Genomic DNA, 125,000 nt, shown 5'->3' with positions numbered 1-125,000 from the left:
AAATAGTTCTCTGGAGGAAAGATTAGTAAAAAGCGACTTTGAGGCTAGGTCGCTGGGGATTCCCCCTGATAGTCCCTTAGGAAAACTCCTAAAAAACTGGAGTTGTTATTCCAGCAGTCATAAAAGATCAAGGGAGAAAATGATTAACTATTGTATTAAAGTGTGGGGAGGTAGAAAAATAGGAAATAACACCTACTGGCCCATACGGTACTTTTAAGAATTGGGTCTGTGAACTTTTAAATTGGTATGTTAGCGATAAAAGACCCTTTTGCCCAGAGGAGAGTTTTTATGCCGTTATATGGTTAGAAGCCAGTGAAAATACCCACCTGTTCCCTTTAAGAGAAAGAAAGAAGCAAAAGGACTCTGTTAAAGATTCAGAGTCATGGAATTCCCCTTTACCCTATCCATCAGGTGTAGAACCAGATTCTCCCCATAGACGAGAAACCAGAAGTCAAAGAGGGACTGCCCAAATGTATCCCTTGAGAGAAGTACCCATGGGGAGACCCTAGAATAGGGTATGTATTGCTACCCCTAAATTTCACAGACTTGCGAGACTTTAAAAGAAATGAAATGGGAAGTTTAATCGAAGACCCCATCAGAGTAGCTGAAAGATTAGACCAATTTCTAGGACCCAATCTTTATACCTGGGATGAAATGCAATCAGTCTTAAGTCAATTATTTACTACTGAAGAACAGAAGATGATTAGGCGAGCTGGGATGAGAATCTGGGATGTGCTGCACGGCCAGGGACCACAGGCAAATACAAAGTGGCCACTTCAAAGACCTGATTGGAATAACCAAGAACCGGCCGACAGAACTAATATGCAAGATTTGAGAACAATAGTGATTCAGGGTATTAGGGAACATGGTCAAAATATCAACAAAGCATTGAACAAGATGCAAAAGAAGGATGAAAGCTCTACTGAATGGCTGGAAAGATTGAGAAAAGCTTTCCAGGGGTATTTGGGTGCCAACCCTGATGTCCCAGCAGGACGAGGTTTGCTTAAGCTACAGTTTGTGGCAAAATCATGGGAGGACATTAGAAAGAAAATTGAGACATTAGAAAACTGGCAAGATAGAGGGCTAGATGAGTTGTTGAGAGAAGCCCAGAGAGTATATGTAAGGAGAGAGAAAGAGAGTAACAAGCAGCGGTAAGAGAAGATTGCAGAGGGATGCTCAAAGCAGGAATGAGCAGAAAAGAAAAGGTGACCAGGCGAGAACGGGGAAGTTGTTTCTACTATGGAAAAGAGTACGTGAAGAAGAATTATAGACAAAAGATTTGAGATGAAGAAATCTTGAAAGAAGAATAAGACAGTCAAAAGGGCCCTATATTTTAGGGGACCGTAGTCATCCTAAGTCCTTGATAAAATTAAAATTAAGTCCCCATAAACAGGAGTCCACTTTTCAGTACAGGTGAACTCCTGCTTGTCACCTTATCCTTTGACCATGGAAAATGAACAACAAATAAACCCAAATGTTTGGTATTCTACCTGAAAGAGGACTTCTGGACATTTCCTCTAAAAGAACAAAGTAGAAATTATGTTACCTTTGAGTGAGAAGGCATTCCTTATCTCAAGGGCTACAGCAAATCACGTTCACTAAGGAATGGACAGAAAATTTTGAGTATAAAATGAGAATGCCACACCCCCTGGCATCCCAAAAGCTTGGGAAAAGTAGAAAGAGTGAATGGGGATTTTAATGCTGCTACATTTAATGCTGCTATATAGTATACTGACAAAGATGAGTCTCATACCAAAACGTTGGTATGTTGCTCATTAAATAGATACACTGTGAGTGCATATATTTAACAGGGCTGTGAAAATGTAAAAACATCAATTTGAGCTGCAGAACATGGATGGACATGCCAGTTGCATTGAAAGACTAGTGAATCCCTCACGCTGGAAAGCAGTCGACACTCCTGGAAGACACCAAGCTAGTCTTAAGAAAATAAGTTATGATAGAGACATTAAGCAATTTCTTTGCTACCTTACCTTTTGGAATTAAGTGCCTACTAGCATTTATTGTGGCATTCATTATATCATTGCTTGTATATTACTTATGGAAGATCGCGAAGTGGGGAAAAGGAATGTGTTAAAATATATTGGTTCATACATAACACTGAGGGAACACGCAGATCTAGAAAACATTGATACCCTAGATATAAGAGTGTGGTGTAATACACCAGGTTGTGCATGTTATCCATTTGTTTGTTTTAAATGTAAAAAGTGCCAAGAGAAATGGTGGGCGCACTGTATCTACGGATATCCTCCTAGAGGAGTCTGTGATCAGGGCTATCGATCAGAACGAGAATTTACTTATTGGGTATTAGAACAGTTGAAAAAAGAAGGAATTCTGAGGGGATCCCCCAAATATTGGGATTATTACGATTTTGGAGTTAACCCTCAATATTTTTGTTATTCATACAGAGTACCAACCCCTTTCGTTGTAGATATAGTAAAAGTCCAGTGCCGACGGGACGTTAGTGCCGTGTCGTGTGACGAGCCTATGGTAAAGGCTGCCTCGTGGTCCACATATACAGCACGTCTCACTAAAAAGAGGCATATTCCTACTTGGTACTCCTGCTGCCGAGAAGATGAAACACCCTGTGACTCAAAGCAATCGAGCTGACAGGCGAGGCAGAGGAGGAAACGCCAAAAAAAAAAATGGAAGAGCCTAAGTTGTGGGACACAAAAGCCGCGATGGCTGAACTCCCCCAGGACTGGTGAAGGTGAAAGGGTTGGTAATATCCAAATTAATAAAAGAGTCAGAATCAATAAAGAAAAAGGCTTTTCTCTAGGCACTGTTTACTTAATTGCAGTCCCCACTGTACTATTGGCAGCACCAATACATGCAGGAAACCTGCATGAACCATTCAAATGGAGCTTGATTAGATGGGAAAACCAAAAAGTGCTCGCTACTTTTACAGGGACGGGAAACCCCACCTTTCACATATATCTGTGTGATCTAGTTGTTGTAGAGCCATGTAGAAACGCTTACCCATACTATATGTACCCTGCTTCAAACCCGGGAAAACCTTACTGTAGTTACCCTGGACACTACTATTATGGTTATTGGGGATGCGAAACTTTAGCATCAGACTGGGAAGTAACCCATCCTGATCAATACTTACAAACATTCTGGGGAAAAGAAAATTCCGGATGTAGACCCCCTCAGCGGGACTTCTCCTGGGGAATAACAGATGTTGGAAATTGTAATGGTATAACATTAAAAGTTCTCCAGATAATGGATGAGAGTTGGCTATTAGGCCGAACAGGGGAATAAGATTACGAGAGGAAGGAGTTGATCGAGGGGGACATTTTTTAATAAAGAAAGAAAGAATGTCTTATGATCCTCTCCCAGTAGGACCAAATCCAGTTTTGAATCCAGACTCTTTAAGAGCCAAGAGTAGCCTAGCCATCATTATGTCTACTTTGATAGGTTTGCAGCAGAATATTACTAAACCTTCTCCCAATGCTGCTAAACCTTCTGCTGAACCCTCTGTGATCACACCTCAGAAGAGGTATTTCGACATTTTGAAGGAGAACTTTCTAAACAGGTCAGAGAACCCGTCACCATAGTAACTGTAGCAGGCTTGTTGCTTGCAGGTGCAGGAGCAGGAACTAGAATAGCTTCTCTGATAAAGGGAAAAGAGATACAAGATTTACAGCTAGTTGTTGATGAAGATTTGGCAAGACTAGAGCAAACTATAGAAAATTTAGCTACATCGGTCAAATCACTATTAGAAGTCGTCATGCAGAATAGAAGGGGATTGGATTTATTATTTCTAAAAGAAGGAAGATTATGTGTAGCTCTTAAAGAAGAATGCTGCTCCTATGCTGACCATACAGGAGTAGTACTAGACGCTATGGCAGAATTAAGGAAGGAGTTAGAACAAAGGAAGAAAGATAGAGAAACCAATCGATCGTGGTATGAAACTTAGTTTAATGTTTCACCATGGCTAACCACTTTACTTTCGACCTTAGCAGGACCAATAATCACGATTATATTGGGACTAATGTTTGGACCATGCATTTTAAAATATGTTTTGCGCTTTATTAAAGAACGCTTTGAAATTACAAAATTATTAATGCTTACTTCAAGATACAATGTTGTAGCCACTGATGAGTCTGATAATGAGTGTGAAATAATGCATTGTGTTTATGATAATAATTGTAACCAAAGTGAAAAGAAGTTTGCTTGTTATCAAAGGGAGGAAGAAAATAGTGTTTGATAAACAAATAATTATGAAAAGAGAAAAAGGGGGGATTGTAATGGAATATGTTGGGGGTATTGTTTATCAAACAGCATGTACTGCTCAACCGCTAAGCTAAGGCAGGATGTACTGCTTAACCGCTAAGCTAAAGCAGGTGCTAAACCACAAAGAACTAGGCTGATGCATGTACAAGATATACCTTAAGGTTGCTATATGTTCCAAGAACTAAAAGGACAGCCCATATAAGGAAGACGACTGCTACTAAGAACAAAAGGGCAGAAAAAGGACACCTGAGGAAGACGTCTTACTTCAGCCTCGACGACCACCGGGAGGCAGAAAAGACCCCCTAGCAACAGACCCAGACATGCGCAGAGTACTATGACCACATCACAGAAAGCGGAACTAGAAGGATATAAAAAGGGAACTGTTTCAACATGATATTGCGGCAGTTGGTGGAGCGGAGACTCCCCTGTCGCCCAGCGCTGCATTTGCTCATATTCTCTTGCCATAATTAATAAATTCTAATTGGTATACTGATCCGTTGTGGTCCTAATTTATGACACATGTGGCTCCTTGGCCCTTTTTGCCATGCCAAGGCCACCATGAGGAAATGCCACTGCTACCACTGACTCCTGCACACCATCTGGCCCAGCCCCTTAAAACCCTGTGTCTCCTGTGTCCCTGCACCCCCCTCAAGAGCAGGATTTTGGTGCCAACACCCCTAAGAGGCAGTTCCCTTCCATGGGAAGTAAAGCTGTAGGAATGTGACAAGGCTTTGGATTCTTTGGGTCGAGGTCAGTGGTGTGGGCTGGCACAGCCTACAGCACCCAAGCAGGCACAGGAGCTTGTAGGACCACAATGTCAGGTGAGCAAACTGGCAGGCAGAGGGGCAGAGGAACAGAGGAACAGGGAAGCAGCAGCTCCCCCAGCAGCAGCAGCAAGATGCCACACTGGGCACCCCATAAATATCCTGGTAGCTGGTATGAAATGTGTAATAAGGGTTAATTAAAGGCTAGTTGAGGTCTGAAAACTCATTGGCTAGTTCGCCAGTCTTTACCTTCTTTGGGAGGATAAGGCCTTGCTGTGTAGCAGTGCTCTTCTATAAAAGGTACATGTTTAAAATAAGGCCATTTGTCTGTAACACTTTTTATATTGAAGGGCCCTCTTTCTTGCTAAAAATAGATCGTCCTAAGTGTTTTAAAAAACATGGTTAGTTTTGATTAAAGCAACCTGCCTCCAGCAGGTTTTCACTTAAAGCGGTTTGACTCCTGTATCGTGCTTCTTGCACTTTTTCAACCAAGTAGATCGTGTTTTGCAGCCTTTAGTTCAACTTTTGCAGCATTTTAATTAAGCCAGATCACCTAAGGCACCTCAACTTTTGCTCTGTATCTTTTTGGGCACGGGCAGCTCAAAACTGTGCCCGTGGTTTTGAGAGGAAGTTGGAACTGTGTATGCATTTTAGGGGTCTCCTGTCCTTGCCACCCCACACCCTCCTGCTGCCTGAACGCTGCCCTCAGGCAGCTGCTGGAAGCAGGGCTGCCCTGCTCCTCCCTCTTCTGTGGTGTCACCTGAGTCACCCTCACGGAGGGACTCTCACCCACCATGATGCAAAGGGGCTCAGAGTCAGCAGGGTTGTCCCTGCCGAGAGGGATCCTTCCTGTTGCCCCTGAGCAGGGAACACTCTGGTGTCCCAGCAGCAGCTCCTGCCCCCCTGCAAGCCCTACAGGGCTAACCCTAACCCTGTAGGGTTAGGGTTAGGGTTAGAGACCCCTACAGGGTCTCTGTAGCGGCAGTGCCTGGTGCTCGTGAGCCCAGCCCTCCTCCCTCCCCTGTATTAGGAACAGTCGGTGTTCCTGCAGAGTTTGTAGTGCAGTCACAGTTCACAGGAAGAAGTGACAAGTTCCCGGTTGCTCAGTTGTCAGTCACAGAGGCACTGTTTGCCCTGAGACAGGGGCACCAACCAGCAGCACAGAAGGATCCCGTGGCCATGTCCTGAAGTCTGAAGTGCTGTGGTCTCTGTCTTGAACCATGTCAGTGACCTTCAGGGCCACCCAATAAGCCCATAATGGGGGACATACAAGAGGTGTGTCGGGAAGCCTGTAAACCCCAAGTATCTCAGCCCATGGAGAAACGGGGAGGGACCAGTGCTTGGGGCAAAGGGGATAAAAGAGGTTGATGCCTCCACTGAGTTGATGGATCTCACTGAGATTTTTTCAGTGATCACTCCCTTTTATTCAAATAAAAGTTTATTTTTTTAGTTAGCTCCTCTGTGTCCTGGCTATTTATGTGTTTCCCAATACCTGGAATTTTTGAAGGAAAGGGAAAGGGAAAGGGAAAGGGAAAGGGAAAGAGGGAACAGAAATTCAGGGTCCTGGAGGTGCTGCCCTGGCTTGGAAGCTTTCACAACTTTCTAGAAGTGGGTCAAAGGCTTGACAGCTTCCTCTGTATCTTGCATGCAGCCTGGATTTCTTTGAAAAATACTTCCTCCAAATGGAACACAACAGTACCTTTAGGACATCCATCCCCCAAAAGGATAACTCAGAACATTAAGAATAAAAAATTGCATCCCCCCAATAGTCAAGATAAGCTTGTACTTATTTCCTAAAAGCATCCCTGTGTGGTGTCCCCCCATTTTCTATCTGGCAAGAGTTTGGAGGGGGTGCTTTGTCAAGGGAAGCCCTGGAGGCCCATTGCACATGGGTGGGGCTGCAGTGTGGGGGTGTAGGGTTTTGATTCTTTGGTTGCCAGGGGCCACTCCTGGGCAGAGAGGATCGTTCAGGAGCTCACAAAGGAGGTGTTCCCATGGGGGAGCTCTGCAGGGTCCCAGCAGCAAATGCCCCAGTGAGGCCTGGGCTGTGGGGGAGTGTGCAGGGGGAGGAGGCTGGGCCAGCCCAGGGCCGGGGCAGAAAGGCTGCCCCAGGGAGGGGGTTCTGACCCTGCAGGGCCAGCCCCAGTTGCCTGGGCCCCTGTCTTTGCAGGACCACATCCCCCAAAGCAGTGTCAGCTCCCTATGTGCCAGCCCCAGGCAAGGCCCTGTATGTGTGTGCCCTGCAGGCCTTGGCTTTGGCAGGAGTCCTTCTGGGGCTTGTGCAAGGGGTGGTGAGTGCAGGGGGAGTGAGTGGGCTCCTGGTGGTTTGAAGGGGAGGGGAGCTTTGGCCACATGGTTTTTCTCCCTGCAGTGCCAAACAGCATCTCTGAATTCTTCCTATGTCACCTGACCTTGCTTCCACTGGGCACACACCTTCCTTTTTTGCCTTATCTCCAAGACAAGATCCCTGCTCAGCCAAGCCGCCTTCTGTCTCACCTGCTTGACTTCCAACATTTGGGAATTGCTGCTCCTGTGCCCTTAGGAGGTGATGTTTGAGAAGTGACCAGCAGTGATGGCCCCCAGCACCTGCAAAACCATTTTCCCAGGGGACCTTCCTTCCTAATTCCCTGAGCAGCCTGAAGTCTGCTCTCCTCATGGCCAGAGCTGAGGTTTGGCTGGCAGTTTTTCTCCTGTTAACAGAGATTTTTAACTTGATCACTTTGAGGTCACTGTGGCCAAGATGCCCCCAATCTCCACTTTGCTCACAAGATCCTCTCTGTGGACAAGCAGCAGATCAAGGAGGGCATCTTTCTAAGTCAGCTCCTCTAGGACCTGTTCCATAAAGTTGTCATCCAGGTTTTTTAAGGAATCTTCTGGCCTGGGTTGTATCATTTGTGTGATGCTCCCAATTAATTTCTGGCAAGTTGAAGTCCCCCATAAGGACAAGGGCAATTGACTTGGAAGTGTCTTTAGCTCCTCAAAGAATAATCCATCGGTGTCATTGTTCTGGCTGGGAGGTCTAGAGGAGACTCCCATGGTGATATTGGCATTATTTGTTTGCCCCAAGGCCCCCCCTGGGAAGAACTTGGAAGTTTTACTGGAGCCACTGGGAGCAGCTGAGCAGGGGCAGAGAGACAACGGGGAAGGGGGAGACACATGATGCCCCCCAAAATCATCAGGGGGACAGGGGGTGTCCAGTCTGGGCCTGAGGCCATGGGGAGGGACTGTGGCCACCGCTGGCTCAGGACCTCTGGGCAGAGAGAAAAAGGGGTGACACCAAGGTTGGGGGGTCCCCTGGGGGGGCACACACACTCCAGGGAGAGGAGGACATGACCCCTGGGGACCCTCCTCACCTTCTGGTGCAGGTAGAAGCCGAGCTTCAGTGCCAGGAAGACGAAGCCCAACATGAAGCCCCGGACCCCCGTCAGCATCTTGCTGTGGGTGGTGTCCAGCAGCATCTCTGGGGGCCCGGGGGTGTCAGGAGCCCCCAGAACATCTCACAGACCCCCCCACGACCTCCTAAATTTCATCCTAGTCGCCCCCAGCCCACCCAGGACTCCTGAAACCTCTTTCAAGTCCCTACCCAGCTCCCCTAGGAATCTCCAAACCCCCTCCTAGCCCCTCCAGCACCATCCAACCACACTCCCTGTTGTCCCCGGTCCCCTGAGGAGTCCCCAAACCCTTTCCCAGTCCCTTCTCGGACTGCCCAGGAGCCCCCAAACCCCTCTCTCATCCTCCCCATTTGCTCAAATCACACCCCTAGTCCCCCTCCTGGCTCCCCTCAACTCCCTCCCAGGTACCCCCAAGACCCAAAAACTCCCTCTCAGTTGCCTCCAGGACCCCCCAAAGTCTGTACCAGTTACCCCAAACATCCCCCAAGCTCCTTCCCAGTTACCACCAGGACCCCCATCTGCGGCTCAGCTTTGGGGTCCTGCAAGATCCAAACATCCCCAACCGCCCCCCAGGAAAAAAACAAACAGACACCCCCAAGATATTTGGGGCGAGCTCCCCCTCCCCGGTCACCTACGTGATGCGGATCCGGGGTGGGGGGGCGATGCTCCTCCCCTTCCTCCTGCTCTTCCTCTTCCTCCGGCTTCTCCTCCTGTTCGTTCCGCACGGGCGAGGCGCTCTCGGGTGAGCGGCGGGGGGGACACGATGGGAAAGAGGGGAGAGGGGGAAAAGAGCGGGTGAGACCCCCAAACTGAGCAAGAAAGGGGGTGGGTCACCCCCAAAGGGAGCTGGGGGGGAGCCGGGGTTTGGGGGAACGATGGGAAAGGGGTGGGAGAGGGGAGATAAGGGGAGGTGGGACAGCGGGAAAGGGGTTCCATTGGGGCCCCTTCGTGTCCCCATCCCTTGGGCCCTGGAGAGGGGGGAGCCTGGAGAGAGGGGACCCCCGAGACCCCTGTCCCGAGCCAGCGGTCGGTGCCGTGCTGTTCGTTCTGAATTCCCGTCAGGCTGAACAAAGACCCGCTCCCGTGTCAGGAGCTCTTGTGTTTTCTTGTCCCCAGCACTTCCAGGAGCTCCCCCCACATTCCCAAAGTTCTGCCAGGCGCTGGCTCGCAAGGCCCAGCACAGCCCCCCAATCCCCCCAATGCCCCCCAAAGCTCGGCGCGGGGGTGAGGTAGAACAGGAGAGCCGGGCTGGGCCCGGGGAAAGGCCGGGAAGGGAACAAAGAGTGGCCCCGGGGCTTGAATCCCGCGTTGGTGCTGCCGCGGGGCTGGGCCGGAGCTGGGAAACAGGGACGGGAAAGAGAGAAGAGGGAAGAAAGAGGCAGAGGAAAGAGAGAGAACAACGAAAGCGAGGGGACCCGATCCACTCCCTTTTCTCGTTCCCCTGGTGCAGCGTCTTGTGTAAACAGACTTCTGGGGGGTTTGTTCCCTTGGGCACATCTGTCCCTTCCCCAGGGAGTGAGTCGGGTGGGCTGAGCCCGAGTCTCAAGGCAGAGCAGGGAGTTCATAGAACCAGGGAATGAGCTGAGTTGGGAGGGTCAGGATCATCGAGTGCAACTCCTGGCCCTGCACAGGACACCCCAAGAATCCCACCCTGTGCCCGAGAGCATTGTCCAAATGCTTCTTGAGCTCAGACAGGCCTGGTGCTGTGACCACTTCCCTGGGAAGCCTATTCCAGTGCTCAGTCACCCTCTGGGGGAAAAAACCTTTTCCTAACATCCCACCTAAACCTACCTGACTCAGCTCCAGCTGTAGAGTCCTGTCACTAGTCAAAAGAGTGAAGAGATCAGTGCCTGCCACTCCACTGCCCCTCAGGAGGATGTTGAAGACCCCACTGAGGTTCTCAGTCTTCTTTTCTCCAGGCTGAACAAACCAAGTGCCCTCAACCACTCCTCATAAGGCCTTCCCTCCAGATCCTTCCCCATCCTCATGGCCTCCTTTGGATGCTCTGTTATGGCTTCATGTCTTTTTTATATTGTGGTGCCCCAAAGTGCCCCAGAACTTGAGGTGAGGCTGCCCCAGTGCAGAGCAGGACAATACCCTCCCTGGCCCGGCTGGCAACGCAGGGCCTGATGCCCCTCAGGACCGTGTTGGCCCTCCTGGCTGCCGGGGCACTGCTGACTCATGGCCAACTGGTCACCAACCAGGACCCCCAGGCCCCTTTCCTGCAGCTGCTCTCCAGCCTCTTGTTCCCAGTCTATACACACAGCTAGGGTTGCCTGGAGGAGGAGGAGGAGGAGCAGGTGGAGGAAGAATGCAGCAGGAGGAGGAGTAGTGGGAGGAAGAGCAGGGATAGCAGAGGAAAAGGAGCAGGAAGAGCAGGAAGGTTGCTGTTCTGCTGCTGACTGTATCCACAGCCCCCCCACCCCCGGGAGCATCGCCCCTCCCTCCTGCGAGGGTGACTGGGGAGGGGGACTGGGGAGGGTGACTGGGGAGGGGGACTGCGAAGGTGACTGGGGAGGGGGAGCTCACCCCAAATGTCTTGGGGGATTTCTGGGGGTTTTTTGGGGGGGACACGTTTGGATCTTTGAAGACTCCAAAATGAGCTGCAAATGCCCCTCGGGGGGATATTGATGTTCCCATTAGGTGTTTTTTGAGGGTCCCCAAAAAACTGCCGGCAGAGTCCCAGCAGTGGGTGGGAGGATGCGTGTCCCCACCCCCCGCAGTGGGGGTTGGTGTTCCTGGGTCAGGCCCTTCATTGCCAGCCTGGAGCACGGAGAGGGGGGACCCCTGGGACCCTGAAATGGGGACCCTGGAGAGGGGACCCTCAGGACCCCCAGCAGTCTGGAGCGGGGACACTGCAGAAAGGGGAGACCCCTGGGACACCAAAGTAGGGATCCCAGAGAGGGGAGATCCCCAGGATTCCCAGGATCTCCAGCAGCGTGAAGAAGGAAGGACCCCAGAGAGGGGGGACCCCTGGGACTCCTTGCACCCCGTAGCAGAGAATGAGGGGAGAAGGTACCCCTGGGACCCCCAAAACCCCCAGCATCCATAAATGGGGGGAACCTGGAGAAGAACTGCCCCCAGAATCCCAAAGGGAGGGGACCAGAGAGGAGGGACCCCTGTGTTTCACAGCACCCCTTACAGCCTGGAGACAGGGAACTCCCAGAACCCCAAAGTGGAGAGACCAGAGAGGGGGAACTACTTGGGAGGGTTTTATTTCACTGAATCTTGAACTTTTGGAGTTTTTTGGGGGTGAATCTTGGTGTTTTGGAGGTTTTTTGGGCTAAATCTTGGTATTTGGGGATTTTTTTTTTTTGATGACTTCATATTTTGAAGGTTTTTTGATGAGTATTGATGATTTGGAAGGGTTTTTAGCTGAATCATAACCTTTTGGGATTTTTGGGGCTGTGTCAGTGTTTTGGGGATATTTGTTGGGCTGAATCTTGGTGTTTTGTAGGTTTTTGTGGACACAAGATGCCTGGTGACTTCTAGAGATGGACTTGGGCAGGAGGAACCTCCAATTCACACCTTGTTTTTCCCCCAAAATAGGATTTCTCCTTCCCAAAGCTTGGCCAAATAGAGGGGGAGGCTGCGAGGAAGAGGAAGATGCCACAGGACCCCCAGGCAGGTGAGGAGGAAGTCAGTGCCCCTTTGCCCCTGTTTTGTCCTGTATCTCCCAGCCGAGCATGGCCCCCAGCTGCAGGACAACCCCGCTGCCGCCACCGTCCTGCCGGGGACGGATTTGGGGGGATCTCCTTGCCCTTCTCTCTGGCAGAGTCAAATCCTCTCCCTGTCCTTCTTCCTTCCTATCCTTCCTTGCTTTCCTTGTTCCTTTTGTTTCCTTCTTCCTTTTCCTTCCTTCTCCTTTTTCCTCCCCCTCTTTCTTCCTTGTGCTTTTTCCTTGCTCTCCTTGTTCCTTCTCCTTCTTCTCCTTCCTTCTTCCTTTCTCTCCTTACTCCATTTTTTTCCTGTTCCTTCCACTCCTTCTTCCTTTTGCTTGTTTCTTCTTCTCCTTGCACCTTCTTCTCCTCCTTCCTTCTCCTTTTTCATTCCTCCTCTTCTTCCTTCTTTTTCCTTTCTCACCTTCTTCCTCTCCTTTTTCCTTTCTCACCTTCTTCCTCTCCTTTTTCGTCTCCTTGCTCCTTCCTCTCCTTGCTTCCTCCTCAACTTGTTCCTTCCTCTCCTTCATTCCGTCTTCTTGTTCCCTTTTCTCCTTCTTCCTTCTCCTTGTTCCTTCCTCTCCTCTGTTCCTCCCTCTTCTTGTCCTTCCTCCCCCAGACAACAACTTGAGGACAGAGACCATGGAGGACAAATCCCTCTGGCAGAACCTCATGGAAGAGGCTGTTTTGAACAGCTCCACTGTGCGGGAAGGCAACGGGGAGGAAAAGCCACAAACATTCCCCATGGGAAAGGGCTCCAAACCCACTCCATGGTGCTCCGAGGAGGAAAGACCCCCCGTGTGCTGGGAACGTGGCTGGAGCTTCAGCCAGAGCTCTCATCTGGTGGTCCATGAGCAGCTTCACAGCAGAGAGAAGCCCTTCACGTGCTTGGAATGTGGGAAGAGCTTCAGTTGGAGGTCCCACCTGATCCGCCACCAGAAGATCCACACCGGGGAACGGCCCTACACATGTGGGGAATGCGGGAAGAGCTTCAGTCAGAGCTCTGACCTGGTGGTCCATCAGCGTCTTCACACCGGGGAACGGCCCTACAAGTGCTTGGAATGTGGAAAGAGCTTCAGCAAGAACTCCAGCCTCACATACCACCAGCGCTTCCACAGTGGGGAACGGCCCTACAAGTGCTTGGAATGTGGGAAAAGCTTCAGCCAGAGCTCCCACCTCCTCACCCACCGCCGGCTGCACACAGGGGAACGGCCCTACAAGTGCCTGGAATGTGGGAAGAGCTTCAACCGTAGCTTCAGCCTTGTCATCCACCGGCGTGTCCACACCGGAGAACGGCCCTACAAATGTCCTGAGTGTGAGAAGAGGTTCCGGACCAGCTCTGATCTCCTTCTGCATCAACGAATGCACACAGAGGAGAGGCCCTTCCGCTGCACCGACTGTGGGAAGGGCTTTGTCCGCAGCTCTGACCTCATTAAGCACTGGCACATCCACACCGGGGAGAGGCCCTACAGGTGCTTGAAGTGTGGTAAGAGCTTCAACCAGAGCTCTGCCTTGACCTCACACCAAAGGACCCACCGGTAAGGGAAACCATCCGAGTGCTCCAACTGCAGAAAAAGCTTCGTCCGCTGCTCCAACTCCATCACCCATCGGAGGACCCATGTTGGATGATCCACAGTGACTCACATTGGGCAGAGACCTGGTGGGTAAAGGCCTGTTGACTAACGTTTCTGGTGACCCATGTTCCTTGTAACCCACTGTGGTAGTGCTTTACCCCCCCCCCAGGCCTCGCTATGATCTGAGAAATGCTCGTTAGGCCTCAGCCTTGATGAACAGTCCCTGGGCTGAGCTGCTCTTGAGCTGCTCAGAAACACTGTCTGCTCATAGGAACTGGTGCTGTGTAATGAGCTCCTGCTTTTCTTAACCAACGGCCTTGGAAACTTGTTTTTCTTGCCTGAAGAACAACCCAAGTAGAATCGTATTTTTGTTCTCCAACTTTCAGAGAAAGTCCCTAACCTGAACTGGGGCCAGGATGGACAATTCCTGTGCCTTAAAGCCCCTTCTGCGTGGGCCCCATAACCAGTGGTGCTGATTGAGACCCTTTGAGCTCTCTGAGGCCGCAGCAGCTGCGACAGCAACCTCCCTTTGCTTGGGCCTCTCAGAACCCCCAACTACGACGGATTAGTGGGACGGGGGAGACCTCCAGGCCTTAGGCTGCTAGCCCCATTACCTGCGAGGTGAATGCCCTTCCCCCCGCCCCAGCACGTGGCCGGCAACCCCACAAGGAGCCCACACAAACCACCAGGGAGGGACGGACGAAAGAGAAAGTTTATTGTGGGGAAGGGGTTTATAAGGCTTTTAGGAGGGTCAAAAGGGGGCCAATCACAAGTTCAGGGGCACAGAAAAAAACAATCAGGTAAGGGGTCAACAGCCAACAGGAAGGGGTTAACAAGGACCAATAAGAAACACTTCAGAACACTTTCCCAGGACACCTTGTATGAGAGACAAGTCCCCCACAGGGGGTGTTGGGAAGAAGAAACAGTAACCTTGCAGAAAATACAAAAAGCCATTTTGAAAACATGTTTAAACCACATTAAAAACTTCTGTCTCCATAACGTTTGAGCTGTTTTCCTCTTTCTCCTCACCAGTCCATCTCTGACAGGACTTCTTCCATCCTGCATATGGCAAATCCATTGCCACACCCAACTCTCCCATTTGCTGCATTCGGAGGATCCCGACTGACAGCAGATCCAGGGCTGATCCCTCTCACTCCTTGAGGCTCAGCCGTTCTTCTGAGAATGTGCAGTGGCATCCCAAGGGAGGATTTTCCTGAATCCCAAGGGAATTGTTCCCAGGTACCTTGTCCAGACTCTTTCTGTCTGTGTGAGTGTGAATCTGCCATAACAAATGTCCCGGGAACGCTGCTCTCCTGGATTCTTCAGCACTTTGGATTTGTAAGTCAGTCAGGCCTGTAAGTGAGTTACTGTTACGGTGTTGTAAATTCTATATGAATGCTTTGCTAAATTGTTTGACTTCAGTTATCAGTTAAGTGCTGTTAAGTTAAGTGCTGTTGGGCCTCTAGGCATAAACTGTTGATCAAGTTCAGGCTCAGTTTAGCATGGTGGCAGCTGCGGCAGGGGCCTGACCCTGCCCAAGACGGCTGATGCCACCTGCCCACTCCAAACTGGGCTGTACTGGTGCTCCCAGTGCTGTGTGGGCCAGGGCCACTTTTGGGAACCCCCCCGGCATTGTCCGGCTGCTTTTGGGGTGTCAGCACCTGCCTAGCACTGGGGATAGGCTGTGTGGGAGGAGTTGGGGCCGGACTGGTGGTGCTGGGAACCCCCCCGGCTGCGGGCAAGGGGAACTCGGGGGAGCGGGAAGGGGGGAGACAGTGGGAAAACAGGGCAAAAGAGGGAGTGGGACACCCAAACCAAGCGGGACAGGGGTGTGACAACCCAAACCAAGATCAGTGATGGCTGGGGATTGTGGACGATTGGAAAGGGGGAGGAGAGAGAGGAAAAGGTGGGGCTTTGGACCATCAAAATGAGCTCAGAGGGGCTAGGTCACCAAATCCAAGCAAGGTGAGGGGGGATACCAAGCTGTCAGGGGAGCTGGGGATTGTGAGGATGATGAGGAAGGGGTGAGACAGTGAGGAAAAGAGTTGGAACAGCGGGCACAGGTGTCCCATGGGGGTCCTGTTGCAGGATGCTCTGCCTGGAATGGGGTAAAACAACACCAGCAAGGCCCTGTTTGAAAAGCCCTCAGTGGGAAATTAAGAAGGGCGGGGAGGAGGTTGTCATGCTGTTTTGGGGACTGAACAAAGCTAAAACCAGCCTGACTCATCAATCCCTAAGTTAAACATCCTGAGAGTGAGAGAATATTTGGCAGACCTTGTAAAATATCTGGATATAAAGGAACAAACAAGTGACACCGCTGAGAACCTCTCCAAAGCTGCTGAGCTGGCATAGCCTGGACACACCTGACTGACAGTCCAGCACTTTATACTAGAAAAGCCCAGTCCCAAATTTTAAAGGCAGGGTCTTCTGACATATCCCTTCTTGGGATTGTGTGTGGAGATTCCTGCCTGAAGTGGGGACGTCCCTCAAAGTCACTCCTCAAGGCTAAGCCAAAGAGATTTGCCTAAGGTCTTTGGTCTGGGTGAGTGACATCAATCTCTACTTAATAATTGGTTTTGGTTAAATGCAATTGCTTTGGTACAGTTGCTTCAATATTGCTTCCTCGTGCACTATATTGCAACAGTTGTTATAGCTGCTATACTGGGTAGTAAATAATTCTGATTAAGATATTTTTACTTAATCATTATCATAATAAATCCTATATATATTTATATAAATATATCTGGTTTGTAGTCCAGACCTCTGGGATATCACCATGGAAGCCCTGTCACTGCATGGGACATCACAGCTCTTTAGCAGCATAGACACCTCTGTTGTCACCATGAAGCCTCTGTGAGTGCCTGTGGCAAATTGGCTCCTTAGCAACCATCACAATTTCCTGTTGCTGTGGTCAGTTTCCATGACAACCATCACCAGGATATGTTGCTCATGCATGGCCCATGGCAGCTCCATGGAGATGCAACCACCCCGGGGTGGTTGCCATGGGAACAAGCTGAGTCCTGTAGCCAGAGTCCGTTGCTATGGCAGCGATTTACGATCCTATACCGCTTGTCAGTTACCACAGCACCCATCAGTGGACCCCTTCCTAAGTGTGGTGCCATGGCAACCACGATTTGGACCAGTTGTGATAGTTGGTTGCCATGGAAACCTGCATTAGGGCACATTGCTATGGGCTTGTGCCATGGAATTCTGGGTCTGTGACGTTTCCGTGGCAGCTTGGGTCAGCTGTCCCAGCAATCATCATAGAACCCCATTGCCAGAGACTGTTGTCATGGACACTTGCACTGAGACCTGTTGCTAAGTCTGGTTGCCATGGCAACCATCAGAAAGACCCATTGCTATGGTGGTTGCTATGACAACCTGCAGGGAGACCGTTGCTGCAGTTTCCATGGCAACCATCAATAAGTCCATTGCCAGGGACCTCAGTCGTGGACACTTCCATGAGTTGTTTGCCATGGAAACCATCCCACAATCTTATTGAAAGATTGGTTGCCATGGCAAGCAATATAAGAATCCATTGCTAAGGTTGGTTGTCATGGCAACCATCCCAATGCCCTGTTGCTGCGGCAGGGGCACAGCACTGACCCTGTGAGACCTGGTGCTGGGGAATGGGCATTGGGAGATGATTTGGGCTGGGAGGGAGTAAGTTTCCTTCCAGGGGGCTTCTCTGGGACTGGGCTGGGAACAGGGGGGAAAATTCTGGGAGGTTTTTGTTTCTGCCCAGAGCCAAGGCCTTTCCTGCTCCTCATCCTGTCCTGCCAGCAAAGGGAGATGGAGGTGCACCAGGAGTTGGGAGGGGACACAGCCATGACAGGTGACCCCAACTGACCCCAGTGATGTCCCAGACCATGTGCCATCACTGTCAGGTGTGGAAAAGGAGGGCAGACTGGGGAAGGAGGGAACACTGGGAGCGATGGTGTCTGTGTCCCGAAGTCACCATTCCCTGAGGTGGAGCCCTGCTCCCATGGGGATGCTGAACACCCCCCTGCCTGTGGGAAGCAGGGAGGGAGTTCCTGATTTTTGCTGCCCCCATGGAACTGTCTGTGCCTCAGCCCAGGAGTTTGGTCCCTTTTGCTCTCTGGGTTGTACCCCGTCCTGCAGGTGCTCAGACGTTGCCACAATTAGCGATGGAACCAGGTGTGAGGGGCAGTGCTAGAGAAACAGACTCAGAGAGACATCGGTAGGGACTGTTGCCATAGCAACCAGCACTTGGACTATCAGTCCATTGCCAGGGACTCTTGCCATGGCAACCAGAACCATTTCTTGTGACCTAGGGCTGTTGCCATGGCAACCATCCCTCAGTCCATTGCCAGGGACTGTTTCCATGAACACCTGCCCTGAGACCAATGGCCAGGGCCAGTTGCCATGACAACCACCATACAGGTCCATTGCTATGGTTGGTTCCTATGGAAACCATCTGATGACCCATAGCTATGGCAGTTGCTATGGCAACATTCCCACGAGCTGGTTGCTGAGGTCAGAAACAATCACAGTCCAGTTACTGGAGTTGGGTTACTGTGGGAACATTCACTGAAATTGGTGGCTATAGCTGGTTGCCATGGCATAGTTAAACGTGGCAACTATGCCATGGCATAGTTAAAACCCATTACTGGGGACTGCTTCCATGGAGATGTGAGCTGAAACTCTTTGATATGATTAGTTGGCATGGCAACCATTAGAAGACTTGTTGCTGGAAACTGGTTCCATGAACAATTAAACAGAGACCCATTGCTATGGCAGTGGTCTCCATGGCAACCAACAAATGACCCGTCACGATGGTGGTTCGCCATGGTAACTTCCTCCAATGCTAGTTGCTGAGGACTTTTGTTATGGAGACTTCCACTGGGTCCAGTTACAAGGGGTGGTTGCCATGGCAACCTGCACAAAGACCTAGGGCTTGTGTTGGGTGGCGAGGTAACCTGCACTGAATTTCTTGATGCAGATTGGTTACCATGGCAACTGTCATAAAGCCCCATTACAAAATCTTGGTGCTATCACAGCTTCCTCTTCCATGTGTTGCTGTGGTTGGTTGCCATGGCAACCATCATCAAACCCTTTCCTACAACCCATTGCCATGGGCAATGCCACTGAGATTCATTGCTAAGGTCAGTTACCATGGCAACCATCCTAAATTCCCATTGCTATGGTCCGTTACTGCAGTGTCCTGCTTACAGAGAAGGGGGTGGAGTTTAGTGCAGTGTGGGGATGACCAGGTATTTATTCCACATCCATGTCATCACTGGGAATGTGGTTTGGGCAGGAAAAGCCAGGGCTCTGGACACAAAGTACCCCATCCTGCTTTGCTCTCTCTGGTGGAGGGACTGTCAGCATCAGACCTGTGCTTCCTGTCCTCTGCCCCACTGGTTCCCCCTCCCATTTTCTCCGGAGAATGACAATGGACCTCTGATGCTGAAAGGGACAGAGAGGAAAAACATAATCGGCAACAGTGCTGAACCAACAGCTCCTGCAGGGAAGCTGCCAGCAGGGACAGAGTGGTGACAAGGTGATCCCCCCTCAGGCTGAGCTTCTCAAGCGAGAGAAAAGGAGGCCTGCACAGGACTGAGCCTCAAGGAGCGGCTGCATGGCACTATCAGGACGGCCCAACTCCTGGGGTTTGGTTTGTCCTTGTTTTCATTGTTTTCAGGCTGAGGGGATGGGAAATGTTAGCCTTGGCACATTGCTGTGTTAGCTCCCTGAGCACATTGCCTTAATTTCCCAAATACCACTTGGCACAGCATGCGGGAGCTCCCCCACCACATTGCCTTTGTCTGGGGACACTACGCAGACACATCCCACGAGGAGCACCTGCCATCTTGTTTGTGTGCCCAGTGGTGAATACCTTTTGGGGGTTAAACACTTTCTTTTTTTGTATACTTTTGCTCTTAATATTGCTGTTGTTACTGTGCGTGTCTTATTCCATTGCTGTGTGCTTTCAGAAAATTGTTATCTGAACCCACAGTCTCTCCTTTTTTGTCCATCCCTTACCAAAAGGAGTGGGAGAAGGGGAGTGACTTATTTGGATTTTAATTTCCTGCTGATGTTAAAACCAGCACACCCGTCATGCACCAGCCTCAGGAAAGATGGAATAATGCAGTGGACTGGTAAAGAGGAGACTGAGAGTAGTGGGTGGTGGGACTTGCAAACATTGGGATCCACATTTAGCAAAGGCCACCTGATCACTCAACTCTGGGGGATCTGCCCATTGGGCTGGCTCTGCCAGCCAAAACTTTTATGTACCGTACAAAGGGATAAAGTTCCTGCAGTGCACATTAAAAACATGTTGGGGAAAACAGTCTGGGTTATTCCTGCCTCAGGCAAAGGCAAACCCACCCATGGGATTGATGTTGTTCAAGGACACGGGTCCACTTGGTGGATATTTCAGGAGGATAGGAAATGCAGTGTGTGCCTTAAGGGGATTTGATTTTGAGTGAGAATAACCAATGCATAAAACTGTATAATGTTAATAACACTATGCATTCTCACTTCTGTGCTGGCTGCTTGCCATGTCAGGGGCATTACAATAAAAATCACTGAGAGTAATGAACAATGAACTTTGATGAGACCAGACAAGTAGAATGGTGATGGAACAAGAACTGGTTTCAACATGGAACAATCCAACACTAGACACCATTTTTCCAGTCCTGACAGAGTATTATGTCAGATGGAGCCCAAAGTCATGGGCTAAATGAACTCAACAGAGTTTTATAGACATAGTTCATACACTAAACAATGAGATCTGTGAGTTTATATCAAATTACAGAAAAGGTGGTGATGGAATGTATTGGAAAAGGTGGGAGCAGGCATGACGTAAATGGTATGGAATAAGGGGTGGACACTGTCCTGGTCTTGGCTGAGATAGTGTTAATTTTCTTCCTAGAAGCTGGTCCAGTGCTGTGCTTTGAATTCAGAATGTTGTTTGTTGGCTCCCGTGCTGAGCCCCACATGCTCCCCTGAGTCCAAAACTAAAAGGAGAGGAGAAAAACCTGTTGGTGCAAGTGACAGTTGCAGTCTGGTCGAGAGTGGTGGTCTCAGTCTGGTTGAGAGTGGTGGTCTCAGTCTGGTTGAGAGTAGTGGTCGCAGTCCAGTTGAGGTTCTGGTCCTTCTCTGGATCCCACGAGTGGTACCAGAAGTCCCAAGACCCCAAGATCATATACCTTCAGGTTCAGGCCGGAATGCCCAGTACCCTCAGGGCGGGGAGTTCCACAATGGGTGTGAGGATAGGAACATCCTCCGATCTCACAGGCCTCTTAACACCCAGCTTATAGCCTGAGGGGTCAGGTGTGCTCTGGGCAGCTGCTGCAAATGGTCTATTGTTAACAGTTTCTGGGAAATGGCATGGAGGGTGTAGAATAGACCCTCTGTTTGGGTTACACCCACACAGTGATGAACTTCTCCCAGCTGTTCTAACTAGGACACACGGTAAGTCTCTGGCTGCAGAGCAATGCAGGTGAGTTCCTGGAAGTGTCTCCTACACCTGCCAAATACCACCAGTGACAGGACCTGTCAGGATGGCTCTCCTGGATTTCCTGATGTGCAGCAGAACATGCTCCAGACTAGGACTTTCCTGCTGCCCCATCAGAGGGACAGGGCACCTTGTCCCACAGGTGGCTGTGGGATGGGAAGGTGGGGGTGCAGCCAGGAGTGCCCAGGGCTGTCCTGCAGAGCAGGGTCCTGCCCCCCAGGGCTCTGTGTGCTGGGGCAGGGACTCTGCTGCCTGCCAGGTTAAGCTCTCAACCCAGCCAAGGAGCTCCCACGGCCTTGCAGGGAGAAGGTGTGGGTGGAAGGAGTGACCCCTCATGGCAAGGCAGGGATGAGCAGGGCAGGGATGGGCAGGGCAGGGATGGGTCCTTCAGCTGCAGGGTCAGGGCTTCAGCTCTACTTTGTGCCATTTCCCAAGGGCTCTTCTCAGGAAGCACATCCACTCAGAACACCTTCCCCTTCCCAGCCACATCAGGTTGTCTGGGATCTGCTCTTCAGCCCCTGGACACACAGAGCTGCCCCTGGGCAGTGGGGTGGGGATGACCCTGTGAGTACTGGCGAGGAGCTGAGCTGGGCACAGGGAGGGACTGCTGGCAGGAACAGCTCCTCACACAGAGACAGGCAGGGAGTGAGAGGGAGCTGCTGCCAGAAATGCTGGGCAGGAGGATGTGGGCACCTCCCTGCTGTCCCTGTGGCACAGACACCTTCCCCTGAGCAGCTCCTCCCTGGGCTCCTTTCCCAGCCTAAACAGAGCCTGTGTCCTCAGGACCATGGAGGCTCAGGTGGGCATTGTCCTGCAGCAGCCAGAGGCCAGGGAAGGACAAGCCCCTATTTCCATCTGTCTCTGTGTGTCCCCTCTCCCTTGGCAGCAGCACTGTGGCATTTCACTGCCATCCCCTGCTGCCTGGGCTCTCCTTGTTCTCACCCTTGGATTTTCTGAGCTAGTGTGGGGGATTGGGGGTGTCAGGTTCCTGTCCAGACACAAACCCTTTGGGTCCTGCTGTGGGGATGTGTCTGTGGGAGCCAAGTGCCCAAATCCCCTCCCAGGCAACTTCAGGACATGCAACTGTTTTCTGGGCTGTCCTGCAAGGCTGCAGTGTGTCCTCCAGAAGGGCACAGCTCTCCCATAGTATCTCTGTGCTGCCTAGGATCCCCATGGAGAGGACACCTCAGTGTTAAATCCATGGAAATGCTCTGAGCAGCTGCAGTGCTCAGTTTTTGTCTCAGTCTGGAAGGGGAGAGATGAAAAAGATGAGGATTCCCTCAGTCTCTCTTTGGACCTGGATTGCTGGGTGTGAAGTGAGAATGACTGAAGTGGCCATTTCTGTATGAATGAAAAAACTGTATGAATGAGAGAAGCTGTGTGAACATGTATGTACGTAGACTTAGAGATACTTCGTGCTTCATGTGCTTTGAACAAATTGCACTTGCATCACAACACTTGTTCTCTAAGGGCCCTTTTCTAGAAATGGAGTTGAATTTCTCCTGGTTACCAATTACATGCAGGCCCTTGGGGAAGTGGGAATAGATGTTCTGCCCGGTTATGCAAAAACCCTCAGGTTAATAAAGTTATTGTTTATCCCAAATACACACAAACCCTTAGGAAATAAAAGTTCAAATTTATGTCAAGCAAATTTCAAGGATTACAGATAAAAGTTCAAATAAATAAGTTTGTTGAAAGACCAAGGTAGGTGGTGAGCTGAATCACTGTGACGCAGTAGTGATTGTTAAAGGGGGTTTATAAAGTTTAAGATGTACCGTTACATGTAATGTTCTGTACTTCTCATAATAATAAAGAAGAGGAGCGATGTAGGAGTCAGGTTACAGGAAGGATGCTGGATGAGGCATCCTGGGAAATGTAGTTCCACCTGCTGGGATAGAATCATAGAATGGATTGGCTTGGAAGGGACCCTAAAACCCATCCAGTTCCACCCCTCTGCCATGGGCAGGGACACCTCCCACTAGGCCAGGCTGCTCCAAGCCCCATCCAACGTGGCCTTGGACACTTGGCCACTTGGATGGGGCAGCCACAGCTTCTCTGGGCAACCTGGGCCAGGGCCTGACCACCCTCAGAGGGAAGAACTTCTTCCTAACCTCTAATCTAAACCTACTCCCTTTCAGTTCAAAGCCATTCCTCCTTGTTGTATCACTACAGGTCCTGACGAAAATACCAATACCTTGCTCAGCCTTCATATGCCAGTCTGGAGAGGCCCAGGGCACTGTTGGGATGTGTATTGTATCTGCTTGACCTGCACAGGTGTCTAAATTCAGGGGATATGGCACCATGGAGGCAACTGTGCCACATCCTGTATCTCTGGCTGACTTGGAGTGAAATTCCTGGCTGAACACAGGCAGCCGTGTGAATCCCACCCTGGATTCAGATGCAGTCCTGGGCAAGGAAGTTTCCAGTGGCACTTGGGTTTCCTGTGGGTGTCCCAAGAGATGATGTGCCCAGGTCTGCTCAGTGGCACACAAGGCTCACAGGCGACACACCTTTTTGTGCAGCAGCTGAACATGGTGTTTGAGGCAGGAAAAGCTCTAAAGCAAGGAAGAGGGAGGGGACAGATCTCGGCCAAGCCACACAGCACAGGATTTTTCAGCTTTGTGTTACCAATGCAGAAAGAGTGGGTGCCCACTGCAGGCAGCAATGAGGGCCTGCTGTGTCAAACAGGGTGCCCTCTGCTCTGCTCTGCTCTGCACTTGGGATTGCAGCTGAGTTGCTCTTAGGAAACTGGAAGGAATCTCTGGTCCAGCTGCCCCTCTTCTTTTGACTTCTTAGGGCAGCTGTGAGATGTGAGGCTTTGGGAAGGGAGGAGCAGAGCTGTACATGGGGCACCTGGAACATCTGCTGCTCTCTTGGCTCAGGACATCAGGGACTGGGTGCAAGGGACTGAGGCAGAGAGGAGGAGCAGAGTACTTTGTTGCTCAGCAGGGCCAGGAAGCTCTGCCCAGAGAAAGGAGATGGTGGAAAGAATGTTTAAGGATTAACTGGGAGCCGATGCCTTGGAGGGTTTCCCTTCCACATGCTCCTGCCCACTGGGTCGGTGACTCCCAGCACAACCTTCCACTGTTCTCCTCTAATTCCGGGCAAACCCAGCACGAGGGGTAAGCAGGAGAGCAAAGTTGAGCCAAGTTCATCCCTGATGGAGCTGCAGGGCTTGGGGCCCCTTGTCCCAGGGACCTGAGCCCACCTGTCCCTGTGTCCCGGCACCAACTGAGAACTAAGCGGGGAGAGCAGCTGCAGTTTCAGGCCCTCACACTTGGACAGGGAGATTTCTGGGAGGCAGGAAAGGCAGAACACAAGCTGGTAACTGGTGCAGGATTGAGCTGTGAGGGTGGTTGGCAAAGAAGGAACCACCCAAAGCAACGGTGCAAGGACCTGGTGTGGCCATGGCAGAGCTCCAGGAGTGCGGGTGTGTGGGGATGTTCCCACAGAGTTCTGCATTTCTTCTGCTATGTCTTCATCTTCCAGAAGGTTTTGGAAAAAGTTTTGGAGGTGAGAAGCTCCCTGCAGTTTCTCTTGCGTTATGTCATCTTTGTTTTAATTGAGTATTCAGTTTCTTTCCCTAAGTAGATCTTCATGCCTTTCATCTCATAATTCTTTAGAAATCCATTTTTTTCATTGACTTCACCAACATGAAAAGATGGTGTCAGTGAAATAAATGCTGACAATTAAGGAGGCAAAAGCCTAAAGAGCAAACTAAGAGATCACTAGCAATTGAATTTTTTACTATTTCATTGCACTAACTGGAAATTTGGGAAACTTTTAAAATTTTACAGTGATTGAGCTCTATTTTACAAATGACCATGTCCTCAGTGATCACTGCCATCATGGGATTTGGTAAAGGTGATGTAAACCCATCCTTAACATAAGAGTGACTCAGTCGTTTTCTTTGCTATCGGCCCAAAAATTATTTTTGGAGACTCACTTTTGGGGGTGAATCTCAAGACTTTAGAGCAGGTTGGAAACAAATTTATCTAAGCATTTGTGTATTAGGTACAGAGCCACTGGTCACTATGTTGCTTGGTCTGTCCAGGTGGCTGTGGTGCCCAGCCCTGTAGATATTCCCATATGTGCTCCTCATGGTGCTCTTTTGCAGAGCAGGGAGAGGGATCCGCATTGTTTGTTGCTGTAGTGTGGGATATGAGTTTATGACATAAAAACACCAAGGGCAATGAGGGTCATTTGGGATGTGTGTTCAGTGTTGCTCTCCTGCCCTGGCCTTGGGTGCTGCCTCTGAGAATTCATAATAATCGTACCCAGTCTGTGGGGGGAACAGGGGAAGGTGATTTTCCCCAGCCTTTCACACCTTTTTCCTCCTTCAGGCCTGTTACAACAGCTTTTGGGACTTTGGAATTCCCTTTGGATGTTAAGGAAAGCATGTTCTTGTTATATCTGCCAGGTCTCCTCAGTGGGGTCCACACCATGTTTAGAGTTACAAAAGGTATTTCCAGGAAGGTCATTCAGAGATCTGCCCCGAGGGGGGAATAGTCATGAATGACATGGAAAGGGGGAGAAAATTGGCCAGTCTGGGGGGAAATTCACCCCTGAACAACTACAGGACTCTGTTAAAGTGACAGTATTTGCAAGAATGCTGTGGCAACTCCAGAGAAGAGCAACTTCTGCAGTGTGCTGGGCCCTGGCTACTCTTTACCAGACACAGTTCAGTGCTAGACAGAACCCTCAGGGGGAGGAGGAGGAAAGGAGACCAGCAGGCACCTTGGCCACTCAAACTGCAGCTGAACCAAAGGAGCAACCTGTGCCAGGAGCAGTTGCTGCTCTACAGAAGAAGAAATCCAAGACCAACTCAGTTCCCTTAGTGAGGGATGAAGGGGATGCAGGGCCCTCAGAACAGGAGGAAGGGCCAGGGCCAGAGATTATCACCCAATCCCCATCCCTGGCTGAGCTGTGAGATATGAGAAAAGATTTCAGCCTCCAGCTGGGAGAGCCCCTGGTGACCTGGTTGCTCCAGGGCTGGGATAACACGGCCCAGGGTGTGGAACTAGGTGGGAGAGAAGCCAGACAACTGGGATCCCTGTCCAGGGATGCTGGCATTGACCAGGGGATTGGGGAGAGGACAGAAACTCTCAGTCTCTGGAGGTGACTCCTGTCAAGTGTGAGGGGAAGGTGTTCTCTCAAGGATGATCTAATAGTGCACCCGAGCAGGTGGAACACCTTGGAGAAAGTTATCCATATCTGAGAGAATCCATAGGGGTTCAAATAAGGAGCAGTGCCCTGTAGATCCAGGTGAAGTCCAGTGCACCCAATCCATGGGGTGGAGGTTTGTATGGGGAGCACCATTGTCATACACCAACTCATGGGCAGTGATGTTATGGAAAGAAGGAGAACAAACAGTGACCACTTGACTCTGGAAATGGGAAGATCATCTTTTCACCTCCCTGTCGTGGGGAGTGGAAGGCTGAGATAAAGTTAATTAGAGAAGCCTTTTCATTGAGCTACGGAGGTGCAGGAAGGATCCTCTGGCTTTCTGAACTCCTTCTCAGAGAGGAGCCTGGGGATGGCTGGATTCAGTCTCAGCCTCAGACTTTGTCAATGCGTTAAGTTAAAGGAATTATAGAGATGTGATTGAATCACTTTGTCCTACAGGTTTTTATGATGGCAAATCAGCCCCATTTATATAGAACGAATTATTTATTATGACAAATGAACAAATAAAGAGATGAGTGAACAGCTAAAAGATCTTAATCAGAATTATTTACTACACTGTGTAAACACTAAAACCTACTAGTAGAGTATAATAGAGCATCAAATAGTGCACTGGATCTAAGGAATTCTATTAAAGCAAATATATCAAATTGTATCAAAGCTGGCAAAAAGAAACAATCATTAAGTAGAGATTGTTGTAACTCACCACACAACTTAACCCCTGAGTAACCATGAAGAGGCATCCCTGCTCCACAGGAGGCAATCCACACACTCAGGGACAGTCTGTGGAAGAATCTGCCACATGAAAGTTGGCCTGGGGGTTTTTGTAGTTATAAAGTGATGGCCTGCCAGTCCCAGTTCTCCAGGCCAGCCAGCAGCTTATCTGCCAAAGCCTGCTTCCAAAGGCAAGGGGGTGTCTTTGCAGTGGGTGAACCAGGCTGGTTTTAGCACAATTCAACCCTGAAAGCAGCCCCTTGGCACCGGCGGGAGCTCAGCACGGGCAGCTTGGGTTATTTGGATTCTCTGACGGGATTCCAGGCCAAGGCAGATCAGCCCTATCAGGACAGAGCATCCTGCCAGATCCCCCAACCTCCGTGTCCCTCCCGTTCTCCCCTCCTGGCGCTTCCCGCTCGTGGCTCTGTCGGAGCCCGTGTCACGACACGCGGAGCCACCGCAACAGGTTCTTTTCCTGAGGGATCCCTTGGAGGGGATGAAAGAGAAACAACCCTGGAGAACCGGAGTGACAACAGGAATAGCTTTTATTTTTGGCACCTCTGGAACCGTAACCGTGGATTGATCAGGTAGTGATTCCTGCCGGGATGGGAGAGGGGGACAGAATCACCACGTCCCTGTCCCCATCCCGTGGGATGGATCCAGCTGCAGAGCCCAGGGATAGGAGGAACTGCTCTGGAATCCCACCTGATCCCACTCCATCCATCCCACCCCAATCCTGCCTGATCCCACTCTGGAATCTGATCCTAATCGCATGCCATCCATCCTGCCTGATCCTGCTCCAGAATCCAGCCCTGATCCTGCTCCAAAATTTCACCTGATCCCACTCTGGAATCCTGCCCTGATCTGGAATCCTCACCCAATCCTGCTCCACCATGAAAGAGGGATCCAAGTGTCCCCGGTGTGGAGGAAAGGGGGGTCACAGGGTGGGGAAATGTGAGATGGCCAGGAATGGGGGTTTGGGGGGGTCCCAGTGCCCAGGAATGGTGGTCCATGGGGGTCCCAGTGAGGGATAAGGGGGTGCAGGGTGGTCCACATGCCTGCAAATGGAGGCTCAGGGGGATCCCAGTGCGCAGGAATGGGGGTTCAGGACGGTTTCCATGCCTGGGAATGGGGGTGCAGGGGCCTCCTGGTGCCCAAGAAGGGCATGCAGGGGGTCCCAGTCCCAGATAAGGGGGCTCAGGGAGGTCTGGGTGCTGAATAAGAGGTGCAGGGGGTTGCCAGGGTCAAGGAAAGGCGGGTGAGGGCATTGGGAGAGATGTGATGGAGGTTCAGGGGGTCCCTGTGCCCAGGAAAGGGGTCTCCAGGGGTCTGCAGTGTTGAGGAAAGTGGGGTCTGAGAGCTGGGAAAGGCAGAGTTGTGCGTCCAGCGTGTCCCAGGGTCAAGGAAAAGGGAGAATCAGGGGGCTGAGAGAGACGGGATGGCTGGGAAAGGGATTGCAGAGGGGTATTTGTTCAGGATAAGATGGTTCAGAGGCGTCCTGGGCCAGGGATGGGGTGAAAGAGGATCCCCGTGTACGAGAATGGGCATTCAGGTGGTCCTGGTTCCAGATAAGGTGGTTCAGGGGGGTCCCAGTGACCAGAAATGAGGGTCAAGGGGGTCCCAGTGCCCGGGAATCCCTGAATCCCCATTCAGGGGGATTCCCATACCTGGGAATAGGGGTTCAGGGGATCCTGGTGCCGGATAAGGGGGCTTAGGGGGGTCCCAATGCTGTGGGAGGGGGCACTGGGGGTCCCGGTGCCAGGAATGGAGGTTGAAGGGAAATGCCATACCCAGGAATGGGGGTTCAGAGGGGTCCCTGAAATGGAAGTTCAGGGAGTCCCGGTGATTCAAAGAAACCTTCGGACAATCTGAAAAGCACTTTTATTACGGCCGGGGAATGCAAAGGGGCATGTGTTCTCCCCAGTGCACTCCCCTGAGCCAAGAAATAACATAGCCTTTTGTACAGTTTGAAAGTAGCAAGTTTAAAATTATCTTTACACACACTCTTTTACAGTCTGCCTTATCTAAATAGACATTTAGTTTTACCTCCTATTCTTACCATTACAGAGTAGTTACATAAAGTTTTATCATTTCAAGCAGTTTCAGGTTCCCCACCCCTCTCTACGTGCTAAAAAGCCTTCCCTATTCTCTAAGCTATTTTATCTCAATTGCCCACAGTTTGGGCAGAAACTTTTAAGCAGTTTTACATTTTGCAAAGTCACACTTACATCGCTAAATAGCTAAATTTTATTTCATTTTCTATTTCACCGTTTCCGAGGGTCCCACCCTCCGTCGCCCACCCCGGGTTTCCCAGGAGCCCCAGGACCCAGCACTGGAGCCATGGCGCTGCTCCGCTCTCACCGCTCGCCGATGGCGCAGTTTGGGAGACGGGGAGGTGAAAGTGACCGAGGGAGAGCGGGGAAGGGGGGAGGGGACGGGGGAATTCCCGGGAATTCACTTGGATCCCCTTTGGGACCCGCCCCTCGATCCCCCCGGATTCCTCCTTGGGGCACTCCACGTGCGCGAACTGCGGGACCTCCGGCCAGGGCTGTGCTGAACTCCTTGTCCCTGTGGTTAAACTCGGCCTTAAGCCCGCTGGTTTGGGGCCAAAGCGGGGGAAGCGCCGGGATCAGCGGATCTCGCGGGGGCGGGGGGCGATCTCCCTGTGCCAGTGCCCTCCCCGGACAGCCCCCCAATGCCCCCCGCAGACCCTCCTCATCCCTCCTGGATACTGCGACCGGGGCGTTCCAGAGCTTCCCAGGGACAGCTCCGGTGTGTCCCGCCCGAACTCCTCCCAGGGAAGCTCCTGGGTCGTTCCTTGGGAGACACCGGGGGGAGAAAAGCTCCAGCTTTTGCTGCGTGTGCGGGTCCCCACCCCTGCGGAGCAGGACTGGTGGCTGTGACTCCGATCCTCCTTCTCTCTCATTCTCGATCCTCTTTCTCTCTCTTTCTCATCTTGTCTCCCTTTCCTCGGGGTGATTATAAATCCCAGGGCACCTGTAGATCCCCTTTCCCAGTCACGGGTTTCCCAGGGAAGTGAGTGCAGGGGGGTCCCAGTGCCCAGGAACGGGGATTCAAGGGAGTCCCAGAGTCAAGGAAATGGGGAGCTCCTCCAAAACTCCCTCCCGGGGGGGAGCAGGAGCTGGGGCAGGAGCGCTGTGGGGAGAGGGAAGGGAGTGACATTGGAATGGGGGGGTCACCAAGGGGGACACACATGCTTCGGAGGGGACATGACCCCAGGGACCCCCCTCACCTTCTCCCGCAGGAGGAGGCCAGGCCCCAGCCCAGGATGACGAACCCCAACATGGCCCTCCCAACCCCTGTCAGCATCTTTGGGGGGCAGCGTCTGTCGGCAGCTCTGGGGGCAGGATCCGGGAATGGTGGCAGATCCCCGGAAGGGATGGGGAGGGAGTGGGACAGGCTGGGATGGCCTGGGATGGACTGGGACACCAGGACACATGGAGACCAGGACTGGGACCTACCAGGACCTGCTGGGAGCAGGATCAGAGCACACTGGGACCCACTGGGACCAGAACTGCGGCAACAGGGATCATACAGGAATCATACTGGGACCAAAATGAGGGCTACTGGGAGTAACTGGGAGCATGCTGGAGGCCATATGGGATATACTGGGAGTGTCTGGGAGTCAGTGGGATCATACTGGTGGAAACTGAATCCTTCCTGGGGTAACTGGGAGTGACTGGGAATGACTACAACCATGCTGAGGGCAACTGGGGTACACTGGGATTGTCTGTAACCATGGTGGGGATGACTGAGACCACTCTGGGGGCAACTGGGACCATGCAGGCAGCAACTGAGAGCAACTGTGAGCGACTGGATCTACAGTGGGGCAACTGGGATTCACTGGGACCATGCTGGGGGAAGACTGGGACCATACTTGGATTGGCTGGGATGATACTGGGATCAGACTGGGATCACAGTGGGAGCAACTTGGCCCATGCTGAGGGCAACTGGGATCATATTGGGAGCAACTGGGAGCATACTGAGGGTAACTGGGGTCATACTGGGAGTGACTAGGAGCATGTTGGGGGCAGCTGGGACAGGGAATGGCCCTGGGACATGGAACAGTTCAGGGATAGGTAATGGCCCTGGGATATGGAATGGCCCCAGGACATGGAACAGCTGAGGAACATGGAATGGCTGGTTCCTGCCCTGGATCCCACGGCCAGGAACGCTCGTTTTCCCCCTTGTAGGCAGCGAGGGGTGCTGGAGGGTCCCTGTGAGGGTCCCCCCTGCCCCCAAGTCACTCCTGGCACCGCTCTGGGGCTCTGTCACCGATCGGTTGCTGCCCTGGGGCAGAGGGTTTGTTGCAGAGTTCGGGATTAAACCCAACAAACTCGGGCGGGGGGGCAGCCCTGGACACCAGGGCTTTGCTGCCACGGCTCTGCAGGGGCTTCCCACGGGGTCACGGCCTCCTTTGGGCAGCCCCCGCTCCGGCGTGGGCTCCTCCCCGGGCTGCAGGGGGGACTCTGCTCCATCCCGAACTCATCCACAGGTCACAGGCCCTTCAGCTCAGGTTCTCACGGAGCTCCAGCCGGTTCAGTGCAGCGGCGCTGCCCCGGTGTCCCGCCAGGCCGGGCACCTCGCCAGGGCTGTGACTCCTAAAGCAGCGGCTCCGGGCACCTCGCCAGGGCTGTGACTCCTGAAACAGCGGCTCCGGGCACATCGCCGGGGCTGTTTCTCGTAAAGCGCGTGGCTTTGAGGAAAGGGAGGTGGGATCTCGTTCAAAGTGCAAGGGGCGGGCGGGCACTCGCTGAGGCGGCGGCGGAGCTCGGACGCGGCCCCGGCGCGGTGGGACCCGCTCGGCCCTGCCGGGGCTCGGGGAGGCGCCGCGGGGAGCGGGCTCTGGCGGGCTCGGACCCCCGGGTCCCCTCCCCCGGGGCCGCTGAGGGAGCGGCTGCCCACGGGCTCCTCCTCCTCGCTGAGCCCCCGGCGGGCTCGGAAGCAGCCGCTGCCGCAGCAGCGCTGCCTCGTCCGGTTCCTCTCGGGAGGAGAGATGTGGCTGCCCTACAGCAGGGCAGCGTTCCCGGCTAGCTAGGAGCGAGCTTAGAGCCACCTGGGCTGGAGGGAGGTGTTCCTGGGCTGCAAAGTGCCTGGGCAGGGGCTGCCGGGCACAATCCTGAGCACCCTCGGGGCTGCTGGTTCCTCCTCCTTGGGAGGCTGAGCCCGTTCTGCAGCTGCCCTGGGCCAGGAGCTTCCAGGCGATGGCACTTACATGTCACGACAGGGACACGACCGGGAGCTGGTCCGCAGCAGCTGTAGAGTCAGAGGGGCCGGGCCTGGTCCTGAGCTCCCCCTTGTCTCCCCAGGTGCTGCCGCAGCGTCAGCGGGAGCAGGGACAGGGCAGGACTGAGCTGGCATCGCCCTCCTGAGCCCGGGTGTCCCACAGGGCCGGGTCCAGCTGTGCTCTCTCTTCACGGCCCATTCCATCTGCCCTGACAGTGGGGGTAAACTGCAGCCAAGGCTGAGCTGAACGAGGCTTTGTCACCACTTCTGATGCCTTGGGCACAAGATCTGGTGTGTCGTGGGCAGGGAGATGGCACTTGTTACCCTGTAGTGAGTCAAGGGGAGGAGAGTGAATTCTGCTCCGTTGATGGGATTGCAGAGGATCCCTTGGGTTCCCAGGCCGGATGGACCAGGGTGGTGGTTGTGGGCCAGACTGGGGGAGTGGGGGCTGGGCTGGACCAGGACGAAGCAAGTTTGGATTTGAGCTTAGTTCTCTCTTCCCAAGATTGCTGTGCCATATCCAGAGAGAATTTGTGAGGGGGAAGGAGGATGTGAGCCTAAGAGGAGAAATAATAAGCAGCTTCCTCTCCACATCCCACTCTGTCTCCCCCGGGCCTTCCCCTCCATCCCAGCCTGTGGGTCCCACTTTGGGGTCCAATGACCCCCCCGCAGGTGTCTCCTTGCAGGGACACCTCAGGTCAGGGCTGAATTACTCTTTTATTTTCAGATAAAAAGTAGAAATTCCTGTTGACTGGTTGGATTCCCTCTCTTTTGGTCACTACAGAAAAGACCCTTTGAATAATTCCCACGTGCACTTGTGGATTCATTTCCCTTCCCTGGGCAGCCAAAAAAAAAAAAGGCCACAACTCTAGTGGCATGTAATAGTTTTGAACTGCTCTTTAGGACACAAAAGTCCTTTTTTCCCCCAAACCCTGTGCCTTTGGGAGTATTTTCCATGGTAGGATCCTCTGTTATTCCCCAGCGGATCTGTTTTCTCCTCATTTTCCAACTCCACCTGTTTTTCACTCCAAAATGCCCTAAACTGTAGCCTGGGTGTCAGAGACTGAAATGGTTAATTATTTATGTATTCTAGGAGACTTTTGCAGGCTTTTGACTTGCATGATACCTCTGATGAGCAATTAGGCCCCTCCCTCCCTCCATTGCTGAGGGTGTGAAGCCCTGAAAAGGCAAGAGCTGAGCTTTCAGGCTTTTGACTGTTGATACATCTGCTGAGCAATCAGGCCCCTCCCTCCCTCTGCTAATCTTGAAAGGCGGGAACCAGGCGAGACACAAAAAACTCAGCACACAGACCTAGGAGATGTTGGAGGCTCAAGGCACGGCCCGTGACACTAACCATGGATATAATAACCCATAACTTCTTGGAGTATGGGGGCTTCCCTCCTTCACTCCCAGCAGATCAAGGCCACCACTTCAACTGACAGACATGGAAGCATCGCTGGACCCCGTGGGCGGTGACTATATACATCTGTCCACTCTCAGCTTTTCTTTCCCTTACTCTCCCTTGCTCTTATCCTGCCTTTCTCTCCCCTATGCATTTTCTTCCCCCCCACAAAGGTTATCTCTGTGTCACATTGTTGTACAACAGCTGTTGTATGCTAGCAAACTGCTAGCATGCCTGTTGATACAGAATTGTTAAAATAAACCTTGCCAGTATATGTTTTCAGACACCGATTATTTAGTTTCGTTTCACTCTAATCCACCCCAAGGGAATTATTGATAAAAACCTGAGTTACCCCCTCTCCCCTTTTCCTGGGGCAGGTCGTAACACTGGGGCAGGAGGAATTCGGGGGTTGGGGACAGTAAAAAACTGCTGCATCACTTAAACCTTATTCAAAAATCAAGTGTTTGGGTGGGAAAAAATGATCCTTTTGGTTCTTACATTGCAAACACAGGCAGAGGGTTCTTACCTGGAGAATATTTCGCTATGGAGCAAATGCCGGGTGCAGGGGCTGGTAATAATTTGAATTTGTTGATGTCAGGGTTTAGAGAGAGTTTTAATAAATGTGGAAACTCTTTGCAGCTGCCAGTGACCCACCAGCAGCATCCACATGCTGTGTCAGTGGATTCTTGTCCTGTTTCTTTGGGTTTTTTGCTTATAAATATTCCCCAAATCACTCTTGTAGGATCAGTTTTGCTTTGCTGAACCTATTAATTTTTAACTTTGTCTTGGGGAAAGGTAGAGCAGGAAAAGAATTTAGGAAAAACAGTGAACCAGGAGAGAAAATATGTCCAATGTGGGAGGTTGGAGCAGTGGTAACGGGAGCAAGCACAGGCTGTGGGACAGGAAACAGTGAACAGAAACGAGCCTTGGGGAAAGGAACAGGGTTAGAAAAAGGCTCTGACTGCCTGGGGGGTAGTCTCAGGAATTATCAGCTTTTTGTGGTTTGATATTTTGACCATGGGAGCATCCTGGCAAAGCCCCAGGACGGAGCAGGACCTGCCCAGGCCTCGGGACCTGGGGCTGTTGTCCCAGATCAGCTCGTGGCAGGAGGAGCTGAGGGTGCCCCTGTCCCCTCTGTGCCCCCCCAGGGGTGGCAGAAGCCCCTTTGGGAGGCAGGTTCAGAGGCACCATCCCCTGTCCTAGGGGCTCCACGAGCTGCCCTGCACAGAGTGGGCACACAGGGGGTGGGCTCAGGTGGGTCTGAAGGGCCGTCCAGCACCTTGTGGGGTGACCTGGGGTGTCTGGAGTGGGGACTGGGGCTGCAAACACCTCACAGTTGTGCAAGTCCTTGAGACAACACCTTCCCAGGGCACACACAGCCGGCAGGAGCCAAGGCTGAGTTGGTTCTTTGAAGTCCTGGTTCTTTGAAGGCTGAAATCACCTAAACCTGGCCAAGGGGAAATGGTGCTTGAATGTCCTGGGAGGAAACTACCCCAAATCAGGCACTTGCCTCTCTCCAGTTCCCAGCCTGAGCAGGAACTTGCTTGGTTTGCACAGGGGAAGACTCAGCTGCTGCGATGGAGCTGCTGCAGGGGAGGGCAGAGGAAGGGACCAGTAAGAACCAGTTCTTGTTTCAAAGCTGGGGTTGAGTTTAGGTGTTGCGGGCAGCTAAAATTAGCTCAGAGAGCTGGGGGGAGGAGGAAGTAAGGAAGGTTAAAGGCGTTTGCAAGCTGTGGGTCTGGGGCATGGTGCCCATCCCATGGTGAAGGGGGGGATGCAGCCCCAAAATTCCTTGAAGGCTGATGACAGCACTGGGATGCCCACCCCAGCTGAGCCTGGAGCCCAACTCACCTTCCTGAAGGTCCTGGCCCAGCAGCTCCTGCAGGGCTGGGACAGAACAAAGCCCCAGCAAGTGCCTCTGACACACAGCCCCCGGCCTGAGCTCACAGAAACCAACAGTGCCCTCGCTGGGCAGCTCCTGGTGGCAACTGGTGTCTGAGTCTCTGGGTTCCAATGACCAGAGCAGGGCAGAATAAGCAGGGCAGAAGCCATTGCTGCTCACCATGCCCTGGAGTCCCTGCTCTGATCGAGGAGATTACAAGGAACAGTGTTCAGGTGTTATCCAAAGGCAATTTTGAACTATTTCCCTCACTTGAAACACAAAAAAAAAGAGTGGGAACAATTTTCCCTCTTTTGATGCTCTCAGCTCTTGCACCCAGTAGAGTGTGCTGTCGGCCTCCCTGTTACTCACCCTAACAGGGCAACTGGGAGCTCAGCTCCATCCAGATACCCTGAAACTCCAGTTGGGCTTCAGGAGCTCCATCTACATTCCAGAACTTCCATGTCAGCTCAGGCTTGGCCTTGGTTTCCTGTCTGAGCTGTGTTAAAAGTATTCCGGCCTCAAGCTCCATTCCAGCCATCTCATTGACCCTCACCCATGGACTGTCTGTGTGAAGAACAGCTGGGGAAGCTCATCATCCCTCCCCTGTCCTGGAGGACTTCATCAACATCAACACATTTGGAAAGAACAGCAGCAGCCTCCAAATTCCTGGCACACAGGAAGGGCAGAGCTCTGCTGGAGTGCAGAAACCACAGTGGGATCGAGGCTCTGGTTCTGAACCCAGGGCCCAGCTGTGCTGCTGCTGGAAAGGCTCATTCACTTAAAATCCACGATTTCCAGGACACTGCCCTGAGACTTTGTGTAGAGCTCGCTGGGTAATTCAGTTGCACTTTGGCTGCTGCTGCCTTCACTTGTTAAAACCGGGCAGTGGATGGATCTGCCCTGGCACAGCAGGAACCCGCTCACAGGAGGGAGAAAAGCCCTAAAAATTGTCTCAGTCTTCCAGCAGCACGAGCACTTCCCAACACAGCGAGCCCAGGGAGTGCAGGAGGTGGGGGGCCAAGCTCAAGAGAAATGTAATGAGAGCCAGACTTTAATTTTGTTGATCAATGATTCACCTGCTCAGGAGTTGTCTATGCATCTATATCAGTGCCCTCATCTTCTGATGCACTTTCTATCGGCACAGCTGCAAAAGACTAAAGAGCCAAAGGAAGTGAAAATTAAACACACACAGGAATTGGGTAGAGATCCAGCTACATCTGACTTTGTAGATTCTGAAACTTGTGTTTTCAGATGTCTCGTGCCCTGTACAGAATCACAGAAACACAGATAAGGAGAGGTTGCAAGGGACCTCCAGAGATCATTTGGTCCAACCCAGATGGGACACCTGGAGCTGGGTGGCCAGAACCTCCTCCAGGGGCTTTTGAATATCCCCAAGGATGGAGACTCCCCCCCCCCCCCCCCCCAGGTAACAATGTCTGTAAGACTCGGGGACTGGTTTGGGGCTCAGTGTCCTGGCTACACTTCTCTCTCCATCTTCTTGGAGATGTGCCTTCATCAGGTAAGAGGTAACAGGCCCAAGCTGCAACATGAGAAATTCCCAATAAATGTGTGAAAAAAGGTTTTTGGTAGCTTTTTGCAATGAGGGTGATCAAATATTAGAACAAGCTGAGATAAAGGAGGTGCAATACAGCAACACGTGGGGCTGGGCTCCAAAGCCATTGTATCAGAAACATCGCTGCAGGAGCTGAGGGTAGAGAAGTCAAGGCCATTTCTGATGAAAGCTCCCTCAGTGCTGTCAGGTTTTGATGGCAGTTGTTTTGAACACTGTCTGTACCCCGATTCACACCCCACCTTTTCTCTCTGTTCATCTGTTCAGCAATAACTCACTTGCCAGCAGGCTCTGAACTGTGTCCCTGTCATGCCCAAGGATGTGCACAGGCTACACCAAATCTGACCCTCTCCTGCAGCCATGGACTCTCCTGTCCCATCTGGGACACACACGGGCACCTGCAGCTCCAGGCTGTGCAAGACCCGCAGCAAATCCACGTGTCCACTTCTGGGCACTGAACACTCAACAGGGGGACCCAACAGAGCCTCCACTCCTCCTCAATCACCATCTCCTGCCTCCCTCCAGGAGGTCCCAATGGACACCAGGGGACTCCGGGCGGCAAAACGTTGCCCACAGAAAAGTCAGGCTCAATATGCTCAGCCGGGGGGAGGTCAACTGCTTACAGTGCCCCTTGCACAGACCCTGGGGTCAGAAGAGCAGCAAGGCCCTTGTGGTTGGCCCCACTCCTCCCTGTCACCTCTACCACTCAGAGGAGGAAGTTCCAGGGTAGTTTGGGTCCTGTGTGCTGGTTTGGGCTGGGGCAGAGTTCCTTTTGTTCCCAGGGGCTGGTGTGGGGCTGTTTGGGATTTGTTCTGAACACGGGGATGATAACAGAGGTGTTTTCGTTATTGCTGGGTGGGGCTTACACAGAGACAAGGCCTTTTCTGCTCCTGGTGCTGCCACTCTGGGGAGGGGGCTGGGGGTGCCTGGGAGGTCAGGAGTGTTACCAAACAAGTTATATTTTCTTTTAAAAAGGAGTGTCTGCAGCAGTGGGGGAAGATGTTGGAAAATTCTTTTAACTTTGGTACAATAGTGTTTGATCCCACATCTGTGACTGATAGTCTTGTGCCACCTCCTGCTCCCTTATTTCCCTGTGTCAGTGACTGATATGGACTAGGAGATGTCTTAGTTTTGAGAACGAGGGTTGTGTGTCAGAGCAAAGAACGATAAGAGAAGTAAATTATGACCTGACCACGTCTTTGAGATCCTCTCCAGGAGAGAAGACTCATTAGAAGATCTTGGACCATATCCAAAGAAGTCCACAGAAATTATTCGGAAATGTAATGAAACCCTCAGCGAATCACCAACTGGGTAAGGTTGGAAGGGACCACTGGAGGTCTTCTAGTCCAACCTCCCTGCTCAAACAAGGTCTTCTAGAGACCATTCTTCAGGATTATGTCTAGTTGGCTTTTGAGTATCTCCAAAGAAGGAGACGCCACAATCTCTCTAGGAACTGGTCCCAGTGCTGAGTCACCCTCACAGTAATGAAGTTCTTCCTCGTGTTCAGGTGGAAATTGCTTTGTTTCCCTTTCTGCCCATTGCCTCTTATCCTATTGCTCAGCACCACCCAGAAGAGCCTGGCTCCATCCTCCTGACCCTTCAAACACTTGTGTCCACTGATGACGTCCCCTCTCAGACTTCTCTTCTCCAGACTAAACAGGCCCAGCTCCCTCAGCCTCTCCAGCCCCTGATCATCTCTGCAGCCTCAGCTGGACCCGCTGCAGGAGCTCCATGTTTCCCTTGTACTGAGGAACCCAGCACTGGACACAGCACTCCAGATGTGCCTCACCAGGGCTGCTCCTCCCTTGGCCTGCTGGCAAAGTTCTTCCGAAGGCAGCCCAGGCAGCCTTGGGCCTTCTTGGCCATTGCTGACCCTTGGCCAACTCTCTGTCCACCAGAACCCCCAGGGCCTTCTCTGCACATCTGCTTGCCAGAGGATCAGCCCTGAGCCTGGACTGGTGCCTGCCCTTATTCCTGACCAGGTTCCTTGAATTGCTTGGATGGGTTGACTGCAGCAGGGCTGGGGAAAGTGCCCAGGCCCTGTGAGCCTTCCTGAGGCCTTGGCAAAGGCCTGGGGGGCAGGATGGGGGGTAGGGATCATCCCCCTCCACGTCTGCAGACAGCATCCGTGGGTCATGGGAGACAACCCTCTGTCACAAGGAAGGTGAGTGTGTGGGAGGACTGGGAGTGGACACCTTTAGCACCCATCGGGTCAGAGCTGTCCTCACTGCCCTCAAAGGCAAGGGAGAGAAGAGGGGCCTTGACCCCCTGCAGGGAACACTTCAGCATGGAGCTGTTTCAGTGTCACGGATCACAAAAGCTGTTTGTTCCCTGTGTGCAGAGGCCCAGACAAGTGGCCTTTAGTCACGGGATGGATTGTGGTGGTGATTCCCAGGACTGAAGGTAGCTTCTCTGGGCCTCTCCCCATGTCAGGGCCGTCCTTCTCCATCCCCTTTGAGGAGCTGTGCAGGATGAACTCACAGGGTGGTTTGCTTGTAGAGCAGCTTTGGTGTTGAGAGAGATGGAAGTGCTTGGGAATGGCCCTGCTCACCATGTTCCATCTCCATTTCTGCTCTGAAGAGCTGAAGGATGTGTTGTTTGGACCCCTGCCTATTGTGTAATTCTTGTTCCAGAGTTTGAATTCTTTGGCGGAGCTGCTGGAATTCCTTGTCCATCTTGGATTCCTGGGCCTTCGCCATTTTCTTCATTTTCCTGTCTGTGAAGGCAGAACAATGATCTTGGGTCACTGACTGTGATGGCTTTGCACAGTTACTGGTGGACTGAGATTGTAAACAAGTCACTCCCCTTTTGTTTCAACCTCTCCCTACCCCTCTCCAACAGTGAAGGGGCATATTATACTAGGTCCTCTCCATATAATGAAGAGATAAAAGTACAAAAATAACAATTTAAAAAGGAAATAGCAGGGCTCTCCTCTGAGTGTATTTTTCCTTCCTCACTCCCCCTTAGAAATCCTCAGCTCACAGGAATTCCATTCTACAATGCAGTTACCATGTCAAGATGGTTTTCCCTTTGCCCTCTGTCCCTTAGCAGGGAGGGGACAAGAAACTCAGGCCCACACTGGTGTCTGTGTCCCAGCTGACTCCTTCCCTTCCCAGCACCAGCTCCTTCAGGGAGAGCTGTTCTCCACAGGCCCCTGTGCTCAGAGACACCTGCAGTGCTCATGGAGCTGGGTCTCCTTGTGGATCTTCAACAGGAAGACAAGGTTGGGATCACATGTGCCCCAACACGGCCCCAGGAGTGGGGAGTGGGAGAAGGGGAGTGGGGAAAGGGAGAGAGACGCTGACAGGACTGCAAGGGGGGAACCTTAACAAGGATCAGGGGATCAGAGAACTCACAGCACACACTCTCTGCAGAGATGAGGGAGACAAGTGTGGCCATGACCACCTGCAGAGAACACTTCAGCAGGGAGCTGTTTCAGGGTCAGGCAGCACAAAAGCTGTGCCCCATGTCAGGGCCGTCCTTCTCCAGCCCCTTTGAGGAGCTGTGCAGGACGAGCTCTCAGAGTGGTTTGCCTGTAGAGCAGCTTTGGTGTTGAGAGAGATGGAAGTGCTTGGGAATGGCCCTGCTCACCTAATTCCTTGTTCAGGTCTTCTCTGAGCAGCCGAATATCCTGATGTGTGGATGCCAGCTCTTTCTGGAAATCTTCATGCATAGCTTTCATTTCTTTGCAGAGCTGCACAAGGGTCTCCTCCATCCCAGATCCCTGAGACTTTGGGGGATTTCCCTCCTCTGTCTTTCCTGTGAAAAAAGACAGGTGTCAGTGGGAGACTGACACTGCCCCCTTGAAGGGGAGACCACTGATCTGGGACATGGCGACTGTTTTCCAGCTTTTGTCTCTGGAAAGGAGTCTCAGCACCACTGTGAGCCCTCAGAGTGATTTGCCTGCAGAGCAGCTTTGGTGTTCAGAGAGATGGAAGTCTGCTTGGGAATGGCCCTGCTCACTTAGTTCCCTGTTCAGGTCTCTGAGCAGCTGAATATCACACTTACTGGATTCCTGCCCTTTCTGGAGATCTTCACGCATAGCTTTCACTTGTTAGATGAGCTCCTGGAAGTCCTCCTTCATCAAAGATTCCTGGGCCTTTGAGGCCTTGGCTTCCCTTTTTCTTTCTGTGAAAAAAGACAGGTGTCATTGGGAGACTGAGACTGCCCCCTTGAAGGGGAGACCACCCATCTGCCCTGGGGATGCTCAAATCCCCTGTTTTCAAGTCTCTTCTTCAGGGTCTCTTCTTAGGCCTTCCTCCAGGTTGTCTTTAATTCCTCTCTCCTCCTGAGAAATACTCACTTCAGAGGAATTAAACCTTGCACTCAAGGTGAAACATGTAAATGGGCTTTTTTGTCTTATTTCTTCATGCAGGAAAGGAACAAGAAACTGAGACTCAGGTCCCTCATGTCCAGCCTGTTTACTAATTTGTTTGCTCCTCACTGCTTTTTCTTTAGAGAATCCTTTCTAATTCTGCAGCCTTGGAAAAGAACTCATCCCTGAAAAGCAGGGCTGGGGAATTCACAAGCTGATGCACTGTGGGCACCATTAGTGATCTCTTCCCCAGCTTTCAAACCCTTTCCCACCAGGAGTCTGATCTGGGAAGGAGCCTTGGTCTCTCTCCTGGAGCTCAAGTCTTCCTTGGGACATGGAGACTTTTTTTATCTTCCAACTTTTGTTTGTGGAAAGGAATCTCAGCACCACTGTGAGCCCTCAGAAACATGGGCTTGGAGCTCCTGTGCTGCTGGGGAGGAACATTGACAGGAAGCCTCCTGCCCCCTCACTCCCCAAGGGCCTGGCCACGGGGGAGAGCCCAGGCCCTGCTGATTTCCAAGGGTTCCTTGAGGGAAGAACATTGCCCTGCCCCCATGCCAGCTGCAAAGAGCAGGGACAGACAAACAGCTGCCTTAGAACCTGGGCAGGATGGGAGCCAGCAGAGCCCAGGCTATGCTGGGCAAAGCCACTGCTGGGGCAGCTCTGCACCCTGGGGCCCTGGACACCTGCCTGGGGCTGGGAAATACAGCAGAGCACTTCTGGAGGCCCTTGGAAGTGGGAATTTATGGACAGATGGGACTATTTGACCTCACTGTGCTGGGCCCTCATGCACAACAGGCCTTTGTCTCTTCTCTTTGTTCGGCAGGGTTTAGTTTCCAGGTACTGTGGGCAAGTCCTGGCCCTCACCTGCATGGAAAGGCTTCTCCCTTTTGGGCCTGGAGGAAAGCCCAGGAGGAGATTCCTCCTTTAGTGGTCAAGGGAAGGAAAGGAAATCCCAGAAGTGCTGTGTTATGTCTTTCAATCCTTACCAATTGTGAGAGATACCCTCTGCTAGAGCAGGATGTGTCTCTGGTCAAAGAGGGACGTCCCTCTGACCAAACTCACCCCACTCCAAAGGCCTCCTGCTGTGCACTGAAGGGATTCTGCATGTAACATGCTGAGAGGCTTTGCTTCTCTCAGGGATAAGACCTCACATCCCAGAGGTTCCCAGGGATGAGCACAGGCACCAGGAATGGGATCAGCTCACTCACCTCTATGCTCACGGAATTCGTCCATGGCCACACTGGCCAGCTTCAGACCAACCATAGCAACTGTGCATCAGGGTCACATGAAAATAAAAGAAAAAGAAAAAGAGGATATTTAAGAAGGAGCTTTCCCTGAGGAACTCCTGGAATGCATTGAGCAGGTTCTGGGGCAGAACACACCACCCAGCTGGCCCTGGAACCACAAGGTCCTGTGCACCAGGAGCCCGACAGCAGCGCTGGGGGGGCTCTGACCTTCGAGGCCACTCAGGCTCTCCTGGTCAAGAACCTGCCTCGGCTGCCACAGCATTCAGGCACCACACAGGTGCCTCAGCACAGTCCACCAGAACAGAGACACCCCCAAAGTGTGAGAGCTAGTTATGTAATTAATCAATTTAATTATAATCATTATAATATATCTTTATAATATTTAGGTAGATTTATTAGGAAGATAGACTTACATAAGATAGATAAGACTATATTTAAATATCATAGTAAATATATTTATAGGACATATAGATAGGTTCTTTCAGTTAGATGATAAGAATTATAGAAGACAGAATATTAGAAAGCTCTTGGGCAATGTCGTCTTCCCAGTCGCACAGTTCTTGGTATCTCTTGACTTCTTGACTCTCATTTTCTCCCCACAGGTTGAGCTCTCGCACTCTCCCACGTTCTTCCCATGGCTGCAGCTCTGGACCGCTCACGTTTCCCCAGTGGAACACTTTGAAGTTGCCTTTGGAAAGATTTTTGGGTGGACCAAAGAACTGTGAAAACAGCTAAAAAGGACTGGTTTGCCCACGTCAAAACTGTGCTTGCTTCCTAACAAAGATGACTCCCTGGCAATAGTCAGGCTCAGAGCGTGTGTGTGCAGGCTTGGCCGGACAGGCTCCACAGTCCTGGGGCAAATGTGTTTGGATGCCAGTTCTTGGTGAGCCGGGTTCAAGGGGCAGGTTCAGTTTGCCTTTGGAGAGAACGCACACACCTGCCCTCCCACCCGCAACTGGGAACTCTCCTACTGGGAGAGCTGGGAGCTGAGCAGTCCCTCCTCACAGATCTCTAAGTGGCACCTGAGTTTTCTAATGCATAACTATCTAGAGGAGCTAATAAATGACATCTGTACATTCTTTTCTCATGCCTTACAAATTTCAACAGAAAAGACACAAATCCTGAAGTAATTTGAGCAGTGTTCTGTCTTTCCTTTCTTTGTAATTTCCTGGGGAACTGCATTGCCACAGGCACCTCCACTGGATCGATTCCTTAAGGACTGCTCCTGTGGAAGGACTCCTGCAGCAGAAGTTCCCGGGGAACTGTCTCCCACAGGAGGAAGCCCACGCTGGAGCAGGGAAAGGACTCTTGGCCCTGAGCAGTGGCAGAAACAGCGTGCAATGAAGTGCCCATGAAAGCCATTTCCCTTTCCCAAGGTTATTTAGCCCTAATTTATTTATTATTTATTTATTTTCCCTTTTGGACCCCAGATACAACAGACTAGCACAATAAAAGTTGTTTTCTATCTGAAAGAGGCCATGTGTGGGGGCAATGGCTGAGAGCTGAGGGGCGCTGGCTGAGGGCGAGGGCACTGAGGGCCCTGGCCGATGGCGAGGGCGCCGAGTCCCCTCCCCGTGTCTCCTGTCGCCTCTCCGGTGCCACACGCACAGAGCCCGGTGCCGGGGCTTGGTGCCAGCTGCCAGAAGGGCGCTGCCGATGGACGCCCGCCCGCCGGGGACGGTGGTGGGGGTTGAGGGGCTGCCGCCCGCTGAGGCGCCTTGTTGAGGCTGCAGAAGGGGTTGGGGCGGGCGGGCGCTGAGGGGCCCCGCGGGGCCGGGGCAGCGGCGGCTTCGCTCCTCGGCGCTTCAGCCGCAGCATCGGCGGCGACTTCTTGAAACCGGGCGTGTGGCCGGGCTCGGCGGGGACGGCCGTGGCCGAGCGGAGCCCGCAGGAGCCGCGCTCCCGTCTCGGCGCCAAAGGGCGCCTGCTCCCTCCCCGGGCGGCGCTGAGGGAGCGCGGGGCCGCCATTGCTGCGCCCTCAGGGCGCTCTGAGGGGAGAGCGGCTCCCGCCGGCCCCGCTCCGGCCGGAGAGGAGAGAAACCGATAAAGAGCCCAGACATTGCTGCTCCAGAACGTCCGCTAAGTTCCAAATCCCTTGGGAAACCAGCCGCAATTGCTGTGGTCGACGCTGCAGTGTCTGGAGAAATGGTAACAATGACAGCAGAAATGACAGAGAGCCTGGTCCCTGCCCCGCACAGCCCCTGCAGCGCCCCAGCCCCTCTGCTCGCAGCCTGGAAGCCCAGGCCCTCAGTGAGCCTCAGGAGGAGGCAGAGAGGGGGTCAGTCCTGGCAGGGCAAGAGACCCATGAGGGGGCCTTGGCTGGGGAGGAGAAAGACTGGACGTCCTGCACTGACCAAGACCTGTGCCAAGGGGAAGGTGAGAGAGACCCAGAGCTGTGCCAGGGGGAAGAGGATGCCACCTCCAATATTTGTGACAAAGCCTTGGGCCCAGGGAATGACGACGAGGGCCCCCAGACTGCTCCCCAGGAGGGCCCAGCTCTGCCAGCAGCGTGGGCACAGAGGTGGCAGCAGAGGCAGCCCGTGACCTGCCCAGTCCAGCTCCTGCCCCGGTGAGTGCCACGGATGCCGAGCCGGCAGCTGCTGCCCCGGCCGGAGCTGCTGAGGAGGAGGAGCCCCAGGGGCCTCTGGCTCCTGTTGAGGAAGAGGCAGAAGATTCTCCAACCTTCGGAGAGCAGGTGCCATGGGCAGGGACACAGAGCCAGGTCCCTGCCCCACGCAGCCCCTGCTGCCCCCCCAGCCCCTCGCCTCCCCAGCTGGAGGCCCAGGCCCTCAGCAGGCAGCTGCCTGTCCCCACCAAACGTCTCTCCCGCTAAAGGCGGGCACTCGGGGCTCTGCGCAGGCTGTTCCGCTCCTGCACGGCGGGACAGCCCCAGGATTAGGCCCTGCTCCAGCACCAGGCGGGCCCGGACACCTCTGCAGTGCTTCCAGCACAGACACTGACACCACCACCCACCTGAGACACTGATTCCAATGCCTGACTGCTCCTGCAGGGAATGAGCAAAGACAGGACCTCTTGCTCCCAGAAACTCCCTGCAGGACGACAACACACAGGATTATTCCAAAAAAACCCAAAGATGGCTTAAGTCAATTACCTAATTTAGTTAGTTAATTAGGCTAGTTAGGTAATTAATTAATTTAATTACAATTTTTTAGTATGTTTTTATAATATTTAGGAAGATTTACTGTTAAGATAGACTAACATAGGAGAGATAATACTATATTTACATATTATAATAATTATATTTATAGGGATTATAGATCGGTTCTTTCAGTTAGGCGATAAGAATTATAGAATACAAGAGAGAAGATCAGTAAGATTTATTGTTAAATAAAATCTGCATTAAATAAAATCTGCCTGTTGTCAGCAAAGATGGCTTAAGTCAATTAACTAATTTAGTTAGTTAATTAGGCTAGTTAAGTTATTGAATAATTAAATTATAATATGTAGTTATAATATTTTTAATATTATAATATATAGTTATATTATTTAGATAGACTTTTAGATTTACTATGAAGACAGTTACATAAGATAGATAATACTGTATTTACATATTATAATATGCAAGGCCAAGGACAGTGTATTTGGAGATGTTCCTTGGATATTCCTTAAAGAATAATTCCTCTGTGTTATCGTCCTGCCTGGGTTGCCAAGAGCAGCCTCCCGTGTGGACACACAGCAGCTTCATTGGTTTGTCCCTCAGTCCTTCCCCAGAGGGTCTCAGGTGCCATTGCCAAATGCAGCTCCAAACATTGCATCCCCTCCATTCCATCCAGTGCTCACAACAGCGTCCTGCACACTCGCACGCTGCCCCCACACTCACGCTGCACAGGGTACCGGGGGGGCTACAACGGTGGTTTCTGTCAGAAGGTGCTGGAAGCCTTCCCCATGTCCAACAGGGCCAGTGCCAGCCGGGTCCAGGACAGACCTGCTGCTGGCTAAGGCTGAGCCCATCAGAGATGGTGGTGACACCTCTGGGATAATGGACTGAAGAAGGAAAAATAAAGTTCTGGTGCAGATGGAATTGCGCTCCGAGAAATGAGAAGTGAGAACGTGTGGGAGAAACAGCTCTGCAGATCCCCAGGGCAGTGGAGAAGGAGGGCCAGGAGGGGCTCCAGGCACCGGAGCTGAGGTCCCTCTGCATCCTGTTGCGCAGCCCATGGGGAGACAGCTGTGCCCCTGCAGCCCGTGGAGGTCCATGGGGGAGCAGAGATTCACCTGCAGCCCCTGGAGGAGCCCACAGAGGAGCAGGGGGATGCTTGAAGGAGGCTGTTACTCTGGGGGAGGCCCAACCTGGAGCAGGGTCCTGGCAGGGATGTGCAGTGCCATGGAGAGAGGAGCCCACTCCGGAGCAGGTTTTCCTGGAAGGACTTGTGGCCCTGTGGGGGACCCATGCTGGAGCAGCCCGTTCCTGAAGGACTGAGCCCATGCAAGGGACCCACACTGGAGCGATTCCTTAAGGACTGCTCCTGTGGAAGGACTCCTGCAGCAGAAGTTCCCGGGGAACTGTCTCCCACAGGAGGAAGCCCACGCTGGAGCAGGGAAAGGACTCTTGGCCCTGAGCAGTGGCAGAAACAGCGTGCAATGAAGTGCCCATGAAAGCCATTTCCCTTTCCCAAGGGTATTTAGCTGTATTTTATTTATTATTTATTTCTTGTGCCTTTCAGACCCCAGGTACAACAGACTAGCACGATAAAACTTGTTTTCTGTTGCAAACAGATTAAAAACTTAGTTTGTTTGGGATAAAAAAAATAGTTTTTTACTCAGTTTGGGATAAAAGATTAAACCCTGTGTGTTTAGTGTCACCTCTCACATAACTGGTCCCAATATCTCCGCAGGTGATTTTTACCCTAGTGCAACCATGGGGTGATTTTGATACACCCGAGCACGGGAATTCTGGCTCATTTCTTAATGCATTTGGAACTCTACATTATTTAGCAGCAATTTATTGATTCTTTCTTTGTTTATCCTTATTTAAATAAACAAAGTACTACTACTAAGAGTACTACTAAAATAAATCAAATAAATTGAAAATAAAGATAAATTAAAATACTAAATAGCAATCAAATATTATACCAATTATAATTTTTAAATATTTATAATATATTATACATTTATATTTTAATAGATAATGGAAATATCAACAATAATAATATAAAATACTGCCTTGTATTCCTTAAAATCTAGGCCACTGTTGCAATGCAGTTCCCCAGGAAATTACGAAGAAAGCAAAGACAGAACACTGCTCAAATGACTTCAGAATTTGTGTCTTTTCTATTTACACTTGTAAGGCATGAGAAAAGAATGTACAGATGTCATTTTTTAGCTCCTCTAGATAGTTATGCATTAGAAAACTCAGGTGCCACTTAGAGATCTGTGAGGAGGGACTGCTCAGCTCCCAACTCTCCCAGTAGGAGAGTTCCCAGTTGCGGGTGGGAGGGCAGGTGTGTGCGTTCTCTCCAAAGGCAAACTGAACCTGCCCCTTGAACCCGGCTCACCAAGAACTGGCATCCAAACACATTTGCCCCAGGACTGTGGAGCCTGTCCGGCCAAGCCTGCACACACACGCTCTGAGCCTGACTATTGCCAGGGAGTCATCTTTGTTAGGAAGCAAGCACAGTTTTGACGTGGGCAAACCAGTCCTTTTTAGCTGTTTTCACAGTTCTTTGGTCCACCCAAAAATCTTTCCAAAGGCAACTTCAAAGTGTTCCACTGGGGAAACGTGAGCGGTCCAGAGCTGCAGCCATGGGAAGAACGTGGGAGAGTGCGAGAGCTCAACCTGTGGGGAGAAAATGAGAGTCAAGAGCTGCACCAATGGGAGGCAGATGGGAGAGTCCAAGAAGTTGCCCAGTGGGAAGAGGGGAGAATCCCAGAGCTGTGCAGGGGGAGGATGAGAAAGACCCAGAGCTATCACAAGGAGAAATCAACAGATACCAAGTTTTCCAATGAGCAAGAACTGTCCCATGAGACAGAGTGTCAAGAGATACCAAGAACTGTGTGACTGGGAAGACGACATTGCCCAAGAACTTTCCCAAGAGGAAGACTCCACTGGCCAAGAGTTTTCCGCCTGGGAAGACTACACACCCTCAGCTCTATCCCGATGGGAAGATGACAGCAACAGAGAGCTCACACTCAACCAAAGGCACACTTTAGACTCAGCGGATTCTTTCAGTCAGTGTCAGATTCTAACAGAAATACCCAATTCTGTTCCTCATAAAACCACACGAGGGTTTGCACTCTCAAGAGTCGCTCCCACAATCAGAAACAGGAACAGAACAAAGGAGAAATGAGTCCAAAAAAAAAAGAAAAAACAAAACAAAAACTGAGGCTGAAGTTTATGAAGACAAGTATTTCCATGCCAAAATGATTATTTCATTTCATCCTCTCTTGTTGACTGTAAGGCCAGATGCAAAAAAAAAAAAGCTTTCCCAAGGCAGCTTCCTTTAGGACAGCCTTGCTGAGAGCTTTGCAGCTGATGGCACAGGGATCTGTGAGGAACAGCCCAGAGCAGCTGCTGCCTTAGGTGGGGGTGGCTGAGGGGAAGCCCTCCTGTGTCGGCCCAGGCTGTTGCAGGCAGGCAGTGCTGGGGAGGAACACACTGCAGCCTGGCCCCAGGGAGTGACCTCTGGGAGATGAGACTTTTGGGGAGAAATTGTTCCCTGGGAGGGAGGTGAGGCCCTGGGCCAGGTTGCCCAGAGAAGCTGTGGCTGCCCCACCGTGGGAAGTGTCCAAGGCCGGGTTGGACGGGGTTGGAGCCAGCTGGTGTGTTGGAAGGTGTCCCTGCCCAGGTGTTCTGATCCAATTAGGGAGAGATGCCTCAGCCTGAATTAAGGTGTAAATGAGACCATTTGCTGACAACAGGCAGATTTTATTTAATACAGACTTTATTTAACAATAAATGTGAGGTAAAGAGACGGGTAGAGAGAATGGGTACTTAAATGGAAACTACAGTAAATCTTCCTAATCTTATGTCTTGCATTCTGTAATTCCTATAGTCTAACTGCAAGCACCTATTTATGTGCCCTATAAATATGGTAATTATTATAATATGTGAATATAGTATTATCTATCTTATGTAAGTCTGTCTTCATAATAAATCTAAAATAGTCTATCTATATGTTTTAACTACATATTATAATAATTAATATTTTTTAATTAATTACTTAACTGGCTTAATTGTAACAACCAGATAATATAGAAATGCCAGAAATAATGTTTTGCCATTGTTTCTACCTGTCAAAACTTCCTACCAAAAATTCTCTGTCAGTTTTCTGCCAGAAGTTCTCACCAGAGCTTGCTGCTGGAGTTTTCCTGCCAAAAGATCCTGCCATTGCTTATGGTTATCAAAGAACCAGTTACCGTAGCTGAGAATCTCTCCCCATCTCCCATCACCTTTTCTCTGCCACTGTGTGCTGCCTGCCTGCCACTGGAGACTGAAACTCTGCCAGCCTGGAGAAGAACTGATGCCCCCTGTGCACGTGCATGAATTATATCTTATCCCTCTACCCTGATCATATTTCTGATGGCTGAAGGGTGCTGTTGAATTGGGACCCTGCATGGACTGGGACACAGCTCAATGTGAGCAGCAAGGCCACGCATCCTGGCTGCCTTCCAGAGAACTAAGCTGCTAAGACCACCCCCAGCAGCTAAGAGATAACATTAAAAAGCAGCAGAGACAGAGAAAGAAAAAGGTATAAACCGCTTCTCCCACACACACACACACTAGCTCGGCAGAAAGATAGTATGGTGGTATCTTTGCTTCTAGAAGTAATCTTACCTTTTTCCAACCTTTTCTTATTTTTTCCTCTTCCTCTTTGCATCTCTTAGCAACTAATAAAATCAGGTTTTGGTATCAACAGATAACTTGTGTGAGTTTTGATTTTGCTCAGGGGAATATTCGAATCTGAAGTTCTTTCTGCAACATTTAAGCAGATTGTAACAGGGGTGGAAACTTGGAGGGAATATAAGTATGTAGTGAGGTCATGCAGGGAGAAAATTTGAAGGCCCAAAGCCAAATTAGAACTGAATTTGGCCACTGCACTTAAAGTCAACAAGAAAAGTTTCTATAAATCCCTTAGCAGCAAAAGGAGGGCTCAGGAGATTCTCCATCCTTTGCTGAATGTAGAGGGCAGCACAGTGTCAGGGGAGGAGGAAAAGGCTGAGGGACCTAATGCCGCCTTTACCCCAGTCTTTTAACACCAAAGCCAGTTGTCCTCAGGATACCCAGATCCCAGGGCTGGAAGTTGGTGATGGCGAGCTGAGTGAAGCCCCCATAATCGAGGAGGAAATGATCAGTGATCTGCTCTGCCAGTGAGACCCCCACAAGTGCCTGGGCCCAGATGGAATGAACCTGAGAGTACTGAGGGAGCTGGAGAAAGAGCTGGCCAAGCCACTCTCACTCATTTACCAGCAGTCCTGGAGAACTGGAGAAGTCTCAGCTGACTGGGAATCAGCAAATGTGATGCCCATCTACAAGAAGGGTCGGAAGGAGGATCTGGGGAACTCCAGGCCTGTCAGCCTGACGTCGGTACCAGGGAAGGCCATGGAGCAGATCCTCCTGAGTGCCATCACATGGCATGTGCGGGACAACCAGGGGATCAGGCCCAGCCAGACTCGGTTTGGGAAAGGAAGGTCCTGCTTGACTGAATGAACTCCTTCTATGACAAAATGACCCCCTCAGTAGCTGAGGGAAAGCCTGGGGATGTGTCTCTCTAGAATTCACTAAAGCTTTTGACACCATCTCCCATAGTATCTCCTGCAGAAACTGGCTGCTTGTGGCTTTGATGAGGGAATGGTTTGCTGGGAAAAAAATGGCTGATGGCCAGGCCCAGAGAATGGTGGGGAATGGAACTAAATCCAGGTGGGGTCAGTCACGAATGGGGTTCCCAAGGGCTCAGTGTTGGGATTGGTCCTGTTTAACATTGAGTGCACCCTCAGGGAATTTGCAGGTGGGAGTGTTGGTGCGCTGGAGGGCAGGAAGGCCCTGCAGAGGGACCTGGACAGGCTGGATCAATAAGGCCAAGTGTCCTGCACTGGGCTCACAAGAACCTCATGGAACACTCCAGGCTGAGGGCAGAGTGGCTTGAGAGCTGCTCAGCAGGAAGGGACTTGGGGGTGCTGGTTGAACATGAGCCAGTGTGTGCCCAGGTGACCAACAAGCCAGTGGCACCTGGCCTGTTGGAATAGTGTGGCCAGCAGGACCAGGGCAGTGACTGTCCCTCTGTGCTGGGCACTGGTGAGGCCCCACCTCAAGTGCTGTGTCCGGTTCTGAGCCCCTCACTGCAAGAGAGACGTTGAGGGGCTGGAGCATGTCCAGACAAAGGGAACAAAGCTCATGGAGGGACTAGAAAACATGTCCTACAAGGAATAGCTGAGGGAGCTGGGTTTGTTTAGTCTGGAGAAGAGGAGTCTCAGGGGGACCTCATTGCTCTCTACAACTGCCTGAAAGGAGGATTTAGTGAGGTGGGGGCCGGTCTCTTCTACTGTGCTAGGAGTGGGAGAACAAGAAGAAATGGGCTTAAGCTGAGACAGAGGAGATTCAGATTAGACATCAGAAAATTTTTTTCACTGTTAGGGTGGGCAGGCATTGGAATAGGTTGCTCAGGGAGGCAGTTGGACTGGATGATCTTAAAGATCTCTTCCAACCTTGATAATTCTATGACTCAATTCTATGATTCTATGAAGAGACCCCCCTCCGGAGCAGGGGAAGGGCTGACCCCATGGGAAGAGACACACTCTGGAGCAGGGGAAGGAGAGCACATGGAGCCCTGGTGAGGCAGCAGCAGCGGAGCTCAGAGATGGCCCCGGGCAGGTGAGGACCCACAGATGTGGCTGCCCGGTCCCCAGGAGTGTTCCCAGACAGGTGGGACAGGGCTTGGAGCCACCTGGGCTGCTGGAAGACATCCCTGCCCATGGCAGAGGGGTGGCGCGGGATGAGCTTTAAGGTCCCTCCCAGCCCAAACCATTCTGGGCTCCATGGCAGGAGCAGTCAGTGGAGGGGGGAAGTCTCTCTCACCTGGGTTTCCTGGGTAGTGGGTTCTCCTTCACCCCCCTCACTCTCTAATCTCCCCCATTCCCCCTCTCTGTCTGAGATCATCGCTCCTTCCTCTCTCAGCAGCTGCTGCACATTTCACTTTGTTTTTCCTGGCAGGGAACCAACTCTGGATCCTAAACAGGAACTGAATCTTTTATTGGAACGGCTCAGTGTCCCTGGGCTCCAAACTGCGGGGGCAGGGGCTGCTGGGCACAATCCTGAGCACCCTCTGGGGTGCTGGTTCTCCCTCCCTGGCTGAGCCTGTTCTGCTGTGCCAGCACCTCCCAGGCATTGGTGTCCACATGTCACGACAAGGAGCTTGTCAACAGCAGCTGTTGGGAGCTCTGTTTTCTGTCATGACCCATGGGGCTGAGGGGGCAAGGGGTGTCAGGTAAATGGTGAAAAAAATAAATAAAATGAATGGTGCGTATCAGATCCTCCCTGTTGTGCCTTGCTCTCTCCCTCCCCCAGCTGCTGAGCCCCCATAAGAAGCTTTGCCCAAGGCCCTTCACCCCACAGTCCCCAGGACAAGTGAGTTTCCAGCCTCTCTGTGGCTCCAAAGGCTCAAGGTGTGGCCCCTGCCCCACCCTAGGGCCCATCAGCTGTGGTGAGACTGGTGAGGGGTAGTGAGGCTGATGGGGTGCTGGGGGTGCTGCCTGGGCTGGGGCCCTCTGGGGATGGAGAGGAGGCTGATGGTGGGCAGGAGCTGCTCTGGGCTTGGCAAAGAGGCTGGGGGGGCTGGGACCAACCCTGAGCTCCCTCTTGTTTCCCCAGATGCTGCCACAGCATCACCAGGAGCAGGGACAGGGCAGGACTGAGCTGGCATCAACCTTCCTGAGCCTCGGGGTCCCCCAGGGCCAGGACCAGCTGTGGTCTCATCCTGTGGTCCACAGCCAGACACTGGGGGTAAAACTGCATCTGAGGCTGGACTGAACCAAGTTGGGACCTCCAGCATGAAGTGGTTTCTTCCTCCTCCCAGAACTTCTCCAGAGCTCCTTGTGATCCTGTTTGCATTTCCCATGCCTTTCCTGTGTCTCTGCTCTTTCACTGTATGACAGAGCTCAGGCTGCTGCCACTGGATGAGACAGGTGCAGGCTGGGCCATATGCGGGTCAGTGAAGTCCTTTTGGGACACCCAGCAGTGCTGCAGTGCTACGGTGCTGCTGCTGCTCTTCTCTTTCCTTATGGTTTTATTACTTTTCCATTAAATTCCGCTGAATACTGTGCTGGTTTAAGAGTTAACCAGCAGGGGAAATGAACTCAACTCAAAGGAGAGATTATAAGTCAGAATAACAATTTATTAAAATAATACAGTAAGTACAATTATACAAACAAACAATTGGTTTTAACCCACAAAACCCAAATGTATAACCCAGAACCCTGGGGCATGAACAAAGTGGTGTTCCTTGTCCCCCCCCCCCCTTTAGTCCAAAGTAAAGGAAGAGGGGAAAAACCTGCTGGTGGGAGAGCTGTTGCAGTCTGGTCAAAAGTGGTGATTGCAGTCCAGTTGAGGGTGGTGGTCTCAGGCTGGTTGAGAGCGGCGAGCTGCAGTCTTCCTCTGGATCCCACGAGTGGCAGTGAAGTTCTGAAACTCCAGGTTTATATATTCTCCAGTTCAGGCAGGAGTGGTCAATCCTTCCCTCAGAGCGGGGAATTCCATAAAAGGAATGGTCAATCCTTCCCTCAGAGCGGGGAATTCCATAAAAGGGTATGAGGACAGGAACATCCCCCCCACAGGCAGGCCCCCCCCCCCCCGACAACAGTTTCTGGGAAATGGCATGGAGGGCCATAGAATACACAGTTTTGGGCTATACCCATCCAGTGATGAATCGGTCCCGGCTGTCCTAACTAGGACAATACCCACTGTTGTCTCTTCTGCTCCAGAAGGTGCTTGCTCCCAGCAGCCCTGTCCCTTCCCCTGCTCCCCCTGTGCACGTTCCATCCTGACTGTTGGAGCTCCTGTGCGTGATGTGACAGATGTGCCCCAAGCCAGGCCCCTTCCCAGTGCTCCCCATCCTCAAGCATCCCAGGAAAAGGTTCACATGGAGACGGTTCAGAGAAGTGCCTCAGTTTTGTTTAGTTTGTTTTTCCCAAGCTGCAGGAACCGTTCTTTGGAGTTTTCTGCCAAAAGACTGTCCCCTCCTCCACTCAGTCAAAGGGATTTGGGGCTCTTTTCCCGGTTGGGGGGAAATAAAACCGATGCATTGAACCCTGGCAGGATGTGGCAGCCCTGCAGACTGTTGAGCCCATGCTGGCCTGTGCCTGGCAGAGGACCAAAGCAGCTCAGGGAGTAATGAATCTGTGATTACTTATGCTAATAAATTGCTCCTTATTAGGGGGCAGAAGAAGTGAAACCCCAGGACTTCCCGCTGAGCTGATGCCACCCCACACATGTGACTGGGAAAGCCGTGTGTCATGGTTTCACTCCAGCCAGCAGCCAAATTCTGGCTCTGGGAAGGACAGGATAATGAGGAGGGGGAGAGGAACCCCCATCTCACTGCTTTGCAGTCCCAAATTTTTGGTTCCAAAATTCCCAGTTCACAGATTCCATGTTCCTGGCTCACCCCAGGTGAAGATCCGGGGCTCTGGCATTCTGATGTGCTCCACCCGACACCCCCAGCACCCAGTACCTGCAGGACTTGGCCACCCCCAGAATCCAGCACTCCCAGCACCCTACACCTGAGTACCCCACCACCCAGGACTCTGCACTGGGGCACCCCCAGCACCCCCAGGACCCCACACTTGGTCACCCCCAGTACCTTGCATATGACCACTCCCAAAACCCTACACACCCAGGATCTGTACTCCCTCAGCACCCTACACCCTCAAGACACCCAGCACCCCCAGCACAACTATCAGCCCAGCACTCCCAGCACCCCCAGCATCCAGCCCTCCCTGCACTACCAGCACCCTCCATACCCCCAGCATCCAGCACTCCCAGCACCCTCAGCACTCCCTGCACCTCCAGCACTTCCAGCACCTCCAGCACCCCCAGCACCCTCAACACTCCCATCACCTCCAGCACTCAGCACCCTCCGCACTCCCAGCACCTCCAGCACTCCCAGCACTCCCAGCACTCCCAGCACCCCCAGCACCCTCAGCACTCCCAGCACCTCCAGCACCTGCAGCACCCCCAACACTCCCAGCACCTCCAGTACCCACAGCACTCCCAGCACTCTCCATACCCCCAGCATCCAGCACTCCCAGCACCTCCAGCACCCCCAGCACCTCCAGCACTCCCTGCACTACCAGCATTTCCTGCACTACCAGCACTCCCTGCACCAGCACCCAGCACTTCCAGCATTCCCAGCACCCCCAGCACTCCCAGCACCCCCCAGCACTCCCCGTACCCCTAGAATCCAGCACTCCCTGCACCACCAGCACTCTCAGTACACAGCACTCAGCACCCCAAGACCCTGCATCTGCACATGCCCAGCACCCAACAGACACCCCCCAACTCCCAGCACCCACACACCTCCAAGTTCCCTGGCACCCCTAGGACCCCCCACCTGGCCCCCTCCAGCACCTGAGCACCCCCAGCACCTTGTCTCCCCCCAGCACCCATTCCCAGCACCCATTCCCAGCACCCCCAGCATCCCCTGCCCTGTTTTCTTCCTCTCATCCCCTCCAGGTGTCAACCAAACCTTCGCTGCTTTGGGGACACCACAAAACCCTGGTGACCCCTCAACCCCTCCCCACAGCCCCCACCCAGGAAGGGAGCTGGACTGGGGCAACTGGGGAGACATGATGGGGTGCCCAGTGCTCCCAGTGCCCTTCTTTGTTCTCCAGTGCCCCCCACCAACTCTCCCTAGTTCTCCCAGTGCTCCCAGTACAGCTCAAGTGCTCCCAGCATCACTCCCTGGCTCCCCCAGTGCTCCTAGTTCCCTCTCAGTGCCATTCCTGGTGTGCTCAGGACCAGGCAGGGGCCGCTGGTCGTGCCCTACCTGGCCCCAGTGGGGACTCCCGGGGCTCTGTGGTTCCTCTCCTGTCCCAAGGAGCCACTCCCCACCTGGAGAGTTTTTGCTTTTGGTTTCCAAGAAACTGATGAAAAATCAAGAAATGGGGATGGGGGGGAAGGGTCAGGGGAGGGGAAGGCGGTGTGTGTTTGTGTATAATGGGTACCAGTAAAAATACCAACATTATAATAACAGGGTATAACATTAAATCCAGAGTGTCCGTGGCAGTTTGGAACAATCCAAACAAGTCATTCCATCCGTGGTGTTACCAGTTTGTGTAGATCAGGATGTTCCCCACCCCTTGAATCTTAAACTGTAGGAAAGATGTGATGCAAACCAGGATCAGAGGAAGGGTTCGAGGACCCGTCCCTCAGGGACAGGAGGGACCGGGGTGAGACCCGCGGCTTTTGCTTTTTCTTTTCCTTGCAATCCCTAAAACTGACCCAGGTGGGAGCTCAGTGCCCACACATGCGAATCCAGATCGTGCTGCAAACACAATTTTAGCTTTAGCAACTCACATGAATTAAAACCAAAAGGTTTGTACTCACCAAATACTTTAGAATTCATTGCAAACATACAATTCATTCCACACACTTACAGAAAGTGACTTTTGTAGCCCAAGTGTTCCCAAGTGGAATTTTTTTCCTACAGACAAACTGAATACACATTAATACACACTCACTAAATGTTTGCATTTCCTCAGCATTAACACAAAATTTAAGGTTTAATAAGCCCAGAGCATCTGGGCAAACCTCTTGCACAAGGAGGCAACAGCACCTTGTCCGACTGACACTGGGTAACTTCAGAACCTACAGATGCACCCCCTGTTAACCAGTTGTACAGTTTCACCACCAGGTGGGACTTGAATCCACTTGGAAATTGTCAGACTGCAACTCACTTCATAACAATCCCCAGCTAAAATGACATTTAATAGAAAATAATCAACTGTATTTTCAATTCAATAACCCAATTACATTATAGAGCTCAAGTTTTGTGCAGTTGTAATTAGGTTTACCTTCTCTGTACCCTCAGTTTTCATGGCTAGGCTTCGCGAACAAAGATTTGGGGAAGGCTCTATCCATATTTGTTACAAGCATGCTGGTGGCTAATAAGGCCAATACCAGACAGACATATCTGATTGCAAAAGGCACAACAGAAAGACACCTTAAGTGGTATATTCTGCAAGGCACGGTTCTTTCTGCGTTGTCTTTTCTCTTCGAGAGTGATCCTGTGTGCGATCTCAAAGGAAGCAGCAGCGTTATAGATGGTGTATCTCCAGACCTCCTGACTGGAGGCCAGAGTAGACCGGTTATGCTGATCAATATGGCCAAGGGTGAGATGTTGTTTCAGGCAGTCCTTGTATCTCCTCTTCGGGGCTCCTCTCTCACGGCAGCTGGTGGCAAGTTCACCATAAAGCAGGACCTTCGGGAGGCGGTGGTTGGTCCTTCATCCTGGAGACGTGCCCTGCCCAGCACAGCTGTGTTCTCAGCAAAATGGCCTCAATACTTGTGACTGCTGCCTGTTCTAGAACAGACGTATTGGTCATGTAATCTGACCAGTGGATGTTTAGGATTGTACGGAGACAGTGTTGATGCCTGAATAAACTCCCAGGGATTTTCTTTGCCTTGAACTCAGTGGATTAAGACATCAGAGGTTCTCCCCAGAAGTAGCACCTCTCGATCTGATAAATCTATGGAGCTTCAAAAGCTTTTTTCCTGCCAGGGGTTGCCCAAAATTGTTGCCAAATACCTCCAAAATGGTCAGGACAACAGAACCCTCTAACACTGCATTTTTAGTGTTAGAAAGCAAAGCATTACTTTATTCATGGCACTAGGTGTTTGTGAGGTTGACAAAACTTCTGCCTTCCACATAAACTCCAGTACAACACTTTTTCACCTATTTATGCATTTTTAACAAAGAAAGAAATTATTGTTCATTGGTTCTAAATTACATAATTTCCTTTCATTAATCAGTATTCTGTCCACTACTGGTTATTAATTTCTTGGTTTGTGTGGTAATTAGTCCTAATCTTTAATCTTTTTAGCATCTTTTTCCTCCAGTAGGGATTTTCTGACACAAATACTGAGCTTTAGTTAGTCTTCTTCGTTATTTGCTGGTTTCTGCCAAAATGTCCTTGTGATCCATAAATCCTGTGTTTCAGATGTCCAATTTCAACAATATGTCTTTCTGTCCTCGGTGTTGATCTCTGAGGCATATCAAGGTTAATTTTAACAGAATTTACAGTTTTAGTACTTTTCCCAAGCTGTGTTTTCACAAAAGTAGCTTATGACATCTTTTTGCTATATGCTGACTAAAAGTGATTTAAGGTCTAACACAGCTAAACAACTAATTAAAAGGTTAATTAGGACCATTAAAAATTAGAAAAGTTATATTGTTTCCAACAGGGACAAGCAAGGTAAAGGTGGTTCTGATGCTGAGTAATCCTAGATGAATTTCCTTAATCCAAATGGTCCTTTGGGTCTGGTTTATGACCACATTAACCCAAGGGCCAAGCCCTGACCCCCAGCCCCTGGAAGGCAGATCCTGTCCCTGCCTCATTCCTCAGGGCTCTTCCTGGGGCACTGGGATGTGGGATGTGCAATGCCAAGGGCAGGTTGATGGGGTGGCACCTGCCAGGCAGCTGAGCAGGGACAAGGAGGCCATGAAGCCCCAAGGCTGCAAGGGCCACTTGTCTCCTCCTGGCGTCAGGGGCACAGACAGCAGCCATGGCCAAAGGCCTGCAGAAGGTGGTTCTGTCAGGGCCTTTCAGCTTCTCCCCATCCCTCTCTCCTCTCCAGCCCAGGCTGTCCTACGGTGTCCATGCCCTGCCCCTTTCCCTGCAGGCTGTCGTCATCCCCCCGGCTGCCCCACCTGGCTGGCACCTTCCTGCACTGACATCTCTGCGTCCTCCCTGGCTCTTCCTGGACACACAAAGCCTTGGGCTGATCCAGACTCCTTCTGGGTGATGTGTTGCAGCACGGCACTGCCCTGGGAGTGAAATTCCTTTTTCCTCATGTCCAGTCTGGGCCTCACCAGCTGCCCTCGGTGGCATTGTTTCTTTCTCATCCTCATTTCCACTAAGAAGGAAAACTCACCATCTCTGAATCTGCCCTTCAAGCCCTCTCAGGCTACTCCTGCACTGTCTTCAATTCTCCACATCGAGCCAGTACCCTCAGCCTCCATGTATTTGTCCTGTGCCCGAGGCTTCCAAACCCCACTTGAGAGATTTCCGGGTCCTCTCCAAGGTTTTTGCAGATGGAAACATTGTGTGCTTAGTCCAGGAAGGATGGAGTGAAATTTTTTTCCCAAGTCTTGTACTCACAGAGCAAATGAGTACAAGGCAATGGCTTTAAAATGAATGAGGGTAGACTTTGACTGGATATGAGGAGGAAATGACTTATGATGAGAGTGGCACAAAACCGTAACTGTTTTCCCAGATAAGTGGTTTCCCCCTGCCTGGAAGTGTCCAAGGTTAGGAGCTTTGTGCAACCTGAAATTTTAAAAGTGGTCCCTGCCCATGGTAGGGGTGATGCGTGAGCTGCTCTTTTAGGTCCTTTCCAAAACAGACCATTACGTGATTCTTTGATTCTAATACCCACAACTCCTTTCCACAGCTCTCCAAATACCTACATAAACCATGCTGGCATTTTAATCCTAATTCCCAAATTTCCATAAAAAGAGAAAGAATTTGCATTTCTAGGACCTGAATTGCCATGCTTTTGGAAGCATGGAACTCCTCCTTGGGGGAGTACCTGGGTGTTCCCATGTGAACCTGAGCATGCATTATTGACACATTGAACTCTTTGTTTCATGGGCCCCCAACACCAAAGGATCAAGACCTCAAGTATCCCTTTGACCACAGAAATTGAAACAATCAGGTCTCATTGCTGGATCCATGGGGGGTGAGATCTTGCTTCTCCACTACCTACCCTTGTCCTTTCCTTCTTTTTCCTTCCTATGTATTTTCTGAAGTGATATAGTTTTATAGAGAATAACCCAAGTAGCTACATACCTCCTTTCCACTGCAATTAATAGACCATTGACCACCTCTCTGGCTGCTCCATCCAGCCAATTCCTCACCCAGTTTAAAAGGCAGAGGTTTCTTGAGAGGGATGTTTTTTATCTCAGCTCCAGCAAGACTTTCGGTCTGGTCTCCCTCAGTGTTCTTTTACCCAAGACAGGCCATCACAGCCTGGGTGGGCAGACAAAGAGCTGGGCAGAAAAGGCAGCTGGATGATGATGCTGAGAGAGCAGAGGTGAAGGGGTCGCACCCTCCCTGGTGTCCACTGGGACATACTGGGGCATTGTGGGGCAGCACAGGGGACTCTGCTGAGACCTGGGCAGTTCAGCACCTCTATCATGGCTCAGAGGACACAACTCTCACCATGTTTGTTCATGGCATTAAATTGGGAGGAGCATTCCTTTGCCTTGGGATGCCATTCAGGGCACACCTGACAGGCAGGTGGACTGTCCAGTCAGGAAGTTCATAAGACAATTCAGGAGGGAAGGGAGCTCAGTGCTCTGCAGTCCAATGTCCAGCTCCAAGCAGGGCCAGCTCTGAGCTCACACCATGTGGCTCAGTAAATGTCAGCATCCACAGAGAGATTTTACACACAAACCAGGCCTCTACCTCCCCCCTCAAAAGTAAAAGAGATGAGGACTTTGACCAGCTCCTTGAAAACAAGCCTTGTTTTGCTCTACCTCCTGAAATTCCTGGGAATATCTACCTTGTCCAGAGGATGGGGTTCCTCCTGCAGGGCTGCTAGCACATGTCCAGGCCATGGGGTGCTTTGTGTTGTGCTTTAGGGATGGAACTGCCCATAGACTCTCCATATTATTGTTCCCATAGACTCTCCAAACCACATTGGAGAGGAGAATTGGAAGCACAGAAGGGGAAGATCACAGGTTGAGATAAGAACTGTTTACTGGAAACTGCAAGATGAGAAAAGGAACAGCAACAGCAACAATATTAATAACAGAGAGCACAAGATATATATATATATATACATACACACACAAGCACAGGAATCACTTCCCCAGTCAATGCTGTCCCTCCGAGGTGTCTGTTAAGTTCATTTAGTCCATGACTGTGGGTTCTATCCACCCTGGATGTCTCCCAGGGCAGGGTTGGGGTGCTGTGGGTTGGTTTCAAGCTGCATCAGGAGCTCACGACTGGTGTATCTGGAGCAGTCCATCCTCGTTGTCCATGGGAGTTCTGGGATACAGTGGCAGTGTCATTCAGCAACCAGTATTATACAATTGAACATCGCAGACTGTTCTCACCCCAAACCAAATCCCCTTGAGGTACACACCGTGTTTCCCTGTCCCTCTGCGTCACCCAGCAAGTGCCCCCAGATCCTTGAGCAAAAACAATCCCACAGTTGAGTTTGCCTTTGTTTGAGGCAGGACTGATCCAAACTGTCTTCCCTCACATGTTCCTCACGTGCACCATGGGGACTTTATCCCCTCTGATGGTACAGGGAGGTTCTGATGGGCAGGGCCAGCTCAGTTGGTGGAGCCTCAGGTGTGAACTGACCAGGTAGCCTTGGCTAAATGGAGATCCCAATGTTTCAAGGTCCCACCACCCAATGCTTTCAAGGTGGTTTTGAATGGTGCATTGTTCTATTCAACTTTCCCAGTGGCTGGTGCATGATGGGGAATATGATACACCCACTCCATCCTGAGCTGTCTGGCCCAGGGGTCCATGAGGCTGTTTTTGAAATTCTCAATTCTTTCTAGGGGCCATGTTCCTACAGGACTCACTTTTCCAGGCCCAGGACCTTCTTCCAGGCAGTGGTGTGAGCACAGGGTGTGTGTCCAGCTGTCCAGGGCTTGTTCCCACCATTGTAAACACAGGGTATGATGTGATCCATCTGCCAGGCCTCCCCATATCTGTATTTCCACCATCATCCCCCATCCCACAGAGACTTTACCTGCTTGTCCTTCTTGTTCTCAGCACGTTTCACAGTCATGAATAACCCAGGACATGGTGTCTATGGTTAAATCCACCCCTCCATCATGAGCCAATGTTCCATCTCTTCCTGATGACCTGAGGCGTCCTGGGCCCACTGAGCCAGAAATAATTCATTCTAGTGTTGCCAGTCCAGATCCACCCGAGACACTTTAATCTTAGCATCTCAATCCACCTGTTGTCCCTACAACATATCAGGAACCGTCAGTGAAGAGAGCATGACGCTTTTCATTTTCTGGGAGCTGATAATATGGTGGGGCCTCCTCAGCATGTGGCTCCTCCTCTGATGATGATGATAGTCTGAAATTTTCACCTTTAGGCCAGTTTGTGACAACTTCCAAGATCCCTGAGTAACTGGGATTTCTGTGTGATCTTGCTGTGTGATCAGAGCCATCCACTGGCTCCATGTGGCATCATTGGCATGATGTGTGGAAGGGACTTTCCCTTTCAACATCCAGCCCAGCACTGGCAGTCGGGGTGCCAGGAAAAGCTGTGCTTCAGTGCTACTCACTTCTGAAGCAGCTCGAACCCCTTCAGAACCTGCCAGGATCTCTTCTTCCAGAGGGGGTGTAACAGGCCTTGGATCCTTCGTATCCCAAAACTCCAGAATCCTAGGGATCATCCGCGAGTCTCCCAAGGTACTTTCTGCCAGAGGCTCCAGGAAGGACCATTCTCCAGGGTCTCTGGAGCTGCTGGGGTTGGGGGCATTGAAGTCCAGCTTGCCTCCCTCTCCTCCTCCTCCTCACCATTGTCCCCACTGCACAGGGTACATTTCCCACTGGAAAAACAGGGATTTGGGGGCAAAAAGCCATTTTTTTTAATGGGGAATGTCCCTGGGGGTCATGGTTGCACCAGGGTGAGGCTGCTCTAGGGCAGCTGCTCTCTTACCTTGGAGCTTTCCTCCTCCTCCTCCCACTCCCCCTCCTTGCCATCATCCTCCCTGTGTAGGGCACATTCCCCAGAGAAAAAACAGTGAGCTGGGGGCAGAAAATTGCTTTTCTGAGGGGGAGCCTCCCTGGGGGTCCTGGTCATGCCAGGACATCCTTCCTCCTTCTCCTCTCTCTCCATGTCCTCCTCCTCCTCACTGCCCAGGGCACATTCCCCAGAGGAAACCCAGTGATTTTGGGGCACAAAACTGTTTTTCTGAGGGGGATTCTCCCCAGGGATCCCAGTCATGTCAGGACAGCCTTCGTCCCTGACCACCCCCTCCTCCTCCTCTTTCTCCTCACTGCTCAGGGCACATTCCCCAGAGAGAACTGGGGGCAGAAAGCTGCTGTTCTGAGGGGGAACCTCCCTGGGGATCCCCGTTGTGCCTCTCTCCCTCTCCCTGTCCTCCTCCTCCTCATCCCCACCACTCAGGGCACCCCTGAGCTTGGCCCAGAAGAGAGGCCGGGCGAGAGGCTCGCTGGGCCAGCGCAGGTGGGTGCGGCGCAGCAGCACACGGCGCATGCGGTGGAAGGCTGAGAGCTCAGCCTCAGGGATGTCCTCGAGGAAGACGAGCACAAGGACATCACGCAGCTCGTCGAAGAGACGGTAGCTGGCGAGCTGGATCTCCAGCGAGCACCACTCACTGCGCAAGTACCCGCGGCTCACCACGCACACCGTGCGCCGGCTGTTGTACACGGCATCCACAATGTTGTCCACAATGGCGCGGCCGGGGCGGAAGTCGCGGTGGTGGAGGCAGAGCCGCAGGGCCCCGTGCTCCAGCTCGGGTACCAGCTCCTCCAGCACCCAGCGCTCGTCCACGGAGTTGTAGGACACGAAGGTGTCGTAGGTGTAGCGGCGCCGCTCCCGCCGCCAGCGCCCACGTGCCCATGCCCGCAGCAGGTACAGGTGGTAGCGCAGCCGCCAGTACCCGCGGTGGTGCAGCAGCGGCAGCGCCAGCAGCAGCAGCACGGCCGGTGCTGTCCCTGCGAACAGGTATCGCCCCATGTCAAGGTAGCACACACGTGTGTCAAAGCTGTGCAGGTATGCTGGGGCCCCGCCCGCCTCGCCACAGGTGTAGTTGTACAGGTAGACCACCTGCACAGGTCCCTGTGCCAGCCAGGCCGGCAGCCAGACGTTGGCACAGCTGCAGCTCAGCGGGCACTTGCGCAGGTCTAGGTAGCGCAGGGCGGGCAGGCGTGTGGTAAGCGCTGTGTCCAGCCCGCGCAGCTCGTTCTTGGCCAGGCGCAGCTCCTCCAGTTGCGTCAGATTGCCAAAGACCTCGGGGCCGAGCCCACGCAGCCCCGCGCTCTCCAGGTCCAGACTGCGCAGGCGGCTCATGTTCTTGAAGATGCCAGCAGGCAGGGCACCCATCCCACCACTGCCGTCGGCCAGCGTCAGGTACCGTAGCTGCGCCAGGTCGTCGAAGGCATCGGCAGGCACAGCCGAGAGTGCGTTCTGTGACAGGTACAGCGAGCGCAGGGCACCCAAGCCCTGGAAGAAGTGATGTGGGACCACGCGCAGCCCGTACGGCTGCTGCGCCTGCAGCTTCAGGTCATAGAGCCGGTGCAGGTGGCGGAAGGGTGGTGGCTGCCGCGGGCGCCGGCTCAGGTAGCGCAGCGCGTTGGCGCGCAGATCCAGCACGCCCAGCGTGGTCTGCACTGGTCGGAACGCCGCCTCGCTCACCTCCAGCAGCCGGTTGCGGTCCAGGTAGAGCCGGCACAGCTGGGGCAGCCCCTGGAGCGCGGCGGCCGCCAAGTGTCGCAGGTTGTTGCCACCCAGGTCAAGGGTCTGCAGGCGGTTGAGCCCCCTGAAGGCGCCGGGGAAGAGCACAGCCACGCGGTTGTTGCGCAGGTTGAGATCACGCAGCCGGTGCAGGTCGGCAAAGGAGCCAGGCAGGAGGTCGGTGAGCAGGTTGTTGTCGAGTCGCAGGTGCCGCAGGTCGTGGAGTCCCCACAGCGCCGCACGGTCCAGCCGCGCCAGCCCGTTCACATCCAGCCGCAGTCGCCGCAGTGCCGGAGTGTTGGCGAAGGCACGGGGACCGACCACCAGGATGCGGTTGAAGCGCAGGGACACGTTGTGGAGCCGCCGCAGCACTGGGGCCCTGTGGCACGACGGCAGCCACCGCAGTAGGTTGTGCTCGGCCACCAGCTCACCCAGCGCTGCGCGCTGTGCCAGGCCCAGCAGCTGCTCCACGCAGCCCAAACTCTGCAGCCGGTTGCCAGATATGTCCAGGGCACCCAGCACCGGGCAGTCAGCCAATGCATTGGCAGGCATCGCTGCCAGCCCCGTGTGCCGCAGCTGCAGCCGCCGCAGCCACGGCCCCACAAGGTGCTGGCACAGCTCGGTCAAGCCCCCCGCGCCCACCTGCAGGCCTGACACGTCCACGCAGCGCGGGGGTACCACCCTCAGCAGCCGTGCCACGTCCAGTGGGTTCCCAGCCAGGTGCAGCCGTGTCAGGTTGTGCAGGCGCAGCCGGCCGAGGGGCGCTGGGTCTGAGATGTTGTTGTAGGACAGGTCGAGCACCCGCAGCCCCTCGGGCAGCACCTCTGGGGCCGCCCCTGACAGAGTCCCCAGGGAGTTGTTGCAGAGCAGCAGGACCCTCAGTGCAGGTGGCAGCCCCGGTGCCAGTGCTGACAGGGTGTTGCCACACAGGTCAAGCAGATCCAGGCGGGGAAGGTGCCCCACAGCCATGGCCACGGGGCCCAGGGCACTCAACCGGCCCCCCCGCAGCCGCAGTGTGGCCAGTACGGGCAGCGCCCGCAGGGCCCCCGGGGCCACAGCGAGCAGTGGGTTGTGGTCCAGCCGCAGCGTGCTTAGGTTGCCCAGCCCGGTGAAGACCCCCATGGGCAGCACTGACAGGTGGTTGTGGGCCAGGTCCAGCTGGACCAGTGCCAGCAGCCCCCGGAAAGCCCCCCGGGCTAGCAACTCCAGCCGGTTGTGGGTCAGGTCGAGGGTGCGGAGCCGCGGGAGGTGGGCAAAGGCGTCAGGGGGCACCTGGTGCAGGGTGTTGACCGAGAGGTTGAGGGAGGTGGTGTTGGGCGGGAGGTCAGCCACGGCAGCCCCCACGGTGGTCAGGAAGCGCTGGACGCAGCGGAACAGCCCTGGGTCCCACGGAGCCTGGATGCAGTTGCGGAAGCCGTAGGGAGAGACGCCCGTGGGCACTGTCACCAGTGTCACCAGTGTCACCAGCAGTGGGGCGTACATCCTGCCCTGTCCTGGGGGGATCCTGAGAGGCAGGAGAGGGGGAGAGAGAGGAGTGAGGGATGTCTTCAGCAACCCAGGGACCCCCTTTAAAGCCCAGGGACCTCCCTTGGGGCTCAGGGACTCTCCCATATACCAACACCAGAGAATCCCCCTTACACTTTAGGGACCCCCCTCAGGGCTCAGGGCCTCTCCCACACACCACTCCAGGGACCCCCCCTCACAGACTCCAGGGAGCCCCCCAAACACCCTGGGACCGCCCCCCCAGCACCCCAGGGACCCCTCATCCACACTCTAGGGACCCCCCTCTCCCCCAGTCCCCAGGGATTTTGGGGGCCCCCATCTCCCCCCCAGCGGGATCCCACCGTGCTGCTGCCTCAGCCTCAAGCGATTTTGGGGCAGAAAAGGGAAGTTTTAGGTATTGTTTTGTGTCACTGCTTCCCTCTCCCCCACCCCCCCGGTGACGTGACTGGAGGCAGCCCCTGCCCAGATGGATTTGGGTGTCCCCAAAGAGGCTGGGGGGAAGCACAGCTGGGTCACCCCCCCCCGGAGGGGTCCCTGGGACCCACAGTCCCGTGCCCTTCTCCCCCCCTTAATTCCTGCTCCCCCCGCCTGCTCTTGGTTCCTCTTCCCCCACCCCCCCCCAAACCGACCCACCTAGTTTTGGTTCCTCGGGGGAAGTACTGAGTTATACCGGTCTCCAGTGGGCTGTACTGGGTTGTACTGGTGAATTTGGGTAGCTGGGGGGGCTATGGAGGGGCTCAGAGGGGCTGCAGGGACTGGTGTACATCAGGGTCTGTGGGCATATTGGGATCTGGAGGGTTATAGGGGGCTGGGGGGACCCTGGGGGGCTGCAGGGATTGGGGTGTGTCAGAGTCTGGGATACTGGGTTCTGGGGGGGGTTATAAGGGTGCTGGGGGGCATTGGATGGGGGGGTGTATTGCAGTCTGGGGGGGTTACGGAGGTCTAGGGGGGCTATTGGGGTCTGGGGTGTCTCTTAGGCTACAGACATTGGGGTGCATTGGGGTCTGGGGGTTCAGGGATCTGGAAATGCGGGGGGGGCCCTGGGGTTTCAGTAGGGATCCCTGAGGTGTGTTTAGGGGTCCCTGGTCCCCACCCTGTGATGGGGATCCCGGAGGTGCAAGGGGGGGTTCCTGGGGTGCCAGGTGTGTCCCTGGGGTGCTTTTAGGGGTCGCTGAGGTTTGAGGGTCTTGTTTCCAAGCCTATGCCCCACCCCCTGAAGAACTGACCCTGCCCATAAAGTGAACCCCTAAGCCCCACCCCCACAACCCCTCCCCCTACACAGCCCCCACCACTATAAAAGGAACCCCTTTAACACTGAGACACTCCTGTCCCCGCACCCCCCCACCAGTGTCCCCCATCCCAATCTCTCCAGAGCCCCCATGGTGGCACCTGCCCCCCCCAGGTCCCCCCTCCCCAAGTGTTCCCCATCCCAATCTCCCCAGAGCCCTCCCCCTTCCACCCCCCATTTCTTTCCCTTTATCCGGCAGCACTTGGAGGGTCACAGACATTTATTGGGGTGTAGCAGACCTGGGGGGATTCCCAAAGTGGGGGGTCATGGACAGGGGTCTCCAATAATCTGAGGGGTGCTAGAGTCAAGAAGGGGACCCCACCCTGGGCTGGGACCCTGGGAGGGTTGGTTGGGATCCCGGGGTGGGGGTCCCATGGGGGGGCTGGGGAGGGGTCCCAGGGTGAGGGGTCTGTGTGGGGGATACCAAACAAGACTGGGGCATCAGGATTGGGGTGTCATGTCCCATGGGGACGACCCTTGGAGAGGGGGCTCTGGGCTGCAAGATCCCCTGGGGGTGGGTCCTGGGGGTATACTCAGGGGGATCCCAGTGTGGGAGGCCCCCATGGGGTGGTGCAGTGTCTCAGCACAATGGTCCCATAGGAGCCCCCAGTAAGATCAGGGGTGTGAAGCTCTCTCCCCCCCCAGGCTGGGGTTGCTGAGGGGTGGGTACCAGTGCAGGGTGGGGGTCCCCATTCAGATGCCCCCCCACTCGGGCCCTCGCAGGCGCCGAACCAGCTGCAGGTCCTTGGGGAACAGGGTGACCCTGCGGGCGTGCAGCGAGCACAGGTACGCATCTTCCAGCAGTCTCACGATGAAGGCCTCTGCTGCCTGCACCCCAGAAAAATCAGGGGGAGCCCCCAACCCCCCCCCGATTTCCCTCAGCCATCCCCAGGAGGCAGCAACCCCCAAAACCCCCAGACACCCTCTCCAAACCCACCCACAGGGGACTGGGGGAAATGAAACACCCTGTGGCCCTAAATGGGTGAGGGGTCCCCTTGTGCCCTGACAGTCCCCCCCCCAGCACCCATAGGTTCTAAACATCCATGGTCCCCTACCCCAGAACCCATAGAACCCCCTCAGCCCCCCTGAGACCCCCTCACATCCATGGAGACCCTCTCAGACTCTCCCCCTCAGCTCCCATGAGACCCCCCTCACCAAACGTTTCAGCTCCCACAGGCCCCATCCAGCCCCCCTCAGCACCCAGAGACGTTCCTGGACCCCTCAGCCCCCAAGGACCCTCCAGTACCCATAGGACCCTCCCACCTTCATGGGAACCCCCTAGCACCCATGGGACCCCTTCAGACCCTCTGGGACCCCCCACCCAGTACCCCCAGGTCTCCCACAAGCCACCAGAGGACCCCCCCCAGCCCCCCGGGCCCCCCCACCTCCTGCAGGGCCAGCAGGGCCAGGCGCTGCCAGCGATAATCGACCCCCCGGGTGAAAAGCAGGCACAGCTCCCGCACCTGAGACAGGGGGGGACACGGGGACAGCTCAGGGGACACAGGGACATAGGGGCAACATAGGGACAGCAGGGGACACGGGGAGTAGGGGGACAGTGGGACAACATGAGGGGGATATGGGGACACCTTGGGCTGGGGCTACCACCCTGGGGACATCCTGGGACTCCCTGGTTGTCACCCTGGACACACTCGGGGGACACCCCAGGGACAGGGACGTTCTGGGGATATCTTGGGGATGCCCTGGGGAGTGAGGTAATGGGGACATCATGAGGGGGACACCCTGGGGATACCCCAGGCACAGGAACATGGGGACACCACCCTGAGGACATCCCAGGAGGGGGATCGGGGTACACAGTGACACTTTGGGGGGGTCCCAGTGTGGATCTGGGGGGTCTCAGAGGGAGTTTGAGTAGGTCACAGGGCAGGTTGGAGGGTTCTAGGTTGGATTTGGGGGGACCCCAAGGGGAATTTGGGTTGGATTTGAAGGGATCCTGGGGATTGTTTGAGGGGTCCCGGGGGTTCTTGAGGGGGTACCAGGGAGGATTTGGGCTGTCAGGAGATTTGAGGGTGGACTTAGGGGTCTCAGGGAGTGCTTGGGGAGTCCAAGGGTGGATTTGGGAGGTTCTGAGAGGGGCTGGAGGGTCCCAGCAAGGTCCCTGGGGAGTTTGGGGGGGTTCTGAGGGGGACTTGGGGGTCCTAGAGGTTGGTTTGGGGGTCCCAGGGTGGTGTTGGGCTTTTGGGGTCGGTTTTTTGCAGTCTCACCAGGTGGGCAAAGGGGCCAGGCTGCTGCAGCAGCAGGCAGGTGCCCATGGGTGGGTTTAGAGGTCCCAGGGTGTGTTTGGGGGTCAGTTTGGGGGTCCCAGGGTGGGTGTTGGGGTTTGGGGGGTTCCCAGGGGTTGCTTTTGGGTCTCACCAGCCGTGAGAAGGGCCAGGCCGCAGCAGCAGGCAGGTGCCCAGGGGTGGGTTTGGAGGTCCCAGGGTGTGTTTGGGGGTCAGTCTGGGGGTCCCAGGGTGGGTGTTGGGGTTTGGAAGGTTCCCAGGGGTTGGTTTGGGGTCTCACCAGCCGTGAGAAGGGCAGAGGCCGCAGCAGCAGGCGGGTGCTGCTCTGGTAGCGGCGGATTTCCTGCAGTGCCCGCTGGCCTGGGCGGAACCCTAGAGGGGGACAAAGGGAGGTATGGGGGCTATAGGGAATCTATAGGAGATCTATAGAGCCTGGGAGGCACAGGAGGGGTATAGGGGACTTTAGGGGATCTATAGGGCCTGGGGAGACACAGGAGGCTACAGGGAATCTATGGGGGGCTGCAGGGGTGAGAGGGACAGTGGGGAGCTATGGGGGAGTACAGGGGGCTATGAGGGGTATAAGGGATTTCTATAGGGCCTGGGTGGACATGGGGGTACGAGGGATCTATAGGGCGCTACAGGGGATGGCTGGTATGGGGAGGCTATAGGGGATCTATGGGGGGCTTTAGGGGACAGCAAGTATGGGGGGCTATAGGGGACAGCAAGTATGGGGGGCTATAGGGAATTTATGGGGGTCTGTAGGAACAGGGGATATGGGGGCTATAGGAGGTCCATATGGAGTCCATAGGGGGTATGGTGGGCTCTAGGGGGGTTTATAGGGGTGTCCATAGGGGTATCCCCCCTATGGGGGGTACTCACTCCGTACCCGCCGGCGCGGGGGGGGCGATGGCGGGGCTGGAGGGGGGCGACGCCGCCGGGGGGTGGGCTTGGGGCGGGGCATGGCGAGGCCGCACCCACCGTGGGCTCGGTGCGGGGTCCGGGAGTCAGGGAGACGCTGGAGAGGACCCGGGGGGACCGGGGAGGGAGGTCAGGGCAGGTCCAGGCAGCCGGTGAAAACCCCCCTCGCCCTTCCTGGGTGTGCTTCCCCCCTGTTCACCGCCGTGACGTCACTCCCGGACTCCTCCGAACTCCCCCGTACCCGCCGCCGTTCAAACCTCCCGCCGCTCTGCGCCGCTCTAACGTCACTTCCGTCCGCACCGCCCCCGCCAATCGCGGCCCGCAACCGCTCCGCCCCGCCCGGAGGCCGCGACTCGATGGTGCAGCGGCGGCCGCGGAGTCGTTAGCATAAATCTACAGTGGCCACGCCCCGCGGCACTCAGCGCGGCGGCGATCCTACTATGGTCCCCATATGGTCTCGGTGTGATCCCTGTCGCTCCCAGATTGATTCCAGTCACCCCCAATATGATCCTAGTGATTTCCAGTCACTCCCAGTGTAAGTCCAGTATGACCCCAGTCACTCCCAATACAATCCCAGTATGATTTCAGTCACTCCCAGTATGATCCCAGTCACACCCACAATGGTTCCAGTCAATTCCTATCCCTACCAGAATGTTACCGCTGTGATCCCAGTCACTCTCGGAATGATCCCAGTTTGATCCCAGTAACCCCAATATGATCCTAGCGACTTCCAGTCAGTCCCAGTGTGAGTCCAGTATGATCCCAGCTGATCCCAGTCACAATTACAGTGGTCCCAGTCAATTCCTGTCCCTACTAGAATGATCCCAATATGATCTCAGTCACTCCCAGTATGATCCCCATCAGACCAAGTCAGTCCCAGTATGGTAGCAGTTGCCCCCAGTGTGGTTCCAGACACTCCCAGTATGAACCTAGCATGGTTTCAGTTGCTCTCACTATGATCCTAGTTGCTCCAGTTGTGGTCCCAGTACATCCAGTATGGTTCCAGTATCTTCCAGTTGATCCCAGTTGCTCCCAGTGTGTCCCTTTTGGGCTCCCAGCATGGGCCCAGGAGCTCCCAGTGCCTGCCAGTGCCTGGCAGGAAAGGGACCATGGAAAGAGATCTGAAGCAGTGCCTTTGGGACTGACCCCATGGAATGTGGACTTGGAGCAGTTCCTTCGGGACTGTGGAATGTGGACCTGGAACAGTTCCTTCGGGACTGACCCCATGGAATGTGGACCTGGGCCTCTTCCTCCCCCCACAGCAGCAATTGCAGTTTTAATTGAAGTTTTAATTAAAGGCTGAACTGTTCCTGGAGCTGTGATGGGATGGCTTTCCCTCCATCATCATCATCATCGCTGCGATGCCTGGGGCCCCTTGGGCATTAGGGGAGGGAATTTGGGGGCTGTTTGGGGGGCACTCAGGGACAACCCTGTCTCTAACGGGGCCGCATGACAGGAGTTGTAGTCCAGGAAGTGAAGTGACTCAGCCAAAGGCACCACCCCAACCATGCATTCTCGGGTGCTGATTGGTTGGCGGTGTTGATGGGCGGGCGCAGCAGCCAATGGGAGGTGGCAGTTTGGAGGGAGCGGGGGGGGGGGGAGGGAGGGTGTTCTGTGGGCTCCGGGGGCAATTTGGGGCACCCCTCATTCACCCCTCCCCCAGGGGTGGGGGCGTTCTGGTGTCCCCCCACCCCATGTTGGCCGTGAAGGTGAAGGTGGAGGAGCCAGGTGAGGCCCTTCCCCCGATAAACCCCCTGGGCCCCCAAGCCCATCCTGGGCTCCCCAAAACACCCCACGGCCAGTTACAGCCCCCTGCTAATGCCCCAGGGACCCTCAAACCCCCTTCAGATCCTCCCCCAACACCCTCAGAATCCCTCCCCAAAAAACTCCTTCATGACCAGACTCCCAGAACCCCACCCCAAACACCCTCATAGGCCCCCCAGACCCCTAACAGCGCCTGAGCCAACACTCTTGGGGCATCTGGAGTGACCCCAAAGATGGGGGAGGGGATTTTGGGGTCCGTGCAGCTGCAGCTTTGGGGTTTCATTGCTTTATTGGTCCCCCCCAGGTTGGGGGGGGTACCTGGTGGGCTCCAGGAGGGTCTCAACAGTCCTGGGGGGGAAAGGGGAGAGCAAAGGGGGTCAGGGGGATGTGGGGAAGGGGTAGGGGCAGGAGGACCCCCCCCAAAATCGGAGGGGGGGCTGGGGGGGGCATACCAGAGCTGTTCCCGTAGGGCCCGGCGGTGGCACCGCAGCAGCCGCAGGACAGGGTCCTGGGGACAAACTGGGGGGGCTGGAGGTCATGGGGGGCCCACCCCACTGTACCCCCCCACGCCCTGTAAGGGGTGCCCCAGCCCCACAATTGCCCCCCAGACCCATAAGTGACCCCCCAACCCCCCAAGTGCCTCTCAATCCACAAGTGCCCCCGCTCAGCCCCACAGTTCACCCACACAGCCCCACAAGTGCCCCCCTGGCCCTGTAACTGATCCCTCTGAGCCCCACAATTGCCCCCCAGCCCCACAAGTGACCCCCCAGCCCCACAATTCCCTCCCCAGCCCTACAAGTGAACCCTCAGCCCCACAATTACCCCTCTGGTCCCCCAAGTGCTCCCCCAGATCCCCCAATTCCTCCTCAGTCCCCCAATTCCCCTCACCCAGTGCCTGCCGTGAGGGTGCCCCCTGCTGGGAATCCTGGACGTCGCTCCTGATTGGCAGCAGAGCATCCTGAGGATCACGTGACACCCAACATGGCGCCCCCCACAGGGCTCCAGTGGCATCACGTGACCGCAGGTATGGTTCCCACTGCAAGGACTCCTGGGAGTCGGGCCGGGACGAGGTCGCCCCCTGGCGGTGGGAGGTGCAGAAGCGGCCCCTGATTGGGGTCTCGGAGGGCTCACGTGCCTCCCACTGCGTCGCCCTGCCCGCTGGGCACGTGTCCAGCGCAAGCTCCTCCCCACGGCGCCGCTTCAGACGCCACTGGATGAGGAGGTCGTCGGGGACGGGGCCTACAGAGGCGGGGCCTGCGGGGGCGGAGCTGAGCGGAGGTTCCGCCCCCTGTGGCCCACGGGGGCGGGGCCTGAGCAGGACCTGGCTGGGGGGGGAAGGGCAGGTTGGGACCCTTCAAATACCGACCCCCCCCTATCGCCCTCCCCGCGAGGGGTTTGGGGACCCCGGGGGCATTTGAGGGGTTGTGAGGTCGGGGGGAAGTACTTGGGGTCGGGGGGGGCAGTTGGGCGTCCCCAAGGGGCTCTTGGGAGGGCAGAGCAGGGAACTGAGGGGGACCCTGGGAGGTCCGGGAGTCGCTTGGCGGCTGCGCCGCTCCCCCACCTCCTTCGCACCAGTCGCTCCGCTCGCTGCTCCAGGCCGAGTCCCTGGGGGGAAGCCGTGGAAGGTGACGCGGGAACCCCCAAAATTTCCCCCCGGACCCCCCAAAATCCCCCCCGGTCCCCGGGGTCCCCTCAGCCCTCACCCGCTCCATGGCCCGCGCTCCGCCAGGCCCCTCCCCAACGGCCCTTTCTCGGGCGCTGATTGGTTGCAAGAGATGACGGGCGGGCGCTGCGGGCAATGGGAGGCCGGAGAAGGGAAAGGGGGGGGCGGGAGAGGTTTGGGGGTCCCTGAGGGGGTTTGGGGCTCCCAGATAGGATTTAGGGGGCTCCCGAGGGGCTTTGAGGCTCCCAGAGAGGATTTGGGGGGCTTCTGAGGGCATTTGGGGCTCCCAGAGAGGATTTGGGGGGCTCCTGAGGGCATTTGGGGCACCCAGAGAGGATTTGGGGGGGTCCCTAAGCGGCTTTGGGACTCCCAGAGAGGATTTGGGGGGCTCCTGAGGGCGTTTGGGGCTCCCACAGAGGATTTGGGGGTCCCTGAGCGGCTTTGGGGCTCCCACTGAGGATTTGTGCCTCTCAGCCTCCCCCAGTCCCCAACAGGGACCCCCCAAATCTCCTCTAGAAACCCCAAACCCTCCCAAGGACCCCCAAAACCTCCGTGCCCGGTTCCCCTTGGACCCCCAGACCCCTCCAGGGGAACCGTAAAACTCTCCCAGAGACCTCCAGGGACCCTGTGGGTTTGGGGTTCCCGGAGAAGATTTGGGGGGTTCAGGGGGCCTAGGGGTTCCTCGGGGTCTCTGGGGGGTCTCCGGGTGGTTTGGGGGGGTCTCCGGGTGGTTTGGGGGGTCTCTGGGTGGTTTGGGTTTCCCTGACTGGTTTTGAGGGTCTCTGTGTGGCTTTGGGGTTTCTGGAGGGGTTTGAGGGGTCCGGAGGGTGAGGGCTTCCGGGGGGAATTTGGGGGGTCCCCGAGTGGTTTTTGGGGTCCCAGTGGGGTTCGGGGATACCCCATTTTTCCGTCTCCATTTTAAGGAGAAACACTTTTAATTGCCTGATTTCCCTCCCGGCTCCAGATGGTTTTTCTCAGTCCTGCCCAGGGTTTGGGCCAGAATTTCCCGTTCCCTGGAAATCCCCGCTGGGACTCGGGTCGTTCATTTTGGGTAAAAAACAACCATATTTGGGTCCGTCCCTCCCCCCGGGGTCACAGGGGCAGAGGGCTCTGGGGGGGCAGCGATTCTGGGAATTCGGGGGGTCTGTGAGGATCCCTGGAGGTCTCAAGACATCCCTGGGGGTCCCACACCTGTCCCAACATCCCTGAGGGTCCCACCTGTCGTGACATCCCTGGGAGTCCTACTCCCCTCTCAACGTCTCCTCAGTGACAGGATCCAGCTGCCACTTCCCAAATTCTCTGGAACTCCGGGGTCACTCCCCCTTGGCTCCCCCCATTCCCGAAATTCTGCTGAATCAGCCGAAATCTGCAGGTTTTGGCCCAAACCCCCAGGTTTTGGCCCAAATCCGCCTCTGGAAGCGGCTCCAGTCGAGACCCGTTTGGGTATAAAAGATGGATTTGGGGCCAAACGCTGTGTCCATAGGATCCCGGGAATTCGGGAGCTCAGAGTCCGGTGAGTGCCTTCATTCCCTGCTTTTCCCTCTTTTTCCTCATTTTTGGGGATGTGCAGAAATTTCTGCCCATATTTCAGAGTTTTTCCTTTTTTTCCTCTCAGTTTAGTGACTTTTGCCCCTTCATCCCCCAGAAGTTTCATATTTTTAACCCCTTTTTCATCCCAAATTTTGAATTTTTTAACACTTTCTGTGCCCAAATTTTGGGGGTTTTTGCCCATTTTTCCTCCCCAAATCTAATTTTCCCCCCTTTTTGTGTCCAAAATTCAGATTTTCACACTTTCCCCCCAGTTTTATATTTTTGCCCTTTTTGTGTTCAAATTGGGCATTTTTCACTCTTTTTGTGCACCAAATCAGGATTTTTTTGTCCACTTTTTCCTGAAGTTCAGATTTTTTGCCCTCTTAGTGCCCAAAATTGGGATTCTTTGAGCTTTTTGAGCCCAAATTAAGGATTTGGGGGGGAGATAGGGGGGTGGGACAAGGTGGGGAGAGGGTTGTCCTGGCTGTTGAACCCCATTTTTGGGGTTCAAATTTGGGAGATTTGGGGCAAAAACCCCACCATTTTGACCTGAACTTTTGGGATTTTGAACAAAATGCATAGTTTTCAGGAGGTTTTGGGGTAAATTTGGTGGAAATAGGGACTCTGAGGTGGCATCGAGGGGAGGTTGAGTGGTGGGAGGGTTGTCCTGGCTTTTTAACCCCATTTTGCCACAGTTTTGGAGGATTGTGGGGGCAAAATTCATCATTTTTGGGAGGCTTTGGGGTGGATTTTGTGGAAATGGGGACTCTGAGGTGGCCTCAAGGGGTAAAATTGGTGGTGGTGTGTGTGGATGGTTATCCCAGCTCCATTTTGACCCAATTTTGAGGGATTTGGGGAAAAAAAAAAACAACATTTTGCCCCAAATGTGGGGGATTTTGGTTAAAACCCCCATTTTGACCCAATTTTTTTGAACAAAGTTCATGGATTTTGGAGCTTTTGGGGTGGATTTGATGGCAACAGGGGCCAAAATAAGCCCCAACAGGTTTCCATGGGGTAAAAAAAAAGCCATTTTGGGGTAAATTGGGGGTTGTTTGGGCGTTCTGGTGACCCCTCTGGGCTCACATGGATTTTCCACCCAAAACAGGGATTTTGGGTAATTTTTGGTGATTTTGGGTGTTTTTTGCAGCAATGGCTTGGCGTGGGACCTGGTGGCTCCTCCTTTCCTTCTGTGGTGAGAAAACTTCCATTTTCCCCCAAAAACCTCCCAAATTTCCTGCATTTTGGGTATATTTTGGAGCTTTTTAGGGCAGAAAATTATTATTTTTAACCAAACCCCCACATTTTTTAGTAATTCTTTACATCCAAGAGCCAGTAGAATCTTCTTTTTTCATGAAAACTCCCTTTATTTTCAGGAAAAAGTGCCCTTTTTTCTCACTATTTACAGAAAAAAGTGCACTTTGTCCTGAATATTCTGGGGTTTGAGTGGGGTTTTTCGAGATAAAAAAAGTATTTGGGTTTTTCCCCACTAAAAACCAACCAAACAAAAATATCTATTAAAAAAAAAAACTTTAAAATCCATTTTTAGAGGGGGTTTTAATGAAAAAAGTCCTTTTATTTGCTCTATTTTACTGAAAGATCAATATTTTTTAAGGAAAAAAATCCCTTTTATTCTCTGTTTTCCTGATTTTTTTTTCCTAATTTTCATGAACCTATTCAACCCTTTCTTTAAATTATTTTTAAAGGAAAATCCCTTTTATTTCCTTAATTTTTTTAATTGAGTCCTTTTTTCTTTTTATTGAATTTATTAGGGAAAAAAAAAGCTCTTTTGAACTCTGTTTTAGGAAAAAAACCCTTTTAGTCACTGTATTTCAGTTTAAAAAATCATGATGGCTTATTTTGCTGTTGATTTTTCTTCAAAATCCCCCCTTTTAGGAAAAAACCCATTATTTATAATTTATTTCTGAGAAAAAAACCCTTATTCCTGTTTTTTATTCCCAATTTGTCACCCCAAACACCCAAATTCCCAATTGTTTGGGGTTTTTTTCAGAAAAAAAAGACCAAAATCAGCTTTTTTCTCTCAATACCCCCTAAGTCCCTATTTTTTAAATTAAAAAAATCCTTGTCACCCATTTTTGTATATAAATATATTAAGGGTTTTTTAAAATCAAATTTTAATCAAATTTTAATCAATTGATTAATTGATTAAAAGGTGATCAATAATCATCTTTTGGGGGGTTTTCTGCCAAGAATCTCCAAAATCCCTTTTTGGTCCTTTTAAAATCCCTATTCTTTGCGTAGTTTAATTTCATATTTTTCTGTAAATTTATATGGATAAATATTAACTTTTACAAAAGATTTAAAGTGTTAATTGGCTAATAATATTAAATAGTGTAATTGAATAACATTATTACTTATTAATATCGTTAGATTTTGTGGATATATTAATTTCAAGTTTACACTAAATTAATTTTAAATATACACCACTATAGTTATGTATGGCTATAAGAATAGAAAGTAAATGTAATGTCTATATAAATATAATAATAAATAGATAAATGAGATAATAAATAAATATAATCTCTATGTATGAATATAGTAATAGGAAATAAATATAATCTCTCTTGTATTATATAAAAATATGATATATAAAATTCAGTTATTCTTAATATATCTAAAAATAGCTAATATATGTTTATGTAATATATTGGTATATTAAGACAGCAAATTATATCTGTAATTACATCTGGATATTGAGAGATAACTATAAAATGGAATAATATATAAATAGAAATTAAATATGGACGATTTTATATTGTTATACAATGAAATGTGACAGAATTGTACTGGATTATAATATAACATTTTACTTATAATTGTATATAGTTAATTAATAGTAGAGAATACTTATTATGAATTTACAATTTATTTATACAAAATAATGATAATAATAATAGTTATTAAAATTGTTTAATAGCTTTCACTTATATGTTATTTATCAACGTAATAACTCGTCAATATAATTTCTACTGTGATTATATATAAAAATAGAGCCTACAAATTAAAGATAAGGCTGCCATTACACCTTTCATGTCATATAAATACAATTCCTGCTATAATTCTATATTCCATATAATTCTATGTGATAGATATTATTCTATGTAATCCTACATTAAAAACCTATATAACTCTATATAAAAAATTCTATATGGTTCTATATACTATTCTATATAATTCTCTATGAGAAACCTATGTAATTGTCTTTATTAGGTAATCTATATCATCTCTGTAAAAAAATCTATGTAGTTCCCTATAAAACATCTATATAATTCTATATAATAGGTATTATTCCATATAATCTTTTAATAAATTTATGTAATTCTATATAGTAGGTATTATTCTATATAATCCTGCCTAAAACCCTCTATATAATTCTATATAGTAGTTATTATTCTATATAATTCTACATAAAAAATCTCTATAATTCTATCCAATATTTATTATTGCATATAATCCTACATTAAAAAATGTCTATAATTCTATATAATAGATATTGTTTTATATAATTCTACTTAAAAAATCTATATAATTCTGTATGATATATATTAATCTATATAATTCTCTATCAAATCCATGTAAATCTATATAAACCCCCATGTATAATTCTGTATAAAAATCATCCCTCCAATCCCCTATTTCCTCGCTATCCACTGACCCAGGAGCCCCTTTCCCTGTTTTCCCAGCTCTCTCCAGCTGCAGCTCGGGGGGTCGGGAATTCCTGGCTGTGTTCCCCCAGAATGACGATGAGTCCCCGAGTGCAACACTGAAGCTACTGCTCACCGGGCAAGGCCCCAGTGACACGGCGACCTCGGTGACACTGCACGGTCCCTTCGGCACCCGCGAGGTCACTGTGCCACCCGGTGTCACCAAGGCCGTGCCCATTCCCGCCCACCTGGAGCTCACAGGGAGCTGCATGGCCAACAAGACTGTGGTGGTCCGGGCCAGTGCCGATGTGGCCGTGGTGGCCATGAGCGCCAAGGGCTACACAGTGGGTGCCACGGCCCTGCTGCCCATGCCCAGCCTGGGCACCAGGTACTATGTGGTGACGCCCATGGGGAGTGACACCTACGGCATGGCTGAGCTCGTGGTGGTAGCCGGTGCTGCCATCACTGCTGTCTCCATCACCACCACGGCCACATTCCAGTATGCCGGGGACACCTACGTGCCGGGCGCAGTGCTGCGCCTCTTCCTGCAGCCCTACCACAGCCTGCAGCTGCAGAGCAGCCAGGACTTCACTGGCACCGCTGTGGTGGCCAACGCGCCTGTGGCCGTGCTCAGCGGCCACACTTGCACCAAGGTGGCCGCGGGCTACGACTTTGTGGTGGAGCAGCTCCTGCCAACAGTGGCATGGGGGAGGAGCTACGTGGTGCCACCCAACCCGGTGCAGCCAGGCACTGACCTTATCTATGTGGTAACGGAGGATTGCAACACTATCACCTATAACAGCAGCAGCGGGGAGGTCACCATGGCCATGGCAGCAGGGGAGGCACGGGCATTGGTGGTGAACCACAACTCCCCCCTGCACCTCACTGCAGTGGCAGCGGTGCAGGTGCTGCTGTTCTTCACTGGCTCGTCTTGGCAAGACCCCTTCCTCCTCATTGTGCCACCTGTCACTGCCCACTGCACTGCGTTCCACCTCAGCACTGTGCCCGGCTACTACAACCATGCCATCCTCATTGCGCCCACCACTGCCACCGCCGCTACCACTCTCAACCACCAGCCAGCTGCCGCCATGAAGTGGCACGGCGTTCCCGGCATGGAGTTCTCCTGGGCCGGCATCACAGTGAGTCCCCAGACACGGAGCGCCGAGAACCCACAGGCGCCCATGGGGCTCCTGGTGTTTGGGTTCGAGAGCAACACTGGGTACGGTTTTGCTGGGCTCTGCATCACCGGTGAGTACAGTGAGCCCATTGTTGAGTCAGCCCAATGGTTGGGCATTGTCCCGTTGGCCATCAGTGGGTTTCCCTGTTGCATCAACCCAACAGTTGGGTGTTATCCAGTTGGCCATCCATGGATTTCCCTGTTTTTTGCAGCTCCAGAGCCGGTCTCCTGCGAGGATTTGATGTGCGAGGAGAAGTGTGAGGTGGTGGATGGACAACCAAAGTGCGTCCAGGAGACCTTCTCCACCTGCTGGCTCGCCAGTGGTTCACACTACCGGAGTTTTGATGGGAAGACCTTCGATTTCATGGGAACATGCACCTACACCTTGACCACCCTCTGCAGTTCTGATCCCACCTTTCCTGCCTTCTCTGTGGAGGTCCAAAAGGAGAAAAAGGAGAACTCTAAAGTCTCCTCCATTGGCTCCATCAACGTCCGCATTGACAATGTCACCGTCACTGTGGTCCGGGCAGAAAACGGGATGGTGAGGGTAAGCAAAAATCAACATAATTCCCAAATTCCAAGCGATTTTATGGAGTTTCACCAAAATTACACATTTAGTGGTGATCTTGAGGGTCTTTTCCTAAATAATTCTGGGATTTCCTAGTGTGCAGACAGACCTTGCATGAAAAAAACCCAAATCTTCAAAAACTCCACATTTTGCCTGATTTTGATGGTTTTTTGGTTGTTTTGCTGGTTGTTACCTCCCCCAGGTGAACAACCACAGCTCTCGCCTGCCCATCTCCCTCTCCTGCGGGAAGCTCCGGATTCGCCAGAAGGGCAAATCCGTGTTGATCCAATTGGATTTCATGCTGAAGGTCCTCTACGACTGGGATGATCATGTGGTGGTCAAAATTCCAACTGCTTTTTCCGGGAGAGTCTGTGGGTTGTGTGGGAACAGCAACGGGAACCCCCGGGATGATGCACTGGCTCCCGATGGGAGCAAGGTGTGGGACATCGTGGAGCTGGGGCGGAGCTGGAAGGTGACCAATGGGAGCGGTCACTGCCAGGACACCTGCGAGGGGGACTGTGGGCGGTGTGGGTGGGATGAGGAGGTGATATACAAGGCAGAGCGGTGGTGTGGGGTGTTGTCCTGGCATGCCGGGCCATTCCGGCGCTGTCATGGCACCATCAATCCAAATGTCTACGTGAAGAACTGTATCCATGACCTGTGCGCCCATGGTGGCCATCGCGCTGTGCTGTGCCACGCCCTCCAGGCCTATGCCGACGACTGCCAAGAGAATGGGATCGACATTTCTGATTGGAGAATGAGGATGGGATGTCGTGAGTAGAGGGGATGGTTGGGTGGAAATACTCCCTGGGGTGGGCAGAGCTTAATTCAAGTGGGTCCCAAGATCTGTGGAATGGTGTACTGGGAAAGGTTATGGCAGCAGGTCCAAGCAGGAAGTCTGTAAAAATCTAGGGAGACTCCAGGAAGTCCATGTAGAAAGTCCATAAAGTCCAGAGAGACTCCAGGAAGTCCATGTAGAAAGTCCATAAAGTCCATGGAGTCTCTAGAAAGTCCAAGCAGGAAGTCCAGGAGGTCCGTGGAGACTTCAGAAAGTCCAGGTGGAAGGTTCCAGGAAGTCTGTGGAGACTCAGAAAGTCCAGGTAGAAGATCAAGAAAGCCCATGGAGACTTCAGAAAATCCATGGAAACTCCAGGAAGTCTGTGTAGATAGCCCAGGAAGTCCATCCCACCACATCTCACCTCACCCTGACCATGGTCTCCCTCCCTTTCCAGCTTTCACCTGCCCTCCCAACAGCACCTACAGCACCTGTGGCCCCACCTGCCCCCCTACCTGCAACATCCCGGCTGTGCTGTCCAGCTGTGCCGCCAGCACCACCTGCGTGGACTCCTGTGTGTGCCACGAGGGCCTTGTCCTGGATGCCAACATCTGCATCCCCCCCTCCGACTGTGGTTGCGTCTTCAGGGGTCTCTTCCATGGCCTAGGAGAGGAGTTCTGGGGTGATCCCACCTGCACACAGCGCTGCGTGTGCGATGCGGAGCAGCGGCAGGCAGTGTGCCGGAATTCCAGCTGTGGTGCAGAGGAGGAGTGTCGGGTGCAAGAGGGAATCCAGGATTGTTATCCCAAAGTTTTTGGGGTCTGCAGCGCCGTTGGAGCCACCCACTATGAAACCTTTGACAGCAGGAGGTTCATCTTCCAGGGGACGTGTGTCTACCTGTTTGTTGGGTTATGTGAAGACAACCCAAATTTGGTGGGGTTCCAGGTGTTGGTGCAGAACGGCCGCCAGGGTGACAGGCGCCTGTTGGCCATTGCCATGGTGACAGTCAAAGTCTACAACAAAACCATTGGCATCAGCAGGGAACAGCCTGGGAAAATCATGGTGAGCTCAGGAAATGGTCCTTTATCCTTCCACCACCTCCTCCCAAACCTCCTCACCCATTAATTAATGATTAAATCTGAAATGGAATTAAATCAATGTAATTTGGGTGCTCCAGCTGTTGAAAACACTGGTGGAATTTGCTGTGAGACCCCAGATTTGATCCATTTTTATGGTTTTCCCCCCAGATTAATGAGTGGTTGGTCAACCTCCCACTGGGACTTGAACCGCCTCATCCTCTTAAATCCAAAACTTAATTCCATCTAATATTTAATTAAACCAATGCCATTTGGGTGCTTTGGCTGTTGAAAATAAGTTGGGATTTCCCCATCAGACCCCAAATTTGGTCCATTTTTATGGTTTTTCCCCCAGATCGATGAGCGGTTGGTCAACCTCCCATATCTCCATGGTGACAAGCAGATTGTTGTCTATCGCCACGGGCGGGACGCAGTGGTAGAGACCAACTTTGGCCTTGTTGTTACCTATGACTGGCACAGCCATGTCACTGTGACAGTGCCCGGCGCCTTCGCCAACGCCCTGTGCGGGCTCTGTGGGAACTTCAACGGCGCTGCCAGTGACGACATGAGGATGAGCAACAGCAACATGGCGTCAGACCCCGATGCCTTCGTGAGCAGCTGGAAGGTCGCCGATATCCTGGGATGCACTGAGAGATCGATGGTGGAATGTTCTGGTGCCACTACGGCACCACGGCTGCAACAGGAGGTGTCTGGGATGGGGTGTGAGATTATGTTGGAAAAGGATGGACCCTTTGGAGCATGTCATGGCCACGTGGACGCCCAGCCGTACTTCCAGAGCTGCATCCGGGACTCCTGCCTCGTCCCGGAGCAGGAAGATGGGATGTGTCCGATCATTGCCAGCTACGCCAGCGCGTGCCAGGCTGCCGGCGTGTCCATTGGAAGGTGGAGGATGGATAATTTCTGCTGTAAGTTGGGATGATTGGAGGGGTTTTCCTTCAGCAGGATCCTCAATTCCACTCCAAATCCATGTAGGAACAACCCAGAGGTGGGAAACCAGTAGGAATCTCAACCAAAGTCTTGGTTGGTCCCATAATCCCTGTTTCCACCCAAAGTAAACCCTTTGCAAGGAAGAAGTTGTTTCATCTGGGATCATTTCCCCCAGAGTTCCAATTTCTTGGTATTGGATAGAAATTGGATGATTTAGAGGGAAAACCACCAAAAATGCACCAAAAATAGCAGAACTGGGGCAAGGGGATCCAGCCTGGAGGTCATGTGAGGATCCAGCATGTGAGGATCCCATTCCTTGATGGAACATCCCAGTTTTCTCCATGAAAATGGAGAAAATTATGTGATTTAGGGGCAAAAATTCCTATTTAAGTGCATTGGGATGTTCCTTATGGATGATCATTGGATCATCACTGGGTAGGCACTGCATTATCATTGGATGATGTCCTTCATCATGTCTACAAGGACAAAAACAAAGATTGGGCTAAAAACTCTGTGTTTGGTGATGTTCATCACCGGACACACTTGAACTCTGGGAAACCTCCAGGGTTTGGCTTGGGAATTTCCTGGTTCTTCACGGATCCTGTTATTTCCCAGCAGATATTCCCTGCCCTCCTAACAGCTCCTACAAGCTCTGCTCTAACACCTGCCAGCACAGCTGCGGTGCCAGCTCTGCCACGTGCCCAGGGCGGTGCCGCGAGGGCTGCGCGTGCCATGATGGCTTTATGCTCAGCGGGGACGAGTGTGTGCCCACAGCTCACTGCGGCTGCACCCACCACGGCGTGTACTACAAGGAGGATGAGACCTTCTACCCCACAGAGCATGAGGAGTGCCGGTGCCTCTCCAGCAGTGCTGTGGAATGCCAAAATATTTCCTGTCCTGATGGCAGCCCTGGGAAGGTCGTTGATGGCATCTTCCAGTGTCCCCCGCCAGCATCCGGCACCTGCGTGGCCACGGGAGACAGTGCCTATATCACCTTCGACGGGGTGGCCTTCAATGTCACTGGGTCCTGCTCCTACATCCTCAGCCAGACCTGCACGGGTGACATGACATCGTTTGTGGTCACAATCCAGAAAGAGGCCCGTAGGAAGGGGAAGGTTTCCGGGATCCAAGCGTTGTCTGTGGAAGTCTATGGGGTCAACTTGACCTTAACCCAAGGAAAAGGGGGAGATGTCATGGTAAGGTGGCACTTCATGGGCCAGATCTCATGGGTTCCCCCCAGAATTGTGTTTCATTGATGGAGGGGACACCTCACCCTATCTCCAAGCCCAATCCATATTCATCCCAACTTTTCTTTTCAAGCAAGACCCATAAATGCATTAAAACATTGGTTGGAAGGTGTTTTCCCCACATTTCTGGTCCCACCTCCTCACTGGAGGACTCTTCCTTCCCTTTCCCAGGTGAATTCAATCTCTCACCACCTCCCAGCCATCCTGGGCGAGGGGCAAATCCAGGTGTATCCCCATGGGACAGGGGTCCTGCTCCGCACTGACTTCGGCCTCGTCGTCCACTACGACCTCGCCCAGCACGTGACACTCACGGTCCCCCAGACCTACCTGGGCCACCTGTGTGGCCTCTGTGGCAACTACAACGGGCAACATGACGATGATTTCCACCTCTCCAACGGCCAGCTGGCTCTGGATGCAACAGCCTTTGGATCCACATGGAAAACCAAGGATAGGCCTTGTGAAGACGCCTGTCCTGACAAGGAGTGTTCCACCTGCTCCAAGGAGAAGATGCTGGTCCTCCAAAAACCCAACTACTGCGGCCTCCTCACGGCCCCCGAGGGGCCCTTTGGCTCCTGCCACAGCGTCATTGACCCCACCCCATATTCCCAATCCTGCGTCCATAACCTCTGTGTGACTGGAGGGGATACAGGTGCCCTGTGCCAGAGCATCCAGAGCTACGTCAGCATGTGCCAGGATGCTGGAGTCGCTGTGGGGGATTGGAGGACGCCGTCCTTCTGCCGTGAGTTTGGGGGGAAATGTCCCTGGTTTGGGGTTGGGGAGATCCCCTGGTGAGAGCCCACCTGGAGCGCTGGGAGTTGGGGGAGATGTCTCTTCTTTGGGGTTGGGTGACAGCGGTGACACTCAGGATATGGGATGATGGTGACGGGCTGAGCTTTAGGGTCCCTTCCAACCCAACTCAGTCCATGATTCCATGAAAATTCCAGCCCTCCCCTGCCCGGCCAACAGCACCTACTCCCTGTGCACCAACACCTGCGCCAACACCTGCGCCGGGAGGGCCACCACGTGTCCCCAGACCTGTGCTGAGGGCTGCCAGTGCCACCAGGGCTCCGTGTCAGATGGGCAGGGCTGCATTCCCGAGGAGCAGTGCGGGTGCTTTGAGGATGGGCGATACTACAAGGTAGTTTTTCCAGGGTATTTTCCCTTTTCTCCCTATTTTTAGGCATTTACATCCTTTCCCCCTGCATTTTTCCCTATTTCTATACATTCGCATCCTTTTCCCTGCACTTTTTTCCTTCTTTTCCCTATTTTTCTGTTTCACCTCTATTTTTCCTGCATTTTTTTCCTTTTGTTCATATCTTTCTGCATTTACCTCTCTTTCCATGGCACTTCCCTTTTGTTCCCTAGTTTTATGGATTTACGGTTTGTATTACTTCCTTCCTTTTTTCCCTATTTTTATGCATTTACATCTTTATTCCCTGCATTTTTCCCTTTTCCCTATTTTCCTGTCTATTTCCCAGCATTTCCCCCCCAGTTTTGTCTTTTTTTCCCCCCTCTGCATGTAATTCCTTTTTTTTCTCTATTTTTAGGAAGTTTTTTCCCCTGTATTTTTCCCTATTTTATGCATTGACATCTCTTTTCATGCATTTTCTCTGCATTTTTCCATAATTTTATGCATTTGTCTTTTTTCCCTGCATTTTCCCCTTTTCCCTTATTTTTCTATTTTCCCAGTATTTCCCCCCCATTTTTGCCTTTTCTGCCCCGCTTTTCAATCATTTTATTCATGATTTTTCTGCCTTTGTGTCCTTCTTTCCTGCATTTTTCCTTTTTATCCCCTATTTTCATGGATTTCCCTTTCTTCCTTCCTCCCTCCTTACAGCCCCATGAGGTGGTTTTCCAGGATCGCTGCCAGCGCCGGTGCTCCTGTATCCCAGGCCAGGGCCTCACCTGCCACGACCACTCCTGCACTGAGGATGAATCCTGTGAAATTCGGGAGGGGGTCTTGGGATGTATCAACAAAAGTGAGGGAAAATGGGGGAAAAGGGGATTTTGATTTAGTGGGGAAAATCCTGCGGGTAAGGGAGGCAGAGGGAACAGATCCCATCCCTGGCACTGAGGGTCAGGAATGGGGAGGTTCTTCCCATGGCTTCTCTCATCCCATGACTTTTCCCGTTCCATTGTTCCTCCCCTGGTTTCTCTCATCCCATGGTTTTTCCCATGGTCTTTCCCATGTTTTTTCCCATCCCACATTTTTTCTTATTCTTCTTCCCATGTTTTTTCCCCAGGTCTTTGCCATCCCATGGTTCCTTCCATAATTTCTCCCATGATTTTTTCCCATTCCATGATTTTTCCCATCCTGTGATTCCTCCCATGGTTTCTCCCACGATTTTTCCCATCCCATTGTTTTTCCCATCCCATAGTTCCTTCCATGACTTCCCCCAAGTATTTTCCCATCATTTCCCCCAAACTGTGGCTTCTCCCAACGCTCATCCCACATTCCCCCCTCTCTCCCTCCCTTCCCAGACCCCTGCAAGTCCCTGAGGTGCCGCCCCAAGGAGCGGTGCCGGCCCCGTGGCTCCGAATCCCGCTGTGTCCCAGCGCTGGTGGCCACGTGCTGGGCATGGGGGGATCCCCACTTCCGTACCTTCGACGGGCTAGAATTCGACTTCCAAGGAACCTGCACCTACACCATGGCCGAATCCCATGGGAATGACCCCAGGCTGGAGCCCTTTAGGGTGGAGGCCAGGAACGACATCCGGGGCGGGATCAGATCCGTGTCCTATGTCTCCGTCGTCAACATCGACGTCTATGGACAACGCGTGTCCTTCCACCACAACGAGGACGGGAAAGTCCGGGTGAGCTGGGGGGAAAGGGGAGAAATCTGGGATTTTTTCCAACTTTTTGCTTTATCCAGCACTTCCCAACATCCTCCTTCATCTGACCAATGGTTCTGTCAGCACCAGTGTTGTTTTGGGATAAATCAGTCAGACTGGGAGGTGGATTGTTGAAATTTTGGGATGTTTTGGGGATAAAATGTTGGGAATAGAGTACTTGGATATGTCAGGAACAGAATATTGGTATGTGCCAGGAATAAGATGTTGGGATAAGTTGGGAATATGGTGTTTGGGTATGTTGGGAATAAAATATTGGGATGTGTCAGTAATAAAATGTCGGGATACGGTGGGAATGAAATCTTGGGAATAGAATATTTGGATATGTCAGGAACAGAATGTTGGGATAGGCTGGGAATAAGATTTTGGGATTTACTGGGAATAAAATGTTGGGATATGCCCGGAATAAAATGCTGGGATATGTCTGGAATAAAACATTAGGATATGCCAGGAATAAGATGTTGGGATGAGCTGGGAATAAAATGTTGGGCTGCGTTGGGAATAAGATGTTGGGATAAATTGGGAATAAAATGTTGATGTATCTAGGGAATAAAATAGTAGGATATTTCAGGAATAAGATGTTGGGATGCACCAGGAATAAAATACTGGGGGATGTTAGGATATTTTGGGAATAAAATATTTGAACATGGTAGGAATAGAATGTTGGGATAAAATATGGCAGGAATAAAATATAGGGATATGTGATGTGTAAAACATTGGGGTATGATGGGATTTAATGTTGGGAACATGCTGTGAAAAAGAATTGGGATATGTGGGAAATAGAATATTGGGAATGAAATGCTGGTGTGTGTTGAATCCAACCCTGGGATACCTGGGAATGCTGGCAGGTGAACGGGGAGCTGGCCCTGCTCCCAGTGTTCCTGGTGGATGGGAGGCTCCGTGTCCATCCCAGCGGGCTCCGCGTCACCCTGGACACGGATTTTGGGCTCCGTGTCTCCTACGACTGGAACTGGCATCTCTTCATCGACCTCCCCAGCAGCTTCTTCAACCACGTCCGTGGCCTCTGTGGGAACTTCAACCTGCAGCCCCTGGACGACATCCCCGAGGCCGGCGACAACATCCCTGCCCTGGTGGCCTGGGCCAGGGGCTGGAGAAGCTCCGACCCCGATGCCCAGGATCCCCTTTGTTGGGATCACTGTGATGGGGAGTGCCCAGTGTGCGAGGAGAAGGAGCTTTGGGGTGGGAACAGCTACTGTGGGATCATCAAGAAGTCCTTCCAGGGGCCCTTCCGGGCATGTCATGCTGTGGTGAAGCCCCAGGAGTTCTTTGGCAGCTGCCTGGCCGAGCTGTGCCGGAGCCGCGGCGCGAGGCAGGTCCTGTGCCGGGTGCTGGAGACTTATGCGGCCACGTGCCGGAGGAGCGGGGCGACCGTGGGCGACTGGAGGACACCAGCAGGATGCCGTAAGGGATGGGAGTGCTTTGCGGTCCAGCTCCTAAAACCTATCTGGTTTCATTCCAAATCCCCTGAGTCCCCCAATTCCCTTCATCCAACCTAAAATCCCCTTGGTTTCTCCCCAGATCCCTGGTTTTGCCCCAAAACTACTTAATTCCACCGCAAATCCCCCAAATATCACCAAAAACCCCTTAATTCAACCCCAAAATCCCTTAATTCCTCCTAATCGTGCCCCCAATCTCACCAAAATCCTCCGGAGTTCACACAAAATTCCCTGAATTCTACCTAAAATTCCCAAAGACCCCTCTAAGATCCTCCCTGACCCCCTCTAGACCCCCAGAGGCCCCAGGCCCCCCAGAGTGCCCCCTTTTCATGGGGTCCATCCTCCCAGGCCTTGGGGCTCTGAGGGGCCACTTGGCAGGCACTTCAGGTCCTGGGGGGCATTTTTGGGGCACTTCTGGAGCAGTGAGATCCATCTCAGTGTGAAGCCCTCAAATCCCTCTTCGGAAGTTCTCCAGAACCTTCTCCTGGTACTCCAGACTCTGCTCCTTGTGACCCAGACCCCATCCTGTGTGTCCCAGACCCCTTCCCATGTGTCCCAGATGCTGTCCTGCCTGTTCCCACACCCTTTGCACGTCCCAGACCCCATCTCACTTGTCCAAGACCCCATTCCCTGTTTCCCAGACCTCCTTGCATGTCCCAGCCCCCATCCTGCATGGCCCAGACCCTTCCTACATGTTCCAAACCCTGTCCTGCCTGTTCCCAGCCCCCATCCCTTGTATCCCAGACCCCTTCCCACATGTCCCAGCCCCCATCCCACACTTCCACACTTCCTAGACTTTCCTCCTCATCCTCCATACCCTTCTCCTGGTTTCCCAGACCCTTTCCCACCCCTCCCATCAGATGCTCTCCACTCTCTCCATCCCTCATCCCAGTTCTCTCTCTCCCCAGCCCTCCCTTGCCCCGAGAACAGCCACTATGAGCCATGTGGCACCGCCTGCCCAGCCACCTGCTCCGACCCGGATGCTCCCTCCTCGTGTGCCCTGCCGTGCGTGGAGTCCTGTGTGTGTGACCGCGGCCACATGCTGAGCGCCGGGCACTGTGTGCCTGTGTCCCGCTGCGGCTGCACCCGTGCCGGGCGCTACCACCGCCCCGGTGAGGAGTTCTGGGGGGACCCCTCGTGCCGCTCCTGGTGCCGCTGTGACCCAGAGCTGGGCATGGTTGTGTGTGAGGAGGCCAGGTGTAAGTCAGGTGAGGTGTGTGCCGTGGTGGAGGGCGTCAGGAGGTGCGTGGCTACCAACCGCTCCATCTGTGTGGCCACGGGGGACCCCCACTACACCACCTTCGACGGGCACCGCTACGACTTCATGGGCACCTGTGTGTACCTGCTGGCCGGGCTGTGCTCCCCTGACCCCACCCTCGTGCCCTTCAATGTCACTGTGGAGAACAACCACCGTGGGAACAACCGTGTGTCCTTCACCAAGGTGGTCACCTTGGAGGTGTTCAATGTGAGCCTCAGCCTCAGCCAGGAGCACCCCAAGAAGGTCAAGGTAGGGGAGAGGCAGAGGATGGGAGGGGGGTTCAGTCATTTCGTGGGTTTTGGGAGGGGCTGAGGTCATTGTGTGGCATTTGGGGGAGCTTCAAGGTCTTTGCATGGTCTTCAGGTTGGTTTCAAGGTCATCGCATGACACCTGGGTGGGGGTTCAAGGTCTTTTTAAGGTGTTTAGGTGGGTTTCAAGGTCATTGTATGGTGTTATGTTGGGTTTCAAGGCCACTGTATGGTCTTCAGGTGGCTTCTAAGGCCATCCCATGCCATCCAGGTTCCCTTCAAGCCCATCCCATACCCCCTGGGTGGTCTCCAAGTCCATCCTTTGACCTCCCACCCACAGGTCAACGGCGTCCTGCTGGACCTGCCCTTCTCTCACCCCTCCCACGAGCTCCGGGTGTCCCTGCGGGGTGTCCACGGCTTCATCAGCACGGCCTTTGGCGTCACCGTCACCTTCGACTGGCACAGCTACGCCCGCGTGATCCTGCCCAGCACCTTCGCCGGCGCCGTCTGTGGCCTCTGTGGCAATGCCAACGGAGACCCCCACGACGACTTTGTCACCCGCCAGGGCCACCCTGCCCACAATGACACCCACTTTGGGGACAGCTGGAAGGTCTCTGAGGTCCCTGGGTGCTCCCCAGGGTGCACCGAGGGCTGCCAGGGGTGCAGCAACACCCAACGCCGTACCTACCGCGGGGACAAGCACTGTGGCATCCTGGTGAAGAAACGGGGGCCCTTGGCCACGTGCCACGAGGTCATTGACCCTGCCCCATTCCTGGAGGACTGTCTGTTTGACACGTGTCTCTTCGAGGGTCACCACGACGCCGTGTGCCAGGCCGTGGGCGCCTACGTCAGCACGTGCCAGAGCCGCGGCGTGGCCGTGGGGCCCTGGCGCACACACGCATTCTGCAGTACGGGGCGCTGGGGCTACAGAGGGATTTGGGATGTCCATGGGGGCTTGGGGTGTCCGCAGGGGGTTTTGGGGTGTCCATGGAGGTTTTGGGGTCTGCAGGAGAGTTTTGGATTGTCCATGACAGTTTGGGGGGCTGCATGGGGCTTTTGGGGTGTCCAAAAGGGTTTTGGGGTATCTACAGGGGTTTTGGGGTGTGAATGGGTTTTTTTCGGTGCCCATGGGGGTTTAGGGTCTGCATGGGGAGTTTTGGGTTGTCCATGAGGTTTTCAGGGTGTCCACAGTGGTTTTGGGGTGTGAATGGGGAGTTTTGGGGTGTGAATGGCGGGGTTTGGGAGTGTGAATGGCAAGTTTTGGGATGTCCATGGGGGTTTTGGAGTGTGAATAGGGGTTTTGGGGTGTCTGTGGGGTTTTGGGGTGTGAATGGGAATTCTGTGTCTGCATGGGGGTTTTGGGGTGTCCGTGGGGGTTTTATGATCTGCATGGGAGGGTTTTGGGGTGTCCATGGGGCTTTTGGGGTCTACATGAAGAGTCTTGGGTTGTCCCTGGGAGGTTTTGGATCTGCTCCAGGGGGTTTGAGGTTTGGCTGGGGGGGTCTTGGGGTCTGCATGGGGAGATTTAGGGTGTCCATGGAGAGGGGTTGGGTTGTCCATGAGGGTTTTGGAGTGTCCACAGTGGTTTTGGGGTGTAAATGGGGAGTTTTTGGGTGTCTGTGAGGGGTTTTGGGGTCTACATGGGGAATTTTGGGGTGTCCAGGGGAGGTCTTGGATCTGCACAAGGGGGTTTGAGGTTTGCATGGGAGGTTGTGCAGTTCAGGCAAGGGAGTTTCGGGGTGTACATGGGGGGTTTGGGATTCACACATGGGATTTGGGGGTCTGCACAGGGAGACTTGGGGGTCCATGAGGTTTTTGGGGTGTCCATAGAGCTTTGGGGGGTTGCAAGGAAATTTTTGGGTCTCCATGGAGTTTTGGGGGGTTGCAGGGGTTTTTTTGGGTGTCCATGAGGGTTTTGGGGTGTCCATGGGGGTTTGGGGCATCCCTGGGAGTTTGCAGATTGTTTTTTGGGTGTTCATGAGGGTTTGTGGGGGGAGGGGGTGTGTCCATGGAGGTTGGTGGGGTTTTTGGGTGTCCATGGGAGTTTTGTGGTTCTCAAGGGATTTTTTTGGCTGTCTATGAGGGCTTGGGGGTTTTGTAGAATTTTTTTGCGGTGTCCATAGGGGTTTGGGATTTTTTTGGGTGTCCATAGGAATTTGGGGAGTCCATGAGGGTTTTAGGGTGTCCGTGGGGGGTTGGGTTTTTTTGGGTGTCCGTGAGGGTTTTGGGGTGTCCATAGGGGTTTGAAGGTTTGCAGGGAATTTTCTGGGGTGTCCACGGGGGTTTGGGTTTTGCATGGGATTTTTTGCGGTGTCCATGTGGGGTTTGGGGGTTTTTTGCTTGTCCATATGTGTTTGTGCTCCTCACCCCTCTCCCCTTCCCGCAGGCCCTGTGTGCCCCCCGAACGAGCACTACGAGCTGTGTGGCCCCCCCTGCCCCCCGACCTGCCAGGACGAGTCCGGCCCGCCGTCCTGCCCCGAGCCCTCCCCGTGCTCCGAGGGCTGTTTCTGCGATCCCGGTTATTTCCGAAGCGGGGATTCCTGTGTCCCGCTATCCCAGTGCGGCTGCACTCTGGAGGGTCGTTATTATCCCCGGGGGGCGCAGTTCTACCCCTCCCCGTCCTGCACCCAGCGCTGCGTGTGCTCTAGGGGGGGGCACGTGGAGTGTGAGCCCACCCCTGGGTGCCCCCCGGGCCAGGAGTGCGGGGTGCGAGACGGGGTCCTGGGGTGCCACCCCCGCAGCGCCTGCGGGCACTGCCAGCTCCTGGGGAGGGGCACCTACAGCACCTTCGGGGGGCAACGGGGGGGCTTCGGGGGGTCCTGCACCCTCCCGCTGCTGGAGATGGACGCGGGGGACCCTGAGGAGGGGCCGCAGCCCCTCAGGGTGGCCCTGGAGCAGCACGAGGGGGAGGTGAGGAGGGTGACGGTGACGGCGCAGGGGATGACGGTGGCCATGGACAGGGGACAGCGCTGGGAGGTCATGGTGAGTGCGGGGCGGGGAAACCTGGGTTTGGGGGGGCAAGTCCCGGTTTGGGGTGGAAAACCTTGGGTTGGGGAAGAGAACCTTGGGTTGGGGGTGCAAATCCTGGAGTTGAGGGTGCAAGTCCTGGTTTGAGGGCAAAAACCCTGGTTTTGGGGTGAGAACACCAGTTTTTTGGGGAAAAAGAGGATGGAAATGGGGGTTTGGTGGGCTCAGCAGCAGGGAAAGGGCTGTTTTGGGGTAAAACCTCTGACTTTGGGGTGCAAGCCCTGGTTTGGGGTTTAACTGTTCTTTTTGGCGTGCAAACCCTGTTTGAGGGGGATGCAAACCCTACTTTTGCGGTATAAACCCTTTTTGGCAGGGGGTACGAACCCTGGTTTTGGGATGAAAACCCTATTTTTGCGGTTATAAATCCTGTTTTTGAGGTACAAAATCGTATTTCTTTGGGATTATAAACCCTGTCTTTTGGTGTATAAACCCTGGGGTTTGGGGTATAAACCGTATTCTTTGGCATTTTAAACCATGGGGTTTGGGGTAGAACCGCTATATTTTGGGGTATAAATCCTATTTTTGGGGGGTATAAATCCTATTTGGGGGGATGCAAACCCTGTTTTGGGCGTGTAAACCCTATTTTTAGGGTTATAAACCCTATTTTTGGGGTTTATAACAGGGGTTAAGAAACCTCTGTTTCTTTGGGGTACAAACCCCAGTTGTGGGGCTGCAATCCCTATTTTTGGGGGGTTCTCCCCCTTTTAGGCTCCAACCCCCCCTTTGCCCCCTCCCAGGTGGACGGCGAGCGCCACGTGCTCCCCCTGTGGCTCGGGGGGGGCTCCCTGGGGGTCACCCAGGTGGGGTCCCACCGGCTGCTCCACGTGCGGGGGGGGCCCAAAATCCTGTACGACGGCGATTCCTACGCAGTGCTGACGCTGCCTCCCGCGCAACAACCCCCGCGCGGGCTCTGCGGGGACCCCAAAATTCTGGGGACGCCCCCCCCGAACTGCACACATGCGGACCCTGCGGGGACCCCCCCGTGCCCCCCGGGGCGCTGCGCGGTGCTGGCGGACCCCTCAGGGCCCTTCGGGGGGTGTCACCGCGCGGTGCCCCCCCGGGCGCACCTGGACACGTGCGAGCTCCAGGTGTGCGCGGGAGGGGCCGGAGGTGGCGATCCCTGCCCCGCATTCCAGGGATACGCGGCCGCGTGTCAGGCGGCGGGGGGGGGAACTCCGAGAGTGGCGCGAGGAGACAGGATGTCGTGAGTACACGGGGATTTAGGGAATTTGGGGGGTGGGGAGGAGGACGGGGTGGGAATTTTGGGGTTGGGAGTTTTGGGGCTGGGAGTTTTGAGGGTTGGGAATTTTTTGGGGGGATAGCAGGAATTTTGTAGTTGTGAATTTGGGGCTGGAAATTTTTGGGATAGCAGGAGTTTGGGGATTGGGAATTTTGGTGTTAGGCTTTGGGGGGTCGGGAATTTGGGGGGTGGGAATTTTGGCTTTGGGAATTTGGGGGGGCAGGAATTTTGGGGCATGGGAATTTTGGAGGTTGGGGATTTGGGGGTCAGGGATCTGGGATAGCAGGAATTTTTGGGGTTGGGAATATGACCCCCATTGAGCCCCTTGGCCCCAGGTGCCCCTCGGTGACCCCTCTATCTCGCCCCCAGCCCTGCTGTGCCCCCCCCGCTCCCAGTACCAGCTCTGTGCCCGCACCTGTGCCCGCACCTGCGCAGGTGTGTCGGCCCCGCCCCCCTGCAGCGGGCGGTGCTTCGAGGGCTGTCAGTGCTCTGAGGGGCTCCTTTTCGACGGCGCCCGCTGCGTCCCCCCGGGGAACTGCGGCTGCTTCCACCAAGGGCGGTACTTCCAGGTGGGTGTGGCCCCAGTGCCTCCCAGTCCCGCCCAGTTCAGTCCCAGCCCTGGGTCTTCCCAGTTTTCCCAAGTTGATCCCACTCCCCGTCACTGCACCCCCCAGTGTCCCTTATACCTCCCAGTATGCTCCAGTTTCCCCCCAGACCCTTCCAGTCTCCCCCAGTTCCCTCCAGTGTGCCCGCTCAGTATCCCCAGTCTGTCCCAGTAATCCCCCCCAGTCTCTTCTAGCCATCCCCAGTTGATCCCACTCCCCTCTGGTGTGCCCCCACTGTCCCCACTTCCCTCCCAGTACATCCCAGTTGCCTCACAGTGCATTCCAGTCCTTCCCTACTATCCACCCTGGTGTTCCCAATCCCTCCCAGTTTTTCTCTGTCCCCCTCACCAATGGCTCCTAATTTATACCAGTGCCACCCACTGTTTTTCCCAGCATCCCCCTGAATGTCCCAGAACCCCAGTGCCTCCTCCATCATTCCCAGTGTGCCCTAGAAAGTCACAGTGTCCCCAAATGTCTCCAAAATGTTCCAGTTTCCCCCAGTGCTTCCCCCAGCATTCCCAGCATCCCTCAGAATTTCCCAGCATCCCCTGGCATTCCCAGTGTCCCCCAGAATGTCCCACTGTCCTTCCCAGTGTCCCCCAGTGTCTCAAGAATATCCCAGTATCCCAGCGTCTCCACCAGCATTCCCAGTATCCCCCAGAATGTCCCCATGTCCCCCCAATGTCTCCAGAATGTCCCAGTGTCCCCAGTGCCTCTCCCAGCATTCCCAGTGTCCCCAGTGCCTCCCCCAGCATTCCTAGTGTCCCCCAGCAGGTCCCAGTCCCCCCTAAGTGTCCCCATGGGGGGGATGGGGATGTGGGGAGACATGGGGACATGGACCATGACACCTTCACAGCAATATCATCCCTATTTTTTGACCACTTTTTCCCACTTTTCCCCCCTTTTTCCCTGGAAACAGATCGCCCAGACCATCCTGACCCGGGACTGCTCCCAGTCTTGCACATGCCGGGGCCCAGGGGGGCTCCAGTGCCGCCCCTTCTCCTGCCCCCTGGGCCACACCTGTGACCTCTTGAATGGCACCCGGACTTGTGTCCCCCGCCCAGGGCGGTGCCTCCTGTCCTCCCCCACCCACTTTGTCACCTTCGATGGCCTCCCCGGGGCCACCCTGGCCACCGGCATCTACGTGGTGGCCACTGTGTGTGACCACCAGGCCCCCACCTGGTTCCGGCTGCTGGGGGTCATTGGGGACATCGGGGACCACCCAGGGGTGGTGGCCCTTCACCTCTTCACCCACCACGGGCTCATCACCGCCCGCACGGACGGCAGGGTCTGGGTGAGTTGGGCCCAAAAGTGCCACCCTGAAGTTCTCCTGACCTTGATTTTAACCAAAAATCTGGGTTTTCTCCTTTATTTCATGCTGGGAAAAAGTCCATATGGGTTGTCCCATCCCACCACCACAAGATGTTCTAACCTTGATTTTGCCCCAGATTGCTCTTTTTTCCTCTGATTTCATGCCAGGGAAGCACCTACATGGGTTGTCCCTCACCGTGCCTTGACCCACCTCATCATTTTGACTAAAATTGCTCTTTTTTCCCCCAATCACTCTTTTTTTCCCCCAGTTTTGTGCCAAAGAGGCACCTATATGGGTTGCCCCTCATCCCACTCCCCCATGCCTTGACCCATCCCATCATTTTCCCCAAACTCCTTCTTTCCCACCCAGACTCCTCCAGTCCCCCCTCCCACATCCCAATACCGAAATCCCTCACGATTTGGCTTTTCCAGCTCAACGGAGTCCCCACCCCCCTCCCCGCGGAGCTCTCGGGGAAGTTGAACATCACAGAGTCAGGTGGGACCCTCCGGATCGGGTGGATCCCAGGATTCCAGGTGGAACTGGGAGCCCAGGGGGTGGCCCTGGAGGTGACAAAGGACACTCGGGGGACTCTCTGTGGCCTCTGCGGGGACTACGATGGGGCCACGACCAATGACCTGCGGGGCCCCGACGGGACAGTGACAGGGGACACGAGGGAGCTGGCACAGGCCTGGAGGGCTCCTGACTTCAGCCAGGTGGGGACACCTGGGGGGGCAAAGGGGGAGGGGCTGGTGGGGGTTGGAAGGAAAAAAGGGGAAAAGAGCGTGAAAAAGAGGGGGAAGAGCCTGCCCAGCAAGGGGAAAGATGGAAAAAAAAGATGGAAAAGAGCTCAAAAAGGAGGGGAAAAGAGAAAAGAGGTGAAAGAGCCAAAAACAGGGGGAAAGAGCCCAAAAAGAGGGAGAAAGAGTCCAAAAAAGAGAAAGAGACCCCAAAAAAAGGGGAAAGAGTCTCCCAAAAAGGGGAAGGTAGCACAAAAATGGGGGGAAAGAGCCAAAAAAGGGGGAAAAGTGACCAAAAAAAAGGGGAAAGAACCTCCCCCGGGGGTGGGGGGACGGGGACGGGACAGCCCTAGAAAACAGGGGAAAGTTCAAAAAAGCATGAAAATGACCAAAATAGAGGGAAACTGCCCCAAAGCTCCCCTGGATTTTTCCTTTTTTCCCTTCCAGTGATGCAGAAAATCGACTTTTCGCCGCTTCCGTGACCCGAAACCGCCCCGGAGACGGAACAGCCGCGTTTCTATATCCGTCAAACCCGCCCTGCCCCTCCCCCCAAAAAAAATAAAAGTTGGGGAGAAAACGCCGTTTGCGGGTGATTTGTGGGTGGAATTCCGGGAGTTCTGGAGAAAGCAGGAGCGTGGGAATGCGGGGGGGGGGGGGTTCCCGGGGCCGGGGGGGGTCCCGCCCCGGGCAGTTCCGTGTGCCCCCCTCCCCCCCGTGGGTCAATATTTCCCAAGGCCCGAGTCCCACGGGGGGGGAGGGGCGGGGGGGGGCACCCGGATGCGGGGGGGGGGGGGGGGGGGGAAGGGGGGTCCCGGACATCCGAGTGCCCCGGGGGGAGGGGGTGGCTGCACAGCTGGGGGGTCCCCTCCCCAGTGTCCCCCAGTCCCTTCCAGTACACCCCAGCCTCCCCCCCCCCCCCCCCCCGTTTTCCCCAGTGTTCTCCTCAGTGTTCCCGGTTCACGCCATTAATTCCCCCCAGTCTCTTCCAGGCATCCCCAGTTGATCCCGGTCCCCTCCAGTGTGCCCCCACTGTCCCCAGTCCCTTCCTAGTGCATTCCAGTCCCCATCCCCCATAGCGTTCCCAAATCCCTCCCTGTTTGTCCCAGTGCCCCCCAGTGTCCCTCCCCAGCCTTCCCAGTGTCCCCCAATATGTCCCCGTACCACTCAAGTGCCTCCCAATGCATCCCAGCCCCCCTCAGTGTCCCCCCACAGCCTCTCCCAGTCCATCCCAGTCCCCCCCAGTTGCGGTCTGGGCAAAGACGGAACTGCCCGGGGCCCTGGGAGGTGCCACCTGGGGGTGTCCTGTGTCATCCCCCCCCCCCAATGTCCCCAACCCTGTCCCCTCCCCGGGGATAAAGTGGCTCCAGTCACAGCAGTAGGACAGACTGGGACCATGAGAGTGCAGTGAGTGGGGACTCTGGGGGGGACATGGGGGACGGGGGGGACACTGGGGGACATGGGGGGACATGGAGGGTCATGAGGGGACATGGGGACATGGGAGGTCATTGGGGTCATGGGGGGACACTGGGACATGGGGGACATGGGGACAGATGGGGGACATTGAGGAGATGGGGGGTCACTGGGGACATGGGGGTACATGGGGACATGGCTGAGGAGGGACCCTCTGTTCCCCCAGGCCTGGACAAATGAAGGTCCCCCCTGTCCTCTTCCTCCTCCTCCTCGGCCTCATAGAGCAATGGGGACCCTTGGGGACATCAGGGACTCCCGTGGGACCCTTGGGTGAGTTTGGGGTCCCAGGCCTAGAGTGGGGAGGTACCAGGCCCATACTGTAAAGTCCTGGGGTGACACTGGGGGTCCAAGGCCCAAACTGGGAGGTCCCTGACCCAAATTGAGAGGTTCCAGTCCCACAGTATGAGGTCCCAGGCCCATCTTGGGAGGTCCCTGTCCCATTCTGGAAGGTCCCAGCTCCATCCGGGGAGGTTCTAAGGTGACAACTGGGGATCCCAGGCCTATACTCGGAGGTTCTGAGGTGACAACTGGGCATCGCAGGCCCATAATGGGAGGTCCCAGGGTGACACTGGGAGGTTTGAGTCTCACACCAGGAGGTCCCAGCTCCATACTGGGGGTCCCAGGCCCATCCTGGGGTGCCCCAGTTCATCCTGGGCAGTGTCAGGGGTCCCTGACTGTGGTGTGTCCCCAGGGGGGGTCCTGTACCCCTTCGGGCCAGGCGTGGGGGATGAGCCCACTCCCCATGAGGATGACGGGACGAGCCCCGAGATCTTTCTGTGGGAAAACTTCTCCTTCTTCGGGAGCGGCCACCACTCTTGCTATGTGGGTCACGTGACTGGAGGGACACGGGGGGGACATGGAGGGTGGCACTGGGGGGGTGACACCAGGAGGGGAGGATGGCAAGTGGGATGGGGGCCACCAGAGTTGGTGGCACCTCCTTTCTTGGCCACATGGGTGAGTGGAGACCCCTGGGGACATGGGGGACACCTGCAGGACCCCCAGGTGGTTTTGGGGTCCCAGGCCCATCCTGGGAGGTTCTGGGGTGACACTGGGGGTCCCAGGCCCATCCTGGGGGATCCCAGTCCCATACTAGAAGATCCTAGCTCCATATGGGGAGGTTCTGGGGTGACACTAGGGGTCCCAGTCCCATCCTGGGGGGTCCCAGTCCCATACTAGAAGATCCTAGCTCCATATGGGGAGGTTCTGGGGTGACACTTGGGGTCCCAGGCCCATCCTGGGATGTTCTGGGGTTACAGGTTGGTTTGGGGTCACTGCGACTGGCAGTGTCATAACTGGGACCACTGGGGGGTCACTGGTGGGTGCCCCCCAGGTGCCTCACAGGTGCCCTTTGCCCCCAGGTGAACAACAATGGGGTGGTGTCGTTTGGGACGAGGGTCCCCGAGTTCACCCCCCAGCCCTTCCCACTGCCTGGCCACCGCCCCTTCGTGGCCCCGTATTGGGCTGACGTGGACACGCGGCTGGGGGGAGATGTCTGGTACCGCCAGAGCCGTGACCCTGAGCTGCTGGAGCGCCTGGCAAAGGACCTGGCACCCACTGTGCCCCCAGGGGACCCCCCACCGCGCCCCACCTGGGCCCTCGTGGCCACCTGGGACCGTGTGGCCTATTTTGGGGCTGCCTCAGACAAGGTCAGACACAGGGGACAAGGAGGGGAGGGGGCTCAAGTGGCTTGGCCTTCAAGCGAGGTGTCCCCAGCCACAGTGGCACCAACCATAGTGTCCCCAGCCACGGTGTCCCCAACTTTCTGGGGGACACAGCTGGGGGTGGCAGTGCCAGCATGACACAGTGACAATGTCCCCCCCAGGTGAACACTTTCCAGGCCGTGCTGGCCTCCGATGGTGTCACCTGCTTTGTCCTGCTCAACTACGGGGACTTGCAGTGGACAACAGGCATTGCCAACATGGGGGACCCCCACACTGGACTGGGGGGCATCCCCGCACAGGTGGGGAAACGGGGACACCCCCAGGGACACTAGGCTAGGGGGGTTCCGGGATGGGGGGGTAAAGAGTTCTGGGGGGGAATTAAGGGGATTTGAGGTGAAATCAGGGATTTTAGGTGGAATTAAGGGAATTTTGGGTGGAATTAAGGGGATTTGGGGTGAATTGTGCATTTTAAGTGAAATTAGGGGGATTTTAGGTGCAATTAAGGGAATTTTGGGTGGAACGAGTGGATTGGGGTGAACTAAATCTCCTTTTGGGTAAAATTGCGGGAACTGGGGCAGAACTGCCCCCCTCACCACCCACCCTGTCCTGTCGCCCCCTGTGTGTCCCCCCATATGCCCCCCAGGCCGGCTTTAACAGTGGGGATGATGTGCACTACTACAACGTGCCAGGGTCCCGCACGCCCACTGTGCAGACCCTCGGCCACCGCAGCAACCTGGGGGTCCCAGGGCGCTGGGCCTTCCGTGTCGACCACTTCGAGGCCACTGAGGGGCCCCTCGAGATGCCCTCAAGGACCCCCAGGACTCCCTCAGTGCCCCCCGAGTCCCGCAGGACCACGGCAGAGTGGGTGTATAACTGCGGGTTGTGAGCAGGTGACACCCGGGGCTCTGGGGAGGGGGCTGTGCCTGCACACCTGGGGCACCTGAGACCCCTCCCCTCAGCCCCCCCCGGAGGCCACGTGGTGATAGGAACACCAATAAACATCTGTTGAGCAACACCTGTGTGCAGGTGTGTGTGCACACCTGTGGGGGCGGGGACACATGGGACACTTGTGCCTGTCCCCTCCTGGGCCTGTGAAGGGAACAGACCAGGGAGGAGAGGGGGGATGACAACACCTGGGTGGTACACGGGTGTGACAGACACACACCTGGACAAACATCTTGGTGTGACAGACACAAACCTGGATCCCACATGGGTGTGACAGACACACGCGATCTGAGGGTGGTTTGGGGGGGGTCCCTGAGCTGGTTTTAGAAGGGGCTGGCTGAGTCCTTTAGGATGGGGAGCTGGTTTTGGGGGGGTTTGAGGGGGTCTCTGGGCTGGTTTAGGGGTTTTCTGGGGGGTCCTTGGCAGGGATTCCCTGGGCTGGTTTAGAAGGGCTGGGGCTCCCTGGGATGGGGGGCTAGAGGGGTTCTTGGGCTTGTTTAGGGGGACTGGAGGGGTCCCTGGGCTGCTTCGGGGGGCTGGAAGGGTCTCTGGTTGGTTCAGGGGTGCTTGGGGGGTCCCTGGGCTGGTATTCCTGAAAAACAGGTGGCTTGACCCCCAACCATCCCAGTCACTCCCAGGGCAGCAGGATATGGTGGAGTTTGAGACCCCCCCCAACCATTCCCATAACTCCCATGGCAACGGGATATGGTGGAATCAGAGACCCCTGGCACCAGGGAACCCCCCAACATCCCTAAATTGGAGGGAAGCCCATCCTGGCACTGGGATGGGTGTTTCCATGGCAACTGGGATCCCTTTATTTCCATGAAACTCCCCCAAAAAAACAGAACTCACCATGATGATTCCTCACTGTGAAGTGCTGGGATTCAGGATACAGGAGAGTGGGATTTAGGGGGGATTTGGCAGGAATTTCATCACCAGCCAAGTGATGCTGATTTATTAATTATTAATTAATTAATATCCAGTGTTAATCAGCAGAGTTTGGGGGGTTTTCCAGTGACATCAGGTCTGTCCCAGCTATGGCTGGTGACAAGGTGGTAACAAAAGTTACTGGAAAACACTGGGATGAGGTGGAAAACCATCGGGATGAGGCAAAAAACCACTGGGATAACAGGAAAAACACCAAAATGAGGTCAAAACCTGTGGAGGAACATCAGAGTGAGTGGGAACAATTCCAAGCCTGGAGAGACGTATATGGAGCTTAGAGAAGACGATAAATTATGGACTTTTGTGTTACTTCCCAGTTCGTCCCATGTTTTATGTACCCTTACATATATACCTCTGTATTAATCCCCTTAGATTGTATTGCCCCAAACATGTCTGTACCTGTCCACAAGTTTTCCCATCAAAAGTTGTTTACCACCTTGTTCTCCCCTGCTTTCCCCCTCATCCCCCACTGACTGGCCGATAAGTGCCGCAGTGCGGAGTGAGCTCCCATTGGTCTCCGCTGCTTAACTCCTCCTAAGTTCCTCCCACTTTCCCTCATTCCCCAATCCTGCAATACCCTGAGATGTCCATCCCATGCTCTGCCCTGGTTATCAGACCTCCCCTCACTCGAACCCTATATAAGTCCTTGTTCCCCCTCAATAAAGTGGCCATTGCACCCTGACCTTCCATCTTGTCAGAACCCTCTGTGCAGTGTTGCGTCCCTATTCCTTTCTCCATCGGGCCGTGGCAAAAACCCACTTGGATGTGGTGGAAGAACACCAGGATGAGGTGGGAAAAGACCACAATGAGGTGGAAAACCACCAAAATGAGGTGGAGAAGCACCAGGATGAAGTGGAAAAACACTAGGAGAAGGAGAAAGACACTGGGATAAGGCGGAAAAAAACACTGTGATGGGGGAAAAGCAGCAGGATAAAGCAGAAAAACACCAAAACGAGGTGGAAAAACACTAGGATGAGGTGGAAAGACAATGAGTTTAGAGGAAAAACACCGGGATGAGGCAGGAAACACCAGGATGAGGTAGAGAAACAGTGAGATGAGGCAGTAAACCACCAAAATTAGGTTGAAAAACACTGAAATGAGGTGAAAAACACTGAAATGAGGTGGAATACACACAAATTCTTTGAGGAAGGAGGCACTGAGGCCACAGCACTTCTCCAGGCTGAAGGCTCCAAGCTCTTCTCCAGCTACAAGCAGAAGTAATCCAGGGCTTCGTGTCCATAGGGGTTGGAAGTCCAGACGATGTCGGCTCTTCCGAAGCTCTCCAGCATCCGGCCCAGCTCAGCGCTCACTGCTCCCAAACATTCCCTGTCCAGCTGCTCCTCCAAAATCCAGCCAGGATCCAGCCCTGACTTGTAGCAATCCACAGGGATAGGATACACGACCAAGCGGAGATCTGGCAGGACCACAGTTTTCCATAATAAATCCTTGAGCCCTGCTGTGGAGAAGGAATTCCCAAAGAGTCCGAGGGAGCGGAGGCAGGAGCAGTGCCGGAATGACACCAGCAGGGCATCCAGGTGTGAGTCTGTCAGCCGTCATTCCATGAGGTCCAGGTGGAGCAGGGAAGCCGAGGTTTCCTCCAGGAGATGCTGAAGGGGTTGGAGAAGAGTTTGGGAGAAATCATGGCCGCTCAGATCCAGCCTTTTCAGGGCCGGAGCATGGAAGCTTTGGGAGAGGAAGGCGAAGTCAGCGGGAAGGAGGGAGCAGAAGGCCAGTTCCAAGCTTTCCAATGGAGCCTCGAGTTTGCTGCCAGGATGAAAAAGGAGATGTGACCCTGTGGTGACATGGAGCTGGGAGGGATGTGCCAATAGATCAAACCCTCCATGAAACCTTGAAATGTTGGAATGGCTCCCAAATTCCTGGGGGAACTGCAGCAAACAAGACCCATGATTCCCTTCATGATCATGGAATCATGGAATTAGGAAATCACTGAGGTTGGAAAAGAGCTCCAAGACTATCAAATCCAACCTTTGAGAATCATGGAATTATGGGATTCTGGAGTCATGAGATCAGGGAGTCTTGGAATTGTGGAATCATAGAGTCATGGGATTATGGAGTTAAAAGGTCACAGAATCGTGGGGTCATGGGATCATGGAATTGTGGGAGCCATGAGATCATGGATTCATTGCATCATGGAATCATGGGGTCATGGAATTATCAGATCATGGAGTTATGGAATTACTGGGTTATGGGATTACAGTTATGGAATCATGGAATCATGGGGTGATGGGATTATGGAGTCATGGAGCCAGCCAGGAGCACCTGGCGCTGGTGGAGCTCCGGGATGCAGCGCTTGCTGTCCTCTGGAAACAGGGAATCAGGGAATTCTGGAATCACGGAGTCAAGGAGGCATTAAGGTTGGAAAAGGCTTTCAAGATGGTCAAGTTCAACCTTTGAGAATCCTGGAGTCAAGGAATTATGGGATTGTGGTGTCATGAAATCATGGAATTACAGGATAATGGAATCATGGGAGCATAGAGTCATGGAGTATTGGGATAACAAAATCACAGAATCATGGGGTCACTAAGGTTGGAAAAGATATCTTATACCACCAAGTCCAACCTTTGCAAATCCTCAGTGAGTGCAGGAAGAATGCAGTTGGGAATCTGCTCCAGCAGGAACTTACCAGAGAATGTGCCTCAAATTCCCGGAGAGCCTGGAGGATCCCAGGTTGAGCTCCCTGAGGCTCTGCAGCTTTCCCAGCTCCCTGGCCAGACACCGGATTCCCAGCACCGACTCCGGCGTTGGCCGCCGCACGTCGACATTGCTGTAGGGAAGTCGGAGGCTTCGGAGACCCAGGAATCGGGAGAGATGTGGCAAAACCAAGGAGAGACCCCCCAGTCCAAGGTTGTTGAAGCGAAGGTCCACCCTCCTTACGCCAGAGGGATCCAAGGATTTCAGCAGACTCACAATTCCAGCCAGGCAGAGCTCCTCAGCTTGGAACTCCCGGCACTTGAGGCGCAGTGGGCTGGTGTTCCCGGCCTGGAGTGCATCCCACAGGATTCCATAGGATGTTCCATTGACGAAGAGATCGGCGTGGATGTCGATGAATCGTGGAGCTGCCGTGGTGCCGGAACGGCCCTTATGGCTCCTGGATCTGCATTTCTGGAGTTCCCGCTGGTGTTTGGAGACCTCCACACAAGCCTTGGCCAGGGCCACGGTGCCAGACCAGACACTCATCCCTTCCGGAGCACGGCCAGCGGCATCATCCCGGAGTCCTGTCACATCCAGCACACGGAGACGGCACCGGCTGGGCCAGGAAATGGGAAAAACAGGAATAAACAAGCAGGGAAAAACCACAGAAGTGGGTTCTGTGTATCCTGGAATTCCCAAGATTCACCTGGAATCATGGCCTGCTTCCTCCAGATCCTGCCGGAGCTGGTCCACCACGGCCAGGATGACGGACTGGATGCAGAGCTTGGAGGGATGATCCCGGAGCAGCTCCCGGTGCCCCACGATCCCCTGGAAGTTGAGGACTGGGAATGGCCACTGCGCCACCAAATCCTGCAGGACTAGAGGTCTCCCATCCAGGAACGCAGCTTGGAAGAGGATGGGATAGAGCTGGGCGGGAACAGTGGGAAGGGGGCGGTGGGCGACGAGCCGGCGGGCAGAGAGGAAGAGCAGGGAATCCATGAATCCAGGGGGCCTGCAGGATTTGAGGGGGGCACAGGTGAGGTTGGGGGACCCCCAGGATGGCCTCGGGGCGAGGGGTGGGTTGGGAGAATCCCAGGGAAGCCCCAAATCCAGGAATATCCCAGCAAAAAGGGAACTTGTGGGAGGAGAGGGGGAGGCAAAGGGGATGTTGGGGTGAGACCCCCAAGGCAGCCCCCTCCAAAAAGGGGCGTCCCAAAGCTGCCAAAAATCCCCAAACCACCCCAAATAATCCCCCCAGTCCACCCCAACCAGTCCAGGGACTCCTCCTCTCCAGCCCCTCCACCTCAGGGACCCCCCAAACCATGCCAAGGACCCCTCCCTCAGCACCCCCAAAAAAGCCCTCCCACTCCAGGACCTCCCCATGGGCCCCAAAACCAATCCAGGGATGCCCCCTCAGCCCCCCAAACCAGCTGAGGCATCCCCTCAACCTCCCTAAATCAACCCAGGGCCCCTCCCAAGTCCCCCCACCCCACGGACCCCCCAAACCACACCAGGGACTCCCCAAAGACCCCTCAACATCCCCCAGGGACCCCCCGAGTCTCCCCCAAACACCCGCATGGACCCTCCCATCCCAGGGAGCCCCCAGAGAACCCCTCGGCATCCCCAAACCAGCCCTGAGACGCCTCCCCAGCACCCCCCAGACCCACCCAGTGACTCCCCCAGCACCCCTAAAGAAAGCTTAGGGACTCCCCAGCATCCTAAAACCACCCACTCCAGGGACCCCCAACCACCCCAGAGATTCTTCTAGCCCAACGAAAACAGCCTAGGGACCTTTCCAGCCCCGATACCCCAGGGAAACCCCAGGGAAGCCCCAGGGACACACTAAACAAGCCCAGGGAGCCCTCCCAGCCCCTCTGAAGTACTCCAGAGACCCACCCCCCAAGGCAGCCCCTGCCCCTCCTCCCCATTGGCGCCCCCCACACACCGCCCACCCGCAGGCCCCGGCAGCTCCAGCCCGTACGGCGGCCCCACTTCCGGGTCTGCGCGCTGCCACCACCACTCAGAGAGCGAGACCCACCCCGGGGGCGGGTCTTCGCCTTTCAACTGGCTCCTATTGCTGTCTGTCATCGTTCTTCTCACTTCCCATTGTAGAAGAGCCGTGTGGGCGGCCCTTTTGCGACAGACGCCCTTCCATTGGCTTGTTTTGCTGTCAATCACCAATCCCTCCCTTCCCATTGGCTGCAGCGCGACGCGAGGTTCGCTCTGAGCCAGGACCGGGGGCCTCTCGGAGCCCCTCGAGACCCCCAGGACCTCCCAAACTCCTCCCGGATCCCTCTGGATCACGAACCCGCTGCCATGGAGCGGCAGCGGGAGGTGAAGGCGCTGCTGCTTTAGGGAGGCTGGGGGTGGGTGTCCCTGGGATCATTTGAGGGGCCTGGGGTGGACCCAAAAAAACCCATAAAAATGCCCCCCAAATCCCTTCCCTCTACCATTCCACAGAGGCCCCCCAACGACATAGCCCCAAAAGGGGGGAAAGGGGAGCGGTACCCCCCAGAGTGGTGAAGGGGACTGGGACCCCCGAAATCAGGCAGAGAAGGTGCTGAAGATGGTGGGCAGGAGGGGGACCATGAGAAAAAAGAAGAAGGGGGGGGGGGTAAAAGGGGAGTAGGTCCCCCCAGCTCAGTGGGGGGACGCTGAGGATTGGGGGACAATGGGTGTATGAGAAATAAAATACAGTGTTATTATAAAACCAAATTATAGGCGCATTGTGAAGTTGTAAGGTATCCAGTTCCAAACTGGATTAGGTACTAGGTTTTTTTTTTTTGCAGACGGGATAAAGGAAATATAAAGTTCCTAAAAATTAAAATCTTTCGGGCCCATGTGGAAAATTTTGTACACAGGGGGTTCTTTCCTCTCTTTGGGCTAAGAACAAAGGAAGATCTATCATTTTTGACAGAGGATGCCTCGCAGCCAATCAGAAGGAAAGTCCCTTTTTGGAGAAAAGAAACCTTTTTAGGCAAAAATTAATATATTAAACTTATCTGAAAAAGGGTGGGATTTTGTGAAACTATAAAATGTATAAAATTTAAAGCCAAGGGGTCTTTTTCTCCCCAGGAGCTCGGTGTTAGATGAGACCCAGCATGTGCTGAATAAACCTTTCCTTGCTCTTAAAGTTCCTTTGTTTCACAGTTAATTGAATCTTTCTAAATTAAATAATGAGAAATTTCTCACAGGTGTGGGACGGGGAAGAAGGGGGGGGTTTGAACTCCCAGACTGAGTGGGAAGGGGCTGAAACCCTGAAACCAAGCAGGGTGGGGGAGGGGGGACACCCCAAAATGAGCTGGGGATTGTGGGGATGATGGGAAAGGGGTGGGAGAGGGAGGAAAAGGAGTGGGACAGCTGACAGAGGCATCCCATGGGGATCCTTTAGTAGGATGCTCTGCCTGGAATGGGGTGAATGAATTCCAACAAGGCCCTGTTTGCAAAGCCCCCAGTGGGAAATGAAGAAGGGGGGTTACACTGCTTTTGGGGTTGAACAAAGCTGAAACCAGCCTGACTCATCAATACCAAAGGGAAACATCCTGAAAGGGAGGGGAAGATGTGGCAGAGTTGGGAAAATCCCTGGAGAAAGGAACAAATGACACCACAAATGACTTCTCCAAAGCTGCTGAGCTGGCACAGCCTGGACTGACAGCCCAGCACCTTATACTAGGAGCCCCCCCTGCAGTCCCCCTTTCCCCCAGAACCTGGCCATAGCAACCCAATACACCAGGTTAAGTACAGCTGGCCTGTCCACCTTGGTCAAGATGGTCTGTGACACGTCATGTAAAATTCCTCTACTGTCTGTACCTACAATCCATCCCTGATGTCCTGTGGAACTTTATTGGTGACTGAGATGATACAACACCACATGCTTGAGCAGCAAACATCTGTCCAATGTCTGCAGGAGGAAAGAGTGCCCTGGAAGCAGGGCCTGGGGAGTCTTCTCCTGCCTCCAACTGGAGACACCCAGGGCCCTCAAAAGCTCAGAATTGCCATAGTACCACTTCCCACATGCTCCAAGGGGAAAAGCCATAAAAACAATGTCTGTGGCATTCGTTAGTTCCTGAATTTGTTCTTGAGGATGTTCATATTTCATCACCTTTTCTGTCGTGGCCTCTTTGAGGATGTTTTGGTGTATTCGTGTCTCACAGTGACATCCCCTCCATGGCCAAGGCCGAGCCCATCAGACATGGCACTGACACCTTGGGGATAAGGTACTACTGAAGGTATTGAAGGTCTTTAAGAAGGAAAAAGTTCTTGAGCAGCTGTCCAAAGAAGAGCAGAGGGAGAATATGTAAGGGAAACAGCTCTGCAGACCAGGGTTTACATAATTTCTATGGAATTATGAGAGGAATTCTGTACCTTGACAAAGCCACTCTGTGATGTTATCTGAGCAGCAGATTATGGATGTTGTTGGATGCCTCAAATAGCATCCTTCTTTGGCTCAGCTCAAATGGCACAAGCAGTTCCTGACCAAAACAGCCAAGCCTAAGGAGGTTATTCCTGTCAGAGACTCTGAAGTTAGGCAAAAATTCACCAGATGTGCAGGGCACAGTATGTTCAGGCCAACATCCTGCCAAATCCAACTCCCATCCCCAGCCTGTCTCAGTCCTGGCAGCAGAGTCCTGCTCTGCCCAGAGCGTCCCAGGCTGGTGGCAAATGGAACACCCAGCAGGGCCTGACTGGAATGATTGTGCCCTTGCTTTGCTTCCAGATAGGCCGGACACGGAATTGGCTCTTCTGTACATATGTTTTATATGTTATTGTTTTGTTGTCCTTCTGTAAATATATTTCATACATTATTGTTGTTATATAGGCCCTGACAATGTAAATACATTTTATACACTGTTGTGTATAAAGATTCTTACAATGTAAAAACATTCTGTAGTTCATTCGTTTTGCTGCTTTTCTGTAAATAAATAGTCTTTGTTTTTCACACCCCAGCTCTCTTTCCATTTGCTTTGTGCACATGTAGCATTTGCAGAGTTGTGCTTTCTACTTGGTCCGGGTTCCTGGGGCTGGAGGTGTCTGGGGGTGCTGGCACAGCCCCCCGGGGGTGGGGGAGGATCTGTGCACAGGGGGGTCCCACTTGGGAAGGTCCCGGCACTGGGCAATGCTGGTGGCACTGGGCAATGCTGGTGTCCCTGGGCTGGGGCAGAGCAGTGTCCCCAAGAGCAAAGCTGTCCCCAGCAGACAGGGAGTCTGACATGAGCAGCCCCTGCAGTGCTGCCCCCAAAGCAGACAGGAAATCTCCTGCTCCCCTTCCTGCTGGAGCCAAAGGGACTCCTGGGATGACAGCTGGGATCAGGCCACAGAGATGCAAAATCCCAATTGATGCCCCGGAGGCCATGAGAGCCTTGGGAATTACTGGAATCAGGATGTGTGGAGAAGGTTTTGGAGCTGGAGGGGCTGATGTTTAAGCCTTTAAAGCTCCAAGCACTCCGGGCTTTGCTTCCCATCCCCATGGCATTACCCTGGGCCGTTGAAGAGCCCAAAGCCAAGTGAATGGTCCTTGCCCTGCCCGGATTCCTGCAGCTGGCAGCAGGCACTGGCCCATGTCCTCCCACTTAGGGTGACACGTTGAGGGGGCAGCTCAGGCTGCGGTGGGGAGGACCCAGGGAGCTTTGGTGTGAGGGTGCTGGTGCCAGGGTGCCAAGGTCCCCATGGGTGCAGGTGCCTCGAGGTGAGTGCAGGATGTGGGAGCTGTGGGTGCTGCAGAGAGTCCTGGGGAATGTGATGCTGAGAGGTGCAGGGGTGTGGGATCAACGACAGATCAATCAACATATTTACTCCCTGTTGGTCCAAAACCAAGGAATGCAGACAAGGTGCTTCCCTCCACTTTCCCCTGCTCAGGCTCCATAGCCTTTCCCCCATCCCGCAGCCCTGCAGATCTGCTGATCCCACACCCAGGGCCCTGCACCTCCCACTGCTCCAGCACCACAACCCTCTTTCTCTCAGGCTTTCACTCCACCCCCACCTTGTTACTTTACCCAGATCTCCCACAAGGAGTTTGAAGCTTCATCGATAAGTTTTTATGAAATACTCTGTGCTCCACCTCCAGTCAGACACTCATTAATCCCTTTTCTGCTCCTTGGGGTCTCATGTAAGAGACTTGGTCCACAGCAAAGCTCCCACTGGTGCAGCTCCAAGGACTGCACAAGGACAAAATCAGCAGAAAATCAGCCCTGGAGAGCAGAGGCTTTGACACCTGCTGGTATTTCCAGCCAAGAGCTAGTGAGAGGTTTTGGGAGAGTGGGGAGCAGGTGAAGGTGGATGCTGAGTCTGGGCAGGAGGACACTAAAAGGACCTTGTGAGAGAGCTATGTAACAGAGCACAGAGTTGTCTCTGAGCCAAGGGAGAAGTTGCCCTGTTCCACACCAAGACAGGCCCTCTCACAGTCCTAGAAAGCACTGAGTGTATTAACTCTATCCTTGAGGAGGTGGCAAAGGAAAAAGCAAAGGACTTCTGCACACCTCTATCTTTCCCTGCCCTGCTCCTACACTCCCACCACCATGCTATACCTGCTGGAGAGCCTGGAGATGCCCCATGAGCTGCCTTGAGGGAAACACCAGGATCTGGCAGCAATTTGTTCTGCTTCCCCTTCCCAAAACTAAACCAGCTCCTTCCTTTCCCATCCCATGAAACAATCAAGTTTAAAATCTCTGTTGACAGGAGGAAAAGTACCAGCAAAACCTCAACTCTGGACATGAGGAAAGCAGACTTCAGGCTGCTCAGGGAATTAGGAAGTAAGGTCTCCTGGGAAAATGGTTTTGTGGGTGCCGGGGGCCATCAGTGCTGGTCACTTTTCAAACATTATCTCCTGAAGGCACTGGAGCAGCAATTCCCAAACATCAGAAGTCAAGCAGGTGAGACAGAAGGCGGCTTGGCTGAGCAGGGATCTTCTCTTGGAGATAAGGCAAAAAAGGAAGGTGCGTGCCCAGTGGAAGCAAAGTCAAGTGACATGGGAAGAATTCAGAGATGCTGCTTGTCACTGTAGGGAGAAAGTTTGTGTGGCCAAAGCTCAACTGGAGCTGATAGCTGCCAGAAAAGTGGGGGACAATAGAAGAGTTTTTTTCAAATACGTTAACGGCAATAGGCAGCATAGAAATATCATCTGCTCATTCCAGGATGGGGATGGTCACCTCCCAAATAGGGACACAGACAAAGCAGATGTGTTTAACACTTTATTTGCCTCTGTCTTCAATAGGGATGACAGACCAAGGGGGTTTCAGTGCCCTGAGCTGCAGGGCCACGATTAGCAAGAATGATCAACTCCCAGTCAACCCTGAACTTGTGCAGGATCTGCTGCTCCAGCTGGATCCCTACAAATCTCTTGGGCCTGATGCGACTCATCTGAGAGTCCTCAAAGAGCTGCTGATGTCATCACAAAACCTCTCTCGATGATTTTTGAGTGGTCTTGGGAATCCAGGGAGGTCCCAGCTGACTGGAAGATGGTGAAAATTGTCCCGATTTTCAAGAAGGGCAAGAAGGAGGACCCTGGAAATTACAACCCTGTCAGTCTCACTTCAGTGCCTGGTGAAGTTATGGAGAAGATTATTCTGGGAGGTGTTGAAAAACACCTGAAAGACAATGCTCACAGCCAGCAGGGCTTCAGGAGAGGAAAGTCCTGCTTATCAAACCTGATTTCCTTTTATGACAAGGTGACCCACCTGGCTGATGAACGGAAGCCAGTTGATGTGATCTTTTTGGATTTCAGTAAAGCTTTTGATCCTGTCTCTCCCAGGATCCTTCTGGACAAACTCTTCATCCCACAGCTGGATAAACACATCCTGTGGAGGGTGATCAATTGGCTCACAGCTTGGGCACAGAGGGTGACAGTGACTGGGGTGACATCAGACTGGTGACCTGTCACTAGTGGGGTTCCACAGGGCTCCATCTTGGGGCCTGTGCTCTTCAACATCTTCATCAATGACTTGGACACAGGACTGGAAGTGACACTGAGCACGTTTTCAGGTGACCCAAAACTGAGGGCAGGGAGGCTCTGTAGAGAGATCTCGACAGAACAGAGTGCTGATAGGAAGTTCAACAAGGGGAAGTGCCAGATTCTGCCTCCAGGATGGGGCAACCCTGGATATACAGACAGATTGGAGAATGAGATGCTGGAAAGCAGCGCCAGGAAGGGCCCTGGGGATCCTGGTGGGTGGCCAGTTGGCCCTGAGTCAGCAGTGCCCTGGCAGCCAGGAGGGCCAACCCTGTCCCGGGGGGCATCGGGCCCAGCATCACCAGCCGGGCCAGGGAGGGGATCGTCCTGCTCTGCTCTGTCCAGGAGTGGCCTCAGTTTTGGGCACCGCAGTATAAGGAAGATAATGAGCCATTAGGGAGTGTCCAAAGGAGGGCAACGAAGATGGGGAAGGGCCTTGAGGGGAAGCCGTGTGAGGACACTGAGGACACTTGGTGTGTTCAGATGGAGGAGACTGAGGGGAGACCTCATTGCAGTGACAACTTCCTTGAGAGGGACAGAGGAAGGGCAGGCACTGATCTTTTCTCTGCAGAGATCAGTGAAAGGACCTGAGGGAAGGGCCTGAAGTTCTGCTAGGGGAGGTTTAGGCTGCGTATTAGAAAATGGTTCTTCCTCCAGACGGTGGCTGGGCACTGAACAGGCTCCCCAGGGCACTGGGCACAGCACCAAGGCTGACAGAGCTCAAGGAATTTTTGGATGACATTCTGGGGCACATGGTGTGACTCTTGGGGATGGTCCTGTGCAGGGCTAAGGGTTAGGGTTAGGATTACCTTGTGGGAGTCTTCCAACTCAGCATATTCTGTGATTCTGTGTTTCCCCAACCATGTGTCAGCACAAATCCAAAACACAGCCCTGTAGCAGCCACTGTGAAGAAAATTACCTATACCCAGCTGAAACCATCACATCCATTAAGGGCTTTCACAGCCACATTCCACAGTCCATCTGCCACCTGTAAACCAGTGACTCTGAGTTCCTGCTTCCTCAGCCTCAGGGATGGCCTTGTCTACTCATTCCCTCCATTCACCGATGGCCTCAGTGGGGTTTGCTGACATCCTCAGGAACTTGGAGGTTTCCGGATGAATTTTACTTCTCCAGCTGCTTGTTCAGAATTCAGATCTTCAGTTCAGGAATTCAGGGCCAGAGGGCTCATTAACATTCAAAACATCCTAACAAGACAAGCTCCTGGGTATTATTTACTTCTAAATCTTCAATTCTTTTGTGGTTAATTGGATAGATTTCAGAAGTGTCTTCAAAATGAGTATATTATATTGAAAAAGCAATGAAGAAAGATTTTTTGTGCTATTTCCTTTTTTCCTCTTTATCTATTGATATCAGCAATGTCCAATTGATATCAATCCCGAGCACCTCCTAATTCAGCCTGAATAGATAAGAAAATCAAGACCTTTTATGTCTGACAATCAATCACATTTTGTCCCTACCTCTCAACTCAGCATTTCTCTCATCAAACCCCTGGGACTCAAAGCAGCCTTTTGCAAATCTGAGCTTCCCCCACTCAAGGCTGGACCTGCAGGTTTCAGCTCCTTGGCACCAACTCCCACCTGCTTTACTTGGAGAAGGAGCTTCAGGAAACACAGAGGGATGTTAATTTATTGTCAGCAAACAAAACTAAAGGAAGGCAAAGCTCAATAAAAAACAAAAGTCCTTCCTCTGCTGTATATTAAGTCCACATTGCCTCCATTGAAGTCCACTTCACACAGTAGGTAGTCTTAGACCAATGGCAAACACCTTCTTGTGTCAAGCACAGATCCCAAGGTCATCCCAAAACATTCCCTGTTCCTGATTCTGTCCATTCTCTTTGCACACAGCAAGTCACACGCTGAAGTCACAAGTTAACTTGATACACAGAGGGAGGAAAGAGAGAAAATGAGTGAAATGCTCTATTTTGCAGCACTAAATCTGCACTAATCCCAATAGTCTGAAGTTACAGGAACTTTGCCAAACATCCACTGCAGCATCTGTTCACTGGGTAAAAATCTGTCTGCACGGCCAGGCTCAAGGAGTGGTGTGGAATGAAGTTACGTCCTTGGTGTTCCCAGGGCTCAGGGCTGGGGTCAGCTCAGTTAAATATCTTTCTTAATGATGTGGACAAGGGGATCAAGTGCACCCTCAGTCAGTTTGCAGCTGGGACCAGGTTGGGTGGGAGTGTTGATGTGCTGGAATGTGGCGTATTAATATAATACGTAAATGAATTACACGGACCCGGCTAGCTTGGTTGGGGGTTCAGCACCAAATCCTTTTTATTCAAATCACACAGCACCTTATACACATGGGTTTAAAGTAACACGTGACTCCCTTGACCAATCACCACGGGGTAGCTCACTCACCAGAACTGAGGCAACAGGGATCATACAGGAATCATACTGGGACCAAAATGAGGGCTACTGGGAGCAACTGGGAGCATGCTGGAGGCCATATGGGATATACTGGGAGTGTCTGGGAGTCAGTGGGATCATACTGGTGGAAACTGAATCCTTCCTGGGGTAACTGGGAGTGACTGGGAATGACTACAACCATGCTGAGGGCAACTGGGGTACACTGGGATTGTCTGTAACCATGGTGGGGATGACTGAGACCACTCTAGGGGCAACTGAGACCATGCAGGCAGCAACTGAGAGCAACTGTGAGTGACTGGATCTACAGTGGGGCAACTGGGATTCACTGGGACCATACTTGGATTGGCTGGGATGATACTGGGATCAGACTGGGATCACAGTGGGAGCAACTTGGCCCATGCTGAGGGCAACTGGGATCATATTGGGAGCAACTGGGAGCATACTGAGGGTAACTGGGGTCATACTGGGGTCATACTGGGAGTGACTAGGAGCATGTTGGGGGCAGCTGGGACAGGGAATGTCGAGGGACAGGGAATGGCCCTGGGACATGGAACAGTTCAGGGATAGGTAATGGCCCTGGGATATGGAATGGCCCCAGGACACGGAACAGCTGAGGAACATGGAATGGCTGGTTCCTGCCCTGGATCCCACGGCCAGGAATGCTCGTTTTGCCCCTCGTGGGCAGCGAGGGGTGCTGGAGGGTCCCTGTGAACCCCCTGCCCCCAAATCACTCCTGGCACCGCTCCGGGGCTCTGTCACCGATCGGTTGCTGCCCTGGGGCAGAGGGCTTGTTGCAGAGTTCGGGATTAAACCCAACAAACTCGGGCGGGGGGGCAGCCCTGGACACCAGGGCTTTGCTGCCACGGCTCTGCAGGGGCTTCCCACGGGGTCACGGCCTCCTTTGGGCAGCCCCCGCTCCGGCGTGGGCTCCTCCCCGGGCTGCAGGGGGGACTCTGCTCCATCCCGAACTCATCCACAGGTCACAGGCCCTTCAGCTCAGGTTCTCACGGAGCTCCAGCCGGTTCAGTGCAGCGGCGCTGCCCCGGTGTCCCGCCAGGCCGGGCACCTCGCCAGGGCTGTGACTCCTAAAGCAGCGGCTCCGGGCACCTCGCCAGGGCTGTGACTCCTGAAACAGCGGCTCCGGGCACATCGCCGGGGCTGTTTCTCGTAAAGCGCGTGGCTTTGAGGAAAGGGAGGTGGGATCTCGTTCAAAGTGCAAGGGGCGGGCGGGCACTCGCTGAGGCGGCGGCGGAGCTCGGACGCGGCCCCGGCGCGGTGGGACCCGCTCGGCCCTGCCGGGGCTCGGGGAGGCGCCGCGGGGAGCGGGCTCTGGCGGGCTCGGACCCCCGGGTCCCCTCCCCCGGGGCCGCTGAGGGAGCGGTTGCCCACGGGCTCCTCCTCCCCGCTGAGCCCCCGGCGGGCTCGGAAGCAGCCGCTGCCGCAGCAGCGCTGCCTCGTCCGGTTCCTCTCGGGAGGAGAGATGTGGCTGCCCTACAGCAGGGCAGCGTTCCCGGCCAGCCAGGAGCGAGCTTAGAGCCACCTGGGCTGGAGGGAGGTGTTCCTGGGCTGCAAAGTGCCTGGGCAGGGGCTGCCGGGCACAATCCTGAGCACCCTCGGGGCTGCTGGTTCCTCCTCCTTGGGAGGCTGAGCCCGTTCTGCAGCTGCCCTGGGCCAGGAGCTTCCAGGCGATGGCACTTACATGTCACGACAGGGACACGACCGGGAGCTGGTCCGCAGCAGCTGTAGAGTCAGAGGGGCCGGGCCGGGTCCTGAGCTCCCCCTTGTCTCCCCAGGTGCTGCCGCAGCGTCAGCGGGAGCAGGGACAGGGCAGGACTGAGCTGGCATCGCCCTCCTGAGCCCGGGTGTCCCACAGGGCCGGGTCCAGCTGTGCTCTCTCTTCACGGCCCATTCCATCTGCCCTGACAGTGGGGGTAAACTGCAGCCAAGGCTGAGCTGAACGAGGCTTTGTCACCACTTCTGATGCCTTGGGCACAAGATCTGGTGTGTCGTGGGCAGGGAGATGGCACTTGTTACCCTGTAGTGAGTCAAGGGGAGGAGAGTGAATTCTGCTCCGTTGATGGGATTGCAGAGGATCCCTTGGGTTCCCAGGCCGGATGGACCAAGGTGGTGGTTGTGGGCCAGACTGGGGGAGTGGGGGCTGGGCTGGACCAGGACGAAGCAAGTTTGGATTTGAGCTTAGTTCTCTCTTCCCAAGATTGCTGTGCCATATCCAGAGAGAATTTGTGAGGGGGAAGGAGGATGTGAGCCTAAGAGGAGAAATAATAGGCAGCTTCCTCTCCACATCCCACTCTGTCTCCCCAGAGCCTGCCCCTCCATCCCAGCCTGTGGGTCCCACTTTGGGGTCCAATGACCCCCCCCCAGGTGTCTCCTTGCAGGGACACCTCAGGTCAGGGCTGAATTACTCTTTTATTTTCAGATAAAAAGTAGAAATTCCTGTTGACTGGTTGGATTCCCTCTCTTTTGGTCACTACAGAAAAGACCCTTTGAATAATTCCCACGTGCACTTGTGGATTCATTTCCCTTCCCTGGGCAGCCAAAAAAAAAAAAGGCCACAACTCTAGTGGCATGTAATAGTTTTGAACTGCTCTTTAGGACACAAAAGTCCTTTTTTCCCCCAAACCCTGTGCCTTTGGGAGTATTTTCCATGGTAGGATCCTCTGTTATTCCCCAGCGGATCTGTTTTCTCCTCATTTTCCAACTCCACCTGTTTTTCACTCCAAAATGCCCTAAACTGTAGCCTGGGTGTCAGAGACTGAAATGGTTAATTATTTATGTATTCTAGGAGACTTTTGCAGGCTTTTGACTTGCATGATACCTCTGATGAGCAATTGGGCCCCTCCCTCCATTGCTGAGGGTGTGAAGCCCTGAAAAGGCAAGAGCTGAGCTTTCAGGCTTTTGACTGTTGATACATCTGCTGAGCAATCAGGCCCCTCCCTCCCTCTGCTAATCTTGAAAGGCGGGAACCAGGCGAGACACAAAAAACTCAGCACACAGACCTAGGAGATGTTGGAGGCTCGAGGCACGGCCCGTGACACTAACCATGGATATAATAACCCATAACTTCTTGGAGTATGGGGGCTTCCCTCCTTCACTCCCAGCAGATCAAGGCCACCACTTCAACTGACAGACATGGAAGCATCGCTGGACCCCGTGGGCGGTGACTATATACATCTGTCCACTCTCAGCTTTTCTTTCCCTTATTCTCCCTTGCTCTTATCCTGCCTTTCTCTCCCCTATGCATTTTCTTCCCCCCCACAAAGGTTATCTCTGTGTCACATTGTTGTACAACAGCTGTTGTATGCTAGCAAACTGCTAGCATGCCTGTTGATACAGAATTGTTAAAATAAACCTTGCCAGTATATGTTTTCAGACACCAATTATTTAGTGTCGTTTCACTCTAATCCACCCCAAGGGAATTATTGATAAAAACCTGAGTTACCCCCTCTCCCCTTTTCCTGGGGCAGGTCGTAACACTGGGGCAGGAGGAATTTGGGGGTTGGGGACAGTAAAAAACTGCTGCATCACTTAAACCTTACTCAAAAATCAAGTGTTTGGGTGGGAAAAATGATCCTTTTGGTTCTTACATTGCAAACACAGGCAGAGGGTTCTTACCTGGAGAATATTTCGCTATGGAGCAAATGCCGGGTGCAGGGGCTGGTAATAATTTGAATTTGTTGATGTCAGGGTTTAGAGAGAGTTTTAATAAATGTGGAAACTCTTTGCAGCTGCCAGTGACCCACCAGCAGCATCCACATGCTGTGTCAGTGGATTCTTGTCCTGTTTCTTTGGGTTTTTTGCTTATAAATATTCCCCAAATCACTCTTGTAGGATCAGTTTTGCTTTGCTGAACCTATTAATTTTTAACTTTGTCTTGGGGAAAGGTAGAGCAGGAAAAGAATTTAGGAAAAACAGTGAACCAGGAGAGAAAATATGTCCAATGTGGGAGGTTGGAGCAGTGGTAACGGGAGCAAGCACAGGCTGGGACAGGAAACAGTGAACAGAAACGAGCCTTGGGGAAAGGAGCAGGGTTAGAAAAAGGCTCTGACTGCCTGGGGGGTAGTCTCAGGAATTATCAGCTTTTTGTGGTTTGATATTTTGACCATGGGAGCATCCTGGCAAAGCCCCAGGACGGAGCAGGACCTGCCCAGGCCTCGGGACCTGGGGCTGTTGTCCCAGATCAGCTCGTGGCAGGAGGAGCTGAGGGTGCCCCTGTCCCCTCTGTGCCCCCCCAGGGGTGGCAGAAGCCCCTTTGGGAGGCAGGTTCAGAGGCACCATCCCCTGTCCCAGGGGCTCCACGGTCTGCCCTGCACAGAGTGGGCACACAGGGGGTGGGCTCAGGGCCGTCCAGCACCTTGTGGGGTGACCTGGGGGGTCTGGAGTGGGGACTGGGGCTGAAAACACCTCACAGTTGTACAAGTCCTTGAGACAACACCTTCCCAGGGCACACAGAGCCGGCAGGAGCCAAGGCTGAGTTGGAAAAACAAAGCGAGTCCTGGTTCTTTGAAGGCTGAAATCACCTAAACCTGGCCAAGGGGAAATGGTGCTTGAATGTCCTGGGAGGAAACTACCCCAAATCAGGCACTTGCCTCTCTCCAGTTCCCAGCCTGAGCAGGAACTCGCTTGGTTTGCACAGGGGAAGACTCAGCTGCTGCGATGGAGCTGCTGCAGGGGAGGGCAGAGGAAGAGACCAGTAAGAACCAGTTCTTGTTTCAAAGCCGGGGTTGAGTTTAGGTGTTGCGGGCAGCTAAAATTAGCTCAGAGAGCTGGGGGGAGGAGGAAGTAAGGAAGGTTAAAGGCGTTTGCAAGCTGTGGGTCTGGGGCATGGTGCCCATCCCATGGTGAAGGGGGGGATGCAGCCCCAAAATTCCTTGAAGGCTGATGACAGCACTGGGATGCCCACCCCAGCTGAGCCTGGAGCCCAACTCACCTTCCTGAAGGTCCTGGCCCAGCAGCTCCTGCAGGGCTGGGACAGAACAAAGCCCCAGCAAGTGCCTCTGACACACAGCCCCCGGCCTGAGCTCACAGAAACCAACAGTGCCCTCGCTGGGCAGCTCCTGGTGGCAACTGGTGTCTGAGTCTCTGGGTTCCAATGACCAGAGCAGGGCAGAATAAGCAGGGCAGAAGCCATTGCTGCTCACCATGCCCTGGAGTCCCTGCTCAGATCGAGGAGATTACAAGGAACAGTGTTCAGGTGTTATCCAAAGGCAATTTTGAACTATTTCCCTCACTTGAAACACAAAAAAAAAGAGTGGGAACAATTTTCCCTCTTTTGATGCTCTCAGCTCTTGCACCCAGTAGAGTGTGCTGTCGGCCTCCCTGTTACTCACCCTAACAGGGCAACTGGGAGCTCAGCTCCATCCAGATACCCTGAAACTCCAGTTGGGCTTCAGGAGCTCCATCTACATTCCAGAACTTCCATGTCAGCTCAGGCTTGGCCTTGGTTTCCTGTCTGAGCTGTGTTAAAAGTATTCCGGCCTCAAGCTCCATTCCAGCCATCTCATTGACCCTCACCCATGGACTGTCTGTGTGAAGAACAGCTGGGGAAGCTCATCATCCCTCCCCTGTCCTGGAGGACTTCATCAACATCAACACATTTGGAAAGAACAGCAGCAGCCTCCAAATTCCTGGCACACAGGAAGGGCAGAGCTCTGCTGGAGTGCAGAAACCACAGTGGGATCGAGGCTCTGGTTCTGAACCCAGGGCCCAGCTGTGCTGCTGCTGGAAAGGCTCATTCACTTAAAATCCACGATTTCCAGGACACTGCCCTGAGACTTTGTGTAGAGCTCGCTGGGTAATTCAGTTGCACTTTGGCTGCTGCAGAACCGCGGCCAGCGCAGGCCAGCCCCGCTCTCCGCCAGTGCCGCAGGCGCCGAAACGCTGCCTGGCGTCTGGCTGCCCGAGCCAGCCCCGGCTCTCTGCTCCGGGCGGGCTTCCTCCTCTCTGCATCCTCCCCCTCCTCTGCCTTCCTCTCCCTCACTCCCATCACATCAGAGGAGGCGGGGCAGGGCTGTTTTGCAGGGGTGAGCGTTGGTATCGGGGAGCTCCAGATTGACAGACCATGAGCTCCTTTTGCCGCCATCGTCTCTTCCCTCACATCGCTCCCCTCTTGGCATGTGGAGACTCCTGAGTTTTCCTCCAGAGCACGCGCCTGTGAGAATGGTCGAGGTGTACGAGAGGCAGATCATCCCTCCGGGTTCAGCGCCCCGGGCTCATCCTCTCCTGACCTGTCCCGGGGACAATCCCTACCGGAAGCAGGAGCGCTTCTGCTGGAGACAAAGACCACTTGGTGTTTTTGTCGGGGGCTGTGGCACCAGTGCTACGGTGAGGCAGTGCATGGGAGGAGCACCTTTTCCAGAGAAAGCTCGGACGTGCCATTGCATCTCCCACCTGCTTTGGACTTCATGAAGATGCAGTCTCCATAAGTGAGCTCTGTTGTGACGCTCCTTCTTCTCCTCTTGCTCAGAGGCCTGTCACACCTGAACTGGATGTGCTGGGACCAGCACTTCAGCAGCAGGTTGAGAGGCACTGAGAGGCACAGCCAGAAGGTTCATTCTCTTTCCCATTGCTGTCACCTCCGTAGGAGGACATGAAGGACCACCACGGCAGGGTGTGATCTATTGCCATGTGCACTGGAAAACTCAGGTCAACTCCCCAGGGCATGCATCCCAGGCCTGCCAACCGCCCTTGGTTGGCACTCACAGTAGAACCACGACTTCCAGCACTGGCTTCTCACCCAGCCCACAAAGGTTCTTTAGCCTTCCCTAGAGAGACACAGAAGGACTAAACAGGGTGTCTCTGTTTGCATTGCACAGACAAGTCTTGAGCCCAAAACTGGCGTTGGTGTGGGGAGATGACCTTGAGCAAGTACAAATGCCAGCAGCCTCCTGGGGGGTCTTGAACTTATGTGGGACAAAGAGTGTCTCGGTGTCACATTGTATTTACAGTACTAAACCCTGGCAAAGCCACTGGATGCAGCTCTGGGATGTGCTTCTGCGGACAGAGCTCCCTGTGTCCATCTCTCAGGCCGTGGGGCATCTCAGATAGTGGCGGAGGAGGTGGCACCCCACAGGGCTGAGGCGCATCCAGGTTCCGGGCATAGTAGCAGAAGCCCCAGGAGATACTGCCTCTGTTGCCATGAACTGTCTGTGTGTGAGCAAGCAAAGGACTCGTGTGTCTGAAAACCCTCGTGTGAGAGAGCAGTGAGCCCCCACCAGGGTACCACTGACTCTTGGCCAATTGGCCATCCACCAGGACCCCAGAGGCCATTTTCCAGCACTGCTATGCAGCATGTCATTCCCAGTGTGTCCATACATCCGGTGTTGCCCCATCCCAGGGACAGAATCCAGCACTTCCCCTGATGTAACTTCCTCTGGTTGATGATTGCTCAAACCTATGATTTGAGGTCTCTCTGCAGGGCCTCCCTCTTCCATGCGGCCCTAGAGTGTCACAATGGCCCCTTGACTCCATGGAAATCCGCAGTGTTCAGTGTTCCATGGGTTACACGAGGCCCCATATTGTCACAATGGCACTAAAATGAGAGAGGATCTTCTTTCTAAATGACTTTGTAAATCAGAAGATTTTTCTTACATAAAAATCCTAATCAAAAAAGGGATTTGCTTTCTTGGCAAGGTAGAGGTCTTTTCTTTTAAGACTGCAATTAGTTTTAGGAGCGAGAATGTAGATGATACATGAAAACTACTAAAGAGTATCTTGTATGCCCATCTTCAAGAAATTAGCTTACCTGCCTCAGAAAACGTGTTTAAAAAGAGATTTTTCCGTTAAGAAGAAAGTCAATTCTACATTGTTTAAGCAAATGGCAAGTTCTAAGACACATGTCTTAGCTGGTCCTAGAATATTTTAGGTGTTAGATGTCAGATAGATCAGTCAGAGATGCTACAAGGCCTGCTAAGCGAGAAGACCGCTCTGCGAAAATGACTGCCCCCCCAGAAGAAATGGACGCTAGATGGCAGTCTTCCTCCACGAATACAATCCCAGATGCTATTTGACTCCAAAATCGTAAGTATGGACTGCTTGTGGAGGGGGTCTTTCAAGTATCACTGTATTTCTATTCCGAAATTTATACTGATACTTTGATTCATGCATGGCAAAGTTCCTCCATGCATATCTTTTATATGTCTAGCTGGCATATTAAAGAAATGTTCGATCCAATCCTTTCTGGTCGTTGGGTATGGTTCTTTTGTTTTTTCGCTTTGATTCCATGAAATTCTGAAGATATCCCAAGGTCTGTTTAATTCCATGAGGTCCCGCATGTTCCAATGACGTCCCTTAAGTCCCTGGATTTCTGTAGTTTCCCAGGGAACATTTGCTTCCATGATGCAGGGCAGTGTCAGGACTGCCGCTTGATTCTGTGAGTTCCCCCAGTGTCCCCGCAGTCCTTTGGTTCCATGAGACCCTGCAATGTTGCAGTGGGTTGACCTTGTCTGGATGCCGGGTGCCCAGAAAGCGGCTCTATCTCTGCCCTTCCCAGCCAGACAGGAGAGACAGAAAAAGATGGAAAATGACTTCTACCTTGAGATCAGGCACTTTACTAAAGCAA

General features: G+C 53.4%; 7 protein-coding genes, 3 long non-coding RNA genes and 1 pseudogene across 13 annotated transcripts; 6 read left to right on the top strand and 5 right to left on the bottom strand.

The window, feature by feature from the left end:
* Positions 1–6,441: 6,441 nt before the first annotated feature.
* On the bottom strand, positions 6,442–8,879 carry LOC135408957 (uncharacterized). Its single transcript, XR_010427954.1, has 2 exons — positions 7,518–8,879; positions 6,442–6,697 (listed from the first exon to the last, which is right to left on the bottom strand). It is a non-coding gene; the product is annotated as an uncharacterized LOC135408957 (long non-coding RNA).
* Positions 8,880–9,123: 244 nt separating this feature from the next.
* Positions 9,124–19,619, top strand: LOC135408958 (zinc finger protein 239-like). Its single transcript, XM_064643880.1, has 3 exons — positions 9,124–9,155; positions 11,963–12,041; positions 12,692–19,619. The coding sequence occupies exons 2-3, from the start codon at positions 12,020–12,022 to the stop codon at positions 13,612–13,614; spliced, it is 945 nt and encodes a 314-aa protein (XP_064499950.1). The 5' UTR covers positions 9,124–9,155; positions 11,963–12,019; the 3' UTR covers positions 13,615–19,619.
* A 9,862-nt stretch (positions 19,620–29,481) lies between these two features.
* On the top strand, positions 29,482–33,960 carry LOC135408959 (uncharacterized). Its single transcript, XR_010427955.1, has 2 exons — positions 29,482–31,760; positions 32,358–33,960. It is a non-coding gene; the product is annotated as an uncharacterized LOC135408959 (long non-coding RNA).
* A 27,645-nt stretch (positions 33,961–61,605) lies between these two features.
* LOC135408955 (toll-like receptor 13) lies at positions 61,606–67,693 on the bottom strand. 2 transcript variants are annotated; one of them, XR_010427952.1, is made up of 3 exons: positions 67,456–67,693; positions 62,633–66,823; positions 61,606–61,914 (listed from the first exon to the last, which is right to left on the bottom strand). XR_010427952.1 is itself a non-coding variant. In XM_064643879.1 (2 exons), exon 2 carries the CDS (start codon positions 66,799–66,801, stop codon positions 63,538–63,540), a length of 3,264 nt encoding a protein of 1,087 aa, XP_064499949.1. In that variant the 5' UTR covers positions 66,802–66,823; positions 67,456–67,693; the 3' UTR covers positions 61,606–63,537. The 2 variants fall into 2 exon arrangements, 1 of the variants encoding a protein (XP_064499949.1); XM_064643879.1 differs by having other exon boundaries at positions 61,606–66,823.
* Positions 67,694–68,312: 619 nt separating this feature from the next.
* Positions 68,313–71,481, bottom strand: LOC135408962 (histone H3-like centromeric protein A). Its single transcript, XM_064643886.1, has 4 exons — positions 71,230–71,481; positions 70,631–70,722; positions 69,496–69,573; positions 68,313–68,938 (listed from the first exon to the last, which is right to left on the bottom strand). The coding sequence occupies exons 1-4, from the start codon at positions 71,309–71,311 to the stop codon at positions 68,804–68,806; spliced, it is 387 nt and encodes a 128-aa protein (XP_064499956.1). The 5' UTR covers positions 71,312–71,481; the 3' UTR covers positions 68,313–68,803.
* A 725-nt stretch (positions 71,482–72,206) lies between these two features.
* Positions 72,207–74,780, bottom strand: LOC135408961 (uncharacterized). 2 transcript variants are annotated; one of them, XM_064643884.1, is made up of 5 exons: positions 74,736–74,780; positions 74,594–74,637; positions 73,921–74,357; positions 73,485–73,586; positions 72,207–73,380 (listed from the first exon to the last, which is right to left on the bottom strand). In XM_064643884.1, the coding sequence occupies exons 1-5, from the start codon at positions 74,742–74,744 to the stop codon at positions 73,160–73,162; spliced, it is 813 nt and encodes a 270-aa protein (XP_064499954.1). In that variant the 5' UTR covers positions 74,745–74,780; the 3' UTR covers positions 72,207–73,159. The 2 variants fall into 2 exon arrangements, with proteins under 2 accessions (XP_064499954.1, XP_064499955.1); XM_064643885.1 differs by having other exon boundaries at positions 73,303–73,380; positions 73,485–73,551.
* Positions 74,781–74,924: 144 nt separating this feature from the next.
* Positions 74,925–98,988, top strand: LOC135408960 (IgGFc-binding protein-like). Of its 2 annotated transcripts, none has more exons than XM_064643882.1 (21): positions 74,925–76,208; positions 77,373–77,417; positions 79,927–81,135; positions 81,277–81,611; positions 81,835–82,405; positions 82,865–83,469; positions 83,839–84,409; positions 85,047–85,627; positions 85,850–86,417; positions 86,623–86,816; positions 87,516–87,657; positions 88,160–88,491; positions 89,376–89,949; positions 90,893–91,491; positions 91,831–92,398; positions 93,877–94,472; positions 95,255–95,721; positions 96,127–96,326; positions 97,282–97,656; positions 98,106–98,387; positions 98,859–98,988. In XM_064643882.1, the coding sequence occupies exons 1-18, from the start codon at positions 76,148–76,150 to the stop codon at positions 96,248–96,250; spliced, it is 8,142 nt and encodes a 2,713-aa protein (XP_064499952.1). In that variant the 5' UTR covers positions 74,925–76,147; the 3' UTR covers positions 96,251–96,326; positions 97,282–97,656; positions 98,106–98,387; positions 98,859–98,988. The 2 variants fall into 2 exon arrangements, with proteins under 2 accessions (XP_064499952.1, XP_064499953.1); XM_064643883.1 differs by having other exon boundaries at positions 74,926–76,208; positions 85,050–85,627.
* Positions 98,989–99,368: 380 nt separating this feature from the next.
* Positions 99,369–101,680, top strand: LOC135408963 (sushi, nidogen and EGF-like domain-containing protein 1). The gene is made up of 4 exons (XM_064643888.1): positions 99,369–99,815; positions 100,048–100,151; positions 100,573–100,703; positions 101,240–101,680. Exons 1-4 carry the CDS (start codon positions 99,805–99,807, stop codon positions 101,678–101,680), a joined length of 687 nt encoding a protein of 228 aa, XP_064499958.1. The 5' UTR covers positions 99,369–99,804.
* Positions 101,675–102,555, top strand: LOC135408965 (sushi, nidogen and EGF-like domain-containing protein 1). The gene is made up of 2 exons (XM_064643889.1): positions 101,675–101,841; positions 102,186–102,555. The coding sequence occupies exons 1-2, from the start codon at positions 101,800–101,802 to the stop codon at positions 102,426–102,428; spliced, it is 285 nt and encodes a 94-aa protein (XP_064499959.1). The 5' UTR covers positions 101,675–101,799; the 3' UTR covers positions 102,429–102,555.
* An 871-nt stretch (positions 102,556–103,426) lies between these two features.
* On the bottom strand, positions 103,427–108,096 carry LOC135408964 (leucine-rich repeat-containing protein 14-like; annotated as a pseudogene).
* Positions 108,097–116,752: 8,656 nt separating this feature from the next.
* Positions 116,753–119,814, top strand: LOC135408956 (uncharacterized). Its single transcript, XR_010427953.1, has 2 exons — positions 116,753–117,618; positions 118,216–119,814. It is a non-coding gene; the product is annotated as an uncharacterized LOC135408956 (long non-coding RNA).
* The last annotated feature ends 5,186 nt before the right edge of the window (positions 119,815–125,000 follow it).

This window comes from Pseudopipra pipra, unplaced genomic scaffold (assembly GCF_036250125.1).
Source record: "Pseudopipra pipra isolate bDixPip1 unplaced genomic scaffold, bDixPip1.hap1 HAP1_SCAFFOLD_93, whole genome shotgun sequence".
In the NCBI taxonomy this organism is placed as follows: domain Eukaryota; kingdom Metazoa; phylum Chordata; class Aves; order Passeriformes; family Pipridae; genus Pseudopipra; species Pseudopipra pipra.
Note: the sequence above shows the minus strand (reverse complement) of the source record. Positions and strands in the feature narration are given on the sequence as shown.

Bases quoted from the DNA above. Each gene is read 5' to 3' on its own strand.
- LOC135408960 (XM_064643882.1), top strand. From the start codon at position 76,148: ATGGATTTGGGGCCAAACGCTGTGTCCATAGGATCCCGGGAATTCGGG. The intron at 86,418-86,622 runs GTGAGTTTGGGG...TGAAAATTCCAG, and splicing joins GAGGACGCCGTCCTTCTGCC to CCCTCCCCTGCCCGGCCAAC. The intron at 86,817-87,515 runs GTAGTTTTTCCA...CCCTCCTTACAG, and splicing joins AGGATGGGCGATACTACAAG to CCCCATGAGGTGGTTTTCCA.
- LOC135408958 (XM_064643880.1), top strand. From the start codon at position 12,020: ATGCCACAGGACCCCCAGGCAG. The intron at 12,042-12,691 runs GTGAGGAGGAAG...TTCCTCCCCCAG, and splicing joins GCCACAGGACCCCCAGGCAG to ACAACAACTTGAGGACAGAG.
- LOC135408962 (XM_064643886.1), bottom strand. From the start codon at position 71,311: ATGCCCCGCCCCAAGCCCACCCCCCGGCGGCGTCGCCCCCCTCCAGCC. The intron at 70,723-71,229 runs GTGAGTACCCCC...GTCCCCCTCTAG, and splicing joins CCCGCGCCGGCGGGTACGGA to GGTTCCGCCCAGGCCAGCGG. The intron at 69,574-70,630 runs GTGAGACCCCAA...CCCCTGTCTCAG, and splicing joins CTCTGCCCTTCTCACGGCTG to GTGCGGGAGCTGTGCCTGCT.
- LOC135408961 (XM_064643884.1), bottom strand. The intron at 73,587-73,920 runs GTGAGGGGAATT...GGGGGGGTACAG, and splicing joins ACCCTCACGGCAGGCACTGG to TGGGGTGGGCCCCCCATGAC. The intron at 73,381-73,484 runs GTATGCCCCCCC...TTTCCCCCCCAG, and splicing joins GCCCTACGGGAACAGCTCTG to GACTGTTGAGACCCTCCTGG.
- LOC135408965 (XM_064643889.1), top strand. From the start codon at position 101,800: ATGGGGGACCCCCACACTGGACTGGGGGGCATCCCCGCACAG. The intron at 101,842-102,185 runs GTGGGGAAACGG...TATGCCCCCCAG, and splicing joins TGGGGGGCATCCCCGCACAG to GCCGGCTTTAACAGTGGGGA.
- LOC135408955 (XM_064643879.1), bottom strand. From the start codon at position 66,801: ATGTACGCCCCACTGCTGGTGACACTGGTGACACTGGTGACAGTGCCC.
- LOC135408963 (XM_064643888.1), top strand. The intron at 100,152-100,572 runs GTGAGTTTGGGG...GTGTGTCCCCAG, and splicing joins GACTCCCGTGGGACCCTTGG to GGGGGGTCCTGTACCCCTTC. The intron at 100,704-101,239 runs GTGGGTCACGTG...CTTTGCCCCCAG, and splicing joins GCGGCCACCACTCTTGCTAT to GTGAACAACAATGGGGTGGT.